Source organism: Dasypus novemcinctus, chromosome 26 (genome assembly GCF_030445035.2).
Source record: "Dasypus novemcinctus isolate mDasNov1 chromosome 26, mDasNov1.1.hap2, whole genome shotgun sequence".
Taxonomy (NCBI): domain Eukaryota; kingdom Metazoa; phylum Chordata; class Mammalia; order Cingulata; family Dasypodidae; genus Dasypus; species Dasypus novemcinctus.
The window spans coordinates 34,684,947-34,829,125 of NC_080698.1; the positions used below are offsets into that span (position 1 = coordinate 34,684,947).

The 144,179-nt window shown below is 39.3% G+C and overlaps 1 protein-coding gene and 1 non-coding gene across 2 annotated transcripts; both read left to right on the top strand.

Annotated features, from left to right (window-relative positions):
* Positions 1-1,680: 1,680 nt before the first annotated feature.
* On the top strand, positions 1,681-89,181 carry PPP4R2 (protein phosphatase 4 regulatory subunit 2). The gene is made up of 9 exons (XM_004456216.5): positions 1,681-1,978; positions 2,946-3,027; positions 72,361-72,531; positions 80,844-80,937; positions 82,421-82,458; positions 83,565-83,639; positions 83,921-84,064; positions 84,777-85,066; positions 85,322-89,181. The coding sequence occupies exons 1-9, from the start codon at positions 1,945-1,947 to the stop codon at positions 85,636-85,638; spliced, it is 1,245 nt and encodes a 414-aa protein (XP_004456273.1). The 5' UTR covers positions 1,681-1,944; the 3' UTR covers positions 85,639-89,181.
* Positions 58,094-58,197, top strand: LOC111763616 (U6 spliceosomal RNA). Its single transcript, XR_002796454.1, has one exon. It is a non-coding gene; the product is annotated as a U6 spliceosomal RNA (small nuclear RNA).
* Positions 89,182-144,179: the final 54,998 nt, after the last annotated feature.

Consider the following 144,179-nt stretch of genomic DNA (forward strand, 5'->3'; position numbering starts at 1 on the left):
GGGGCCTCCTTGTGCAGGCAGGCTCGCCAGCACTCTGCAGAGAACTGTTGGCCTGCAAGTGCCGCAGAGAGCTGACTCAGCAAGGTGACCCAACAAAAAGGGAGGCAAGCAAAAAACACAGAACAGCGCTAAGCAAATGGATACAGAGAGCAGACAGCAAGGAAGCCGCAAGGGGGGAGGGGAAATAAAAATAAATACAGACACAGAAGAACTCATAGCGGATGGACACAGAGAGCAGACAGCATGCAAAAAGCTGCAGGGGGGGGGGGGATAAAAAAAAAAGCCACTGGTCCCATGTGGCTACTGAGCTCTTGAAATGTGGCTACTGTAACTGAGGAACTGAATTTTAAATTGCATTTAATTTTAATTAAAATTAAACAGCCATAGCTTGGCTGTTACAGTATGAGACCTGCCTGAATAGAGGGCAGAGTGTCAGAGAGAAGTGGAGCCTAAAATTTGCCAGGTGGGGAAAGTGCCCCTTCACACTGGAAGGGACCATGATAACCAGTGTAAGTGCTTGCCAAATATTTGATGATGATATTCTATTACCTCACCCTTTTGTAATTGAGCTGAATGCTCTAAATAATGAAGAAGTCTAAAGACAATGGAGTCTGGTTCTCTGGAAAATCTGAAAGAGGTGTTTGGGTATGGGGGCTTTTGCCTGCATCTGCGACCTAGGGCCAGGGTCAGAGTCACTATGTTTTACCAGGGTCAATAGTTGTAATGGCTGTGTCTAAATTTGCACCTCCTAAGACAAGTTAAGAAGTACCTTTTCCTCCCACCTCCTTGGACCCCTCCCCTTCCTTCCTTTCACGGCACTGCGAGAAGTGAAGGAGCCGTACCCTACTTCCTTCAGAAACAAGAGTATAAAAATGTCCACACACAGGAGCCAGATGTTCTGAGTTGTTGCTGTCTCACCAGATTTGCTCTCTATGCCTCAGTTTTCCTATCTGTATAATGCCAGGGCTGGAGCCGATTTCTGAGGTCCCCTCCCTTTCTCACTTCCTGGGCAAAGTAATCACAATTGTAATGATATTAAAAACAGTAGTCTCCTTAACTGAGTGCTTACTAAGTACCAGGCGCTGTGCTAAATGCTTCATATTCACCATTTTACTCAATCTCATTTTCTAGAGGGCGAAACTGAGCTTCTGGGAGTTTGAGTAGCTACTCCTGGGTTTCACAGGGAGCAGTGGGATTGGGACTTTAATCCAGCTGATTCCAAACCTTGAGCTCTTAATCGTTGTGCTATGTGCACTGTTTCTCTTCACGGGTGAGTCAGTGACGAACGTTGAGTTCAGGAAGAGAGGTATTTTTCGTTTATTTTTTAGTAATACTGAATGTTTTTTTACGTGTACTGAACGCGATATGCAACTCTCATTGCAACTATATACGGTGATCCGTACTAGTGCCCTCATCGTACAGATGGGAAAATGAGGCTCAGGGAGGCGAAGTAAATTGCTGAAGATCGCAAAGCTGGCACACGGCACGAACTCAAAGCCAGGGACTCTGCCTCCAACCCCTCCCTTAACCCTTCGGTCTCCAGCTCAGCGTAGGCGCGTCGGCAGAACACAATGCGAGGAGCCGCGACAGCCGCCGCCAGCACCAGCCGCCCGCAGGGCCCAGGCCCGCCTCCGCCGCGCACGCGTTCTCGGCTCCCGGGTCGCGGCGCGCGGCGGGCGCGAGGACGGCGGCGGGGAGCGTGCGCGCGGTGACGTGCCGGGCGCCATGTTGGAGGGCTGGTGGTAGCGGCTCGGGGAGGTGCTCGCTCTGTCGGTCTCGCTCTCTTGCTCGCTTCCCCCGGCTCCCTTCGGTGCCCCTCCCGGTCGCCTGCGTGCCGGAGTGTGTGCGAGGGAGGGGGAGGGTGTCGGGGGGGTGGGGGGAGGCGTTCCGGTCCCCGGGAGACCCGCGGAGGGAGGCGGAGGCTGCGAGGGACTCCGGGAAGCCATGGACGTCGAGAGGCTGCAGGAGGCGCTGAAAGGTGGGGGTGGCTGCCTCCTCTCCGTTTCTACTCGCCTTCCGCGGTCCTTTCTTTTTTCAGGGAGGGTGGTTCCGAGGACCGGGGCCGGGGGGAGGGGAGCTTCCCTAGTTCCCATCCCCCTCTCACCTCCCCAGGGGCGGGGAGCCCTGTGGGCAGCTCCCTCCCGCCCCGCTCTGGGCTTTGTGTCGACCGCCGGCCTCTGGACTGGGGGAGGGGAGCTGGGGAAGCTCTTGGAGGCGCCCCAGCCTGTCTGCCCACTCTCCGGGGCGGGTCGTGGGCCCGCAGCCCCCTCCCAGGAAGCCTCTCTATCTCATCAGACCCCTACACGCCAGGCGTCGGGGTGAGAGAAAAAGTAAAAGGTTGGGGGCTGAGGGGGCAAAGCAACTTCTAAGTTGTCTCAGGAAGCCTTTCTGGGCTTCTGAAGTCACCCTTCCTTGCGCCCTAATTCTAAGGGGTTCGCCCTCCCTGCTCTTGATTGCTCGCCTTCCAAGCAACAGGCTTGAGAACAGTAGGTCTCAAACTTAGAATATCGTGATTTCAGCGTTTTGAGAGTTATGCTTTGACATTCAGAGTCATTCGCCGGTGGTTACGTGGGGTAGCTAGCGCTGCAAAAACCCAGATTTATGGACTTCACTTCGATGAACATTTTGTGGGATTGGGGCCTAAGAATAGGTATTCTGACTGGATACCCAGGTGAGTCTGATGCTGGCGTTCCTCTGGACCACCGTTTGAGAAACACTGCATTGTGGTTTGTTTGTGGAGAGGTCGAGTGCCCCCTTTAGGAGATCCTTGTTACCAGTGAAAAGAGTGACATTGAAGTGGAACTTGGAGGGTTGAGGTCAATATTTGATTGAGGGGCTAATGATTTTTTTTGTTGCTTTGTACAGGGAAGAACTGAGGGGAAAGTTTGTTTTTAGAGGGAATGGTTGGTAAACTTTGGGAAATAATGGCAACTTTTCTTTTCTAGATTTTGAGAAGAGAGGGAAAAAGGAAGTTTGTCCTGTCCTGGATCAGTTTCTTTGTCATGTAGCCAAGACTGGAGAAACAATGTGAGTTGAAAGCATGCATACATTTGATAATAGACTTATATATCATTCAGTATTGCATAGCAAAGGGAAAAAAAGTGTATTTTGGAAATATAATTCAACTGTCCAAACCATACAGTCTCCAATTTTAAAAACTGCCTGTGCTATTTTAAGTGCATTCTCTTTAATGAACTTTTAAAATTCGTTTGTTTCTTTATGTCTACATTTAAATCCATGTAGAATTTACTGGTCTGAAAGAGCCTGAGAAAGAAAGAATACCTGTTCCATTATAACCCATTTTGGCCATAGCAAACAGGCTTATTCCCAGAATTTTGTGGCTTTGATTCTTTTTCAGATTCTTTTGTTGGTGGTATTTTCTCATATTGTCCCATATCCAGCCTTTTGTTGTCATATTTATGTATGTGGTTGTTTGAAGTGTCACTTCTATTTATTCTCTTGGGGACTCGGTGATTATCTGACAAATTCCAGATGCTGCAGTTTTGACTGTCCTGTAAACTTTCTAGGATAGCTAACTGGTTACATATGCTCAGCATTTTATTAGGCTATTTCCAAATGTTCTGAATCTGAAACTTAAACTGTAGAGTTTAGGACTGTTTTCTAAAGGAATATTCCAGTTGACTGTTGCATAGGTTGTTTGTATGGCAGGAGTTGTTTTCACACTCTGGCTAAATTAATTTTTAGAGGGTGGTTTGGCCTTAGTGACTTTTTTGTAGTCTTTTCTTTGAGTGTGGGTGAGGGGACCTGGAGGGGGAAAGGTTTCTTTGGGTGCAGTGTTAATAAATGAGCTCTCTTTTGGCTCCCATACTTCTTGTGTATTTTTACAGTTCTTTATGAGGCCTAATTAAAGAGTGTAAGCTTCAGCAAGTCACGTATAAGTTTCTCTGGTTTTATTGCAAATATTTATTTCTCACAAGATTTGCTTATGGTTGTAGACTAGCCTTCTAATTGCTACTCTAATTTTAGAAAGAAAAAGCTCTGATATCCTAATGTTTGATTTAATGATTATGTAGAAAAGCTGAACCTAAGTGTTCTATTAAAATACATCAGTCAACTGAAGAATATGACTGTGATGTGTTCAATCATATATTTCTATTTTAAAAATGGAACCATTTAGGAAAAAAGATTAAATGTCAGTTTTACACCTGAAGCATAGTAATAATTTAAAAATTATTCTTAATAGGTAATTTGTATTTAATTACATAGATAAGCCTAAAAGCAAATAAATGCTCGATTTCAGCTATGCAGTTTCTAAAACATAGATGCTTAGATGTCCACTCTAGTGAATTTCTAGTTGGCCCAAACTTACCCTTCTCCATATTATCAAGAAGAGCATTTTACTTTCAGGAAGTTTTTGATACACAAGATTATATCAAACTCTTTGGAGATAAACTGAATAAGAGAGGAAGTTTTCAGTATTAAGTCTTTAAAAACTGCTTTCTCTTTTTGATAAAATATAGTGTCTGTAAATGTGTAAAGAGTTGAAAGATAACTTTTTAATATCTTACAGGATCACCCACTGGTAAGGGAAATTTTACCTAATTTTTTTTTGGACAATCTTACTGTTTATTTCTGTTAGCCAAATTAGTGCTGGTATCTTTGCTAAAAACTTTTTGTATTAAAATGATTTGTGTTCTTAAATTCATTCTTCTAGCATTTAATAGAGTTTGGAAAAAATTTTTTGAAATTTTACGGTTCAGCCTGGTGTTTATCATTTAGCTTTAGCTTTTATTTTCTTTTTATCAGTGTGGGCATGTCTTTTGAAAGTGTTTGCAGAGATTCTTTCATCCATTTATGGCTAAATTAAGCTGTCTAGTTTATGATTGTAACATGAGAACAAAAGTCTTAAAGTTACATTTCACACCTCTGTTTTAAGATGAGTGGGTAGTTTAAGAGAAGGATTCCATTGTTCTTACCATCTTTATTTTCATTGCTACATTATAGCAGGAAAACACTTGACGGAAGTAGTATGAGCAGCTTTGTGGATGAAAATTAGTGACAGCCTAGGTTATTTATTTTTACATATAAAAAAGGAAATGATTTGACCCTTGTGTTTTTATCTTTAGAGAGAAATTTTAGAATTGCATAAGTTCTTTCTGAGGAAGACTCTGGGAAAATCAAAAAGCAATGGAAAAGTTTCCTTCCTGGTCTATAAAAAATTACCATTACTCATCTAATATAGGAAATATGCCAAGACATGGGGTATTAAACTGTTATAGAGACACCGTATGTGTAATATAAAACTAAAACAGTTAACCCTCAAATGAGTTGTTTCTGACCATTTCAAAAAAGTTTTTTTATTTGAAAAAGTTACTTTCTAAAAATGGGACTTTCCTTGAGTAGCACTTTTTTGAAGGTAACTTAGCTCTTAACATAATGCTAAATATATAGTATGTGCTGGATAAACAGAAACATATTCGCTGAGTTTCAGTCATGGATTCACATGTATTTGTTGACTTTTAGTGCAATTACTACCTTTTTTGATGGTTTTAGTGGGAAATGGTGTTTAACGACTATAGTCTGGTTGCTAGAGATGCTTATTATTGAGTTGGTCATTATTTCTAGCCTCTTTAGAGGGTAGTAAGATAAAGTACTCCAGGAGTTCATTCTAATACTTCCAATTAAAAATCAGGACTACAGGGTTTTTACTTAGCCAAGAAATTCTGGTTCTCAAGAACACATTCGTTGTTTTTAAAAATAGCTTTATTGGGGTATAATTGACATGCAGTAAACTTCATTTATTGAAAATGTACAATTTGATAAGACATCTACACTCATAAAACCACCATTGCCTCAAAATTGAGTGAGCATCACTCCCAGAAATTTCTTTATGCCCCTTTGTAAATCCCCTTCCCTGGGCAACTAATGATCTGCTTTTTGCACTGTAGATTAGTTTTCATGCTCTAGAATTTTATATAACTGGAATCATACAGTATGTATTTTTTGTGCCAACCTGTTTTCCAAAATGATAGTACTGTTTTGCATTCCCACCAAGAGTGTGGGAATTGAGTTTAGTTTCTCCATATCTTACATAACATTTAGTATGGTCAGTCTTTTTCATTCTAATAGGTGCTTAGTGCAAAGGGGCTTTAATTTGCGATGATTGATGATGTTGAGCATCTTTTCATGGTCTTTTTTTGCTGCTTTAGATCTTTGTAAAACATTTTTAAAAATTGGGTTTTCTTGATATTGGTTTTAGAGATGTGGTATGATTTGCAAATACTTTCTTCCACTTTATAATTGATCTTTCATTTTTTTTTTTTTTAATTCTCCTAACAGTGTCTTTTGAAGAGAAATATTTTTAAAGCTTTGTTTTTTATTCCCCCACCCCCCATAGTCTGCTCTGTGTCCATTTGCTGTGTGTTCTCATCCGCTTGTATTATCAGGCGGCACTGGGAATTTGCATCTTTTTTTTTTTGTGTCATCTTGCTGCATCAGCTCTTGTGTGTGCGGCACCACTCCTGGGTGGGCTGCACTTTTTTCATGCGGGGCGCACACTGTGCATAGGGCACCCCTATGCGCGGGCGCCCCTGCATGGCACAGCACTTCTTGCACATGGCAGCATGGCACGTGGTCCAACTTACCTACCCCACGGGTCAGGAGGCCCTGGGAATTGAACCCTGGACCCTGCGTGGGTCCATGCTGATAGAGCGTGGATGGATACTCTTATCAGTTGAGCCACATCTGCTTCCCTGTAGAGAAATTATTTCATTCCTCTCTGAGTTTTAGAACGTTTCTCCTTCAAAGGAAGAAAACTTGCAAAATTGCCTTCCATTTCTCTGAAGGCAACTAGTTCAGTCTTTATTTCCTAAATAACTTTTAATTCTGTCAGCTCATTTTCTGAGTTCCTCTAGTTCTGACTTAGGTTGTCTTTTATCATATTCTCATTGTCTTTTAGCTTACTTTGAAATAGTATGGTACAATTTTGATCTGTTTTTGAACAGGTCTTTCTGATTTGCTTTCATTGTAGGGATGTTACTCCTTATTCTCTCTCTTTAAATAATTTGTATTGGATTTGACCTTTAGTTGTTGCTCATTTTTATGTGAAGTTAGTTTTCCTGTACAGTTTAGGAGGAAAAATAATTCAGAGAAGCTTTCTTAATTCATAGAGTTCTCATTGCTTTTATGAAGTCTTTAAAAACAAAACAAAAAGTAGCAGCTTGTTTTTTGAAATTTTCAGGCCCTGGTCTACTTTTTCAATCTGGACCTTATATTTTCTTTGCCTCTGTTCCTATCATGTTCAGTTTTGATTCCAATCTTTGTGGTTTTCCCTCATTGTGGTACTCATCCCTCGATGGAAGCTCTGGTGGTTCACTTTTAAGAGCTCAGGGGAGCAAGACTGTTTCCCCTTTCAGATCTCACTGCAGGTGCCATCTTACTCACTTAACTCTTGGTGTGGACAAAACCCACCCCAGTTTTAGCTTCTGTTCTTACATTGGCCTACCATGATTTCCAGTGACTACCTGTTGACTATTTTGTCGTTCTTTTATTCTTAGGCCAACCAGATGCACCATGGCTTCTCCTGCACATATCTTGATAGTACTCAGGTTATGTGGCTTTTGGTGGATTTTTATGACCCACTTATTTTTTGGGGGTTGTGGGACTACCTTGTCACCTGGTTTTACTGCAGATGTCCATTATTTTTCTCTTAATATTTATTTATTCCCTCCCTACACTCAAAGATGGCTCCCTCATCTGTTTGCCCATCTTCTTTAGGCACTGGGAACCAAACCTGGGACCTCCCATGTGGGAGGTGAGTGCCCAACTGCTTGAGCCACTTCTGCTCCCAAATGTCCATTACTTTTAAGTTTTGCTGTCTAGTTGTTTTGTCTGACATAGGAGTTTTGGAGAGATGAAAAACTATAGTACCACTGCCATCTCCTGGAATTCCACTCTTTAGAAAAACTTTTATTCTTGGTTGTGTCAGTTTACTCATTTATAAAATGGGGGTTATAATAACACCTTATAGTGTGGGCAAGAACTACAATGCTTGGTACACACAGTAAGTGCTCAGTAAATATTAACTCATGTTATGTTGTGGATAATGCTTTTTTTTCCCTTTACAGTATCAAGTTTACTGTATTTAGATATTTTGACATATCAATAAAGAACTACAAATTAGGTTACTTAGAAGTAATTATTATCAACAGCTAAGACCTGCCATTATTATAAAAAAAATCTCCTTAAGCCCATGGAGCTGCTCCCATGAAGCTGTTAGGTCTTCTTTAAGTTTCTTAAGGGAAACTCACAGTTTCTTTTGTCCAATATAGTATTTACAGAACATGAGAACATTGTTTCTAAAATGTCAGTTACGTATCACTTTCATGATTTTTGCCATATCCTGGGAACATCTATATAATTACTTAATGTTTTTCATTAAGTAGGCTTACTTGTTTTTTTCTTTAGATTTTTAAAATGGAACAATATTGACAGTTCAAACCCTCATTTTACCCCATCCCAGAAGTATAATCACTGTGTTCATTCCCCTCCCCTAGTTGCCGTAAAAGGTCTAAAATCATTGATTTGTTAACGTTATATTTTTCTAAGTCACTTTGAAATCTATATATACCAAAATTAAGTAATTAATATGAATTAATTCACATGTCACCTAAAGTCCTCTCATGTATCATCATTGCAGTTTGGGAAATACAGAATAAGTATATAGATTTTTAGTAAGTCTTGGTTGAATGGTTACCCTTTTGTTTCTAAATATTCCATTAACTGCAGTGTTTATGTGTGGACATGGAGAAAATTGTAGTTTTTGGTTCTTTTATAACATCATGCTGTAAACCAGATATGTCATGTACACTGCACAAAATCTGAGCGATGCGTTGAAAGCTAAGTCATGCAAACTTACTTTTCTGACAAGTACTAATTTACCTTATTTTCATTCTCTTTGGGCCCAGGTGACTCACAGGAGCAATTGAACAATTTCCATGTTTGTTGCAGATTTTTACTGTTAGTTGGCTGGGCCCCTTACTTCATGTGAGTTAGCATGAGGAAGTATTGTCATGTTTTGGAAGAAGCATGGCCTGAGCTCTAAAACCAGCTTGGCTTCTTTTATTTGTGACTTTGGGCAACTGATTTTTATGAGTTTGTTTCCTTCATCTAAAAAAATGGGATTTATTCTTTATAATTGTCTCAGCTGTTGTGAAAATTTGAGTAAATAAAAATATGTAACTCCAGATAAATAAAATTTTGCAAGGAATATAAGCATTTAAATGGTCTTTTTCTGGGCGTAAGTGTAGATTTGGCTCATGAAACAAGTCTTGTGGAAAGAGTTCTGCTTTGAGAGACAGGAAGGGACAGGACAGACTTAGGTTTGAATTCCCAGCTTCACCACTTAGTTGCTGTTGGACCAAGGCTGACTTTTCTGGGCCTTTTCCTCATCCATAAACTATGTATGATAAAATAAATCTACTTCAAGGATGTCTTGGTTGTTAAATGAGTATACATATTAAATGCGAAACCCAGTGATTGGCACATAGTGAGTGGCCTGATTTACTATAATTGTTTCACTTACAATTATATTAGTCACTTGAATTACTCTGGGCCACAGTTGCCTCAGCTGCTAAACAAGGGAGTTGTGATAATTTCCAAGGTTACTTACATTTGAAAAACCTACAGGAGTATCTGTTGTAGCACTGATTATCTGGGTTGGTATTATAGCAATAGTGAATATGGGTGGGAAATGGGCTAGTGATTGGTGTTAATATATCTGGTGGTGGTGAAAGATGTTACTGTTGGGAATATCTTAACGTAGGTAAATAGGTTGGAGAAAGTAAGAAAATTGAGAACCTATTATCTGTACTTGGATTAGAAAGACCAGTCGGTATTACCATGAAGCTCATTTGAGCCACACAAAGGTTCCTAGAATGCCTATCTTACCTGTTACCTTGTGCGTGGTTCTTTTCTATATCCAGAGAGCTTCTTTGTGCCTGCCAGTTAATGTATGGGTTCACATATACTTATGAACTATTCCTAGAAGCCTGTCAAAAGCTTAATGCTGCTTCAAAATACCTCGTTAATAAGATAAGGAATTTATATCCCACAAATTACTGTTTTACTCGTTTTGAGGGCTATAGGTTTTTGTACCTTTTTGATAAGGGAGTTTATATTGGAGTATGTGTGTGTGCGTCTGTCTAAATTGAATTTCAGTGTCAATAGCAAAAAATTTAAATCTAATCCTTGCCTAAAACAGAGTATAGATGGGAATGTTGGTTATTTCATTTAATACATGTGCCTGTGAAAGTATGGTGTTTTAAAAATACGTAGTAAATCTGAGAAATGGATTGTAGATCTTAATTTCTTTTTGATTAGGCTTTCAGATGTGTTCATAATAGCTTGTCTTTGCTTTTTGAGGTTCCACCTACAGCAATCCTGTTCATTTATCAGGCTGCCCAGGTGTGGCACTGCTTGTAATATACATGTATGGAATCTACCTTGTATAATAGGCACTTCTGTGAAAACCCTCCACACTGTGTTCTTACCAAATACCTCGAGAAACGTCTTACCTGAATATTAAATATTATTGAGAACTCAAGCCATTGACTATAAAGTTTAAAGTTATAGTTAACTATTTTATATGTTCAATTAGTAATGATACACAATACTAGTAATAGTGCCCTCAGTAGTTTAATAAAATGTGCCATATATGTGGTAGTACAAGTAGGGCATTTTTGTTATCACTGGTAGAAAAAAAAACTTTGAGAGGTGCTGTGTTAGAATGAAGAGACATGTGGAACTGTGCTGATATCTCTGTTACTTTTTAGTCTGACCCTAATTTAGAAGACAGTCCTGGTTAAAATTCCAGTTTCATCATAATTTATTTGAAACTAATGCCTTTTTTTCAGCTCCCCAGCTGAAAAGACAGATCATAACACCAGTTTCACAGAGCTTCTGTGCATTCGACAAATCATAGGTTCCTTATTTTGTATATACATTGGTAAGACAAATAAAAATGATTAATAGTAAAAATAACATTGAACACTAATTTTGCTACCTGAAAGTGTTATGGTTTACTGAAATGGAATATTAAGAATAGAAACATATTAACTGGCTGTCTAGGCTCATTACTTCCATAAGGCTCGTTAAGTTCTTAATGTACTCATGATCGAGCTAGCCATTCATTTTGTTTTGCCAAAACTTTGTTTCCACTCTGTGTGTATTTTTTCTTTTTCCTATAACCAGATCTGATTTAGGCTCTTTTTGACATGTAGTACATGTCTCTGATTTCTCTAGGCTCCTTGCAGGGGCTGTGACCTCTTAAGTCTTAATAACTTCTTAATTTTGTTCTAACAATATTTCTTTTTTATTTTTTAAAGATTTATTTTTATTTATTTCTCCCCTCTTTCTCCCCCACCCCAGTTGTCTGTTCTCTGTGTTCATTCACTGCATGTTCTTTTGTCCGCTTCTGTTGTTGTCAGTGGCACGGGTCATCTTGCTGCAACAGCTCTCCATGTGTGCAGTGCCATTCCTGAGCAGCTCTCCTTACGGGGCGCACTCCTTGCGTGTGGGGCTCCCCTACGCGGGGGACACCCTTGCGTGGCAGGGCACTCTTTTGCATGCATCAGCGCTGCGCGTGGGCCAGCTCCACACGGGTCAAGGAGGCCCAGGGTTTGAACTGCGGACCTCCCATGTGGTAGACGGACGCCCTATCCATTGGGCCAAGTCTGCTTCCCTCTAATAATATTTCTTATTTTATGTGGTGCTTCTCAGTATTCCTACTCTGCTGGAGCCTTTGATATTAAAATGGTGAGCCTGAAATTGTGATTTGTCTTTAGTGGACTAACTTTGGGTTGCTATTGTTTATTTTTCTTCATAAGAGGAAAACATTTATTAAACATTTATTTTGTGCCAGATATTACCTAGTGTTTTAAATGCATAGCATAATTTAATTCTTATAACTATTTTCTTTTTTTTTTTTTAAGATTTATTTTTATTTCTCTCCCCTTTCCCCTGCCCCCCCCCACCCCACTTGTCTGTTCTCTCTGTCCATTTTGCTGCGTGTTCTTCTTTTTGTACGTGTCTGTTGTTAGTGGCACGGGAATCTGTGTTTCTTTTTGTTGTGTCAACTCTCCGTGTGTGCGGCGCCATTACTGGGCAGGCTGCACTTTCTTTCCTGCTGGGTGACTCTCCTTACCCGTGGGTTCCCCTATGCGGGGGCATGCCTGCATGGCAGGGCACTCCTTGCACACATCAGCACTGTGCGTGGACCAGCTCCACATGGGTCTTACAACTATTTTCCGAAGTAGGTCTCTCTCCTTTTAAAAAATGTGGGTATTGCGGCTTAAATACTTGCCCAAGTTTGTGTAGCTGGCGAGTGATGGAATTGGGTTTTTTATTTTTTTTTAATTTTTAAAAATTTATTCCTTCCCCCTCCCCTCATTTTCTGCTCTCTGTGTCCATTTGCTGTGTGTTCTTCTGCGTCTGCTTCTATTCTTGTCAGCGGCACCAGGAATCTGTGTCTCTTTTTTGTTGTGTCATCTATCTTGCTGCGTCAGCTCTCTATGTGTGCGGCGCCACTCCTGGGCAAGCTGCACTTTTTTTGTGCTGGGCGGCTCTCCTTGTGGGGCACACTCCTTGCTCGTGGGTCTCCCCTATGTAGGGGACACCCCTGCGTGGCACAACACTCCTTGCGCGCATCAGCACTGCGTGTGGGTCACCTCACGACACGTGTCAGGACCTGGGTTCGAACCCTGATCCTCCCATGTGGTAGGCGGGCACTCTATCAGTTGATCCAAATCCTCTTCCCTGGAATTGGGTTTTAAACTCAGGCATTTAGACTCCAGATCCTCTCATAACCTGTAACTTTTACTGCCTCTGGCTTGTTCAGCTGTCTTCTTACATTATCCTTCTTTGCTGTAGCATTCTCAGAATTGTTAAAAACTACCATTAGAATTTGAAGCTGTGCTTTTTGGTGGGAAGCTAACTATTGTCACTGTTGTTTCTGCAGCCTTCATGCTTCTCACCTGAACTTGACCTTTTGTACCTGTCCAGCCCAACTTTTGTTTTGGCAGACCATGATATGACCTGAAGCGTGCCACCAAAAATAGTTGGGGAAGAAGGTGTGGCAAGTATGGGGAGTGTTGCTTGCATGGTATGTGATTTAAGAAAAACTGTTTTTCAGATTTTTTTTTTTAATTAGAGAAACAGTGAGTCCACAACACAATCATGCACAATGTACAGAATTCCCATTTATCACTCTTCCACCACCCTTACATTGTTGTGGAACCCTTGTTACAGATTATGAAAAAGAGACTATTACCACTAACTATGGTCCCATACACTCCCTATTAGTAACACTGTGTATTAGTATTGTACATTTGTTATAGTTCATGATAGAACACTCTCCTCTTTGTACTGTAAACCACAGTCCATCTTCCACCACATGGTTCACCTTGTTAACACCATCTCATGCCCTGCATATTCCACTTTAATCAGAGTTCTTTAGTCATTACCCCAGTAAACCTTTGAATGTTTTCCTTAGTCCAAAAGGAAAAAATCCCATACCCCCCCTTATTGACTCTTTGCATTGATGTAGCAGCTTCCCTGACATTGATGCAAGAAAATTACAATATTGCTGTTAACTGGAGTCCATAAGTTAAATTAATTGTACCTTTCCCATCCATCACTATATTCTTACCATGTCAGGTGATGTTTACTAGAAGAATCAATAAGATAGGTGACTGATGTACCCTTAATTTTGTATTTTGACATTCTCCAGTGACCTCAAGGCCAAAAACTTAAAGTATTTGTAATTTTCCTGAGCATAAATTTGAACCATACAGGTGATGAGACTGGTGTGTGCATTTTTTTTTTAAGATTTATTTTATTTTTGTTTCTCCCCCCTCCCACCCCAGTAGTCTGTTCTTTGTATCCATTTGCTGTGTGTTCTTCTTTTTGTCCGCTTCTGTTGTTGTCAGTGGCACGGGAATCTGAGTCTCTTTTTGTTGCGTCATCTTGCTGTGTCAGCTCTCCGTGTGTGTGGTGCCATTCCTGGGCAAGCTGCACTTTCTTTTGCACTGGGCGGCTCTCCTTACAGGGTGCATTCCTTGCACGTGGGGCTCCCCTATGTGGTGGGCACCCCTGTGTGCCACGGCACTCCTTGCGCGCATCAGCACTGCACATGGGCCAGCTCCAGGTGTGTGCATTTTACCAACACGTTATCAAACTTCTGCAGTTGGCTTTTTTTTTTTTTCGTGCTATATTTTCTGTTTTTTAACACACAAAAATCTACCTCATTGTTTTTAGGACTGCATACTACTCCACTGTAATGGATATACCATAATTTATTTAACCTGTCCCCTTTGGTGATCCTTTAGGCAAGAGTTATAATTACAAACAATACTTAAGTACACATATGTAACACAGATGCAAGAATGGGATTTATGGGTTGATGATTATGTACATTATTATTTTTTAGAGAGATAACTGCCAGCAGCCTTCCAAAATAACTTTTTCAGTATGTGGTTCTACCGGTAGTATATGAGTATATAAATCATGCTGACCTATGATTTATTCCTTTTCCATATTTTTTGCTTGTTTCTTACTGATTAAAATAATAAAATAATTTGATAACATTACTTCTAAATAAATTATACTTTTGCTGTATTAGGAATAATATGAGTTTGAGAGTCTCAAGCAGCAAGTTGTTTAAAAAAGGATGATCATGACTGTATAACAAAGGATAGTCTTCACAGTGCTTGGTTGTTTGAAATGTTATTTCTGGCATATATCCATCTTTACAGTCAAACTCCAAAGACAAATAGTTGTGTTTACTAATAGGTATAGCCTTTAAATACAAAATTTGAGTAACATTTAATTTTGCTTGTTTTTATGACTATTTGAAATGTTGCCCTTGTAAATTTTATTTTTTAGTATTCTGGCCTGTTTGTTCGTAAATAATAAATGGGAGAGAGAGGGATCTGTATTTGACTCTTAGGTTGACTGAATAACTGGGACTACTCTGAGATCTCATAATGTCATAAAAAGCCATTCTTAAGCTGAAGGAATGAAAATACTGCATAAAAAAGTTGGGATTTAATTTTAAGATTGCTCTTTACTATTGTAAAATTAGTTTTGAATAAATACATAATTTAAATTCAGATGTACATTTAATTTGAATAGTGGTGTCTGCTTAAGCTAATAAGACCTGGGCAACAACTTGAAGATTGAAGAATCCTGCGTCTCAATTTTTGAGATTTTTCTCCCATAATTGGCATTTAATTCTAAAATATTCTTGCTCCCCCCTCCCCCCCAATACTTTATAGCATGGTACTCAAGCTGGGGTGGAAATGTCTGGAGACATTTTTGGTTTTAGAATTGGGGGACATGCTACTGGCATCTAGTGGCCAGTGATGCTGCTGAACATCTGCAATGTACAGTACAGCCCCCACAACAAAGAATTATTGAACGTAAATGTCAATAATTTTGAGGTGGAGAAACTGCTATATAGGAAAAAAGCAAAAAGCATATTTTGTCTTAAAGTTTTATTAAGTTTTGTTCTGTGACCTTTGAAGTAAAAAATGGTGAGTGTGAAGAAAATAAAAAAAGGTGAGTATATTAATGCCTTCATGATCTTTAATCTGGGCCTCTTTTTTTACCTTTTACAATTCTGTTTGAGAAATTAGAAGTCTCCCCCCCTCCACCCCACTGTTTTTGCTGTCTTGTGTCCATTCGCTTGTGATCTTCTGTATCTCTTTCTCCTTTTGTCTTCTCTTCTTGTCTTTTTCCTCTAGGATTCACCGGGATTCGATCCCAGGGACCTCTGATTTGGAGAGAGGAGAGGTTCCCTGTCAATTGTGCCACCTCAATTCCTGGTCTCTGCTGTGCTTCACCTTGACTCACCCCTTCGTCTCTCTTTTTGTTGCGTCATCATCTTGTTGCATGATTCACTTGTGCAGGCACTGGCTTACTGCATGGACACTTGACTTGCCACGCTGGCACTGGCTCGCTGCATGGGCACTTGGCTTGCCACATGGGCACTCGTTCAGGCACTCGGCTTACTGCGTGGGCACTGGTTCATCATGCAGGCACTCATGTGGGCAGTTGGCTTGCCGCGTGGGTACTCAGCTCACCATGTGGGCAATTGGCTTGCCACGCGGGCACCCACATGGGCACTGGGCTTGCTACGTGGGCACTCAGCTCACTATGTGAGCACTTGGTTTGCTGCACGGGCATTGGCTTGCCGCGCAGGCACACTTTTTCTTCTTTTTCACCAAGAGGCCCCAGGAATCAACCCTGGTCCTCCTGTCTTGTAGGTGGAGGCCTTATCATTTGAGCCACATCTGCTTCCCAGAAAAGTCTTATTTTGAGACTTGTTGAAGATTCATAGCTTAAGTGTTCTTTTTCCTGAATTTCAGTAAAGGTGAAACTCCCAGATGTTTTACCTTTATCTAATCTCATGCTTTTTTTTTTTAGCAAGTTTCATTGAACCAGTTTTACATACATAGGGAAAAGAGAAACTTGATTGCTTACTTTGCTGATGGATTGGCGGTTTTTTTTTCTTCGTTACCGGCTCCACATACAACTAACCTATAATTTCCCATTAACTGCCCACTGGTGGTCTGGCAGCTGTATTTAGCTCACAGACCATGTCACAGGCCACTGTACACTATTGGCTGATAAATATAATGGGCTATTAGTGGTAGCAGTGTTGACAGCTTCCCCCGCCTCCAGTCAGGGCCCAAAGGGCTAGTTTCCTAGCCATTGCAGATTTCTCTACATGTTGACCTAGCCTTGAAAGGGAAGGGTTAGAGACATTGAGCCTGAAAAGGGTAAAAGAGAGATTGGTTATTTCTGTCATCTTTCAGATTTAACTGCATATTAAAGTGAGGACTCTGTTCATTACACGTGTATTTCACGAAGAACTTTACATGACTGTAACAGAAGTTGGAAGTAACAAAGTGGAGAGGTATGCTTCCCCTCCCGTGTATTTTAATGCAACTATTAAAAAGACATTGCTAAATCTTTAACAATTGATAAACTGGATAGGACACCAGATAAGATATACAGGTGTAGGCCAGGACTGTCCTAGACAAAAACAAACTAGGATGTCTGGTCATGCTGTTCCCTTTGTAGTGTCTTTTTATATTATTACTTGAGTTAATATCTTATCTTATAAAACTTTTTGCTTTTAATGAAGCAAATATTGTCTTATTCTTTGAAATGCTTTTTATGATCTGGGCCCTTCCCCATCTTTTGTCTTGCCACCATCCCTAACTTTTCCCAATTACTTGCAGCACTCTGATTATATACTGTTTTGTTTTGATAGGGTTACATTCTAATGGCATTTTGCTGTTCCTTACTTCAGATGTTCTTTCTCATGGGATAACTTCAGCTTGTCTTTTAAAATTTTTTTAATTTTTTAAAATTTATTGATGTATATCATTCTTACAAAAACATCCATAAACAATAAGGGTATAGTAATAGTTGTGAACTTACAAAACAAACATATATAACATCATACAGGACTTTCATAACTCACCCTACCACCAATATCTTGCATTGTTGTTTAATCTTTTTAATGATTAAAAAGCATTGGCAAAATATTACTACTAATGAAAGTGTTTTCCTCAATCCCCCCATTATTATCTTTTATCATTTATATATGAACAGGTGTAAGCAATAAGTGTATAGTAAAAGTTGTGAACTCACAAAGCAAACAGACATAACATCGTACATGGGTCCCATACATCAACCGTCCACCAACACCTTGCATTGTCGTGAGACGTTTGTTACAATGTATGAAAGAATATTGTCAATATCTTACTACATATTATAGTCCTTATCTTATATCTAGTGTATTTTTCCCCAACCCACCCTATTATTTTTTAAATATTTTTTTTATGACAGAAGTTGTAAACTTACAAAACATCAAGGACATGTGCAGAATTCCCAAACACACTGTGGTGGAACATTTGTTACAGATAAGATAAAATCATCTGATAGTTACCATGTCCATAGTGTATATTTGACTCATTTTCCATAATGCCCCATTATCAACACAGTATATCTTTGGCATAGATGCAAGAATATTTTATTATTACAACTAACTACAGTGCATAGGTCACTCATATTTTTCATATGCTTCTCCGCATTCCCACCACCCTGCATTAGTAATGTACATTTGCTCTTGCTCACAAGGAACACTCTTATATCTGTACCATCAAATGCAATTCTCATCCACCTCTTGGTTTACCATGCTATTCAGTTCCTAGATTATTCTCTAGCATTCTGTCAGTTGGCCTTTACATATATAGACTATCATTTTCAGTCACATCCCCATTTATAAAATAGCTGTTAATCACTATTTATTACTACCCAATCTAAAAATTTCTGCACTTTTACAGTAAAGCTAATTAAAACTTATACATACATTAAACATCAGTAGTCCATCTCAGTCCTCTTGTCTCCTTTAAGAATCCACCACTTACCACCAGGTCCTGAAGATATTTTCCTACAATTTCTTCTAGAAGCTTTATGGTTCTTCCTTTTATATTTAGGTTTTTGATCCATTTTGAGTTAATTTTTGGATAAGATGTGAGATAGATAGGAGTGGGTCTTCTTTTCCTTCTTTTGGCTGTGGATATCTAGTTCTTTCAGCACCATTTGTTGATTGGACTGTTATGGCCGAGTTGTGTGGGTTTGACAGGCTAGTAAAAAATCACTTGACCATACATGTGAGGGTCTGTTTCTGAACCATCAATTTGGTTGCATTGGTCTGTGTGTCTGTCTTTATGCCAGTACCATGCTGTTTTTACCACTATAGCTAGGTAATATGATTTAAAGTTGGGATATGAGGGTTTGTTTTTTTTTTTAAATGATGTTTCTGTCTATTCAGGACCTGTTACCTTTCCAAATAATTTGATAATTGTGTTTTCAATTTTTTAAAAAAATGCTGGTGGAATTTTTATTGGGATTCCCTTGAATCTGTATATCCATTTGAGTAGAATTGACATCTTAATGATGTTTAGTCTTCCAATCCATGAGCATGAAATATTCTTCAATTATTTAGGCCTTTGATTTCTTTCAATGTTGAGTTGCAGTTTTCTGAATACAAGTGCTTTACATTGTTGGTTAAGTTTATTTCTATTTGAGTTTTATCTGTCATATTTTATTTTCACCACTCTTGACACATTTACTTTTATTGATATAATCTTCATTTCTAGACTCTCTTCCAGGCCTCTTCTGTCTTTTCTTTTCAGGCTTTAGCACAGCCTTTAGTATTTCCTGAAAATCTTGTCTCTTGCTTAGAAATTCTCTGTTTATCTGTGAATCTTCTGATCTCTCCCTCGGTTTTGAAAGACTGTCTTGCTGGATATAAGATTCTTGGCTGGAAGTTTTTCTTTTGTACTTTTTAAAATATATCAGACCACTGTCATCTTACCTCCATGGTTCCTGGTGAGAAATCAGCATTTAATCTTATTCGGTATCCCTTATATGTTATACATTGCTTTTCTCTTGCTGTTCTCAGAATTCTCTCATTGTCTTTGGCATTTGACATTCTGATTAGTATGTGTCTCAGTTGGTCTATTCAGATTTTTTGGATGCAAGTATGTTGTGCTTCTTGGACATGGATATCTATGTCCTTCAATAGGTATAGGAAATTTTCTGCCATTATTTTTTCAAGTATTCATTCTCCCCCTTTTTTCTCCTCTTCTCCTTCTGGGACACATATAAACATGTATTTTTGCATGCTTTTTGCTGTCATTTGGTTCCCTGAGAACGTGTTCAATTTTTTCCATTCATCTTTTCTTTCATATATTCATTTTGCAATGCCATTTCTTCAAGCTCACCAATCCTTCTGTCACCTCAAATCTACTATTATATGATTCCAGCGTTTTAAAAATTTCATTTATTGCACCTTTCTTCTTCATATAATTTGCTATTTTTCTATGTATGCTTTCAGATTCTTCTTTGTGCTCATCCAGTGTCATCTTAATATCCTTAATCTCTGTAGCCATTTCGTAGAGTTTATTAAGATTTGTTTGAACATCTCTGATTAGTTGTCTCAACTCCTTATGTCATCTGGAGGCTTATCTTGTTTAATTGGGCCATATCTTCCTGTTTCTTGGTGTGGATTATAATTCTTTGTTGGTGTCTTGGCATCTGGCTTACTAGATGTATTTATTCTGAGTGCAGTTTTTCGCTTTAGTTTAGGACTTCCTGCCCTTTCTTCGTTGCTGGTTTGTGCAGTAAGAGACAATGTAGTTGGTTCTGTAAGCTGTGGAGACTCAAGCTGCCTCATTGCCCCAGGGACTAATGAAGCTTCTCCCAACTTTCTTCTTTGCCAGGGGTAGGGACACATTCACAGCTGTGTGGAATAATCCAGTTCATGCAGGCCTTGACTGTAGTTGCCTAGAGAGACTGATGAAGCTTCATACCTCTTTCTCCCCTGCCTGGGACAGGGATGGACCTGCATGTGTGGACAGCAGTCTGTGCTGTGAGGGCCAAGATGACTGCAGTTGCCCTGCTAGACTTGGAATTATTCAGTCTGTGCCAGCCAAAGGTACCTGCAGTCACCTGGATAGGCTGGTGCAGGGCCTGTCAGCCTCCTCCCTGCCAGAGGTGGGGCTGAAGCCTAGGCTAGGGCTGCAGGACAATCTGGGTGAAAGAAACTGATTCCTATCATCACTGTGATTATCGGTCAGCCCTGCTTCCTCTCATACTGGGGGCAAAATGGAAGCCACTGGCCTCTTTCCAACTTGGACAGATTCATACGGTAGCTGTTCTTAGGGTTATACTTTAGCCAGCCGAGTCTACTAATCAGTAGCTGAAATTGGTTGCCAACCTTCTCCTCCTCCCCTGTTTTTGGGTAATGGAGCTTCCAATTCCAGCCACAGAACAGCTCCTGCGATGGCTTGTGCCACCAGAGTAGAATAATCACCAGCTTCCATGGCTTGGCAGGTAATTTCCTGGAGAGGCTAGCGCAGGTCCCCACAGCTTCCTCCCTGCTGGAGGTGGGGCTGGGGCTAGGCTAGAGCTGCAGCCTGATCTAAATGGAAAGAAGCCGGTCCCAACAAGTACTGTGATTTTCAGTCCACCCTTCTTCCCCTCATGCCAGGCATAGAGTTAAGATGGTGGCTACTGGCCTCCTTCTGACTTGGACAGGCTCAAACTTTAGCTGTTCTTGTGATTATACTTTAGCCTGCTGAATTTACTTATCACTAGCTAAGTTTGGTGCCCAGCCAGCACCTCCCCTGTTTTTGGGAAGTGGAGCTTTCAATTCCAGCCACCTCAACAGCTCCCGAGGCGGCTTGTGCTCCATTGAAGAATGGGCACTGGCCTCTATGACGTGGAGTGCTCTATTTACGAATCTTCTCTGCAGATGGACATCTCTTCCTTCCATTCCTTCAGTGATGTGGGAGGATGCTCTTCTGTTCTCCTGGAGCCCCCAAACAGGTGCTTCAGGTAGCTCCAGATAGCTCTGGGTGTTTACTAACTGCCCTGTGGCAGGAGCTGACTCCAGGAACTCCTTACTCTGTTGCCATCTTGCTAGTTGTCCCCTTCAGCTTGTCTTTTAAGACTGTTCTGGCGGCTAACCTACTGAAAAGCTTTCTTGGATATCTCTTTGTTTATAGAAACTGCTCTATTTCTGACATGTATTGATCATGCTTTCTTTTATAGCTGTTTGCTTACTAGTCTGTTTTTTGTGGTTCTGTAAGCTTTGAGGGGGCTCAAATTGCCTTGCTTAGAACTTGGCACAAAGTGGGAGCTGAGTTAAAAACATAAATGGAAGGAAAATCTTGTCTTCATCTGCATAGAGAATATTCTAACTTTAGAAGATAGAAAATAGGATTGGTATCAGAATCCTGAGTGTGAGAGAATGAATATTTTGAATGAGGTAAACTTTTCCCCTTTCATATCAATTTCCATATGTCTGTTTAGATTTTATCCTATGATTGTTGACTTAGTTCTTGTCTAAGCTTTCTGAGATTTTCAAAGAGGATAGTAACTTTGCTTTTCTGTATTCCCCATTTTGTACTCTGTATTGTGGGTAATTTAATAAAAATAATATTTCTCTTATCTTTAGCACATATCAGTTTGAAACAGTAGATTTGACAGTTTTGTGAAATTAGTGCATTTCTCTATACTTGTTTACTAATTAAATTTAGGTGTTAATTGCTTTATGCAGATATTGAGTGCATACTGTGTGTGACAGAATAGGTGCTTTTAACATAAATTATGGAAAAATGCTGGAGTGAATTTTCTGAAAGGAGAAGAATCCTTTTGGTATTTCTTTTCACTCAGGTTTTATGTAATTTCTGGTTTTATATTAAGTTCCTTTGCATTTTCATTAAGGTGTCACTTAAATCTTAAATCATCACATGCAGTGGTGAGCACACAAACCACAATCCCTGGTTGTACTTATTGTTTTTATTTGCTAAAATACGGTATTTCATTTAATATTTTACCCATGGATTTTATCACCATTTCCCTATATCAAATACTTGAAATTGGGTTTTAAAATGAGGACTAGAGTAATCAACAAAGATAGTTCTTTGGGCAGTATATTTTTTCAGTTGATCTTTAAATTAGCAATACTGTGAGCCTAAGACTAACCAGAGGGTCAAGGAATAGTAATTATTTTGTTACATATTTCTGTTTAAATTTAGGGGGGAGCATTAAAAGCTTCAGCGTCAGTTACACTGATCATAATGTGTGGAATGCAGTAGAGAAGGCTTGGTTAGATTAGATGGGAATAAAATTGAAATTGCTTTAACTTTATGCCTTCAGGGTTTTGTTTTGAATATGTATAAATTATAGAGATTCCTTAAGATTTTGACAGAAATAGAAACTTTATTAAAAATAAACATTTAACCCTAGAATTTCTTTGCTACCCAAAAAAGACATTTTAACTTCAACACGTATTTCTTATCAGCATGTTTTTTCCACATTTTAATAAATCTGAATTTGGTGTTTTTTAAGTTATTAGTAGTGTCGTAGAATTATAGGTGACATTTTTTGAGTGGTTCATAAAACAATGAATCCTTAATATCATTGCCAAGTTATGTTTAATGCATACAGTCTTACTAGCTCTTTGAAGGTTTAGGCGAAACACTGGATGGCACTGGAAGTACTGAATAGCTAGTAGTAAAAGAACCATTCACTTTTTTTAAAGATTTATTTATTTACTTCTCCCCCTGCCCCTTGTTGTCTGCTCTCTTGTGTCCATTTGCTTTGCGTTCTTCTCTCTCTGCTTGTCTTCTCTTTAGGTGGTGCTGGGAACTGATTCTGGGACCTTCTGGAGTGGCAGAGAGGTGCTCAATCTCTTGCACTACCTCAGCTCTCTGGTTTGCTGCATCTCTGATTGTCTTTCCTCTCTGTCTTTTTTTGTTGTGTCGTCTTGCTGTGCCAGCTCTGCGCTTGGGCCAACTTGCCACATGGGCAGCAATCCATGTGGGCTAGCTGTCCACTCGGGCTGGCTTGCTGCACGGACCAACTTGCCTTCACCAGGAAGCTGCGGGAATCAAACCCTGAACCTCCCATATGATAGATGGGAGCCCAATTGCTTGGGCCACATCAGTGTCTCACTTTTTTTTTTTCAGATTTATTTATTTCACCTCACTCCCTTGTTATTTGCACTTGCTGTCTGCTTGTTGTGTGCTTATCTTCTTTTTAGGAGGCATTGGAACCCAAACCCAGGACCTCCCATGTGGGAGGGATGTGCCTAATCGCTCGAGCCACATCTACTTCCTGCTTGTTGTGTCTCTCATTGTGTTTCCTCATTACATAACCTAATTGCATCAGCTCGTTGTCTTGCTCCTCTTATTTTAGGAGGCACCAGGAACTCAACCTGGGAACTCCCATGTGGTAGGTGGGTGCCCAACTGCTTGACCCGCATCTGCTTCCCCATTACTGTTTCCCCCCAGGTGTTTGAAAACAAGTTTTATTTATTTACTTATTTAGACATTTAGATTACATAAATGTTACATAAAAAACATAGGGGGGAAGTGGCTGTGGCTCAATCATTTGGGCTCCCATCTACCATATGGGAGGCCCTGGGTTTGCGTCCTGGGGTCTCCTTGTGAAGGCAGGCTCACCTGCATGCTGCGGAGTGCTGCCTGGCCCGCAAGCGCCATGGAGCGCCCCCGGCTCGCAGACACTGCGGAGTGCCGACTCTGCAAGATGACGCAACAAAAAGGGAGACAAGCAAAAACAGAGAAGAGCGTGCAGCAAATGGACAGAAGAGAGCAGGCAGCAAGCAAACTGCAAGGGGGCACGGGAAATAAAAATAAATACAGACACAGAAGAATGCACAGCGAATGGACAAAGAGAGCAGACAGTGAGCAAAAAGCCATGGGGGGGCGGGGGATAAAAAAATAAAAACAGACAAACAAAAACATGGAATTCTCATATGTCCCACTCCCCACATGGCCCACATTTACCCACGTTAACAATATCCTTCATTAATGTGGTACATCCATTTCAATGGATGAGCATATTTTGGAACATGGCCACTACAGTTTGCATTGTGATTTTACACTTTCTCCCACACTATTCTGTAGGTTATGCAAGATATATAATGGCCTGTATCTGTAGTTGCGTTATCATTCAGGACAATTTCCAAGTCCTGAAAATGCCTCTGTATTGCACCTGTTTTCCTTTTCCCTGACCTTAGAACCTTCAGTGGCCACTGCCTCCACATTAATGATGTAAGTTCTTCCATTGCTAGAATCACAATAAGTCTGTAGTAGAATATTAATAAGTGCACTCTAGGCCATAGTTCATCCCACAATCCTGAGGATTCTGGGATGGAGATGCCCACTCTACTTCTAATTGAGATGGAGCTTCAGTCCATTATGGCCAGTGGTTGAGACTCTTTTGCTTGCGGTTGTAGACTCTCTAGGTTATTTGGGATGGTCGTTGGTCCTTTATCAAATACTTGTTAGTTGTCCTGGGTGAGTCTGGTGGATTAGAGAGGAGGTGTTGCAACTCTGTTGAGGCTCAGGGCCCAGCTGGCACATGGACAGTCCAAAGCTTCAAATCTCTTGGGTGTACACTTACCAACTCAGCACCAACTATAGGTTCAAATAGAAGGGACAGAAGAGCCATGTGTAGGAAAACCACAACAAGACTCCAGTTCTGTCATACCTGGGGAGCACAAACCCCAAAGTAGGGCTTGCTTGCAAGGCACTAAACTCATGAACTATCTGCCCTGACCGTAGTGCTTGGGTGTCTCCAGAGCCTTCAGGAGCCCCACTATTTGGGGTAGTGTCTAATTTGGCAGTCAGTGACATCCTGCTGAGACATGCATAAGCATAACCTCTAGAATGACATCCCGACTCACTTTGAAGTCTCTTAACCATATAAACTCAGTTTTCTTTAACTTTTTCCCCTTTTAGTCATCATGGGTAGGAAGACTAGCATCATTAAGATGTCTGTTCTACCCAAATTGATATACAGATTTAACACAATCCCAATAAAAATCACCATGCATTTTTTACTGAATTGGAGAAACTGAAATTTATCCGGAAGGGCAAGAGGCCCCAAATAGTCAAAGACATATTGAAAAAGGGAAATGAAATTGGAGGAATCACACAACCTGACTTTAAAACATACTACGAAGCTACAGTGTTCAAAACTGCATGATATTGGCACAAGGTTAGACATACTGACCAATGGAGCCAAATCGAGAGTTCTGATATAGATCCTTGCACATACAGTCATCTGACATTCGACAGGGCCACCACGCCCATTCTGTTGGGAAAGAATGGCCTCTTCAACAAATGATGCTTGGATATCCATATCCAAAAGAATGAGAGAGGAACAAGTTTTATTTAAATAAAGAGTTTAAATACATTATATTACATTAAAACTGAAGGGGGGGAAAAACCTTAAAACCATTTCTGATACTGCATTGGGCAGCTGTTGCTAATAAAATGCAAGCCCTACAGCTAGCTACATGATCAATACGTCAGTTTGAAATTTGTTCCCTTGCAAAAATTTACCTCTGACAAGGTTGCCCTCACATTCTGGTGGCTCTTCATTCAGACAGTCTTAGGCTATGTTATGCTTGGTCAAAAGGAACAAAGACCTTGGTGGCACCACCTCATTAGAGGGAAGGTAGCCTCTCAGCTCTGCTCACATGTTCAGTCTGGAGATACCAGGGACCTTTCTTTTGAGACTAAAAGGCTCCTTTCTTATGGTACTGCTGCTGTGGCTGCCTTACCCCACCTTTTCTCAGCTCTCCCGAGGGCTGGTCAGGTAGTGACATTCTTTCAGGGCAGGGAACTCTGCAGAGGGAGGACCAAAGAGCTTCTGGCCAAGCATAGCCATCTGTGATCTTGGTGCTCAGTGCGTGGCTGAAACATCACATTATTGTTTTGTTTCAGGCTAAACACTGCTAGGCTCCTACTACTTGACTTCTGTTTAAATGAGGGACATCAAGACTAGACAGCATGACTCTTTTCATTTATTGCCTGAAGGAGTTAAACTAGTCCACATTCAAAGCAGACCCCAGATGGTTACATTATACAACGTGAGGTTTTTAAACTTATGAACAAGGGACAGAAGGGAAATTTTCTACTCATTGCATGGAAATCCTCACTTAAGCTTCAGTGAGCCACAAACACTTAAAACCCATGAACCTTCAGCTGGTCATCCTTGCAAGGAACTGGCATATGTTCTTGTGCCAGTCACCCTGTAGCTGAGTCACTTCTCCATATTCTAGATGCTCAGTTACAGTACCATTGCAGGCAACTTTCTTAAACACCTTCACTAGTTTCTTTTTATTGTAGTCATCATCTTGGACAGTGGCAAGAGTCTTTCTGCCATTTCTCAGTTGAATTCTTATATAGATATAATCCTCAGTCCCAGCAGGAAGCAGGTCATCACCCTTACTTGCATCAGGAAAGAGGTTGAAAGAGTGGAGGACATACCCTACAAACAGCCTGCTGAAGGCAGTGGTGGGAGAAGGTAGGCAGCAGGAATGGAGGGGGAGGCTGCTGAGTCCTCAGCGGCTGCACAGTGACTGGAACCCCCATTCACTGTTGTAAGAATGTCTTCTGAGTATTCAGTTTAAGTAGGTTGATTTAAGTAATGGCATGCTTCAAGTAAAGTGTTTCAACAAACAGTTTTGTCGAATAAAATTTTATCCTAATTTGTGACTATTTGAAGATTTTGATTCCTTTATTTGTAGTTGAACAATATAAAAACTTTTAATTATGGAATCATATTAACGGATGAGGTTTTCTAAATGCTATTTTTTAGAATTATTGCATTTGGTATCGATAAGAGGCATAGAGAGTTAAACTGTAGCCATTTTTTGAAATATATGTTTTTATTATAAAAGTGTAGGGGTACTTTATTTAAAACAGTCTTAACAATTCAGTATTTCAAAAAAGGTAAGAAGTGGCAGTTCCTCCATATGTTGCCTTTAAGGTGATTTAGCCTAAAATACAAAATGGAGGTGGACATTTAATCAGTGGCTTAAAAAATTTATGTCACTATGAAAAAAATCTAAAATATAATGGAGCAAACCATTGCAGTATAAATAATTCAGATTTTTCAGGCATAATATACAGGATAAAAGAAATGCCAGTAGTCCCTTTAGTATATATAAAAGTTGGATCAGCTCTTGCTTTGTATTTAGTGTGAAAATTTTCATTTTTAATTGTAAGAGTTCACCATTGGTAGTTTAATTCTTTTAAATGTATAAATTCACTGACTTTAAGCAATTAATCTTTTTTTGTTTTTTTAAAAGGTAAAGACATTAGTACAAAGAAAATAGCTATATAAATATAATTGGCTGGAATGTACAATGTTTTTTCAGACTAGAAACTTAAAAATCTAGAAATACATAGGTTTATAAATCAACGTTTAATTTTTAGTGTAGGGAAATTAAGCTTTATGGTCAGATGCAGGTACATTCATATATTTTGAAGACCTAGAATGTATATGTTGGAAAAAGATAAATTTCATCAAACTGTTATCAAGGAATAAAAGAGTAATGAAGGAAAATGGCAATAAATTTGATAGTTGTCAGTTGTCTGTCATAAAGAGATTTGTCAGATTTTGAGATTTTGGAGGTCTACATGCAGAGAACTAAAATCTAAATTCTCTGAATATCTTGGTGGTAGAACTTTAGATATTGGGTAGTCTGCTAGGCTGAATGTTTAAGTGGCTCCCTTGGGACTGTCCACATAGCCTTGAATTAATTTATACTTGTCTCATAACATTTTAAATACTAAAGTATAAGAAATATCTAAATTGTAATTTGAAATTCCAAAAGAGGTTTTTTTCTGCTTAAACCTAAAGGATTAGTAAAGATTTCTTTCCAAAAGAATATTTGTTTTTTTTAAAGCATGGGATTAGTTTAATTACTTGCAGGTAGCACAAAACTGATTCTGGTTCACTTAAGCCCAAAGAAACAAAGGAAAAAAAGAAAGATTAGAAGGCTAAGGGAAGCGGACTTGGCCTAGTGGTTAGGGCGTCCGTCTACCACATGGGAGGTCCGCGGTTCAAACCCCAGGCCTCCTTGACCTGTATGGAGCTGGCCCATGCACAGTGCAGATGTGCACAAGGAGTGTTGTGCCACGCAGGGGTGTCCCCCGCATAGGGGAGCCCCACGCGCAAGGAGTGTGCCCCATAAGGAGAGCTGCCCAGCGGGAAAGAAAGTGCAGCCTGCCCAGGAATGGCTTGGCACCCATGGAGAGCTGACACAACAAGATGACGCAACAAAAAGAAACACAGATTCCCATACCGCTGACAACAACAGAAGCGGACAAATAAGAACACGCAGCAAATAGACACAGAGAGCAGACTACTGGGGCGGGAGGGGGGAAGAGGAGAGAAATAAATAAATCTTTAAAAAAAAAAAGGTTATTGAGTTATCACTTAGAATCAAGGATTGAATTATATCACCAAGCCAAGGATATGAGGATAAGGCAGTTCAGTAGCCAGTATAACCAATTCATCATACAGGTAAAGTGTACTAAAGTTGTCTTAAAACCATTGTGAAGGTTGTAACTCTGAACCCTTACCTCTTAAGGATCTAGGTAAAATTAGTTCTAATCCCTGTTCTGTAATTGTGGAAAATCCAATGTTTTTACCAGGATCTCTTATGAAATGCTGAAAGCCCCCCATTTTTTGAAGCTGCTGATTCTTCTAAGTTAGTATGAAATTATTTTCATGAGATAGTTTCCTCCCAAAGAGAAATTCAAGTGTGTAATTCTTAGCTTCAAAGAACCTGATCTTATAAGGGCAGAAAGACAGAAGCAGTGATTATGGTCTGGGGCAGAATATAATAGTTGTTTTAAGGAAGTTATAAAGAAAGTGCTCTGGGAGCAGAATAAGAAGTTGATTTCTCACAGGGAATTAGGGAAGGCTTCATGGTATAAGAGGCATTTCAGCTTAGTCCAGACAGTGAGAATAGTGAGCAAAGGAGTTGTCAGGAAGAAGTACAGGGCTGTGGAGGTAGATTTGGGATTGATCAGAAAGTGTGTCTTCCTAGTGATGTTACACAGATTGAACTTTATTTTTTAGATAATGGAAAGATACATAATTTTGAATTAGAAAGATCTACGATGTTACTGGAAGTTTTTTTTTTAAAGGTACTGGGGATTGAACCCCGGACCTTGTACTTGGGAAGCAGGTGCTCAGCCATGAAGTTACATCTGCTCCCCAGTGGGAGTTGTGTTTGTTTGTTTGTTTGTTTTTAGGAGATAACATACTGAACTCAGGACCTCATACATGGAAAGCAGGTGCTGAACCACTTGAGGTACATCTGTTCTCCTATTGAAGGTTTTTGAGCAGGAGAGTGAGAAATCAGAGCTTTGTCCTGATAAAATTGTATTTAATTCAGGGGATTGAGGGGAATCACTCAAGAGGCTAATACTTTAAGCTAAAGGAAATGAGAATTTGAAATAGGGCAGTGTTAGTGAGAATGGATACAAAGACTCACGAGATGACAATTCTGTCGGCATAATCTGCAGTGCAGGTTTCTGTCCATCATTCTCATCTTTCTTGGTTTCTGTATAGGCTTTCTCAATGGTTTCTCTACAGATTTGCTTGCCCTTCCTGGAGTCTAATCTATACTTTTAATGATTGTGTGACAGTTTATTCCTATGATTAAAGGCTTTATGCACCCTTTTCCTGTTGTATGTGACAGTATCTCTTTGCAATACCCTAGGGAAGTAGAATAACGACTTTTTTTTTTTTTTTTTAAAGATGGGAGAAATGTTAGCATATTTGTGTGCTGGTGCTCATAATCCATTGGAGAGTAAAAAAAACTTGATGTAGATGGAGTTATAGAGGAGAGAAAGGAGAGAAGTTCTGAAGTGGTGATGCTCAGGAGGGAGGTGCAAGAGGAAGGTATCTGGTACACAAATGGAGAATCTGGTATGTACATTGATGGGAGCATGATAGCTCATTTGAGATAACAGTTGGAAAGTCAAGATGTATGGATGTAGGTGTTAGTAGGTAGGTAAATGTGGTGGGACTCTGAGAAGAATTTCATTCCTGTTTCAGTTTTATTAAGTGAAACCTAGTGCAAGATCAATTTTTTGTGGGGGTGGGAAGATGCTCATTGAAGATTTGAGGAGAGAGAAGATATGAAGTAATAATCTAGAAGTCTGAGAGTGAATAGACTCAGGAAGTATAATATTGTCTTTCAGCCTTATTATTGTACTTAAAACCAATCAGCATGGTTGGTTGTGTGTTTCTTTCCAACCATGTGTTCAACCCAGGTGTACATAGGCATAGATTAAAAGCAGGGATTGCATTTAATCAGGAAAGTTGATTTTGTGACTAAATTTAAACTAGAGAATGAACTGTATGCAAGGGAATGGTTATAATTATTATAATTTAAGGTGGATAATGAAGGGAGAGGGGACATCAAAGGATTGCAGAAGAGTAAAGAAGTGATATGATCAATAATTTGGAAATCCTGGTGTGGTTAAAGAATTTTTGAAGTTAGTTTAATGTATGTATTAATATATATCTAATAGCTCATTAAAAACTGTTAAAAAAATGTAACTACTAAGATTCAAACTGGGTTATATATAGGGTAATCCCCCCCCCGCCCCGCGCCATTATCATTACTATCCTGTTAGCTGAAAATTTTCATTTATTAAAAAAGGAAATAGGCAGTTTTATGAATGATGGGAGAACAATTTTTCTTCTCTCTAAGGGAAGAGATTACTTAACAAGCTTCTAGGAATATTTTTTGATCAGAGAGACACCTCAAGTTGTTGTATCTGTTATGTGACAGTAAAATGTAAGTTCAGACAGCTTGTTATGGTCTTGAGGTGTTTTTTTTTCAGTCTGTTTTTGTCGTTTCATGCCCTCATCCCATAAGTCCCCTGCATCTCTCTATTGTAGTATTCAGATTTTCTTCCTACCCTCAGCTTCTTGAGGAATAACAACCATTGAATGCTTACTAGGTTTTCTTGAGGGAAAACAACCACTTTGATAAGCGCTCTACTTATATTTATCCTGTTAATCCTTATAACAGTTCTATAAAGTAGATAAATTATTCCCCATTTTTACCTATGGGGAAACTGACACACACAGAGGGGGAGCACTTCGGTCAAACAAAGGAAAAAAGTAGTTGATCTGAGATTTGAACTCAGCCAACCTTCTAAATTTCAGAGCACTATGCTATTCTGAGTAGGTTTTTTTACCATTTAGGTTTTTTTTTTTTTAAACATTTAGTTTTTATTTTATGTGCATATGGTCTCTGAGGAACTGACAAACTGATTTCTGCAGTTGCTACACCATTTTGCAATCCCAAGAAGAATGTATAAAGATTCCAATTTTTCCACAATCTTGCCAGCAATTTGTTATTTTCTGTGTTAATAATAGCCATCCTAGTGGATATGAAGTGATAATTTTGTGGGTTATTTTGGTATTTTCAGTGTATGAAAATGTGTTCATTATACTGACATACTTAATGGGTAGTTTGATTAGGTGTAGAATTCTAGATTGAAAATAATTTTTACTTTGAATTTTGAAGGTATTTCTTCATTGCTTTCTTATCAAAGTGTTTCTCTTGAAAAAAGCGTGAACCTCTTCTGGTTCTGATTCTTTGTATGTGACCTGTTTTGTATCCCTGGAGTTTGGTAGGATCTTCTGTTTGAACCCAGAATTTTGCAATTTTACTATAATGTGATTGTGCACCCTTTCTGTTGGCCACTCGCAACAACCCCCATGGACTCTCTCAATTTGAAAATTAGTGTCCTTTAATTTTGAGAATTTAAAAAATGTAATGTTATCGTTGATTTCTTCCTTTGCTGCTCGCTCTCTCCTCCTCCCCTCCTTCCCATTTCTCCCTACCTCCTTATGTAGATTACACACCTTAATCTCCTTTATCAAGGTTAGTTGTTTCTTTTGACGTTTTCTTCTTTCTGCGCACTCTTCTAGTTGCTTTCATTTTATTGGTTTGTTTTGAGTTTCTTTCATATTGGATGTTTTCCAGAATTATCTGGTGTTACTTGGCTGAATGCTCATTTTTAAGAGAAGCATGCTCAAAAAACTGAAGTGCTATGGGGAGGATTTGCTAGTTGGATATGTGCCTGGCTCAGCCTTCTGGGATCTGAGGAAGAGGCTGGGAATCTCAACATTGAATTTTGATTACAAAACTTTCCTATTTTTATATAATACATTCCCCATCCTTAACTCTTCTATCTTTTTAGAGAGTAAAACTCTAGAGGAACAGGAAAGAAAGAATGAATAGTCTTGCTGCATTATGTGGGGGCGGAGATTAGAGGGCTTTAAGTCTTCACATGTAACCAAACCCTTTCAGCTGCACCTTCACCTCTACCCAGTCTCCTAATTCTTAACATTGAGATTTTATAGTGGATATCTGATCGTTTCTTTGATATCCCCATTCCTGAAGTATTCAGCTTTGCTGTGCCTCTTTTGGCAAAATGTTGCTGTTTTGTTCTCAGGCTATCTTTGTTCTTATGGTTTATAATTTTATAAAAAGATTTCTATCCTTTTCAAGAGAGAGGGAGTATGTGTTTCCCCTTCTCTCTCCTCTTTTGCCTCTGTATGTTCAGTCTTCTGTCTTTAAATAGAAATCCTCTGTATTAGTCAGCCAAAGGGGTGCTGATGCAGAATACCAGAAACTGGTTGGTTTTTATAAAGGGTGTATATTTGGGGTAGGAGCTTACAGATACCAGGCCATAAAGCATAAGTTATTTCTCTCACCAAAATCTATTTTCACGTGTTGGAGCAAGATGGCTGCCCATGTCTGCAAGGGTTCATACCTCCTGGGTTCCTCTGGGCTCAGTCCCTCTGTTTTCTCCACAAGGTCAGCTGTAGACTATTAGGCGAACGGCTCAGTGTCTTTTCACAGGGCTCCAGTTTAAGACTTAATTATCAAATTCCCAACATCAAAACTCCAACTTAAGAACCCTTGCATCAAAAGCTCCAACTCTGTCCTTTGCTATGCCTTTTATCTGTGAGTCCCCACCCGTAATGACACTGCCCAGTCAAAGCCCTAATCATAACCCAATCATGCCCAGTAATAGGCCAGATTACAAACTTAATCCAGTATCTATTTTTGGAATTCATAACTATATCAAACTGCTACATCCCCCCACTTCCTTTCCCTCCTGGATAGCAGAAATTTTTGTTAGGGATTATTTTTTCCAACCTGAATCAATTTTTCTATTTTAAAAATTTGGAGTTTGTAAAATTCAACTTTAGTTATTGAGAATAAAATCTATAATAAGGACTACATGGTTTAATTAAAAACAATTTTTATATTGTCTGATTATTTTTTATAATAACACTAATTAGTTCTTTAGGGCACATGTCAGATAGTAAGTTTAAACACTAAACAAACTGATAGTTTGAAATTTAAAATTTTCATTTAAAAGAAGAAAAAATGGTGAGACTTGCTTAAAGGATTGTTTTCATCCTCAAGTCTTACGTTTCTTCATTGGTTAAATTTAATGTTACAATGTTTTTGGTAATGACTGTGTATATCATCAAGTTTTCAGTTATTGCTGATAGTGTTTAGAACAGTATTGAAGAATTCTGGTGTGCCTGAACCATTTCATTGGCTCCTGGAACTTGATTTGATCATTTTACACTGAAGAAATAACATTGTTTAACCCAACTTTTGTTTTAAGACATAGGTAGAAATTTTGTTTTTATCTATCACTTAAAAAAAATCCTATTGATTGAGTGGTTGAAGGTCCTAGAAATTGAACCCAGGACCTTGTACATCGTAAGCAAGCATTCAGCCTCTGAGCTATACCTGCTCCCCATCTACCAATTTTAATAAGTAGATCTAAAAATATACTATTGTTCTTAAATATGTCATTTCCCTCAAAGATTTATAAATTATCTCAGGTCGTTTGCCCTTACTAAATATTAGTGTAGATGATTGCTATTATCTATCAAGGCTAGGGGGAAAAATCAGGAAAATGATTAAGACCTAAAAGATAACAGAATAAAGGTGTAGAAAAAGAGTATAGTATGCATAATTGTTTTAAAATGCTACAGCACAAAAGTGAAATAATCAGACTTTTATTCTGTATATTTTGATTTCTAAAATGAGAAGCAGATTTTTAAAAGGAGAAGGAAAAAAAGTTGTGCAGGATATGTCCTTAGAATCTTCTAAAATTCAGGGTACTATGCCTTCTAGATAAGCTTGCTCAGGAAAACAGTTCTTTACCATTTTTTATCATCTTTTTGTGGTTGACTAAAATTGCTAACCTTAAGTTACCATTTTAGCCCTAGTCTCATTCTAAAATTTATATAGGATGTCATTTTGGTAGCCCATTCTGGTAGCAATATTGTGAAAACCGAAGTATTACTTTAAAAAACAAACCATAGATATTTTAAATGGTCAGAACTTTATAGATTCTGAGAAAAATTCATTCCTTATAGAGGTTGGAGATATTCCTGTAATGTAACTCTGCGTTTATTTTCCTTTGACTTCTTTGTCCTCAATATTCCAAACACTTATAAATGTTATTACCCTTTTTTTTTTTAAGGTAAATTTTTTAAGGAGGTCCATGTGAAGCAGGGGCTCAACCACTGAGCTGCACCAGCTCTGTTCTATTTTTTTAAGTGTTTCATATTGCTGTAATATAAGTAACATAAAATTTGCCATTTAAAACTGTACAATTCAGCGGAATTAATTATATTCAGAATGTTTTGCTACCATCACCATTATCCATTACCAAAATTTTATCACCCCAGACAGAAACTCTGTACCCAGGGTTGGAGAGTAAATCATGTTCCCCACAAAAGGCATGTTCAGGTTCCAACCCCTAGTCCTGTGGATGTGAACTCATTTCTAAGTAGAACCTTTGAAGTTGTTGTTATTAAGGTGTGCTAAAGCCGAATGAGGGTGGGCTTTAATCCAATATGGATGAAGTCCTAATGAGCAAAGGAAATTGGACGCAGAAGGAGAAGCTATGGGGAGCCTTCAGAAGCTAGAAGTCAGCAGAACCTGGAAGAGAAAGAAAATGCCATGAGGGAAAAGTAAAGGAACCAGAATATTGCCAGCTAATCAGAAAACACTAAATCGAGGAAGAAACCAGCCTTTCTGGGCTCTGAAAATGGGAGCCAATAATTCTTTCCATAAGCCAACCCATTGTATGTATTTGTTTTAGCAGGTGAGGAACTAAAATGTCCACTAAGCAATAGCTCCCCATTCTCCCTTGCCCTCTGGGCACTGGTATCCTCTTAATTTGCTTTGTCTCAATGAGTTTGCCTAATCGGGATATATTATGTAAGTGGAGTCATAGAATATTTGTCCTTTTGTGCCTGGCTTATTTCAGTCAACGTGTTTTCAAAGTTTATCCAGCATTGTAGCATATATCAGAACTAAATTGCTTTTATTTTTTACAACATATAATGGAATATGAGTAATATTTGGCTATAGTGAATAATGCTTTTGTGAACATCTGTGTGTGTGTGTGTGTGTATATATATGTATTTTAAAGATTTATTTTTTATTCCTCCCCCCAGTTGTCTGCTCTCTGTCTCCATTCACTGTGTGTTCTTCTGTGACCGCCTCTGTCATTATCAGCAGCACTGGGAATCTGTTTCTTTTTGTTGCGTCATCTTGCTGTGTCAGCTCTCCGAGCGTGCAGCGCCACTCCTGGGCAGGCTGCACTTTCTTTTGCGCTGGGTGGCTCTCCTTACAGGGTGCACACTTGCGCGTGGGGCTCCCCTATGTGGGGGGCACCCCTGCGTGGCAGGGCACTCCTTGTGCATATCAGCACTGCACATGGGCCAACTCCACACGGGTCAAGGAGGCCCGGGGTCTGAACTGTGGACCTCCCATGTGGTAGACGGACGCCCTGTCTATTGGGCCAAGTCCGCTTCCCTGAACATCTGTATATTAATGTACCTGCTTGAGTCCCTGTTTTCAATTCTTTTGGGTACATTATCTGTCGCAGTTTGATATGGTTATGAATTCCAAAAATAGATATTGGATTATTCTTGTAATCTGATCTGTACCTGGGCATGATTGAGTTATGATTAGAGTGTTGACTCCCCACCCCTTGGTGGTTGGGGACTCACAGATAAAAGGCATGGTGAAGAATGGAGTTGAGGGCTTCTGATGTTTTAATGTTGGAGTTTGATGCTGAAGACTGAAGCTGGAGCCCCAGGAACTCAGCATGCAGAGGAAAGAGAAGCCAGCCCCAGAAAGAAAGGAACCTTGAACCCAGAGAAAAGCAAGCCCCAGGAATGTAGGAAGCCTGAACCCTCGCAGACGTCGGCAGCCATCTTGCTCCAGATAGACTTTGGTGAGGGAAGTAACTTCTGCTTTATGGCCTGGTATCTGTAAACTCCTATCCCAGATAAATAACCCTTTATGAAAACCAACCAATTTCTGTTATTTTGCATCTGCACCCTTTTGGCTGACTAATACAGTCACTATTGGTGAAATTGCCAGGTTACAGTAATTTTTTTGTTGTTGAATTTTTTTATTGGAGAAGTTGTGGGTTTTTGAGAATAATTATGTATAAAATACAGGATTCCCATATACCACCCCACCATCATCAACACCTTGCATTGGTGTGGAACATTTGTTAAAATTGATGATAGTACTTTTTATAATTGTACTATTTTTTTAAAACAGTAATTATCTTTGTTATAATTGAAAGATTATTGAAATAGTACTATTAACTATTGCCTGTAGTTTACATTAGGTATATTTTTTTCCATATACCATTCTCTTGTTAACACCTTGTCATACATTGATTGTAATTCATGAAAGAACATTCTTATACTTGTACTATTGACTGTAGTCCATCATCTATATAGGGTTCATGTGTTATAAAGCCCTATGTTTTATCTTTTAATTTTTATTCTGTTAACAACTATGGCCTAAAGTATCCCTTTAATCACATTCACCTATATAATTCATTGCTTTTAATTAGTCACAGTAATTTGCTGCCATCACCATTGTTCATTTCTAAACCTTTACAATCAACCTAAATAGAAGTTCTGTACAAATTAACTATGAACCTCCCCTTTCTGATTCCAGTCTATCCTCTGGTAATTTTTGTTCTAGATTTTAACCGTCAATTTATATCAGTGAGATCATACAGTATTTGTCCTTTTATCTGGCTTATTTCACTCAGCATAATGTCCTGAAGGGTCATCCATGTTATGGCATGCATCAGGATTTCATTCCTTTTTATGACAGAATGATATTCATTGTATGCATAAACCACATATTGTTGATCCCTTCATTGGTTGACTGGCAATTGTGAATAATGCCACTCTGAGCATTGGTGTTCAAATATCTCTTTGGGTACTTGCTTTCAGTTCTGGATATGTACCTAGTAGCAGGGTTGCTGGGTCATATAGTAATTGTATACTTTCCCTGAGAAACTGCCAAACTGCCCTCCACAGCAAGTGCACCATTTTACATTCTCACTTACAATGAATATTACTATTTCTCTACATCTTCTCCAACATTTTTAGTATTTATTTTATTAATATTAACATAATTAGCTTTTATTTTAGCTGTATTTTAGTTTTAGTGAGTGTGAAATGAAATGATAATCTAATTGTGGTTTTGATTTGTATTTCCCTAACATTTAGTGAAGTTGAGCATCTTTCCATGTGCCTTTTAGCCATTCGTATTTACTCTTTGGAAAAAATGTCTCTTGAAACCTTTTACACGGTTTTTAAATCGGATTTCTTTTTATTGTTGAGTTGTAGGATTTCTTTATATATTCTGCATATTAAACCCTCTTTGTATATGTGGTTTCCAAATATTTTCTCCTGTTGAATAGGTTATCTTTTCACTTTCATGACAAAGTCCTTTGAGGCTTTTAATTTTAAAAAGCCTTGAAGTTTTTAATTTTGAAGAAGTCCCGTTTATTTTTTCTTTTGCTGCTTGTACTTTGTGTGTAAAGTCTAAGAAACCATTGCCTTCCACAAGATCTTGAAGATGCTTTCCCTACATTTTCTTCTAGGAGTTTTATTTAGGTCTTTGTTCCATTTTAAGTTAATTTTTGTATATGGTGTGATATAGGGGTCCTTTTTCATTCTTTTGCATATGATACCCAATTCTCCCAGCACCATTTGTTGAGGAGATTATTCTTTCCCAGTTGAGTGAACTTGTCAAAAATTATTTGGTCATATGACAATGGATGTGGCCTAAGCAGCTGGGCATCTGCCTCCCACATGGAAGGTCCCAGGTTTGGTTCCTGGTACCTTTTTAAGAAGATGAGCTAGATAGCGAGCTCATGTGATGGGCTGGCATGGTGAGCTGATGCAACGAGGAGACAAAATGAGAGACATAACAAGCAGGGAGCAGATGAGATTTAAGCGATTGGGCACCTCCCTCTCTCATGGGAGTTCTAGGGTTCGGTTCTTGGTGCCTCCTAAAAGAAGACGAGCAGACACAGAGCACACAGTGAACACAGAGCAGGCAGCAAGTGCAGACAATGAGGGGGTGAGAAATAAAGGAATAAATCTTAAAGAAAAAATATTATTTGGCCATGGAAGTGATGGTTTATTTCTGAATTCTCACTTTGATTCCATTGCTTAATATGTCTATTTTATGTCAGTACCATGCTGTTCTGACCACTGTAAGCTTTGTTATATATGCTTTAAAGTCAGGAAGTGTGAGTCCTCCAACTCTGTTCTTAAGATATTTATAACTGTCATATCTTCCTGGTGGATTTCCCTTTTATTAATATATAATGGCCTTCTATATTTCATAACTTTTTGCATTTAAGTCTGTTTCGTCCGATATTAATTGTGCTACCCCTGTTCTTGTTTGGCTACTATTTTCGTGAAGTATCATTATCCAAACCCTGGGCCTAAAGTGAGTCTCTTATAAGGAGTGTATGGATGGATCATGTATTTTTAATCCATTCTTTCAGCCTCTATATTTGATTGGGGAGTTTAATCCATTCACATTCAGTGATATTACTGTAAATGTTTCATTTACTTCCACCATTTTTTTCTTTGGTTTTCATTTGTCATATTTTTGTCTGTCTGTTTACTCTTTTGGTTATCCTTTTTGCTATTCTTTGTTCTATACCCTCCTCCAGGCCTTGCTTTCCTGTCTATTTCTTTCAAATTTTAAGGCTTCCTTTAATATTTCCTGCAAAGGTAGATTCTTTTTTACTAACTCTCTTAGTTTCTGTGAATATTTTGAAATCACCTTCATATTTGAAGGACAGTTTTGCTGGATAAAGAATTTTCGGGCTGGCAGTTTTCCTCTTTCAGTAACCTAATTGTATCATACCAGTCTTCTTGCCTCTATGGTTTCTAATGAGAAATTGTGCTAAGTCTTACTGGGTGTCCCTTGTATGTGATGGTTTGTTCTCCATTACTGCTCTGAGAATTTTCCCTTTATCTTTGACATTTGACATTCTGGGTAGTATATGTCTTGGAATAGGTCTGTTTGGATTTATTGCGATTGGGATACAGTGCGCTTCTTGGACATATAAGTTCATTTCTTCGTGAGAGTTGGGAAATTTTCTGCTGTAAAATTTCCTCAAATACTCTTTCTGCCCCTAATCCCTTCTCTTCTTCCTTCTGGAACTTCCATGACATGTCTGTTGTTGTGTTTTGTGTTGTCATTCAGTGCCCTGAGCCCCTGTTCAATTTTTTCCTTTCTTGTCTCTCTCCTTTTCTCTTTTCAATTTCAGTTGTTCTGTCTTTGGTATCACTTACTCATTCTTCTTTCTTTTTGAGTCTCCTGTTGTATGCCTTTAATGTGTTTTTTATCTCATCCGTTGTGTCTTTTATTCCCATGAGCTCTGTTAACTTTTTTCTGTTTAGGGTTTCAAATTCTACTTTGTGCTTGCTCATTGTCTTCTTGATGTCATTCAACTCATTAATTTGGTTTTGGAAATGTGTGCCCATCTTGCTAATTAGTTCTCTCAAACCCTCTGTCTCTTCTGGGACTTAGGTATATTCCTTTTCTTGGGCCATGTCTACCATTTTCTTAGTATAGTTTGTAATTTTTTGCTGATGTCTAGGCATCTGATTAGGATGTAGTTTACTCAGATGCTCGATTTCTTTCTCTCTTGTAGGGATTTAGTGATGGGAAGCTGTATGTTAAACTGCTGCTGTTTAATCCTTGGTTCATCCTGGATCGTAGGATTTATCCCTGTTGTTGCTCAAAACTGGGCTCCGGATTCAGTAATGGGTTGCAGACTTGCTTCTTAGGGCCTTGGGGAGGGAGGCTGTAAAGGCTGGAAAATTCCTTACTTTTTTACTTTTAATTTTCTCATGTGAGTTTCCTTGTTCTGCCAGCGGATGGTGCTCTTTGACAGCACTCTCAGTTCAATGCCTAGTTAGAGTGTGAGTTTTGCCATCGTGATTCCCCTCCTTTGTTCTCTCTCTTCTGGGTGGTGTCCAACCTTCGCCTGGTCTCCTAAACCCTAAGACATTTTTTTTCGCAGGTTGTCTCTGCCTGTCTTCTAGTTATTAATATTTTCTGGAGGAGAAAGAATCCTTTGTGTTTCTAGTCTGCCATCTTCCTGAAAATCTTTATGAATTTATCGAGACATGTTCTGTGACCCTACATATGGACTCCCCTGGAGAATGGTTCATGCACACTTGAGAAGAATGTATATCCTTCTGTTTTGGCATGCAGTCTCCTGTATATTTCTGTTAAGTTTAGTTTATATATCATATTCAAGTTCTCATTTATCGTTTTGTTCAAGGTTCCTTGTTGATCCTCCATCTAGATGTTCTGTCTGTCGATGAGTGTGGTATATTGAAGTCTGCCACTATTATTATACAGGTGTCTGTTTCTCTCTTCTGCTTTGCCAGTGTTAGCCTCATGTATTTTGGGGCACCATGATTAGGTCTATAAGTATTTAGGGCTGTTATTTCTTCTTGGTTGATTACCTCTTTTAATAATGTATGGTATCCTTCTTTGCCTCTTATAACAGCTTTTGACTTAAAGTCTCTTGATATTTGTATAGCTTTCTCAGCTGTTTTTGGTTACTATTTGCATGGGGTCTCTTTTTCTAGACTTACACATTCAACTTCTTTGGGTCTAAGGTGAGTTTCTCTTAAACAGCATATAATTGGATCATGCTTTTTTATGTATTCTGCCAATCTGTGTCTTTTGATTGGGGAGTTTAAACCATTAACCTTCAGAGTTATTACTGTAAAGGTATTGCTTACTCAGCCATTTTGCCCCTTTGGTTTTTATGTCATATCTTTTTAATTTTTTAAAAAAGATTTATTTATTTATTTCTCTTCCCTTCTCACCCCCCTCACCTCGGTTGTCTGTTCTCTGTGTCTGTTTGCTGCGTCGTCTTTGTCCGCTTCTGTTGTTGTCAGAGGCACGGGAATCTGTGTTTCTTTTTTTGTTGCGTCATCTTGTGTCAGCTCTCCGTGTGTGCGGCACCATTCCTGGGCAGGCTGCACTTTCTTTCGCACTGGGTGGCTCTCCTTACGGGGCATGCTCCTTGTGCGTGGGGCTCCCCTATGTGGGGAACCTCTGCGTGGCATGGCACTCCTTGGGCGCATCAGCACTTCGCATGGGCCAGCTCCACACGGGTCAAGGAGGCCCGGCGTTTGAACCGCGGACCTCCCATGTGGTAGACGGACGCCCTAACCACTGGGCCAAGTCTGCCGCCTATCATATCTTTTTTTTTGTCCCTCTTTTCCTTTATTGCAATTTCTTTTTCGATAAGTTGATCTTTTGTGATGTATTTGACTGATCTCTTTCTCATTTCTGATTCTTACATTTTTTAAACACTTTCTTTGTGGTTACCCTAGGGTTTATATTACACAACCAACACCAGTAACCATACTAATTTGAAAGGCTACCAATTTAGTAGCTTCAGTAGCATACTCATTCTCTGCTCCTATATTCCTGTTTCCCCTCTTTATGTTTTTGTCTTACTTTACCACTTTATATTTTGCATGACCACTCTCAGGTAATAAGCCTTTTTTTTTTTTTTTTTGGCTAAGCCATTTTATTGAGGGACTTCTAGGGGGTTGAAGAAGGGGTGGGGACAGGGTCCTGTATCAGCAAGTCAGCAAACCAGCAGGACCTCCCAGCCTCACAGCTGCAGAAAGCCCTTTTTGTTGTTCAGTTGTGTTCTGATTCTTGTAGGAATTAAAGGGTAAAGTTGTATATTTAGAATATTGTACTTTTGGGTGTTATATTTACCCTTTTAGTTACCCTTACCAATAATCTTCATTTCTTCACACTGTTCCAAACCATTCTCTCCTGTCTTTTCCTTTCAACCTGCAGAATTCCCTTTAGTAATTCTCATAGGATAGGTCTTTTGTTGAGGAACTCTCTCAATTTTTTGTTTATCTGAATATTTTAAACTTTTCCTCACTTAAAAAAAAATTCATGTGCATTTATATATACACACACAAATAACAAAAAACAGCTCCATGAGAATAGACAACCACCACACCAAGGAACAGAAAGAGTCTACGACTACAAGCGAGTCTCATCTATCAGCCATATGGAATCGAAGCCCGCTCTCAATTAGAGGTAGAGTGGCATCACCATCCCAGAATCCTTAGGATTGGGGAATAAAATATGGACTAGAGTTTACTTACTGTTATTCTACTATAGACTTAATTGTGATTCTAGCAATGGAAGAAATTATATCATTGATGTGGAGACAATGGCCACTGGAGGTGTGAAGTCAGGAAGAAGGACAAAGAGGTGTAATATGGGGACATTTTCAGGACTTGGAATTGCCCTGATATTGCAATGACAGATACAGTTTATTATATATATGGCCATAATCTACAGAATTGAGTGGGAGAGAGTATAAACTACTATGTAAACTGTAATCCATGCTAAGTGGCAGTGTTCCAAAATGTGTTTATCAATTGCAATGAATGTACCACACTAATTAAAGAAGTTGTTAATGTGGGGAAAAATGGGAGATGTGGTGAGTGGGGCATATGGGAATCCCTTCTTTTTTATGTAACATTTTATATAATCTAAGTATCTTTTAAAAATAAATAAAAAATATATTTTAAAAAAACCCAACGGAAACAACCAGAATGTTCAGAATGGTCATTAGGCATATATGGTTAAACACAAGTTTTCATTCAGTAATGACTATGGAAATTTTAACCTGTGTTTAGAAAAACTGTTCTCTAATACAAAGGAAATAATATACAAGGTATCAAATGTTCTTTTTCTAATGAATGAAGCAACTAATAAAGCTTTTATTTGTTAAAAAGTAACCAGTGATATTGATGGAAAAACAATTTAAAAAAACCCAACACAACAAAAATCAAAGCCCTCCAAAAAACCCTGACAACTTTCCCAATTTTCTTACTTCAAAACAAATGTCAAACTTGAGTTCCATTAGAATGTAGTTATTCTTCACACTAACAAATAGACCTAGATTATATATAAATACATATATAAAGCATTGCAAACAATTATTGAGCTTCATCTTCTGCCAGGTTCTTCATAAAAAGCAATTATAACCTGAGGCTACTTGGTTTTTGTCTCTTTTGCTAGCACCACATCGACCTCTTTGAATCTTTTTGTTTCATAAGAAATATTAATTTTCCACTGCTGTCTGTGATACCAGTTATGCATTCAAGAACAAGACCTCTAGCAGAGTATCTTGGTTTTTCTGCAGCATCTCTTCTTTGAGTTGCTGTCATCATATTTACTCAGATAATTTCTTTTTGTACCATCCTTTTCTTTACCAGCTTTTTGAGAATTAAGAAATATTTCAATTAACTGTGTTTCAGTTAACTCTGGGCAATCTGAATTTTCTTTACCCACCCAAGTATAGTCCGCATCTGCAAATGGCTTCCACTTTAGGAAATACTCTGCCTCTCCATTCACTATATGTAGATCCTGTTCTTTTTCTACCACAAATTCTTCAGCTCTGTCTCCTAAACCTTAACTCGGCTTTTTTTTTTTTTTTAAAAGATTTATTTATTTATTTTTTATTTATTTCTCCCCCCTCCCTCCAGTTGTTTGCTCTCTCTGTCCATTCACTGTGTGTTCTTCTGTGTCACTTTGTTGCATCATCTTGCTGCGTCAGCTCTCCATGTATGCGGTGCCACTCCTGGGCAGGCTGCACTTTTTTCGCACTGGGCGGCTTTCCTTATGGGGCCCACTCCTTGTGCGTGGGGCTCCCCCACAGTGGGGACACCCCTGCATGGCATGGCACTCCTTGCGTGCGTCAGCACTGTGTGTGGGCCATCTCATCACACAGGTCAGGAGGCCCAGGGTTTGAACCCTGAACCTCCCATGTGGTAGGTGGATGCTCTCTCTGTTGAGCCAAATCTGCCTCCCTCCATTTTGTCTTGTACCGTTTTCTGTTTGCAGTTTCTCCCCTAAAAAGGTAAAACAACTTATCATTCATAAACACATACTGCCAAACTCCACATTGACTGACTTCTTCTTTTCCTCTGTTGGTACTTAAGAATTCACACTAAAACTAACATATTTCCCTCATAATCCTTTAAATGATTAAAGATATTTTATCAGTGGCTCAAGGACAAAAAACCCAGCTCTCATTTTCCCAGCCAGTTCTAGAACATTTTAGTGGCCACTGACCACCATCTTAACTTGATTCCCCCGACACTTCCAAATTTCATTATTATTGTTATTATGGATGTCCTTCAGTGTCTTGCTTCTTGAAATGTGTTTCTTCAAAATGTTTTCTACTCTGCCGGCTGCATTCTCCATAAGATTTTTGTGAGAAGCTGATACTAGAGAACCCCACTACTGCGAAGGAATAATATATACTGCACCCTTGTAAACCTGAAAGGGAAATATGGGAAGAATGAATGAATAAAAGCAAAACAAAGATTAATTGGGAATGAGATCTCAGACAAAGGGCGAGGCTTATAAAAATCCTTAATTTTCAAAAAGCTGGCATTTGCATCAGGACATTTGCAGTGTCACAGAATCCGTTCTTAATTATAAGATTGGGATAAACCAAAACAAGTAAATATAATCTGGATGTTGAATTGAATGGAAGATTGGTAAAAATAAGTCACAATACACTGTAAATTGCTTTACAAAAAAATCATAACTATTTTCAAGAACTAGTTAAAAATTTGTAGGTGCACCCCACACCAGAGAACATTCCTTTTACATGTCTTATGGTAAATCACACTATTATTATGTTATTTTATATATTGTCAATTAATTGCACAAACATCAAAATAGATTGTGGAGCAGACCATAGGGAACAGGAGCAGACCATACATATATGGAAACTTGGTATATGGGGAAAGATAAACTAATCAGTAAATAGTATATCAGGAATACTCCAAAATTTTACTAGTGTTTAAAAATAAGAAATAATGTTTTTATTTCTTTCTGAATATCAACAGTACATGACCAATGCAAAAAATGGGAAAATACTAAAAGATAAACAAAATGAAAATTATCCATTAACTACCCAGTTGGAGATAATCACTAAATTTCAGTATGTTTCTTGCCAATTCGATAGTATTCTATGTATGTATTTATTAAAACTTGACATCCTGTCTAATAACCCTCTTTTCCCAACTCAGTATTTTTATGGGACACACAGTCTTGAAAATAAGATTTTTCATTGCATCACATACTGTTTTACCATAGTGTATTTAATAACTGCCTTTTTGTTTTTTGAACATTTAGTTTACTCTCCACTCATTACAATAAAAAGTAATTCTGCGTTCAACATTCTAATTGTACGTATCTGTTTATCACATTAGGATTCATTCCTATAAGTGGAAAGTATGAGTATTTGTATCAAGACTTTTGATATGTACTTAACAAATGTCCTCCAGTAAAACTGCATTCCATGCAGTTTTAGAGCGGTGTATAGAAACATCTGTTTCAGCTCAAGTATAATAATCTTTTAAAAAGTACCAATTTGGTAGTAGAGAATAAATTTAATTTGGATTTCATTCATTCCTAGTGAAGTTGAATGTTTTTACCTAGGTTTACTGTCCACAAAACATATTTTTGTGTTTGTGAATAGGTCCTTTGCAATCCCTGATCCAGAATTTCTCAACCATGACACTGTAGCATTTTCAGCTGAAATTTTTTGTGTTTAGGGGACTATCCTGTGTATTGTAGGACATTGAGCAGCATTAATGGCCTTTACTCATTGGAAACCAGCAGCATCCAACTCAGTTGTGACAACCAAAAATGCCTCCAAACATTGCTAGATGTTCCCTAGGGTACAGAATCATCCCCAGTTAAGGACCACTACTCCAGCCCCTTACTCTTTTTTTTTTTAATTTTTATTGAAGTGTATCATTCATACATGAATACACATGAACAATAAGTGTATAGTAAAGAGTGTGAACCTACAAAATAAACATACATAACATCACACAGGGATCTCGTCCATCACCCCTCCACCAACTCTTTGCATTGGTGTGAAACATTTGTTACAAACTATGCAAAAGCATCATCAAAATATTACTACCAACTATGTTCCTTATCTTACATTTGGTGTATTTTTCTCCCAACCCATACTATTTTTTTTTTCAGTGTGTTTTTGTTTCAGATATTGTAAACTTGCAAAACAGTCATACAGATGTGTAGATTTCCCATACAACTCCACACCCTGTTGGAATATTTGTTACGGATTATGAGAAAATATCATCAGACTATTACCACCAATCATGGTTCATAGCATACATTTGGCACACTTTTTCCATACACCTCCATTATCTACACAGTATAGCTTGGCATTAATGCAAGAATATTATAGTATTGCTGTTAACCACAGTCTATAGGTCACACCACTTGTAGTTTTCCCATGTTTCGCCATATTCCCACCACCCTGCAATGGTGATGTACGTCTGCTCTAGCTCACAGAAGGACTCTCTTTCATTTATACCCTTAACCACAATTCTCAACTGCCTCTGGGTTCACTGTGTTATTCAATCCCTAGATTATTCTTTAGCTTTCTTTCTACTGACATTTACTTCCCCAGACTACCTTTTTCAGTCACAATCCCATTTGTAAACCAGTTGTTATTATTCACTGTAATGTGTTACTATCAACTCTGTCCATCTCCACACTTTTACAGTCAAGTTAATTAAAACTTCTACGTACGTTAAGCATCCATAGTTCTTCTCAACCCTCTTCTTATCTCCTTATAACCTCTACTCTAGGTTTTATTTTTTATTTTTTATTTTTTTAAAGATTTATTTCTTTTATTTCTCTCCCCTCCCCCCGCCCCACCCCAGTTGTCTGTTCTCTGTGTCTGTTTGCTGTGTGTTCTTTGTCTGCTCTGTTGTTGTCAGCGGCACGGGAATCTGTGTTTCTTTTTGTTGTGTCATCTTGTGTCAGCTCTCTGTGTGTGTGGCACCATTCCTGGGCAGGCTGCACTTTCTTTCGCGCTGGGTGGCTCTCCTTATGGGGCGCACTCCTTGCGCGTGGGGCTCCCCCACACGGGGGACACCCTTGCGTGGCACGGCCATCCTTGCATGCATCAGCATTGCGCGTGGGCCAGCTCTTCATGGGTGAAGGAGGCCCGGGGTTTGAACTGCGGACCTCCCATGTGGTAGACGGACGCCCTGACCACAGGGCCAAGTCTGCTTCCTTACTCTAGGTTTTAATTCCATATGTTTATTATTTGTATTTAGTTCATATTAATGAGGCCATGTAATATTTGTCTTTTGTGTCTGACTTACTTCGCATAGTATAATGTCTTCAAGACTCATCTGTTTTATCACATATGTCCAATTTCATTTCTTCTTATTGCAGCATAGTATTCCACGTATGTATATACCACATTTTTTTAATCCGTTCATTGGTGGATGGATACTTGGGTTGTTTCCATCTTTTGGCAATTGTGAACAACGCCGCTATTAACATTGGTGTGCACATGTCTGTTTGTGTCATAGTTTTTAGTTCTTCTGGATATATTCCTAGTAGAGGAATTGCTGGGTCATATGGCAGTTCTATATTTAGCTTCCTGAGGAACTGCCAAACTGTCTTCCACAGAGGCTGCACCATTTTACATTCCCACCAACAGCGAAGGAGTGTTCCTATTTCTCCACATCCTCTCCAGCACTTATTGTTGTCAGTTTTTTTAATAATGGCTATTTTTTGTGGTGTTAGATGATATCTTGTTGTTTTAATTTGCATTTCCCTAATAGCTAGTGATATGGGACATTTTTTTCATGTGCTTTTTGGCCATTTGTATTTCCTCTTTGGAGAAATGTCTGTTTAGATCTTTTGCCCATTTTTAAATTTGATTGCTTGCTCTTTTATTGTTGAGTTGTATGATCTCTTTATATAGAATGGAAATCAAACCCTTATCAGGTAAGTGGTTTCCAAATATTTTCTCCCATCGACTGGGCTGCCTTTTCACCTTCTTGATGAAGTCCTTCGAATCACAGAAATGTTTAAGTTTGAGGCGGTCCCATTCATCTATGTTTTCTTTTGTTGCTCCTGCTTTTGGTGTAAGGTTTAAGAATTCACCACCTACCACCAGGTCTTGAAGATGTTCCCCTACATTTTCTTCTAGGAGTTTTATTGTACCTCCTTTTATATTTAGGTCTTTGATCCATTTTGAGTTAATTTTTGTATAAGGTATGAGGTAGGGGTCTTCTTCCTTTCTTTTGGCTATGGATATCCAGTTCTCTCAACACCATTTGTTGAATAAACGGTTCTGCCCCAACTGGGAGGGCTTGACAGGCTTGTCAAAAATCACTTGGCCGTAGGTGTGAGGGTCTGTTTCTGAACCATCAGTTTGGTTCCATTGGTATATGTGTCTATGTTTATGCCAGTACCATGCTGTTTTTACCACTGTAGCTAGGTAATGTGATTTAAAGTCTGGAAGTGAGAGTCCTCCAACTTCACTTTTCTTTTTTAAGATGTTTCTGGCTATTCAGGGCCTCTTACCCTTGCAGATAAATTTGATCACCGTGTTTTCTATTTGCTTAAAAAATGTTGGTGGAATTTTTGTTGGGATTACATTGAATCTGTGTATCAATTTGGGGTAGAATTGACATCTTAATGATATTTTGTCTTCCAATCCATGAGCATGGAATGTTCTTCCAAATATTTAGTTCTTTTTTTCCCTTACTCTTAAAATTGTGCTTTTCTTATTGTCATAGTATTTTTGAAATAGCAAATTACTATGCTTTTCAAGTATATATAAACGTATCTTTTGGGTTCTGTTTTGGTAATGGCTGCTTCAAAAATCAAACTTGTTATTTTTAGCAAGTGACACAAAAATATATTAATTTAAATGATACTGTTTTGAAACTGTCTTTGAAACATTATATATTACGTTGTTCGTACACACCCAGCTATCTAAAGGTGGCATGATACCTGCTCTTAACAGTCAAGTTCTGAAAGTATTTGCCACTAAAAGTGAATTTTTTTTGAATTAGAGTGATAATTATCTCACAATGATTGTACACATAAATATGGAGCCAATCAGATGGAAAAGAAAGCTTCAGTAGGTAACACCAACTTTCAGATGATAGTTCAAGGTAAACTTGGGTTTCTTTCTTTGGCAACCTGTATATTCACGATAAGGGAATTCTAACATGTCCAAAGATTCAAGTTACTATACCCTTCACTCACCTGTCTACCCTTAACAACTTAAAAAAAATAAATCAAGAAAACAGAGGCTTCATGTTAACTTCCTTTATGTTTAAGTCTTGATTAGCCTTTGAGCCCTTGCTGAAAATCTTGGTAAAATCTGTTAATATACCATTATGGTCCCTTCCCTTCCACAAAACAGATGAACTAAACAAAGAAACATCTCCTCTCATGGCTGACTTAGGCTGCAGAAAGCTAACTAAGAGGGTCTTGGGTGTTTTAAATAGCATAGTCAAATGTCTGAAATTAACCTACTTTCCTTCCTGCTCCTAGAAAATCTCCCCACAGATTGGCCTATTCCTTCTACCCCACATTTGCCATAGCCCAGGTAAGACTTGGGCCCTTTCTTCACTCTTCCAATTGATCCCATAACATCAAGGTCAACAATAGTTAGAAATTCTAGAAGAAATATAAGACATTGATAACTGACTAACAAAATTAGTTTTTAAAATAAGATATAAAGACATTAAACAAGTAGAAAGTAAAATATAATATTTGCAGAAATTTTAGTGATGCTACAACAGAAGCTAGAAAAAAAGAAAAAATTAATGTGGGCTTAGAGCCATCAAGGAAAGGCTTCAGAACAAAGTTGGGATTTTTAAAGGGAGAAGTATAGGAATGAAGTAAAGACAGGAAAATCCTGGCACTACTGAAATTTTGGGCCAGGAAAGTTCTGTGCTTTGGCTGCCTGTCCTGTGCAGTGTAGGATGTTTAACAACATCCTAAGCTTGTATGCCCTTGGTACCAGTAGCATCATCCACCCTTCCTCCCCCAATTGTGAAAACCAAAAATGTATCTAAAAATTGTTAAAATGAACCCTGAGGAGGAAAATGGCCCTGGTTGAGAACCACTGCAATACACAATTCCTTTTGTTAAGAATTACATTGGTTCCCGAGAAATAGGCTGGAAAAACCAGAGTTGCAAGATCAGAGTATCACAAAATTAGAATGACAAAAATAGCATGGATACAAATCTTAAAAAAAAAAAAAATTCTAAAAGGCAGATGATTCTTTTAAAAGTAAATACTCAGCACTGAAACCTGCCTCGTGAATCACTTTCAGTTGTTTGGGAAAATGGGCTGTTATTATCTGACTTAATTTTTTTTCTTGCATGTGATCATCTCTGTATTGAGAATGGTGGAGCATCCAAAAAAAATCTCCATTATACACAAACCCAGAGAAGTAGCAATAACTTCAGTTTTTGCTCTGGAAGGACACATACAATTTCTTTTATTGAAATACAAAAATGGTAAAAATTATTGTACACATTTCATCTTGGAGAATCTAGAGTTTGATATTGAGGCTCTAAGTATCTTCAACAGTATTTGCAATACTAGTTTTTTTTTGTTTTTTTTTTAAGATTTATTATTTATCTTCTCGGCGCCACCGCCTGCGCTCACTGTCTGTTCTCTCTTGTCATACACTGTGCGTTTTTCTATGTCTGCTTGTCTTCTCTTTAGGAGGCACCAGGAACGGATCCTGGCACCTCTGGCGTGGAAGAGAGGCACCCAATCACTTGAGCCACTTCACCTCCCTGGTTTGGTGTGTCTCATTGTCTTTCCTCTGTGTCTCTTTTTTTCTTGCGTCATCTTATTGCATCAGTTTGCTGCGCTGGCCAACTCCATGGCAAAGGCCAGCTTCACCTCCACCAGGAGGCCCCAGGAACCAAATCCAGAACCCCACAGTATGGTAGATTGGAGCCCAAGTGTTTGAGCAACATCTGCTTCCCGCTAGTTTTTAATATTGTAGTTTTTGTCTATTTTGTGTTATTTTATATACAGATTTATATTACTGTCTTAAATTTTGACCCAAAATTATGTGGTACTTTAAAATTACCAATCAAATGAGAATTTAATTATTAAGAATGAACTTTTCTATGTCTATATACTCCCAAAAGGAAGAAGAAAAATTAGAGTCATTATAAGCAAATATCTAAAGCAAGAAAATCATGTGCTCTGGTTCACGGACTGTGTGAACATGTGAAAATGAACATATTAAACCTGAAATGGATAGAGGAGTTACCTCACAAGATGGAGGAGCAAGAAGGTCCAAATACACAGTCTACCCAACTAAAACAGTAAAAATAAGCAGAAACTCTCTGAATCATCTTTCCCAGAATTCTGGGAAAGAGTCAAAGGTCAAAGCAATCAAAGGAATACTGAATCAATAAGTTGACATAAAAATGGTAGAAGTGAAAGAAATCAGACATAAGGTACTACATAGTTTGTTTTGACTCCATCTATATAAAATGTAAATATAAATAAATCTATAGAGATAGAATTAGGTTAGCATTTATGAATGGCATGGGAAGGATAGAGGAATTGAGAGGTAGCTTTTAGGGGATAAGGGGTTTTTCTTTTTGGAGTAATGAAAATAATTTAATATTGATTGCAGTGATGAATGCACACCTGTGATTTTATCAAAAGCCACTGAATGTACACTTCAGGTGGACTGTATGATTTGTGAATATATTTCAATAAAATTGCTTAATAAAAAAGATTAAATGCCAACTGTGTGAGAAGGCAATGGTATAACATTTAAAGTACTGAAAGAGTAAACCTGTCAACCAAGAATTCTGTATCTGGTAGAAAAGTCCTTCAAAATTTAAGGAAAAAGAAGACTCCTCAGTAAATAAAAGGTGAGGGAGCTCCCTCTCACTAGACATGTCCTAAAAGAAACACTAAAGGAAGTCTTTCAGGATGAAAGGCAAGGACACTAGGCAGTCTTCACAGACTTGAAGCCACATAAAGAAATAAAGATCCCCACTCAGCTAACATGGGGTTGAAGAAGGTCAACCACCACACTAGGGAGCCAAGAGTGCCTACAGCTGAAAGCAGGAGGATTGCATCCAGCATCCATGTGGAATCTAAGCCCCCTCTTGATATAGACGTGGAGTGGACACAACCATTCCAGGGTCCACAGGATGGAGGAATAGAGTATGGATTAGAGTGGACTTACTGATATTCTATTCATGAACTGTCGTGATTAGTAATTGAAGAAAATGTGGCATTGGTGTGGAGAAAGTGGCCATGGTGGCTGCCGGGGGTAGGGAATGGGAGGAAAAGATGAGCTGTGGGGGCGTTTTCAGGACTTGGAGTTGTCCTGGGTGGTGCTGCAGGGACAGTTACGGGACATTGTGTATCCTCCCATGGCCCGCTGGGTGGAATGTGGGAGAGTGTGAGCTATGATGTGGACCATTGATCATGAGGTGCAGTGGTGCTCAGAGATGTATTCAGCAAATGCAATGAATGTCTCATAATGATGGAGGAGGTGGTTGTTATGGGGGGAGGAGTGAGTTGAGGGGGGTGGGGGGTATATGGGACCTCATATTTTTTGAGTGTAATATTAAAAAAATAAAGACCAAAAAAAAAAAAAGATCCGCCGTAAAGGTAACTGCACCAGTATTAATGTATTCTTGGTTTGTAGTTGTACTTTTTATTTCTTGCATGACCTAAAGTGCAAGTGCATGAAAAAAAATTATATATCCAAATTATTGGGTACACATACGTAAAGAAGTAATTTGTGACAAGAACAACATAAGAGGGGTTAGATTTGAAAGAATATAGTTTGTATATGTTATTGAAAGTTAAGTTAGTATCAATGCAAAGTAAACTGCTATAATTTTAGGATAAGTATAACTCCCATGGTAACCACAAAGAAAATATATACAGTAAAGGACATGAGAATGGAATTAAAATGAATTACTACATAAGACCAAATTAACACAAAAGAAAGCAGTAATGGAGGAAATGAGGGACAAAAAAAACTACGAGACATAAAAAAAACAATGGCAACATGACTGATATCCTGCCTTATCAGTAATTAGTTTAAAAGTAAATGATTTAAACTTGTTGTATTAATCAACCAAAAGGGGTGCTGATGGAAAATATCAAAAATCTTCTGACTTTTATAAAGGGTATTAATTTGGGGTAAAAGCTTACAGTGACATGGCCCTAGAGAGTCCAACTCAAGGTAACATAAGTACTTCCTCACCAAATGTCTGTTGCCATGTGTTGAAGCAAGATGGTAGTGAGGTCTGTGAGGGTTTGACCTTCCTCTTCCTCTTAAGGGTCTGTGGGCCCAGTTTCTTCCTATCTTGGCTGTAGATTGAAGGGCTTGTTTCCCAGCTCAGGGTCAGCTGTAGACTATCAGGCTAATGGCACGTCTCTTCCTGGGTGGCAGGATCAAAGTTATTTCTTTTCTGTGTATTTCTTTTTATGCCTTCGTGGTTGAGTGTCTGTATAGCCCAACAAGGGCATGGCTGTTCAGCCCTGCATGCCCTGATGACATGGTCAAATCAAAGTCCTAACTTGATTTAATCAAGTAAACATAAAGCCTTTGAATTTAAATCAATCTAAGGGCATTGTGCCCAGAGGAACAGACCAGTTTACAAACATAATCAGTGTCTTTTTTTGGAATTCATAAATAATGTCCAGACTGCCACACATCCCAATCAAAAGACAAATATTGGCAGAATGGATAAAAACAAATCATCCAAGTATGTGCTGTATACAGAAGATGCACGTAAGATTCAAAAACACAAAAACTTTGAAAGTCAAAGGATAGAAAAAATATTACATGCAAATTGTTACCAAAAGAGAGCTGGGAGTGGCTATATTATTAAGACAAAATAGACTTTAGATCACATCTGATATGAGAGAAAGAGTATTATACTTTGATAAAAAGATCAGTTCATCAAGAAGATAACAATTTTAAACAATTATGGACCTAACCACACAGCCCCAAAATATATAAACCAAACATGATAGAACTGAAGGAAGGAAGAGTCTCCAGTAATCGTTAGGAATGTTAGTGTATACCACTTTCAATAATGGGTAGAATATCTAGAGAGAAGAGCAGTAAAGAAATAGAGGTCTTGAACATTGTATACCAACTATGCCTAGCATATGCTTAGAACACTCCACCCAACAACAGCAAAATGCACATTCTTCTGAAGTCATTGTCCAAGGTTGGCCATGTTAGGCAACAGAACAATCCTCAGTACATTTAAAAAGACTGAAATTATACAAAACATCTACCCTAAGCACAATTTAGAATGAAACTAAAAATAAAAAAGAGGGAGAAATGGAAAATTCACAGTGATGTAGAAATGAAAAACATACACTCCTGAACAAAGAATGGGTCAAAGAAGAAATCGTAAGGGAAATTGGAAAATTCTTAGAGACTACTGATAAAACACAACATACCAAAACTTATGGGATGTAGTAAAGGCATTGCTTGTGCTTTGTAACCGTAAATGCCTATTATTAATTTATTTTTCCTCCTCTTACCCCTCCCCCCACCCTGCTGTTTTTGCTGTCTGTGTCCATTTGCCGTGTGATCTTCTGTATCTGTTTCTCTTTTTGTCTTCTCATCTTTTTCCTCCAGGATTCACCTGGATTCGATCCTGGGGGCCTCTGATGTGGAAAGAGGTTCCCTGTCAGTTGGCCATCTCAGTGCCTGGTTTCTGCTGTGCTTCACCTTGACTCTCCCCTTTGTCTCTTTTTGTTGCGTCGTCATCTTGCTATGTGACTCACTTGTGTGATCACTGGATGATCATGCAGACATGCTTTTTCTTTCACCAGGAGGTCCCAGGGGTTGAACCCCGGTCCTCCCGTTGAGTAGGCAGAAGCCCTATCACTTGAACCACATCTGCTTCCCAATGGGTGTATTTAAAAAACTGAGGGTGTCAAATCAATAACCTAACTTCAGGTTGATGAACTAGAAAGAAAAAAAGAGCAAACTATACCTAGAGTTAGCAGATGGATGGAAATAAACATTAGCACAGATATAAATGAAACAGAAAAACCATTGGGAAATTAAGTGAAGCCAAAAGTTGGTTCAGTAAAACCAATGCAAATGACAGTTAAGTAGACCAATAAAGGAGAAGACTCAAATAACTAAAACAGAAATGAAATTAGGGGAAAACACTATTGACCATACAGAAAAAATAGACTGTAAGAAGATATTATAAGCAACAGTATGCCAACAAATTAGAGAATCTAGATGAAATAGACAATTAGTAGAAATACACAATCTCTTGACCCAGGAAAAGGAGAAAATCTCAACAGTCCTATAAGTAAAGAGATTGAATCAGTAATAAAAACCTTCCAATAGAGAAAAGCTAGGAGATGACTACACTGGTGACTTTGCACAAACATTCAAAGAAGAATTAACACCAGTCCTTCACAGAACTCTTCCAAAAATTCCTATTTTATACTCTGAGCCAGCATTATTCTAATACTAAAACCAGAAGCAAAAAGAAAGATATCACAAGAAAAACTTATAGACGAATTTTTCCTTAGAAATATAGATGCAAAAATCTTAAACAAAATCCTAGCAAATCAAATCCAACAGTACATTAAAAGGAATATACATCATGAATAAGTGGAATTTACCCTGGGAATGCGAGGATAGTCCAATATATGAAAACCAGTCAATTTAATAAGCCACATTAATAGGAGAAGAAAATCCACACAATCATCTCAAGTGATGTAGAAAAAGCACTTGACAAAATTCAACACCCATTTGCCATGAAGACACCCAGAAAACTAGTTATAAAAGGGAACTTCTTCAACATGGCAAACGGCATGTATGAAAACCCACATATAACATTATGCTAATGGTAAATGACTGAAAGTCTTTTTCCTGAGTTCAGATCAAGACAGGAGTACCCACTTTCAGTAGTGCTATTCACTGTTGTTCTGGAAGTCATTGCCAGAGCATTTAGGCAAGAAAAAGAAAATATATCCAGATTGGGTAAGAAGGAACAAAAATTTTTCTATTCACAGATGACATAATCCTACATGTAGAAAATCCCAAAGAATCCACAAGGAAATTACTAGAACTAATGAATGATTCAGGAAAGTTACAGCATACAAGATTAACACAAAAACATTGTTTTGTTTTTATACACTTGCAATGAACAGTCCAAAATGAAAATTAGGAAGACAATTCTATTTACAACAGCATCTAAAAGAATAAAGTAGAATAAGTTAAAACCTGAAAAAAAGTGACAGTGCATCCCATGTTAATGGGTTGAAGATTTACTGTTAGGATATCAGTACTATCCAAAGTGATCTACAGATTCAACCCAGTCTCTATCACAATTTTGGCAGGTTTTTTTGCAGAAGTGGAAAAACTGATCCTCGAAATCATATGTAATTCTGTGGGGATTGGCATAGCCAAAATAATAGTGCAAAAGAAGAGCAAAGTTGTAAGACCCACACTTCCTGACTTCAAAACTTAATACGAAGCTACAATAATCAAAACGGTGTAGTCGTCATATGTATAGACAAATAGACCAAAGGAATAAAATTGACAGTCCAGACCCATACATCCATGGCCAAGTGGCAAGGTTTCCAAGTAGATTAAATGGTGTTGGGAAACTGGCTGTCCACATGGAGAAAAACTAAAGATTAATTCCTGCCTCATCATATTTTAAAAATTAATTCAAAATGTATCAGTGACTTAAAATAAGAGCTAAAACTATTAAACTCTTAGGAAAAGCATCAGAGAAAATCTTTAGGACCTTGAATTGGGCAGTGATGTACTTGATAGGAAATGAAAGAATACATGAGCAACAGAAGAAAAAAATAGATAATTGAACTTCATCAAAATAAAAATCTTTCTACAGCAAAGTTCATTAAGAAGAAATAAAAAGCCAGCCCACAGAATCAGAAAATACTGCAGATCATATACCTGATTAAGAGTTAAAATATCCAGAATAAAGAATTCTAACAACTAAGCAACAAAAACAATAAAAAATGGGCATAGGACTTGAATAGGTATCTCACCAAAAAGATACACAAATGGCCTTTTATTTATATGGCTCAGCATCATTAGTCATTAGGAAAATGTAAATCAAAACCACAATGAGATACTATATCTAGGTCAACTATTATTTAAAAATAAATAAAATATTGGGGAGGATGTGGATAAACTCAGACCATGTACATTGTTGGAGCGAATGTAATGGTGCTGCTTCTGCAGTTTGGTTCCTGTAAAGGTCAGACATCAAATTACTATGTAACAAAATTGCTGGCCAAAAGTCTTTACCCGGCAAACTTTCCTTCAAAAATGAGGGAGGATGGTACTCACTTCAGCACATACACTAAAATTGGAATGATACAGAGAAGATTAGCTTGGTGCCTGTGGAAGGATGACAAGCAAGTTCATGAAGCATTATATATTTTTTTCTTCAAGAACATGAACAAAATCGACAACCCCTTAGCTAGACTGACAAAAAAAGAGAAGATGCAAATAAGTGAAGTAAAAAATGAAAATGGGGACATTACTGATGACCCCACAGAAATAAGAGAGATCATAAGAGGATACTATGAACAACTGTATGCCAAAAAACTAGACAATGTAGACAAAATGGAAAAATTCCTAGGAAAGTATGAACAACCTACATGGACCCTAGAAGAAATAGAAGACCTCACTAAACCAATCAAGTAAAGATATTGAAATAATTATCAAACAGTTCCCCAAAATGAAAACTCAGGACCAGATGGTTTCACAGGTGAGTTCTTCCAAGCATAAAAAGATTTAATATCAGTCTTATTCAAGCTCTTCCAAAAAATTGAACAAGAAGGAATGCTGCCAAATTCTTTCTGTGAAACCAATACCAGCCTAATACCAAAACCAGGTGAAGATATTATCCATTTCACTAGTGAATGCATATGCAAAACTCCTTGCCAAAGTATTTGCTAATTGAATCCAACGCATTAAAAGAATTATTCATTATAGTCAAGTGGGTTTTAAACTGGGTATGCAAAGGTGGTTAAACACAAGAATATTAGCATAAGACATCATATTAATCAAAGAAGAAAAAGCACATGATCCTATTGATACAGAAAAGGCATTTGACAAAATGGAGCATCCTTCATTTGTTAAAAATACTGCAATAGGAATTGAAGGACACTTTATCAACATGATAAAGGCCAGATATGGAAAAACTCACAGCTAACATTGTACTCAGTGATGAAAGACTGAAAGCTTTCCCATTAAGATCAGGGACAAGACAGGTGCCCGCCTGTCACCACTGTTATTCAGTGTAGTGCTACAAGATCTAGCTAGTGCAGTTAGGCAAGAAAAGGAAATCCAAATCAGAAAGGAAGAAGTATAAAATTTTTGTTATTCACAGATGATATGATCCTATATCTAGAAAGTCCTGAAAAATATACAATAAAGCTGCTAGAGCTAATAAATGATTTCAGTAGACTGTCAGGATACAATACACAAAAATCATGGTGTTCCTGTATACTAGTAATGTGCAATCTGAGGAGGAAGTCAGGAAAAGAATTCCATTTACAGTAATAACAACTGAAAGAATCAAGTATTTGGGAATAAATTTAACCCAGGATGTAAAGTAATTGTATTCAGAAAACAACATGCATTGCTAAAAGAAATTTTAAAAGACCTAAATCATTAGAAGAACATTGCATGCTCATGGATTGGAAGACTAAATATCAGTGTCAGTTCTACCTGAATTGATGTACCGATTCAATGCAATCCTGATAATTCCACAAGTATTTTTTATACAAATGGAAACACAGTTATATTTATTTGAACATGTAAGCGGCCTTGAATGGCCAGAAACTTCTTGAAAAGGAAAAGCAAATTTGGAGGACTCTCACTTCCTAGCTACATATATTAAATATATTACTTAGCTACAGTGATAAAAACAGCATGGTACGGTTGTAAAGACCCAAACCCAAACCCAACCAGCTGGTTAAGAACAGTCTGTTCAACAAATGGTTCTGGGTCAACTATATATCCATAGCCAAAAGAAAGAAAAGACCCCTATCTCACACCTTATACAAAAATTAACTCAAAATGGATCACAGACCTAAATATAAAACTAGAACAATTAAGCTCCTAGAAGAAAACGTAGGAAAACATCTTCAAGACTTGGTGGTAGGTCATGCATTTATAAATCTTATACTGAAAGCACAGGCAATGAAAGAAAACCTGGATAAATGGGACCTCTTCAGACTTTTGTAATTCAAAGGATTTCACTAAGAAGGTTAAAAGGCAGGCCACTCAGTGGGAGAAAATATTTGGAAACCACATATCCAATAAGGGTTTGATTTCCACTCTGTATAAAGAGATCATACAATTCAATAATAATAAAGAGCAAGCAATCCAATTTAAAAATCGCCAAGACATTTCTCCAAAGAGGGCTGAATGGCTGAAAAATGCCATGAAATGGCTGAAAAAAGCACATGAAAAAATGCTCCATATCACTAACAGGGAAATAGAAATGAGAATGACAGTGAGATATCATCTCACGTCGCATAGAATGGCCAGTATTTAAAAAAACAACAAGTGCTGGAGAGGATGTTGAAAAATAGGAACCACTCTGTCACTGTTGGTGTGATTGTAAAATTGTGCAGCATCTGTAGAAAACAGTTTTGGTGTTTTTTTCAAGAAGCTAAAAATAGAACTGCCATATGATCCAGTAATTCCACTACTAGGAATATATCCAGAAGAACTGAAAACTGTGAGACAGACAGACATCGATGGTCATAGTAGCGTTATTCACAATTCCCAAAGATGGAAACAACTGAAGTGTCCATCAGCCAATGAATGGATAAACAAAATGTGCTGTGTGTGGTGGGTGTATGTGCGTGCGTGCGTGTGTGTGTGTTTGTGTATACACACACACCCCTTCCCCCCCATTTGTTGGAATACTATGCTGCAGTAAGAAGAAATGAAATTGGGACAATGACAACATGGATGAATCTTGAAGACATTATGCTCAGTGAAATAAACCAGACATGAAAGGACAAATAGTGCATGACTCATTATTATGAACTAAATATGAAAAATAAATGCATCAAGTTAAAACCTAGCGTATAGATTATTAGGAGATAAGAGGAGGACTGTGAAGGAGTACCGATGCTTGATGTATGTTTAAGTTTTAATTAACTTAACTATAAAAGTGTGGAAATGGATAGAGGTGATGGTGACATATAGTGAGCAGCAGCTGGTTTATAAATGGCATTGTGGCTGAAAAGGTTAGTCTAGGGATGTAAATGCCAATTGAAAGAAAGCTAGAGAATAATCCAGGGACTGAATAATACAGTGACCTCAGAGGTGGATAAGAATTGTGATTAATAGTACAAATGCAAGAATGTCCTTCCGTGAACTAGAACGCATGTACATTACTTTTGTGGGGTGGTGGGAAGGTGGAGAAATATGGGAAAAATACAATTAATGTAACCTTTGGGCTATAGTTAACTGCAATACTGTAATCTTGGCATCAATGTCAAAGGTGTACTGTGTTAATAATGGGTTATGGAAAAATATACTAAATGTGTTCTATGGACCATTGTTGGTAATTGATGATGATATCTCATAATCTGTAACAAATGTTGCACAGTGGTGTGGTATGTTGATGAAGGGTTCTTGTATGGGAATTCTGCACATGTGCATGATTGTTTTGTAAGTTCACAACTTCTGTAACAAAAAATGTATTTAAAAAATAATACAAATCTCGTAAATAGAACTCCACCATACCTCTACGTTCCTACATCTATTAATACCAATTTTAACATTTGTCACATCTGCTCTGTCCTTTTATTTAATCCATTTTCGAACATTTAAAGGTAGGTTGTAATACAGTACCCTCGAACACATAGAATACAGCCATGTACATTTCCTAAGAAAACTCTGTGGCTATTTTAGGTACAGTTATCAGGTTCAAGAAATTTAACATTTATATAGTGCTTATAGTTCATATTGCAATTTTTTTGGTATGTACCAATAATATCCTTTTCTCCTCCCTTATTTGATCCAGTCCAGGATAACATATTATAGTTGTCATTGTCTCAATTGCTTTTTTTTTTTAATTTGGAAACAAGTATCTCAGTTTCTCCCATATCATTAAGTGGGATTAATCGCATTCATGATGTTTTGGTATACCCTCACCACCATCCATTACTGTTACTTTCCCTTCACCCCAAACAGAAACTCTACACACATTTTGCATTAACTCGCCTTTGCCTCTGCTTCAGGCAACTTTTTGTGTTCTGTAAGCTTGTATATGTTCTCTGATACCTTTTTCCTTCGTTACCATGGAGCTTAAATTTAACATCCTAAATCTATAACTATCTTCTTTGCTTACATACCAACCTATCAACCTAACTTTATTTTTTTTAAAGATTTATTTATTTACACCCCCCCCACCCTTTATTTTTGTGCTTGCTGCCTGCTTTCTGTGTCCATTCACTGTGTGTTCTTCTGAGTTTGCTTGTCTTCTCTTTAGGCAGCACTGGGAACCGATCCTGGACCTTCCAGAGTGGGGGAGAGGTGCTTAATCTCTTGCACCACCTCAGCTCCCTGGTATACTGTGTCTCTTATTGTCTCTCCTCTGTGTCTCTTTTTGTTGCATCATCTTGCTGTGCCAGCTCTCTGCGCTGGCCAGCAGTCAGTGCACCCCAACTTGCCTTCACCAGGATGCCCTATAAACTGAACCTGGACCTCCTGTATGGTAGACGGGAGCCCAATCACTTGAGCCACATTGCTTCCCGAACTTTTTTTAGATATATTTATTTTATTTCCCCCTCCTCCCCCCGCCCCAGTTGTCTGTTTTCTGTGACTGTTTGTTGTGTGTTCTTCTTTGTTCGCTTCTGTTGTTGTCAGCGGCATGGGAATCTGTGTCTTGTTTTGTTGCATCATCTTGTTGTGTCAGCTCTCTGTGTGTGTGGCACCATTCCTGGGCAGGCTGAACTTTCTTTCGCTCTGGGCGGCTCTCCTTGCGGGATGCACTCCTTGCGCGATGCACTCCTTGTGCATGGGGCTCCCCTGTGTGGGGGCATGGGCCAGCTCCACACGGGTTCAAGGAGGGCCGGGGTTTAATAGTATACACAAGCTCTGTGCCTTTTCCCCTGTGCTCTCCCTTCTTTTTATAGTTATTGTCACAGATTACTTATTTATATGTTGTGAGTCCAAAACTACTGATTTGTTGTTACATTTTATGGTTTTACCTTTTAGATCCTGTAGGAAATAAAGAGTGGAGTTTCAAACCAAGAATCAAATAATACTAGCATTTATATTTACCCATGTCCTTTCCGTTACTAGAGATCTTTATTTTTAAATGAGGCTTTGTGTGTTGTCTGTTGACCTTTCTTTTCAACCTGAAGTGCTGTCTTATACAGCCAGTCTACTGGTAATGAACACCTTAAAGTATTTATCTGGGGCTATTTTAATTTCTCCCTCTGTGTGTGTGTGTGTGTGTGTTTAATTAAAATTTTTTTTATTTCTAAGTTTTCCATTTTGAAATAAGATTTAGCAAAAGTCCCAGAAATAGTACAAAGAATTCCATTACATCCTTCACCTAGCTTCCTCAAATATTAACATTTTATAAAACCTCAATACAATGATGAAAACCAGTTAGCATTACTAAACTATGGATATTACTCAGATTTCTCCAATTGCCCACATAATGTCCTTTTTTCCTGGCCTAGGGTTCCATTCACGATCTCATATTGTGCTTAATGATCATGTCTCCTTGGTTTCTTTTAACTGGTCACAGTTTCTCATTTTTTCATAACAGTGACACTTGAAGAATACTAATTATTGTGTTCTTCAGTTTGGGTTTGTCTTATATTTTCTCATTAAATCCAGATTATGTTTTGTCAAGGATTCCACAGAATTAATGTTGTGACCTTCTCAGTACGTCATATCAGGAGGGTACATGATGCCAGTGTATCTTAGTAATGGTAATGTTAAATTAGATCACTAGGTAAAGGTGGTGTCTGCCAGGTTTCTGCAGTGAAAAGTTGTGATTTTTTTCTTTTGATTTCAACCCCTCCCCCCATTTTCTTTTTAATTAGAGAAGTTGTATGTTCACAGAACTATCATGAAAAAAAATACAGAATTCCTATAAACCCTGCTTCTTGCACAGTTTCTTAGTTTTCTAAATGTTTTTGTAAAGGAGGAGTGGATTTTTTTTTTTTTAAGATTTATTTATTTATCCTCCTCTTCCCCCCATTCTACTCTCTGTCCATTTGCTGTGTGTTCTTCTGTGTCTGCTTGTATTCTCATTAGGTGACTCTGGGAACCACTCCTGGGACCTACCAGAGTGCGAGAGAGGCGATTATTTTCTTGTGCCACCTCAGCTCCCTGTTCTGCTGTGTCTTCTTGTTTTCTCTCCTCTGTCTCTTGTTGTGTCATCTTGCTACGTCCGCTCTCTACGTTGGCCCGCACTCCTGCGTGGGGCGGCATTCCCACATGGGCTGGCTCTCCATGTGAGCCAGCTCACTGCGTGGGCCAGCTCACTGCGTGGGCCACCTTGCCTTCACCAGGATGCCCTGGACATTGAACCCTGAACCTCCTATATGGTAGATGGGAGCCCAATTGATTGAGCCTCATCTATTTCCTGGGTTGGATTTTGTTAAATGTCTTCTGTATCAGTTGAGAAGATCATGTTACTTTCCCTTCATAATGTTAATGTGAAGTATTATATTATAGATTTCTTTATGTTGTGAATCACCCTTGCATACCTGCAATAAATCCTACTTGGTCATGGTGTGTAATTCTTTTAGTATGCTTTTGGATTTGGTTTGTTGGTATTTTGTTGAGGATTTTTGCATAAATATCCATTAGAGATACTGGTCTTTTAATTTCTTTTCTGTGGTTTCTTCGTCTGGCTTTGGTATTAGGGTGATGTTGGTGTCATAGAATGAGTTAGGAAGTGTTCTTTCCTTTTCAGTTGTTTGGGAGAATGTGAGCAGGATTGGTGTTAATTCTTCTTGGAATGTTTGGTAAAATTCACCTGTGAAGCCATCTGGGCCTGGGGTTTTTCTTAGTTAGGATGTTTTTGATGACTGATTCAATCTATTTTCTTGTTATTGGTTTATTGAGCTCTTCTATCTAAATTTTTTTTTTACTCAGTGTAGGTAGTTGGTGTGTTTCTGAAAATTTGTCCATTTTATCTAGGTTGACATATATAGTTCTTTTTATTTCTGTGGTGTTGGTTGTAATTCACCCCATAATTTCTGATTCTCTTTATTTGCAGCCTCTTTTTTCTGCTTGTCAGTATAGGTAAAGCTTTGTCTATTTTCTAAGAACCAACTTTTAGTTACATTGATTCTCTCTCTTTTTTTTATTCCCTGTTTCCGTTCTAATCTTATTGTCTTCTGCCTGCTTTGTTTAGTTTGCTTTTCTTTTTCTTCATCCTCTATTTCTGCACATAGGACTCTGATGTGAGAGCTGTTTTTTCAGTGTAAGCATTAAGAACTATAAATTTCCCTCCTGATACTGATAACTGCCTTTGTTGCATCCCATAAGTTTTGCTATTTATGTTTTTACTTTTATTTGCTCCACAATAGTTCCTCATTTCTCTTGTGATTTCTTCTTCCTCTTCCTACCCTTTCCTCCCCCTTCTCCTCCTCCTCCTTCTCTTTCTTCTTCTTCGGCTGTTGGAGAAGCGTTCTGTATATGAATCTTAGGTCCAGTTGGTTTATAGTATAAATCAAATTTTCTCTTTCCTTTTTGATCTTTTGTTTAGATGTTCTATCCATATGAAAGTGGTATATTGAAGTCTTCTGCTGTTAATGTTGAACCATCTATTTCTCCTTGAAAATCTGTCAATATTTGCTTCATACATTTGGTACTCTGCCATTTGGTACATATATATTTACAATTATGTCTTCTTATTGAATTAACCCCTTTCTCGTGATATAATTACCCTCTTTGAACCTCTTAATAAAGGAATGATACATACTAATAACATTTTATCTGATGATGATATTGCCACCCCAACTCTCTGTTGGTTCCTGTTTGCATGTTGTATTTTTTCCATCCTATCATTTTTATCCAGTGTCTGAATTTAAGGCAAGTCTCTTACACAGAACAGCATATAGTTCAATCTTATTTTTTTTTATCCATTCTGCCAAACTGCCTTGTGACTGCAGAGTTTAATCCATTTACATTTAAAGTAACTATTGAAAAGGCAGGACTACTGCCATTTTGCTCTTCAATCTTTGTAAGTCGTATCCCTTTTTTCCCCTCAATTCTTCCCTTAATGCTACATTGATATTTATTTGATTTTGGGGGTATTTTACCATTTTGAGTTCCTTTTCATTTCTTTATGCATTTTTCATATTCCTTAGTGTTACCGTGCAGTTAAAATTTAACATTATAAATAAATTAATTTGATACCTTCTTAACTTCAGTAACCTACACACTCACACTGTTCCTATACCCCTCCATCTCCTACCCTTTTTTTCCTTGTTACAGATTATGTCTTTGTACATTGTATGTCCAAAACCATAATTTATCATTTTTTGTTTTCATTTTTAAAAAAGATTTATTTTTAAAATTTATTTCTCTCCCCTTTCCTGCCCCCTCCTCCCCAATTGTCCACTGTCTCTGTCCATTCGCTGTGTGTTATGTTTGCATTTTGAACTTGTAAGAAGTAAAAACTGGAGTTACATACTGTGGTTGTTTGGGATTCATTTATGAATTCTATAAAGAGAAACATGTTTTTAACTAATTTATTCCTCTGGGTGTGATACTTTTTGATTGCATTAAATGTCAGTTGAGGAGCCTTTGATTAGATTATTTGATAAGATCACTTGAGGGCTTTTGATTGGTCTGCGTCAGTAAAGTGTAACTCAGGTTGGGTCTCTGTACCTTGCTGGGTCTGATCTAAATGGAAACAGAGAAAGACTGACAGAGAGAGACACAGGAAGAGAGAGTTTTGCCATTTTTGATCCTGCCATGTGACAGAAAGGAGAGGCTTAAAGAGCTGAGGCTCTGGGGAGAGATGAGCTGTTTGCCTGCAAGCTTACAGCTGAACAGACAGACTGGTCTAGAAGGCCTGGAAACAAACCCTATGCCAGGAGAGGAGACTAAGCATGAGACTGGACCCATGGAGCAGCTTGAGAGAAAAGGGTTATAGCCTGGAGGGGAAGGCTGAAAGCCGAACAGACATTGAGCACCATCTTGCTTCAACACGTGGTAGCTGACTTTGGTGAGAAAGCACCCCTTACGTTGGCTTCAGTTGAACTTTTCATGGCCTTGGAACTGTAAGATTTCACCCCACATAAATCCCCTTTAAAAAGCCAGCACATTTTCTGGTACTTTGCACTGACAGCCCTTTGGCAAACTAATACACATACCAAAAAATAAAATAGTATTGGCATTTATGATATTTGATTGTTTCTCTCAGTCTGAACTCCCTTTAGCATTGTTGTGGGGAAGGTCTAGTGGTGACAGACTCTCAGCTTTTGTTTATCTGGGAATGTCTTAATTTCTTCCTTATTTTTTGAAAGATAGTCTTAGCAGCTATAAAGTTTTTGATTTTCACTTGTTTTCTTTCAGCACATTAAACATTTTGTCACACTACCTTCTTACCTGCATGTTTTCTTAAGTTTGTTGGGGCCCTTGTGCATAATACGCTGGTTTTCTTTTGCAGCTTTCAGAACTTTCTTTTTCTTGATATTTGGCAGTTTATTATGTCTGGTCTGGTTTTCTTTAAATTTATTGTGTTTGGGGTTCATTGGGCTTCTTGGATATGTATTCATATTTTTTGCTGAATTTGGAAAGTTTTCTGCCATTATTTCTTTGAATGTTCCCTGCCCTTTTCTCTCTCTTCTTTCCTTCCACCATAATGCATATATTGATATGGTGGTGGTGTCCTACAAGTCTCTTAGACTCACTTCATCCCCCCCCCCCAATTCTTTTTTCTGTTCTCAGCCTAGATACTTTAAAAATTTGCTCTCTAATGAGATTCGCATTTTGTTCATTGTTTTCCTCATTCTTTAATTCTTTCTCTGTATTTCCCTTTATCACCTTGAGCATATTGAGTATCATTTTTTTAAGTCTTTGCTCTTATGTATGGTCTTCTTTGTTGATGTTTTCTGGGTTTTTATCTTGTTTCGGATGGGCTATCATTTCCTGTTTGTCTTGAAATTTTTTATTTCACACTGTACATTTACTGTTTTAAAGTGTTAATTTATAATGATAGAGATTTCCTTAAGTGTAAAGCTAATAAAAAAGCAATGGAGAAACAAACACAAAAAAACCCACCTTTCACAGTCTTTGCTACTTGACTGTTGTCTGATGCTTTCCTTCATAGATGAGCCCTCCTGTCAAGAAAAAAATGAAGAGCGGATTAGTCTACCTCTGGGCCTGTGATTTGTCCAGGGCTTGCCGTCGTTTCTGGTCTTAGGAATTACCCTGTTTATAGGAATTCTAATGCCCTCTCTTAGTCTGTGTGAAATAAAATTTTCCCTCCACCCTGGTTCTCTTTTGTGTATTCTTTGTTCCAGTCTGCTTCAATTTAATTGTTTCTAATACTCCTTTAGCTGTGCACTAACTATGCTTCTGCCTGTAGGGCAGATTGTGGGGTAAGCTCTGGGAGGATGAACCAGAGATGAGTTTCTCTGGTCTGTGTTTTTAGACTGCTACTGGATAGATTTGCACTGACATATCGGCAACCCAATATGTGCCATAGGGGTTACTGTGTTCAACAGCACCAGGACCTACAGTGGGAGCGTAGGTTGGCTCCATACTGTCCAAGGAGACTGTAGGAGAGGGGCCAGCAAGGGTACCAGGACCATTTCCTGCCATTTTTTGAAGTTGCATTTTCTTGAGTTTTGTTTTTTTTTTCTTTCCCAGGTACTGCAGCCAATGAACTTTTTCCACAATTTTGAGGAAGATATCTCTGCCAGTTTTTCCTTTTTGTTCAGAGATTCTTTGGGGAGCTATATGATGTCGTATATCACCATCTTGTTTGAGCTGAAGCACTATGTTTTCTTCTAAGAATTGTACAGTTCCGTTTTATATTTAGGTCTTTGATCCATTTTGAGTTAATTTTTGCATACAGTGTCAGTTACAAGTCCAACCTCATTCTTTGCATGTAGTTATCTAGTTGTCACAGCTCTATTTGTTGTTGATGCTCTTCCCCTTTGAATGGTCTCGGCACCCTTGTTGGAATTCAGTGGTCCCTAGATATATGGGTTCATATCTGTGCTCCGGGTTTAATTTTTTTGGTCTGTATATCTGTCCTTATGCTAGTACCACACTGTTTTGATCAGTGTAGCTCTTTAGTAAGTTTTGCAGTCAGGAAGCTTGAGTATTCCAAATTTGTTCTTTTTTGAAGATTGTTTTGGCCACCCTTGGTACCTTGAATTTTCTGTATGAAAGGATCAGCTTGTCAGTTTCTGCAAAGAAGTCAACTAGAATTTTGATTGGGATTGAATTGAATCTAGATCAGTTTGGAGTGAATATTGTCAACTTAACAATAATAAGCATTCCATTCTGTGAAGGTGGAATTTATTTCCATTTATTTAGGTCTTCAGCTTCTTTCAATATCATTTTATTGTTTTCAGAGTAGAAGCTTTATGAATGTTTTATTACATTTGTTTTTTTTTTACAGTTTATTCTTTTTGTTGATCTTATAAATGGAATTGTTTTCTTAAAGTCATTTCTGTTCTTTGCTACGATATTGAAATGCCATTGATTTTTGTATATTTATCTTTTGATTCTCTCACCTTACTAAACTTCTTTTATAATGCTAGTGTGGGGGAGGCATTTTTGAGGGTTTTCTATATGTATGGTTATGTAATCTGTGATAGGGATAGTTTTCCCTTCTTTCTTTCCAATTTAGAGCCCTTTTATTTCCTTTTCTTGCCAGTTGTCCTGGCTAGAACTTCCTTCCAGAAGTGGTGAGAGCAGATATTCTTGTCTTTGCACTGGCCCTGGAGATAGCATTTGTTTTTACAAGCCACGTTAAAAAGTGAGATAAAAGGCTTTTTTTTTTTTTTTTTTTAACACGTACAATGTCTGGCTTAGTAGAAGATAGCTGGATTTTAGTTGAAGTATATGACGGAAAAAAAAAACTTAGCCTGGTTTGAAAAGGGAAGAGAATTAAATAGCCTTTTTGTAATTGTAGATTATTTTTTCTGATACTGTGATAAAACTCATAAGAGGTAGTTTCTTTTTTATTTTTCTTAAAGATTTATTTATTTCTTCCCACCCCTTCATTGTTTGTACTTGCTGTGTCTGTTCATTGTGTGCTCGTCTTTTTTTAAGAAGGCACTGGCAACCGAACCTGGGACCTCCCATGTGGCAGGTGGGAGCTCAGTTTCTTGAGGCACATACACTTTCCAGAGATAGTTTCTTAAAGGCTAAATGAAATGTGAAAGCAAGTCAATGAACTTATATTATTTTACATTAAAATTTTCATTTATCTGTCTTGCACTTTGAATGTATCTTTTATCCCTGCAGAATTTTGTAACATTATGCATTAATTATTGGGAAATAGTGGTTCATTGAGTTATGCAGATTGTTCAGATGTTGCTGTATCTCATTACACCATATTAAAAAATAACATTGTCTTTTAAAGCACTACTGGTAACAATAAAAGGTTTGGGAAGGACCCTGACAGATTCATATTAGATAATAAAATTTTCCAGACTTTTTGTTTGAAAGTTCAAATTTTATCACTCACAACAAATACTGTCAATTGTTTCTCTTGAAATGACAGTGTCACTTTATCCATCTTTGAGAAAATATCTACGAGGTTCTCATGGTCTGAATAATTAACAATTTGTTTGATAGTCATTATTTCAAACAAAAATGGTGTTCTATGAAAATAGGCTGTTACAACCCAATTCAGTGGTATGAGTTGGTGCAGCTGCAAGATCAAGAATGCATCAGGCAGAGAATAAGACATAAGGTTTATTGGGACTTACAAATAGGAGAGACTCTTTGATTATGGCCAGTCCAAGAGATGAGAAAATGAGGAGTAGTATAAGGGGTTTCAGAACAATGACATTCCATAGAATATGAGAACAGAGTTCCTGCTGGGGTCACGTGAAGCATACACGTGGGATGTGGTGTTATCTTCACTATGCTTGTTGGAAGGATGTTTACCAATGATGTTTATTGCTTTGGGAATATTATAGTTTACCACCTATACATTCTTTCCCACAGGGAGGGTTGTTAATCTTATGTCTAAGGAATGCAGGTGGCTAAGTGCTGAAGACCTAGAGGGGTGCCCTGGTTCTCTACAAGGCTCTTTAACTGGCAAGAGTACTCATGTTCTTCCTTGAGGCCACCATAGTACTTTGTTATGCAGCAGAAGTGGTCTTTAGGCATACTTCTCATTTTGTCAAATGGAATAATAAAAAGATGTGTACTCAAAAGATTAATATACCATAAAACTTACAATCTTTTTTGCTTTATTAAACATTCTTAAGTGAGAAAGATTTTATTTACTTTGGGTTTGTGGTTGTGAGGAAGGTGGTGACTGACTTCTAGTATTAGTTAATATACTACCTGACATGGTTTGTGTCAAAGTACCAGTTTTACCAACCATTGCTTTTGAACTGTTATTGCATCTGTCAGTGTAGTGAATAGAGCAAGAAAGTCTTATTCTTGGGAAAATAGCTTTGACCTCTTGGACTACACTTTGATTGTTCCCTTCAATAGAGGTTTACTGGATGAGGATGGAAAAATGATTGCAGATTAGCACTTTCCTCATCCAGAGTATTCTGCAATTTTGTTTAAGCAGTCATTGGTGTGAGAGATCTGACTACTGCCACTTAAGCCTGTGCTTTCTGCTGGGGAAAGGGTTGGTATTCCTAATTTTTGCCTCTCCTGGAATGTAGGGTATTCAGGGTAGATATCATCACAAAATATCTCTTATTTTAGTGGTAAAATGTGTGGGAAGATAGATACAAAGGTGTGTATAGTTATTTAATAAGTGAATAGATATGAAAAGTACGTAAGAAACAATGTATTGTTACTTTGCAGATAGAACCTATGATCATTTTTCCCTTTTTAAAGTTTTTTGTTCTTATTTTGGTTTCTTCCTATGATCTTTTAAATTACTTGAGATCTTGAAAACAATTAGCTTAAAGCAGAAATTGAAGCTTATTTTGTTACCTAACAACAAAAAAAGACATGCTTTTACTACTCCATGTAAACATTGTAACTTGAATGCTGAAAGCTTGGACTTTGGATTCATTCTTATCTACTCTTTTAAAATTAGGAAAGTGACCTGGGACCATATTCTTAATTTGTTTTAAATGGGACAATAACACCTCTCGTTATGTTTGTTTTGAGAGAAACAGTAAAAAAGAAATAATGTTTTTTTAAAATGCTAAAAATGGTGCCTATCATACAGTGCAGTGGCATTTCAGTCAGAGGTTGTAATCAGGGATTTGAATATTTTTGACTTAGGAGGTCTGGATGGAAACAGTCTTTATTTTGTTAATCAAATTGATCAGGTATAATGCATATTACTGGACCAAAGACATTCTCACTGCTACTAATGTAGATCTTGATTCTGTAACCATTAATATCAATTATATTTTCTTATTTTTTTGCTTATAGGATTCAGTGGTCCCAATTTAAAGGCTATTTTATTTTCAAACTGGAGAAAGTGATGGATGATTTCAGAACTTCAGCTCCTGAACCAAGAGGTCCTCCCAACCCTAATGTTGAATATATTCCTTTTGATGAAATGAAGGAAAGAATACTGAAAATTGTCACTGGATTTAATGGGTATGAACTTAATACTATTTTAAAGGTTTAAGTTTTAGCTGAATTATATATATTTTTCTCTTTAAGTTTTGATGTTTCTGATTGTTTTCATAATTGATCATATTATTCAAACATAAATTCTTTGTTTCTAGGGACATACATTGCTTATTTTTTTCCCTTCGAAAGTATTTAAAATACTTGATTTTCCTTGAACCATTGAATGGTGTCATTTGCATTTAAATTTTAAATGACAGTGGAAACATTGATCAGGAAATATTTTAGTGTATTTTTCCCCCTTTTTTATATTTAGTATTTTAAGTCTTTGTATTTTAAATGGAACCTGGGTATCATCAAGATTTGTTGACATTTCTTTGACTGTGAAAAATACCAAGTTATAAAACATTGCACTCAAAGGATATTCTGCACTAAAATAAAGCTGATCTTTAAAAAAACGTTGGTGAGTCTCATATCCTGTGTCATTTTACTTTCCTTTTAGGTCTTTGTTTTCTTACAGTTTCCTTTATTGAAGGGAAGCAGTATTTGTGAAATTGAATTGTTCAGTATTTAGTTTCACATTGTTTTGAGTGTGGGGTGACAATATCAAAAATGTAAAATTTTTATTTCCAAGTTAGGGGGTCTTGCTGTAAATCTTTGGCTTCAGATGTGGTACTGAAATACTTGGTAAAAATCATTGTTCTATGTTTGAATTTGTTCAAAATAAGAATGCTTCTGGAAATATTTATTATCAGTGCTGTTATGTTAGCTAGTGCTTAGATATTTATAGTGATTCATCTTTTCAATAAATTGTTTACCATTTAAAAATAAAATTAAGGTGAAACATGTCAAATTCTACCACTGCTTTGTGACTATCACTCTAATTTACTTGTGATTCTGAATTAGTATTAATGAATACTGTTTTCAGTTCTTTCAAATTAAATAAATCTAAACATTTGTCATTTCTTATCCTGTAAAATTGACCTACTTCAGAAAATAATTTGAGCAATTATTAAATGCCTAACCATACTTAAACATAACCGCTTTTAAAACATTTTCCAACTTTGAACATCTTGAACTCCTTATATATTTTTAATTTGATATTTTGGAATGGCAGTTTATGAATAGTTTTCCCGAATCAGTCAGAATTCAAGTCTTTTATCAGTGATAGTTAAGATTTTTCATTTTTTACATCTACCTTTTTTGTTTGCATTATTATATTTTATGCCAATCCCAGTATATTGAATATGAAATATGTCTGATTTTTTCAATTTTATTTTCATGTTTTGAATGTAGATTAATTGCTGCCTTTTTTCCTTTTAATATTAGAATGGTAGATAGAAGTAGCATTTTCATTTTTAACCAATTTAAGGGTTTGTCCTTTTTAGTACACCCTTTCCTCCATGTATATTAGGGATCTTTATTTTCTTACCCTTTGCTAATTTTATTGGTAACAAAAAATAATAAAATGAACAAATTAAAATGTTTTTAATTTGTAAAGGCTGTATATGAAATAATTCATAGTATTTTGCCAGGAAAAAGATTGTCCATTTTCTAACGTTAACTTAGTACACTCTAAGCTGAATTTGTGCTTTTGGTTGCTTGGTTTCCTGAATTGTAAGCTTCTGGAAGGCAGGGATAACTGTTCTTAGAACAGTGAATACCTGCGCATAGTAGGTTTTCAAATAATTATTGAATGAATGCATAAAGGGAATAAAAGTGCATTTTTTATTTGTATTTTAACAGGGTACAGAAGAATTACATGAGTTGAATATTAAATTAATTTTAAGTCATATTGTGTGTGTGTTTTTTAAAAAATTAATTTTGGACTTTAAAATTTTATAGGGGGGAGTGAGTATAGCTCAGTGGTTTGCCTGCCTGCTTCCCATGTATAAGGTCCTGGGTTCAATCCCTTACACCTGATTAAAAAAAATAATTATAGGAAAGGTGGATTTTAATTGTTCTTCAGACCTGAAGTTACAGTTTAGAAGGTAATAATACCAAAAATGAAAAGGAATGAAACAAAAACTAAAAACTTTAATGGAATCTCAATTAAAAGTTATTTATTGCTATTTTATGTCCTCTGCTTGGGATTAAAATCACCAAGAATATTTGGGTTTCCTCAAGCGAGAGCCATTTATGAAGATTCTCTTCCTGTATAAGGCTGCATGAACTTAATTTAGAAACTCCTAGTAGCTACTGTTTGTTCTTGTAGTGGTACCAAAAGGAATTTTCAGGGCTAAAGAGAATATAATTTATTTTCCTAGTTTAGAAAGATTTCATTTTATATCCTCTGAATTATTCAGAATTTAAAGAGTAATGAATATAAAATCAAATTAATCACTTAAGTCTTGCCATTGCTTAGACAATGTTCTTAACTTAGATCCAAGACCCCTCTGATAGATGCAGGATGTCTTACTTATTGTGAGTGGATAGTAGACTAAAACAAACATTATCTTTTATTTATGAGGAGGTCTGGAAAGTGCACAACTAGTTGATTCCTAAAACTCTTTCATCATTACATCATTTTCAAGGCAGATACAGTCAGTCACAGTTGAGGACTTTTATCATCTTTTGATATTATAGTCTTTCTGACTGCCCAGTTTCTTATAGGTTTTTTTTTTTGTTTTTTGTTTTGGTATAATCAACCAGATTTTGCTTAGTTCTGGAAATTTTTAGATTGCTTTACATGTGTGTACATACACATATACTAATTGAAGTTTCTGCACTGTAGGGGATGCCCTTTTATACTTTATTTTCCCTTTAAGGATATATATGGGATTTTTATACTCAAAAATCAGGTTTGTAGATAAAAAGCACAGTCCTTTTTAAAAATTTTGCATTTTATTTATAAGTAAGCTCTAGATTATGTAGGAACAAAGGGATAGGTCTTTAGCCTTTTGTTCCTTCCCTCTCCGACTCCCTTGACCCATTTTATTGCTTTCTGGACTTTCTGCTCCTCAGATGGCTAGGAAAGATAAGTGTTATGTGCTTCTGTTAATTATGTATGCTATTATTTGCTGAGCATATTAAACCTTTTAGTTAAAATGTATTTCACTTATCTTTACTTTATGTTCCATAACGAAACTAGTGGAGAATTTGCATTTAGTAGTCCTTCCTCCATGTTCTACCACTCGACTTTGCCTTTCTTGGTGGTTTGTTTTGATGCTGTCTAATAAAATTCTTAAAATTGAATGATAATAACTAGCACAAAGCTAATTTTTTCCTTATGTGCTTATTTGATACAAGTAAAATGAAAATCCAGATTATTACAGACATTCTAAGAGATGATTAACTTGATTAAAAGCTTTGACAATTGCTGTCGTTTATAACATTAGTTTTGAGTTACTTATTGAAAGAGGCTGTTGAAAAGAAATTCTTCATTTTTGTTAATTTTTAAAACTCCTCAAAAAATTTTCAGTAAATCCCAGAATTTCTGGTATTTGATAGGAATATTTTATGTAAGCGTTAATGGCCTGTTTGCCTGCAGAAGGGCATTTTGCTTCAAGTGAAGATGAGAAAGGATTCCAGTGGTATTTCTGATTCATGTAAGGCTTTTAAACAAAACTATGAAATTATTCAGACTTTGACAACTGAAAGATATGTAAGTTTCCAGTCAGAATTAAATATTTCTATATAACTAAGGCACAACTAGTATGTACATAAAGAGTTCCCCAGGCCATACTGAAAACTATGTCTTTATGCAATAAAATAAGATGGACCTGGCTACTTTGACATTTTTCTTAATAGGATTTCTGATTTTATGGTTATATATTTATGTTTTTACTCTAATAGCCTGTGTTATATTTTGAGTTCCTTTATCATTTTATTTTTGGATCTAAATGAAATGATGTACATTTCTTCATCTTTTTTCCTGAATATCTTCTTTCCAGATGAATACCATGGTGTATATTAGGAATATTTGTACCTCTTAATGATCATATATTTTTACAGACTTAAGTTAATTATAGTCAAACTGTAATCTCAGGTTAAAATGTAAAAACAAGCTGTTTCTTTAGGGTTATACCTTACTGTTTAAAATTTTTGTGTTTTAAAAATAATACTGAATTGCTACTTTTGGCTGAAATATTGTTCTCTGATGGTTGACAGATTTTATAATATGAAACATACCTCACTATATAGGGGCCTTGCTTCCAGACCACTGCAATAAAGCAAGTCACAAATTTTTTTTTGGTTTCCCAGTACTGGCCTGTAAAAATTAGGTTTCTACTATACTGTTATCTATTAGTTGTACAATAGCATTATGTTTGGAAACAGTATGCATACCTTAATATTAAAAAATTTTTTTTTTTCTAAGATAGGCTCACCATTATCTGAGCAAGTTACCATTTTGTTTGTGGAATGTCTTGCCTTGATGTTGATGGCTCCTGACTCATCAGGGTAGTGGTTGCTGGAGGTTGGACTGGCTATGGCAGTTTCTTAAAGTAATACAACAATGAAGTTGGCTTTGTATATTGACTCTTCCACTTACACAAGATTTCTCTGTAGCAAGTGATACTCTTTGATAGCATTTTACCTAAGTAGAACATCTTTCAAAATTGGAGTCTATCCTTTGAAACTCTGCCCTTTCTTTATCAACTAAGTTTATGTAAAAGTATTCTAAATCTTTTGTTGTCATTTCAGCAGTGCTCATAGCATCTTAACCGGGAATAGATTCCACCTCAAGAAACCACTTTTTTCCTCATCCGTAAGAAGTTAAGTCACATCTTCAGGCTCTACTCCTAATTCTGGTTCTCTGGTTATTTCTACCACATATGCAGTTATTCTCTCCAATAAAGTCTTAAATCCCTCAAAGTCATCCATGGATGTTTGAATCTGCTTCTTCCGAACTCCTCCTCTGAATGGTGTTTTGAGACCTTGTCCCATGAATCACGAATGTTCTTAATGGTATCTAGAATGGGTAATCCTTTCCAGAAGGTTTTCAATTTACTTCGTGCCCACATACATCAGAGGAATCACTGTCTATGGCAACCTTACAAAATTTATCTCGTAAATAACAGGACTTGAAAGTTGAAGTGACTCCTTGATCCATGGGCTGAAGAATGAATGTTGTGTTAGTAAGCATGAAAACAACGTTTCTTTCATACAACTCTGTCAAGAGCTCTTAATCAGAGCTCTTGGTTGGTCAAGTGCATTGTCAGTGAGCAGTCATAATTTGAAAGGATCTGTTTTTCTGAGCAGTAGGTCTCAAAAATGGTTAGTTACTTTCCTTAGAATTAAAAGCTAGATATACTTATCCTATTAACTCTTCTCTAGTTGATCTTTGGAGCATTGTGCCTTTCCACCATAAAGTAGTTCGTGGGATCAGGATGATAATGATAGTAGCTAAGATTTAACACTTTTTGAAATACCTCACAATAATCAAGGGGAGTGCACTCCCAGAATCTCTGTTTTCCAGGGATTTTATTTTTAAAACCACATTACCTCATAACTTGGACTTTATAAGCAGACCATTTGCCAGTTTCCTAAAGTGTTCTTTGGATCCTTAATGTATTTGTTTTGTTTTTAGCTTTTTAAATTGGATTTTTCTAAGTAATATATAAATTTAAGATGCTAACTAGTCATGTCCTTTTAAATTTTCTTGTTTCCTTATATAATCTTAATTTTTTCATCTTACGGGCAAGGTAATATCTCGCAGCGCAAACTATATAATTTTCTACAAAATTATTTTACTATACATCTTATTTAAATTAACATCTTTTCTTAATACCCTCAAATTCATTGAGTGACATGTTTAAATCCCTCCCCACCACGCACTCATGTTTCTTTTTTAAAAGATTTATTTTTTTAAATTTATCCCCCCCCCCCCCGTTGTCTGCTCTCTCTGCCCATTCGTTGTGCACTCTTCTGTGTTTTTTCACTTGTCTCCTTCTTTTGTTGTGTCACCTTGCTGACTTGGTTCTCTGCGGAGCTCCACAGTGCTTGCAGGCAAGCCTGCGGTCACAAGGAGGCCCGGGGATGCAAACCCAGGGCCTCCCATATGGTAGATGTGAGCCCAACTGATTGAGCCACAACTGCTTCTCTGTGCACATAATTTTAAAAGCATTTATTATTATAATTGTAATTACTTACATATCTATCTGCTGTTAAGCAAGTACGGGTATTTCTAGCTTACATTAGGCTCTCATCTATGGAAAAGGTTAAAAATTATAAACTATGTAAAGAGACCCTTTGTGATTATCAAGACAATGATATTGTTTTTAGTGGATACTTGTATTTGCAAGTAATGCTTGAATTTAATTTAGCCTGTCTTATGTGAGGAGGGGGTGGGTATTACATGAAATTTTATTGCCATCTATTGGACAGCTGGTGAAATGACTTTAAACATTTCTAAGTATGCAAACTCATTTTATGATAGGCTATGATTGTTGACATTGCTGTATGTAAATGTATACTTTCACCCTAAAAGCAATATTGAAATTCCCCAATATATACAGTAATAAGCTATAGTTTTACTTATCTTTTTGAAAAAAATTAGCCAAAACATTTTGTGTAAACATAAAATGGAATGTTTAAACATACCGATGGGCTAAAGTGGATTTTAATTTAAGAAAAAAATTAAGAGAATTTCAGTTGAGGGAAAAAGCATAACTAGACAGTATCTGTGTAAATACTTGTTGGTTTACTGTTTGACTACCTGAATACTTAGTGCTCTTCCTTTTATTTTTGAATAATGGGTAAGCTCTGTATTATAATTAGAGATAGTTAATGAGGGAATAGCACCATAGGTTGGTGTGTTTCTTTAATGTTTCTTTAATGAGAATAGTGAACTAGAAGAGCTCAGGTGTAGGTATACCACAGATATTCTAAAAATTCATGATGGTTATTGCATTTCAGATATTTGTATGTATATTACTAAATTACATATTGAGCACGACCTGTGCCCTTAAGAAGCTCAAGTCATGTGTTAGGAAAGACAGTTTTAAGAAACTGATGATGTTTATTACATATGTGGTTTGGGAAAATGCTTCTAAAAATTTTTTAAATGTAGTTATAGTTTTGTGTTTTAGCTGTAGATTTCCAATTTTGTGTTGGTTTTATAGGAGTGAGTCACACAGTTGTGTAAGCTTACTGCTTCATTATTAAACTGGTTTGGTGCTGTACTTTGTTCTCTTTTCCACTTTAAAGGCTTTTGGTTTTGAAAATTATGCTTGCTTCACTATCTAGATTTTTAAAAGTATGAAAAATATTTTTTCTCAGAAACTTGATGTAATTTTCTATAGCTGTTGTGATGAATGAACACAGCTATATTTATAACTTCTTCAGGTTCTATATAACTTCTTCAGAATATTTGTGATGTCCGCAAGCATTTCATCTTACATAGTTCATGCCCCATATTTTAGCAGAACAGTATTTTTCTTAGTTGTAGGTTTAGATGCTAATTGATAGATTCTTGGCCTCTGAAATAACTAAAATGTTTGTTTTCATATGAATATTTTTCAGTTTTGAATTTACTATGATGAAGTGAAAAGTTGGTTATGGCAGAACTAGAATAACAAAAATAAGGTGCTTATCAGACTACTGAGTATGCTTGTATGTTTTTCAGGTTTGATGAAACATTTGGGTTGTATATAGAATTGCAATTTTTTTTTTTTTTTTTTAATTTAATTCCCCTCCCCCGGTTGTCTGTTTTCTGTGTCTTTTTGCTGCGTCTTGTTTCTTTGTCCGCTTCTGTTGTCGTCAGCGGCACGGGAAGTGTGGGCGGCACCATTCCTCGGCAGGCTGCTCCCTTCTTCGCGCTGGGCGGCTCTCCTTATGGGTGCACTCCTTGCACGTGGGGCTCCCCTACGCGGGGGACACCCTTGCATGGCACAGCACTCCTTGCGTGCATCAGCACTGCGCGTGGGCCAGCTCCACACGGGTCAAGGAGGCCCGGGGCTTGAACCGCGGGCCTCCCATGTGGTAGACGGACGCCCTAACCACTGGGCCAAAGTCCGTTTCCCTAGAATTGCAATTTTGACACAACTATATTTAAAATATTTTTCATGTGATTGTTTGTCTTACTTCATCCAATTACAAAATCATTGTAGTTTTATTTGAAACACTGTGAAGAAATCTTTATGCACAGAAACACTTGAGGAAAAGTTTATTTAAATAAACTCTAACTTGATTTGCATTGTCTCTCTTATAAACTTGAATCCAGGTGTGCTTATTGCCTCAACCTTCTTGTAAGTTACTCATCCATTTTCTTGTTGGGGCCTTTTCTTTTGTGGATTGATACATGGTGACTAGATAAAGCCTTAAAATGCAAGAGTAATAATGTTTCTAATCCTCTTGATGATTAATTACCTCAGATTACAAATTATATTCTTTTGCAGCATCCCTTTTACTATTCAGCGACTATGTGAACTGCTAACAGATCCAAGGAGAAACTATACAGGAACAGACAAATTTCTCAGAGGAGTAGAAAAGGTATTTATTTTGTTGTTGGAATTGTATTACATTATAGCCTAATAGATTCTGAGTAAGATCTGTTTCAGGCTCCTTTTCTTCACATTGGTTTCCCAAGCCAAAGTTTCCTGAAGTTTCCCCCAACTTGTTTTCCAAGTTGTGTTTTATGTTTTAGAAAGATTTGTAGGAGAGGTAGAAGACCTGTGATCATTTAAATTTGAGGGAAAGCTGCTTATTAATCTCTTAGAAATTCACAATATACAGCAACATATTTTAAAAAGCTCTACACTTAAGAAACCTATTTTAACTTTAATAGTGCTTTGCAAACTTATTTGCCAGTGGAACTCATTTTCTTAGTTTTCAAGTTGAGATACACATAACCTAGGAAAATTGCTGGTACAAAGTATTTAAATTACATATTAAGTGGAGGATTTAGATTATGTTTAAGAACGAGGGTAACAGTTTTTTTGTTTGTTCGGTCAAAAATGAATAGGGTACGGAGTATGTTAGTAATAACAAAAGGGCTTTCTGGATAAAGAGAAGACCCTGACAGTCATTGAGGTGTTTGAGGGGATGAAAAGTAAACAGTTAACTTGTCTAGAGTGAAGAATGAGTAGGTTGCTAATTCCCTCAATTAATATTTGATCCTAAAATGTAGTCTAATGTTCATTTTAAAGTTATGCTTCACATTTAGTTTTTTCATTTTATTCTTGATTACTTGGGTGTTTACAATAGTTCTTTAAGGTTTTAATTGGATTAATATGTTTTGTTTAGTGCTCTGCCCTTGACTGAATAGATTGCCAAAGGACCAGAAAGTTTTAGTAATTACTCCCACATTTTGAAAATCTTTAAATGGGCAAAAGTATGTCAAGTAGTCATACTGGGGTTCTGCGTTCACAACACAATTATTGTACGTCCTAGTTGTGTGACCTTAGGTAGGTTACTTAATCTAATTCTCAGTTTCCTCATCTGTAAAAAGATAATTTTAAAATGTAAACTACTTAATGCTGGCTTATGGTAAAATTTCAAAGGTTATTGACTGTTATTAAAGTTATTTTTGTCAGTATTTTGTTAGCATCTCTTTTCTTCAGGTGTATGGTGCTACCTTTCAAGCTCTAGATTCAGTACTGCTTTATAAGGAAAATCATTGTAATTAGGTTTTCTTGGTATAAGTACTTCAATCTCTAAACATATTCGGGTGATTCTATCTAAAATAAGAGAGCATGGTTCTACTCTTTACATGTGGTACCTGATGTCTGGACTCCAGAATAACTAGGTTAGAGCTTTTTTTTTTTTTAAGTCAAAAAAATTGAATGTTTTCCTAAGTTATTATATTTTGGTCTTTTGTTATTTTAGTTATTTTGTTGTTTGATTAAGAAATTTTCATTTTTAACCATTTATTTTCTTTAATTAGTAAAATCTGAGTTCGAGAAGTTAAAAACAAATAGTTAAACTATATATTAAAATTTTCCTCATACTAAATCACAGATTTTTGTTATTGCAGAATGTGATGGTTGTTAGCTGTGTTTATCCTTCCTCAGAGTAAGTATTATATATATTTTTTTGCCTAATATGTTATTTAGTTGTTATTTCTAATGTATTATTTTAAAGACAGGCTGTTTATTTTATATATAATTAAGCATAATAACATGTATAAACACTAGTGAACTTAACCACCCATTCCTCAAAGTAGAATATTGCCAATAACATTACGTATGTGTTTCTCCAGTAAATAAATTGAGATTAAAGAGATTGGTAGTTTACTGTATTTCTGACACTGTTGGTTTTATGTATTGTCATGACACTCAGAGCCCTGGGATCCTATCCTAGATACCTTTTTGGGGCATCTCTTGGGCATGACGCCTATGTTAGGAAATAACTACTTGATGACATTTCCTTTTCTTGATGGAGAAGTACTTCCAGTTGAAGAACTCCGTTGAGGGTAGGATTTTTCAACCTTGGCTATTCTTAACATTATGAAGCAGATAATTCTTTGTTGAGGGGACTGTCCTCTCAATTGTAAGAAGCTTAGTAGCATCCCTGGCCTTTTACCCACTGGATGCCAGTAACACCTTTCATTGCCCCCTCATCCCTACCACCCAATTTGGGACAACAAGAAGTGTCTCTAGGTATTGCCAGATGTCCCTGAGGATGCGTGGGGAGATTGCCACTGTTGAGAGCTACTGGTTTAAAGTTAGACTTCCTCTGATTTCACAGAGTAAAATAATAACAGTGAATTTCTTTTTAGAACTTCCAAGAATACATTTGTGCTGTTAAATAATATACTAAAGTAATTCTGTAGTGTGTGTTTTTTTGGCGGAGAAACTGTTAAAAAGTATATGACATGAACTGTTTTCCTTTATGACAGTTATCAAGAGTCATCTTCCATTTAACTTGACTAAAATGTTTCTTATTTTGGTAATGAATGTGAACTATTCTGGGGAAAAGTATATAAAGATGTGTAAAACAATAACAACATTTTTAAAAATGCTTACAGTGTATACCTAAGTTATTTCTCACAGACATCTTTTTGTTCTGTGAAAATGTAACTTTAAAAGTTCATTTTAGACTCATTCTTATGGAAATTAAAGAATTTAAACCATATATATACACATAGCAGTGCTTTTTCTTTTCTTTTTTTTTAATAGGAAAAACAATTCCAGTAGTTTGAATCGAATGAATGGTGTTATGTTTCCTGGAAATTCACCAAGTTATACTGAGAGGTGAGATTATTGATTTTTAGTATACAAAGAGTTTGGATTTTCCTAATTTTGGTTAGCAGGACGTATATATATTTCTCTCCTGGTCATAGGGAGAGATGGGAAATTTAGAATGTGTTTTATGGAGAATATAGGATCTACTAAACAGATTTAATTTGGTCCTCCATTCAGCTGAAAAAGTATAAAGTACAGCAAATATTTCTTTGACATGTTCATGTAAGCATATCTTGGGAGGGATGGCTTTTTTCAAAAGAGAAAAATGATGTTCATTTTTCTTATCTTAGGTCTAATATAAATGGGCCTGGAACACCCAGGCCACTTAATCGACCAAAGGTTTCTTTATCAGCCCCCATGACCACAAATGGTTTGCCTGAGAGCACAGACAGCAAAGAGTCCAACTTACAGCAAAATGAGGACAGAAATCATAGGTTTGTATGTGTTTTATTTTTAAAAATAACAGACGTTTTCATAGAAAGTTAACATCTATTAAGGCTTTTTAGCATTCGTTATTGTTCTAAAAGACAGAACAAGGGTTTAATGCAGTTAGTTAGAGGAGCTATGTGTGCCTTTTCCTTGCAGCTTCAGCACATGCTTGAGGATGAGCCCAGAAAAGACTTAAAACTCCTGATTGGAAGATCCTGCGTATATAGGGTCTTACGAATTTTAGAGTAGTTGTGATATATTTAATATTTTGTTGGTTTTGAAGCTTACTGGACAAGAGAAAGTATTTTTGTTAACTGAAATTTTGTGAATATTAAACTCAGTGTTGATTATAAAAGGAAACATTTTATTTACATCTGATCTCAGATTTTCTGTATCACATTAAAGGAAAGAAGAACAAGTAAGCAAGAGGATTTAGAAAGTATGTCAGTATGGAAGACTTGTAGTTTTATAATAGGAAGACATTTAATTTAATGGAGAATTGAACAGAAAGGTCTTTAAATTTTTGACTAGTTCCTATTGGGGAAATATATATTAAACAGTGTGGTTCCCTTGAAATTATCCTCTTGTGTTTTCCTTTGCTCGGATGTTACCATTAAACTTTGACACTGAGATACTGTTTAAAAAACTAGAGCTTAAAAATGAGAATGTAAAAGATGAAAATAATCGTATTAATGACACTTTAAAAAACATTTACAGTGACTCGCTGACATCTGGATCAGAAAGTTCCTCAGTGAGCCCCATAAAATCCAAACATCCACATGAGGATGCTGTGGAAGCTGAGGGGCATGAGGTAAAAAGACTCAGATTTGACAAAGAAGGTGAAGTAAGAGAGACAGCCAGTCAAACAACTGCCAGTGAAATTTCTCCAGTTACAGTAGAAGAAACAGAAGCATCATCTTCATCTCAGGATAAAGACAAAGAAAGTAGTTGTTCCAGGCAGCATTGTTCAGAAGAGGATGAAGAAGAGGATGAAGAGGAAGAAGAAGGTATTTAGAGACCATCTGTAAAAGGGTGGAGTAAGGAGATCCTCAAATTCTTGTACTTCATTTTTTTCATGAAAGAATGTAACATAATGGAACTCCTTATAATGCTGATGTTGGGCTTTTCTCCCATCTATATGTAGTTGCTGCTGAGTTTCAGGGGATATGATTTGAACTGTAGAATATCAGAATTCATGAAACTTATCTGTGGAAGTATTTTGAAAATAAAATTTAACTACAACAACGTTTGCTTATTTTTAGAGTCTTTTATGACATCAAGAGAAATGATCCCAGAAAGGAAAAATCAAGAAAAAGAATCTGGTGATGCCTTAACTGTGAATGAAGACACTTCTGAGGAAAATAGTCAAATGGAGGAATCTGGTCTGTCTCAAGCTGAGAAAGATTTGCATTCTGAAGGTAGTGAAAATACAGGCTGTGTAAGTAGTGGTTCTGACTGCCATGAAACAAAAGAATTAGTAGGATCCAATTCCAGTAAAACGGGAGAGATTATCTCAGAATCATTCATGGAAAATGATGAAGCCACCGAAGTCACAGATGAACCGATGGAACAAGACTAACTATTTAGATGCAGTATTTTACATACAGTTCTGGTTTTACACTGTATAAAACTTATGTAATAAAGTGGACCTTTAGTTTTACAAGAGAAGCAGGTTGTAAAATAAAGTACTTTATGGGATAAATCCTGAAAGAGTTGTACATGTAAGAACTGTGAATATCGTCAGCCTCTCTGGGTCATGCTTACCGCTGACTTTTTGGTCTGGTCAAATCAGTGGTTTGTGTATAGAATTTTTTTTTTAATTTAGAATTAAAGTTTTTAAACTGGAAGGTAATAATTATAATTTTGAAAACCTTTTGCAGATTATCACATTTAGTTTATACATATGCGAGAAAGCTTTTTGTCTTGTCTCTTTCTGACAAGTCTAGCAGTTTTCATATTTTCGTCATAGGTTCAACATTTTAACATGGAAATTAAAGGGTTTCATGCTGGTTTCCAGATTTTATTGTTTGACTATGTACAATGGAACTTTAAGTCATATATACATATATATATACATATGTATATATATATCTAATTCTAAGGGGGGAAATGTTATATTTTTCTGTTTCTATAAGAGATGAATACAGTGGATACTTTTTTATTGGTAATGATTGAGTTCACCTCTTTCAGAAGACAGTTACTTTCTCTTCTGAGTAATTAAAATAAAATCTGGCCCTTGTGAAACCCTGGAAATTTTAGCTATTGAAATACCAGGTTAAACACATTCCAAGAGATATATTCAAACTAAAATTCTTTTGTATACTTCGGAGGTGCCTGAGAAAAAGACTTCATTATTTATGAGAAAATGTGCTTTATCTTGGAAATTGTGTTCAAACATTAGCTTACTATTTTGTAGAATGAATGCTTATGAAGCTGACATAAGACCATCTCAGAAGAACCGGGCAGGTTCCTTGACCTTTTGCTTGCTTTTCTGAACATTGTGAATATTATACATTTCTTTCTAAATTATTCTAGAGTATGCAAATGTCAACGGTATGAAACACCACTGTACTGGAAGAATTAATATATTACTTTAGTAATGTACCTGAGCTAAATGACTGAAGCTTTAGGGGTACATAGAAACCAACATAATTTGTATGAAATTTTGAAGTGAATTAAATATTTTTGAACATGCTTCTTCGACAGCCAGTGTTATATTTTTCAGATCAACACAAAGCACAATGATTACTCTAAACTCAATATTTTCAAAATCACATATTTAAAGTCATGCAAGCTGCAACTTCCCTGTCAAAATTACTGGCTGCCAAATTTATACCTGTTTCTTGAGCTGTACCTTTTGATATTTAGAATTTTTAAATTTCTGTAAAGTAGATTTTGTAGAATGTAATGTGTTCACTGCCTTTGTGAAGCGATATATAATTGTATAATTTCTGTGTGTAAACTGAATGCTTGGGCTTTCAATACAGTATTCATATAAAGCAATAAATATTAATGTTATGAAATATTTGAGTACATTTTTATCAAAATATAAAGGAATCCCTTTTTTAGTTTCAGATACCTGATGTGCACATATGAACTTACAAAACTGATGCAAACATTTTCTGACACTGTATCGTATTTTGGGGTGATTTGGAGGTTAAAGACAAGTTTTGCATTTTGACTACTTAAATTCCTATAACTAAAATTACCAACCTGATTTGGCTCCGTTTATGTATGTAGGGTAATATACTACTGACTGACTTACCTGTCAGGTTCACAGCAGCTAGATATGATGTATTTATGAATATGTCTAATAGTTGAAACAGAAACTGAATATTGATTAACTGTACCCAAGAGGGGAAAAAGGTCAAACATTGTAATTTTTTTTTTTAATTTTGCAAAAATATTAAGAGGAAGCAAATTTTAAATGACATTTATTTGTAGTGACCTATTACTTTATTTTTTGAGGAATATTTTGCCAATGAGAACAGATTTTAAACATTTTGAGTTTAGAAATTTTGAATTTTCTTTAAAATATTTATGAAATTATTGTCAATAAACCTAAATCTATTCTTTAAGAATCTGTGATCTTCTGATATTTTTTATTTTAATTGTGCCATGGACCATTTGTAAACAAAATCGATTTACTTTTGTTGGTTATAAATTGAAGATTTAGCATCATGACTTTGAGGTCTGTGGTTTTATTTGTAAACTTGCAATTGTTGTTTTTGCAAGGACAAATGTATTTCTTTATTAAATAAAGTACAATAATGGTGAATGTACCAAAATGCCGTCACTTAACTCTATGAGAGATCTGCATTTTAATCTATAGTTTACTATTTATTAGATATTCATATGTTGATCATAGATCAAATTGGTTGCTGTTTATACAGATATTTGTAGAATGCTCATGGAATATCTTCTTTAGGATAGTTAAAATGGGAAAGTTGAGCTGGTTTAAGGTATTGATGGCCATTTGGAAGTAAAATTCCTCAAGTATGCATAGGTGCACTTACATAGACTTTGCTTAATGAAATGTCAGTTCTAATAGTAACTGATTAATTTGTCAGTTTTTAAAAGGCTAGTTTTAGGCACTTTTTTTTAAAAGTACACATCAGGCAAAGTCATATTAAGAAATCTAAAGAATCAAGACCTCAGTAATTTTTTTAAACATTTCCTTTTTGGCCTGGAGAGCAGATTGTTTACCTGTTAGACTTTAGACTCTGAACCCAAAATGTAAATAAAATTTGAAGATGCTCATGAGGGAAGTAAGAGTATATGTTTGTTAGAACTTAATCCTTTAAAATAGGAAATTATCCTAGTACATTTTTCAAAATACAACTTTCTTTTTCAGTTCTGATAATGTAAAAGAACAGATTAATTGGTGAAAATGTCATTTTAAGTGTTGATTATTAGATAAATTTAATCTGCTTAGCATTTATCTTACCTATATCTTTCAAAACTGTGAACAATCAGTTGGATTGCCAGTCCAGGAACCATAGTCCTTTTATTTAGAAAGGCAACCCAGAAATTCTGGGCCAGAAATGTGGCCTGTTAAAGCATTGAGGTTCAGAGTGTCTTGTTTTGCTGGTGTAGATAGGCATGTATTTGCATTTTTGCATTTGTAAAATCAGACAGCCATTTTTAAAATAATGTAAATGTAATATACTAGTTTACTTATAAAGGTACTTGGGCAGAATCTAAAGCTGCTAAAATGTTGATTATGAAAAATGTAACTTGTGTTAAGGATGGATTTTGCAACTTGTTAGAACCAAAGGAATTAAAAATTTTGGTTAGTATTTCAAATTGTCTTCTGAACAGGAGTTTCTTAAATACATTGGTTTTGATAAAATGAAGCTCAGTTTTCAAGATTCGTGCTAATCATAAAATGAATGAATGCAAAAACACCTTGTAATTTCATATGGAGTTATTAAAATTAGATTTACTGGATTATTGGCCTAAAAAGAATGCTACTATGTATCGGTTAGAATACATCTAATAGTTCACATTTTAAAAATAATCAGTACACTTTCTTTAGACTTTTATTTCAACTTGGAGCCTAGATTACTTTGCCAAATGTATTATTTTCATAATGCAATAAAATATAAATTAGAAGAATCTCTTCAAGTGTGGAATTTTTGTCTTATTTGCCATAATTCAACCCCTGCTTTCACCTCAGATAACTCAGGAACCATAAGCAATGCTCCAGATCTAAGGGGAGGAGATCTTAATGCATAACTTTATTACATCTCTGTTCCTCAAGTGATAATGGGATGTTTCAGCAGAAAAGGGTGTTTTTGAGTAAAATGGACCATTATGATTCTCTGCCAGGCATTTCAAACCTGGTTTCTGACAAAATCCGGGTTTACTGTTTTACATTTCTTTTTTGGCATAATTTGGCATTAGCTTGCATGGACAGATATACAATATTTTATTTAAATCTCACATTTCAGACAGCTACAACATAAGAAGTGTAGAATTGCCCTTAAAGTGGAGAGGATAAGTATGTTTACAACTCTGGATATTATTGCACAGTTGGTGATAGTAGATAGCAATGACTGTTACTTGGACATTTACTTGAGATTAGTACTTGGACTATTAGCATGCTTCTATCTAAACATTTTGGGTTTTGTTTTTTTTTTAAAGATTTTATTTATTTAATTCCCTCCCCCGGTTGTCTGGTCTGTTCTCTGTGTCTATTCGCTGCGTCTTGTTTCTTTGTCTGCTTCTGTTGTCAGCAGCACGGGAAGTGTGGGCGGCGCCATTCCTGGGCAGGCTGCACTCTCCTTCGCGTTGGGCGGCTCTCCTTACGGGGCGCACTCCCCGCGCGTGGGGCTCCCCCACGCGAGGGACACCCCTTCGTGGCAGGGCACTCCCTGTGCGCATCAGCACTGCACATGGGCCAGCTCCACACGGGTCAAGGAGGCCCGGGGTTTGAACCGCGGACCTCCCATGTGGTAGACGGACGCCCTAACCACTGGGCCAAGTCCGCTTCCCCATTTTGGGGTTTTAGCTTGCTGGCATTTCATCTCTAACCTATCTCCCCTTAATTTTATTATTTTAGAAGTGGTATAGCAAAAGACCGATTCTTCACTGACTAGGAATAAGTTGTATGATCTTTAACTATTTGTAGCCTATCTGAAATGAAGAGTATACTACATATGGAGTCGGCAGACTCCTCTGTCTTGTAATCTCACAAGCTAGCCCTGTATTTGGCAAGTCATAACAAAGATGAATGCAAGTGGGCTGTGTTGGTGTTGTCTACACAATTCACTTTGGGTTTCTAAGTTTTTTGTGTCTACTTGCCATATACTTACAAGGCTGCTCCGTTCACCCATGCAGCCTTTCTTTGTTGCTTAATGTGTGGCATTGGGAACAATGCGTGTTGGACATCTCTAACGTGAAATCAGTGGGCATTTGGATTGTACCACAAGACGTATCCCTACAATGGTAGATTTCTGACTAGGTAAGATCATCTTACCTGTTCTGTATAAAGGCAAAGCAGCATATCTCACCTAATAGAGGAGAGGTGTTTCTACAAGTGGGAAGTTGTGTCATTGAACCACCATGCTTTAGACAGCACATAGTGGGACTTGATATTACGTCAATAAATGCTTGAGTCAAGAAATTCCATAGTTTAGTAATCTGAGTGGCTTTTAATGCTGCTTATTTTGAGAATTGGAGGGATAAATACATGGTTAGTATTCTGCTATCTACCTTCTGGATCATACTTTGTGTTGCTTGTATCAATACTATGGAATGGAAGGGTAACCTTGATGATGACTAATAGAATTCCCATATGTGCCTTTGGAATGCACACGATCTCCCACTTTAAGCCTGGCTAAAAAGAAAAAAATTAGGTTGGTCAGAATTGAGAACACAGTTATCCACATAAATTCTTAAAAATGTGACTAGGATTTCAGGCCATTAGCAGGAAGCTGTTTCATTTTAATGTATGTCATAGTTAAGTATAGCATTTACAACATTTTTACTGGAAAACAGGCCATTTTCCAATCAGTGCAAGTGAGGACTCATAGGATGTGTCAGAAAAGGTCCAGCAGCTTGCCGAAATATAAAGTTATTTAAAGTCGGGTTATAGATTTAACAAGCTACTAAATATTCCTTAATATTGGTGATTGAGAATGTGGTTGATTTTGCAGTGCTTGGCCATTGTCATGTTTTGTTTTTGTTACTGAATATTAGAAGTGTATTCCAGGTTTAGGAGATGGGGATAAATTTCCCAGTAGAGCTCATAAGTTCCCTTTGAAAAATAATAGAGCACAGAAAGAGTTCCAGGTGTTCAGTTTGAATTCCATCTAATGTGTTTATGATTAACTCCTCTTCCCATTGACCCAATGAGGTGCTTACTATTATTATGGATGAGATATTTGAAATAAAGAAAGGCAACTTGCTCTGGGACTCCTTGAAAGTGAGAGGGCAGAATGAGAATTAGAGCCCAATGGTTTTTATCCATTATATTCACAGAATTAGGGTGAGGATGTGGACTGAGGAGAGCAGCAGAGGAAGCCACTAGAGGTATCAAAGGTCATCAGAGCTACTTCAATTTGACCACATTGAGGTATATCAAAAGGCTTCCTTGTCAGAAATCCACAACCCAGGCTCTTGGTTTTACTCTCCATCATGTTGCTGTCTGTCTTTACTGTATCTTTCAAAAGTATTTTTTTCACCAATGTTTTTCCAGCACAAAACGTCTTAAGTACAGCTAGACATGACAAAATTTTAAATAGAACAAAATAGTATATACCAGCAGTTTCCCACCTACTACCTTTGCTCCAAATCCTTCATACCCCACCCCTTATAAGGTGATGGTAAGTAACAAGGCAGCATGGGTGTGTTTGAATCCAAGCTCTGCCATTTGCTGGCTGTGTGATCTGTGCAAGATAAGAACAATGAGGATTAATCACCAGAAAAGTGCCTAGCACACAGAGAGCACTACATGCGTATGAATTTTAAAAAAATAGCACTTAAAAGAAGTTTATCTTTCCAGAGATAACTATACCCAGGCAAGCACAAAGTATCACCTCTGAAGGACCCTACACACAATGAAATGCACTTTGCACCCCCAGTTCCTCTCATTAACATTTGATCTGTTTTGGCAATATTTCCACATCAGTACCTATGAAGATGCCCCAGCCATTAGAACCATCGAGTCATATTTCACGACATAGGTGAATCATAATTTATTTAACCAGTCTCCCTTTGATGAAATCTAAGTGACCTCGGTATTTTGGTTTATGGTCATAGTTGGCTCAATTGAAACAGCTTGACACTGGGGCATTTTAAATCGGCCCTCTTACTGTCCTCCTCCCCCCCGCCCCCCCCCCCCCCCAAATAACAATCCATTAATCTTTCAGTATTCTTTAGAGAATGAGAGAAGAACATGTGAAATAGGCACTCTTGCCCCTGGGAATGAGGGAGAGGGATTGTGGAGCTTTCTCTGGTGAAGAAACCATACTATATTTCCAGCCATTTAAAATCTTATTTACGTGATGTAAGAAAAAGAGCAGCCAACCGAAATACGATACAAAGCCTTAGTGATATTTCTGCATAATCATGAATCAGTCACAGCTAGTTTTGGTATTTTCACCTCTTCTGAGGAATGTGTAAGTTTCTCCATTGTTTGCATGGTTTTGGGCTTGTGATAAGTAATTCTGCCATAAAACAAAACACAGCCTCATCTATTTGTTGATATTTTTTTTCCTTAGGCTGTGCAAAAACTCAGCTGTTGCTTGCAAAGAAAATAGGGTACTTCAGTCATCTTTTGATGACTGATATCTACTTAACTAATATAAAATTTACTCTTTCTGTGTCTTTTGAGACATGGTACCTTTTTTTTTGAGGGACATAACTTTGTGACTAGATGTGGAATTACGGTGTGACCCTTTACAAGACATATTCAGTAATTCTCTCAACACAGAGTTGCACATAACTTGATGCACATAACTTGATTGGAGTGACAACACTGAACAGCAGTGACCAGCTTTACATAGGCTCTAGTGATGACAACTATCTGACGACCACTGGACATCAGTTGTGAGAAGCATCTGGATTTCAGAGATGCTAAAATGTAAAGATGAGTGTTTCAGAATGAAACATAGAAAGAAGCACCAGTTCATCCAATAAGGAAGGGATCTGCTCATTGGTTCATGAATATTTATTAAGGGACTACTTATGGGCTTGGCCCTGGAGATACAGCAGTTAATGAAAACAAGGTAAGTAAAAGTAAGTCAAATGGTGTAAGTGCTATCGAGCTAAGTCAGAGAGTGCAGGGAGGGTCATCCTTTTCTAATTAGCTGTCTCTGAAATGACGTTTTGCCTTAAGCGTAATGATTGTTCCCCGGGTGGGTTTCTGCATCCTAGGAGGTTGTAACCGTCAGTCTCTGAGAATGCATTTGCATCTTTGGTCTGTCCTCTCCTACTCCTGCACTTCCAATTAATAACCAGATTTGGCTTCTTAATAACAGAACTTTACCATTTGCACCAAAGTGGATATTCAGAGAGACATTTAAAAATATATAAAAATACACATATTTATGACCATGCACTCCCATTCTCTACCTTTCCCTCCTCCTCCATCCTGCTCCCCACTCCCTGAGACTGTCATATGAGCCTGGGATGCATCTTAATAAATATATGTTAAGTAAGTGAAATCATTTTTTTAATGTGATTTTTTTATTTTTGGAGTGGGTAATTATAAACAGTTAAAATGTCAAGATGACATACAACTCCAGCTCCTACCCTTGTTCCCATCCCCTCTTCCCTCCAACCCTTTATAGGTAACCGTTTTTATTAATTTCTTGTTTTTCCTTCCAGTATTTCCAGATAAAAATGCAAATTAAAATGTTTTCTTATTTCCCTGTTTTACACAAAGTTAGCATACTAAATAACTATTGCATACCTTGCTTTTTTCACTTAATATATCCTGGAGATCCCTTCTGTCCTACATAGAGACAATCTTCATTCTTCTTTTACTGTTGCAATACTACTCTAGAGTGTAGATGTGTAGTTGGCTTGTTTCCGATCTTTTGATTCTACATACAAATAATGCTTCAATGAATTACCTTGCATATGCCATTTCATACATGCATAGCAGTGTCTGTAGGATAGAATCTCAGAAGTGGTATCCAGAGTCCAAAGGCAACTGCTTCAGCAATTATGTTGTTTCCTGTCAAATTCCCCTTCATAGAAGTGATGCCGTTTTGCCCTCAGCTGTGTATGAGAGTGCCTATTTCCCACAGCCTCCCATGTTTTCATGGCTTGAAGGGCCATTGGTATTTCTTTTCACGTGAACTCTGCTTGTGTCCTCTGGCCGTTTCCTATTGGGTTCATGGTCTCCAGAATTTCTAGGAACTCTTAATATATTCTGGAAATTAGCCCTTAATCTGTGACACAAGCTACAAATATTTTTTTCCAGTTGGTCTTGGTCTTTTTCCTTTGGGCTTTGTGTGGCAGAATACATCATAAACAATATGTATGTGTGTATATATATTTTTAAACACATACATACATATATTGAGCTTGTGAGGTTTTTTTTGTTTATGGGTTCCAGATTTAAAAATTATTTTTAGAAATATTTACTCCATTGCTAGTTACATGGTTTTATTTCTTGCATTTAATATTTGGTTCACTTGTAGTTTAACTTGGTGTGTAGTGTGAGGTTTGGATTTAAATTTGTCTTTATGGTCCAATGTCATTTACTAGAAAGCACATCTTTTCTCATTGATTTGATGTGCTGCCTTTATCACATAGTAAATTCCTGGGTGTATTTCTAGACTTTCTACTTTGCTCAATTGTTTTGTCTTGGTCACTCCTGTGCCAATACCACATTGGTTTAATTGTTGGTATTTATGGTGTGTTTTACTTTCAGGTGCAGCTTGTTCTTCCTGCTGCTCCTGTTTTTCTGAGTTTTCCAGGCCTAATCTTACTTTTAGTTTATGTTTTCAAATGAACTTTAGAATCTGCTTGTTTAAGTCCAGAAAAATGATCTGTTGGTACTTTAATTTGGATCACAATATGTTTTAAAATTAACTGTGGAAGAAGTGATATCCTTGTGATGTTGAATATTTCTAAGCAATATTTCTTGTTAACTTTGCTCCTGGATTTTTTACCTATTTTATTCTGTAACTTGGGTTGACAAGCTACAGCCCATAGGTGCCTCCTGGTTTTATATGGCCCATGAGGTAAGAATGGTTTTTATATTTTCAAATCCAGGACAAGTAATATTTTGTGAGGCCAGCATTACCCTTTTACCAAAGCCTGATAAAGACATTACAAGAAAAGAAAATTTTAGACCAATTTCCCTTATGAATATAGATGTAAAAAAACCCTTAAAATACTAATAAGCTAAATTCAACAGCATATTAAAAACCTTATTCATTATGACTAAGTGGTATTTATCCTAGGAGTGGAAGTGTGGTTTAACATAAGAAAACCAATCAATATCATGCACCACATAAATAAAATGAAGGAATAAAACAATATGATTATCTGAATAGATACAGAAAAAGCATTTGACAAAATCCAGCACCCTTTCCTAAAAAAACAGTAAACTAGGAGTAGAAGGGAAACTTTATCAAAATGATAAAAGCCATTTATGAAAAACCTATATCTAGCATTATACTCAATAGTGAAAGACTTAAAGCCTTTCCCTTAAGATCAGGAAATGAGGATGCTTGTTTTCTCCACTGCTATCCAATATTGTACTAGAATTTTTACCCAGAGAGATTAGGCAAGAAAAAGAAGTAAAAGGTGTCCAATTTTGAAACAAGTAAAACTATTTTTATTTACAGACAACATAGTTTTATTATATACAGAATGTCCAAAGTAATACAGAAGAAAACTACTAGAACTAATAAATGATTTAAGCAAAGTGGCAGGGTACAAGATCAGCACACAAAAATCAATTGTGTTTCTATACTCTGGCAATGAATAATCTGAAGATGAACTTAAGAAAAACAATTCTATTTACAATAGTGTCTTAAAAATTAAATAGCTCAGAATAAATTTAACCAAGAGGGTGAAAACCTTGTACACAGAAAACTACAAAACACTGCTGAAATAAATGATAAAGAAAAATAAATGGCAAGATGACTAAATAAATGTCATGGATTGGAAAACAATATTTTCCAGATGTCAATATTATCTAAAACCATCTACAAATTCAATGCTATCCCTCTCAAAATCCTAGCAACCTTTTTTTAAAAAAAATTCAGAAATGGAAAAGGCAGTCCTCAAATTTATGTGGAACTGTAAGGGTTCCCAAATAGCCAAAATTTTTTGAAAACGAAGAACAAAGTTGGAGGACTTCACTTCCAGATAACAAATTGTATTACAAAGCTATGGTAATCAAGACAGTATGGCTTGGCATACAGACCAAGGGAACAGAATTGAAATTCCAGTCCAGAAATAGACCCACACATTGATGAGTGATTGAATTCTGACAAGGGTGCTAATTACATGCAATGTGAAAAGAATAGTCTCTTCAACAAATGATGTTGGGAAAACTGGATATCCACGTGCAAAAGAATGAAGTTAGACCCTACCTCACACCATATACAAAAAGTTACTCAGAATGGATCAAGGACCTAAATATAAGAACTAAGACTATCAAACTCTTAGAAGATGACATGGGGGAAATCTTCTTGACTTGGGATTTAGTTATAGATTATTAGATATGACACCCAAAACACAAGAACAGAAAAAATTGATAAATTTGACTCCATAAAAATCAAAACGTTTGTCCATCAAAGGACTTTATCAAGAAAGTGAGAAGATAATCTACAGAAGGAGAAAATTGTTGCAAATCATATGTAGGATAAGGACTAGATGCCCGGAATATATAAAGAACTTTCACAATGCAATAACAAAAAGACAAAGAACCTAATTAGAAAATGGGCAAAGGACTCAGGTAGACATTTTTCCAAAGAAAATAAACAAATAGCTAATAAGCATATGAAAATATGCTCAGGAAGCAGATGTGGCTCAAGCAATTGGGCTTCTGTCTACCATATAGGGGGACCCGGGTTTGGTTCCCAGGGCCTCCTGGTGAAGGCAAGCTGACCCACACCATGGAGAGCTGGCCTATGCTATGGTGAGCTGGCCTGTGCCATGAGATGATGCAACCAGGTGACACAACAAAAAAAGAGAAGAAAGACAACTAGAGACACCAGGGACCTGAGGTGGCTCAAGCAATTGAATGCCTCTCTTCCATGTTGAAGGTCCCAGGATTGGTTCCCAGTGCCTCCTAAAGAGAAGACAAGAAGACAAGCAGGCACAGAAAAACACGCAGCAAATGGACACATATAGAAGACAGCAAGTGCAGGTGGCAAGGGGGTGGGAATAAATTAAATAAAAACAAATCTTAAAAAAAGGAAAGAAAAGATGCTTAACATCATTAGCCATTAGGGAAATGCAAATAAAAACCCCAATGAGATAGTACTTCACATCCATAAGGATAGCTATTATTAAAAAACAAAAACAAAACAAAATAACAAGTGTTGGAGAGAACGTAGAGAAATCAGAACACTTGTACACTGCTGGTGGGAATGTAAAATGGTGTACGCATTGTGGAAAGCAATATGATGGGTGGGTACTCAAAAAGTTAAATATAGAATGACCTGGCAATGCCACTTATAAGTATATACCCCAAAAAGTGAAAACAAGGTCTCAAACAAATACTTGTACACCAATATTCATAGGAACATTATTTACAATAGCCCAAAAGTGAAACAACTCAAGTGTCCTTCTACAGATGAATGGATAAACAAAATGTGGTACATACATGCAATGGAATATTATTTGGCCATAAGAAAAAATGAAGTCCCGAGACTTGCTGCAATATAGAAGAACCTGAAAACATTATGCACAGTGAAATAAGAAAGACGCATAAGGACAAATATTGCATGAAGTCATTTATAAGAGATGAATTAGCAAATCTACAGAGACAGAAAGTAGATTAGCAGTTACCAGGGGATGGGAGGAAGGGGAAGAGTGTGTAAAAAATATGTTGATGCAAGAAAAATTATATGAAATTCAAATTTCAGTGTTCATAAATAAAGCTTTTTGGAACACAGCCAGGCTCATTCCTTTATCTCTTATCTAAAACTCCTTTCATGTTACGACAGTGAGTAGTTATAACAGATTTCTGGTTCACAAAGCCTAAAATATTAGCCAGTCTTTTTTCAGAAAAATTTGCCAACCCTTATTATAACTCGTTCTTTTAATGCATGCTTAGATCCTCCAAACTTGTAGTTACTGATAACGGGCTTGGTCCATCTTTTGACAAGAGTGCTCTAACCCCCTAACTGAGGTGGGAAAATGAGCAGAAAAACAACTCTGAAGGGCTTTACCAATCAATGAAATGCCTAGAATTGATCCAAAAGAGAAATAATCTATAATATCATTGACAAAATATTTGAATTGTTTTCTCTTCCAGGTAAAATTGGATTTCTTCCTTAAATGGGATTATATTTTGTGAGATGTGCAAAATCTTCTTTGGGGAAAGAAGGGGAAAAATTCAAACTCCTGTGCCATGAGATCTACTAACAGAATCAAAACAACAACCCATTCCCTTGGAGCTACCATCCCACCAGGGTTCATCATCAGGTGTGACCCAGCGGAGGTAGGGCTGTTGAGCTTGGACCAGCCTGAGAGATTGACTCCATGTGTCTGCTTTCTGTCAAGACTGCACAATATGTTATCTCTCTGCGAAGGCCTTTGGATGACTGACAGCTGGTCACTCCTATGTCCTTCTTAAAGCCATGTCCCAACCCACTTACTGTATCTCCTACTTTTCATTCAAAGCTTGGGGATCTCAGGACCCAAACTTGTTTCTATCAATAGTATTAATCATGATCTAGAACAGAAACAGGTTGGCCAAATGACATCCATCTCTATGACTGCTTATGAAAGTTTGTAATAGGACCTAATTCCACTAACGTGTATTACCTGATCATTTATATGAACAAATCTGAAAAAAATCTTTTTCATGTCTCTAAAAACCGTAGACTCTTTAGTGTTACGGTTTACATATCTCACTGCAAACATATGCTTTTAATGCAGCTGTTTCTCAACACCATTCCTAGAACTGGTGTCAATCTGGGTTGAACATTTCACTGGATTTTGAAGAAAGGCAGAAACTAAGAATTATGTGGGTAATTTTTCCTGTAACTAAATTGATTCAAGGTATAGGGCAGACCATTATTCTGAGATTGCCTTTCCTTCTTTCGTGGTTAAAAATGTCCTTTCTTTTATGAATTGACCGGGTAGTGTGTGAAAGTTGGGGTAGTGTTTTATTTGGTAAAAGGAAATTTAAAAGAAAATAAAAACAAAGTTTGATTGGTAAAGAAAACATTGAAAACACTTGGCTGAGCACCTTGGCTCACTAGCTACACCAAAGCACTATAATTCTTTCCCCCCTTGCCTACCTTGACTATAAAGGCTAGAGAGCTGAAATACTGGCCACCCCAGCCTCTTAGGGCAAGTCATGTGATATTCCTCTGGCCAATAAGATGAAGTCAGGAGTCCCAGCGGGTGGGGGACAGAGTATTTCCTTGCTAAGGGAAAATTTCTTATTCTTTGATTCTTCACCCTTTACCCTTTCCCTTCCCTCCCCTTCCCTTTTCTCCCTACCTGTAACTCAGACCCAAGTTTTGAAGGGAAAAGCCAGGTTCTACCTACAAAACCTCATGCTGAAGCCTGGTGGAGCAAAACTCAGAAATTTTACTCGTTAATAAAAGCTTGTGATCCAAACCTTGGTATTGGTCAAGTGATGGCTTTGCCAAGTAGAATTTGTAAGTCTTGGCCACAAAATCTTGTGGTCAATAGAAACTTGAAATTAAATTTGCTGACATGATCTTCTGGTGAATTCTCAAGGTGTTTGTTGTTGTTTTAAACTCATGCTTTCTTTAAGAAGAAAGATTTCTTTGACGCAGGAGGTGGACTTTTTGAGTCCTTTCTCTGTTTATTATTTTTTTAAATTTTCTGTAAAACACTTAATGGACTTTGAATGTTTTGTGAAACCCATATCATTCAAATGTGTTACAAAATATTTTGAAGATGCTTTCGTTTTATCCTTGATCTGACATATATATAGCAATAAAGTCTAAAAATAGATGTTTAAATACATCTTCATTTCCTGTGGTAGTAATTCTGAACCAAATAACAATTATAAAGTTGTATAATCATTTTCATGAATTAATTTGAGTTTAAAAACTATTGATGGTAAGAATATGGCAATGCATGGAAAAATACAATTAATGTAACTTAATTGACTATAGTTAACAGCAATATTCTAATTTTCTTGCATCAATGTCAAAGAAAGTATTATATCTATGCTAAGGGTCCATAAGAGGGAGTATGAGAATTTTTTTTCTATTGGACTAAGGAAAATGTTGAAAAATTTCCCGAGGCAGTGACTGCACAATTTGTGGTAAAGGTGAGAGCCACTGAGTGTATACTTTGGATAGATTGTTCAAGGCATGGGACTGTGTAACACAGTGAGCCATGAGGTGGGAGATGAATTGTGGTTAACAGTACAGATATGAAGGTGTTTGCTCATGAACTATAACAAATGTACAATACTAATACATGGGGTTAATAATAGGGGGTGTATGGAAAAAAATATACCAAGTGTAAGCAATGAACCATAGTTAGTGATAACAGTCTGATGATATTTTTTCATAATCTGTAACAGATGTTCCACAATAATGTAAAATGTTAGTGGAGGGGTGATGTATGGGAATTATGCATGATTGTTTTGAAAGCTCACAACTTCTCTAATAAAAAATATATTAAATTTAAAAAGGCTATTGAAATATTTCCTGGTATCTCTTGAGGAATGTCTGGGAGGACCCAATTTATAATCCACAGCAACATAGAAACATTTCCTTTCAAACTGACAGTAATAGTTGCATTTTTCAAATCATACAACCTGTACAACTTGGTGTGTGCAATAACTGAAGTATGTCAACCATGAAGTAGGTCCTGTTGTCCCCATTATACAGGTAATAAAAAAGATTCCACCTCAGAGAAGTAAATTAATCCCTCAGACACAGAGCTAGCAAAACACTGAATGGCGCTCTCTAACTTTAAACTCTTTCCCCTTTTGTCTCAACTCTAGTAAGGACAACTTATAACATTTACTTGCCTATTTAAAACCTCTTCCTACTCCATTCATCTCCCCACTTTTTCCAAATCCACAAACCATCTGTTTTAGTTTGCCAAAGGACTGCCGATGTAAAGTACCAGAAATAGGTTGGCTTTTATAAAGGGAATTTATTTGGGGTAAAAGCTTCCAGTTCCAAGGCCATGACAAGTCCAAATCGAGGCACCATAGGAGGTGCGTTCTCACCAGTTAGCTGCCATGCGGGGACAAGATGGCCGACCATCTCTGCTGAGGTCTCAGCCTTCCCCTCCGGGCTCACTGTCTGGGAGCCCAGGTCCCAGAGCTTAGCTGTGAACAAGAAGCCATAGGGCTTGTTTCTTTCTGGGCCTCCCCTATCAGTCTTGGCTGCTCCACTTTCTTCCCAAGTTCAACTGTAGGCTCTCAGGCAGATAGCAGGGCTGTCTTTTCTCGAGCTGCTCCATGGGCCAAGCCTCCCAGGGGCTCCGCGCTTGAGCAGCCCTCTAGTCCTCTCTCACATGACAGGATCAAAAATGGCGGCTTCCTTTACCTGCGTCTATCTGTCTCTGTCTGCATTTATCTGACCCAGGAAAAGGGCGGAGATTCAGCCTGCATCACGCCTCACTGACTGGTCCAATTGAAAAGGTCTCACACCCACAGGAAAGGATTCCATCATAATCATTCTCTTTTTGGGATTCATAAAGTAATCTCAAACTGCCACACCATCCCCTTTGTAGTAATACTACTGAAACCAAGTTCCCTGGGAGGTTGTCGCTAGGAGGTTGGTAAGTGGCCTCATTGTAAGTGTGCCCAGGTCCCTTTCACACCCTTCAATTACTCTGTCCGTCTTCTTTGGAGGTTCTCTTAAAGGAGTAAGTTTTTTGAAGGCTTCAATTTTTAGGAGTCTCGGGTTTCTTTAATGCTTGTGGCTGTTTATCTATACACTTTCACTCAACCCTGATGAAATATCATTTTTTTCTTTTTCTTTTTTAACAAATGTATTTTGATTATCTTTTTAAAAGATACATAAACCACACAAAATGTTAGAATAAAATAAAAGAGCTTCCCATATACCCAACTCCCTGCACCCTGCACTCCTCCCATGAAATATCATTTTTAAAAAACTGAGTAAATATTGTACTCAACCCTGATAAAATATCTTTTCTTAAAAACTGAGTAAATATTGAGTAAAAATTGAGTAACTTTTGTAAAGTTGCTACTATCTGGAAAAAGTTCTGCAGCATGTTATTGTTATTAATATTGTACCAGTATTTTGCTTTTCAATCCTGCTTCTAGAACAGAGGTTCTTAAAAAGGGGTCTGTGAGCTTGAATTAAAAAAAAAATTGTTGGGGGGACGTGTTGGTGTGGGTGTGATATATTCATTAAATAATACACAGTATAGTGGGGACATAGTAAGGGGTCTGTGTTTTTCACCTGATGGGCAAAGGGGTCCGTGGAGCAAAAAAGGTAAAAAAAAAAACCCACGAAAACTGTTCTGGAAGGATGCTTTATTACGTAGAGAGATTCAGATAATGGAATGAAGATAAAAGATTAAGAATAAGGGTGCCAACCTTTTGCCCAGTCCCCACCAGTCCTGTTTCCACTCACTTTTCTTGGGGCAGAAGCACGGCCTCATGGTGCCCTCCTGTGGCCACGGCTTTAGTTGCAAGATGATGGTGGAGATTTTCTTTAAAAACAAAAAAACTAAACGAAACGTCCTACATATGTTTTTAGTCAGCAACAAGTTTTGAGATGTGACAGTCCTGTCAAAACAATATAATTCAACACACTTCAAAGCAACCACAACAGTAGACATGTAGACAACATTTTGGACTGCAATCGACAGAGCCGAGCGGAGAAACATGCCAAAAACATTTTGAAGGATAAACGAAAAGGTCTGAAAGGGAAGTGGGGTAAGTCACACTCAGGTGTGAAGGAATTAGGGCAGGGCTGGCAAAGAGAACCAGCTGAGGGAGAGCACTAAAGAAAAGGCAGAACAGAATTTCAATTTTCAAATTTTGGTGCTGGAAGCTGAGTTTGCTGTCCTGCCCCCTCCCCCTTTTTTTAGGTGCACAGATTCTGTGATTCATTCATTAGTTCATTTATCAGATATTTAGTGAGCACATTCTCTGTACCAAGCACGAACAAAACAGTGCCCTGTCCTCAAGGAACTTGCATTTCAGAGGGGGGAGATAGAAAATAAACAAATGAGCACATGAATAAACAAGATGCTTTCAGAAAGTGATGAATGAATGCTACGTTGAAAGTAAAACAGCGTGATGAGATGGAGAGAGACAGACACACAGAGCAAGAGAGAAGAAAGGTCTCAGTGAAAGAAGGGGTGAAAGTCTGGATACATTTTGAGGTTTGCTGACAGATTGGATATGGACTATGAGAGAAAAACGAACCAAGATGCCTCCAAGTTTTTCAGCCTGAGTGACGGCCATATAGATGGGAGAAGACCCTCCCGGATGGCGTCGCAAGGCGCTGGGTCTAGGGGGGCGTTCTCTCCTCTCTCCTCCCTGCTGCCTGCTCTAGATGTGCACCCCTTGCTTTGGGGGGCCCTGGCGACAAGGTTGAACAGAGAGAAAAATGATCAAACCATACGTCTCCGGGCTTCAGGAGAGGAGATGTGCCAAGTGCAGCAGGCAGTGGGCCCGCCGCTGGGCTGCGGGGCCCCTGAGCAGAGGCTCCCTGTGGCGTCCACTGAGGCCCAGGGAGGAGAAGGGAGGAGGGGGACGGCATAGGGAGGACTGCGTCTTAAATCCAGAGGGACGGAGCAAGCTCGGAAATCAGGGAAAAGAGCCGGACTCGATGCGCTTGTCTTCTCTCCGGCTGGAGAAGTATTCCAAGTCAGAATAGGAGTTTCTATTCAAGAAGTTTTTTTAAAAAGCTGAATTTGACACACCTGATTGTGTCCCTATAGAATCCTGAAGCTTTAAAAGTGTGCCCAGCCCTGAGAGTGAGCGCCCGTCTTGCCTCACCCAAATCAAGGTCCTGCTGGGCGCTCTGGGAGACAGGTGGACCACACCCCACAGGGTCATCCCCCGAGGGAGGGTCATTACTGCCCCCGCCCCACCTGCCCCAGGGGCATGCAGGGCAGGGCAGGTGGAGAAAGCCTGCAGTGAAGAAATGCAGGCCTGGAGGCTGGCTGGTGCCTTGCAGTGGTCCGGCAGGCATGGGGGTACAAGGGCATCAGACACTGATGCTTCCTTCCCTGGAAGTTCATATATCAGTCCCAAGCAGATGCCCCCAACCTACCTTCCCCTAATTTCTAATTCTCTCTGAGACCTGGATCTCTCCTACACCACATACGTGATGGCAGCATCCAAGGCCCCCTAAGTTTTCTTTCCTCAGGATCAATCACCCCAATTTCTTCAATGCTCCACTCATCTTAGACTAATGGTTGTCCTCTGCACACACCCCAGTGAGCTGGTTAACATTCCTCTTCAAATGCGGTGCCCCAAGCTGGACATAGCACCCCAGGTGTGATGATCAAGTTCATGTGTCAACTTGTCCAGGTTATGGTGTCCTGTTGTTTGGTCAAGCAAGTCCTAGCCTGATGGTTACTATGGGGATATTTTCTGGACTTAAATCGTCAGTAGGAAGTTGATCACATCTATATCTGATCACATCTACAATCAACTGAGGAGATTCAGCAAGGAGAGGCTTCTCATCCAATCTGTTGAAGGCTTTAAAAGGAGAAGCAGATGTGGCTCAAGTGACAGGGCTTCTGCCTACCACATGGGAGGACCCAGGTTTGATCCCTGGGGCCTCCTCGTGAAAAAGAAGAAGAGAAAGCATGCCTGCACCGTGAGTCAGTGCCTGTGTGGTGAGCCAAGTGCCCGCGCAGTGAGCCGGTGCCCGCGCAAGTGAATCACGCAGGAAGATGATGATGCAAAAAAGAGATGAAGGGGAGAGTCAATGTGAAGTGCAGCAGAAACCAGGAACTGAAGTGGCGCAGCTGACAGCTGACAGGGAACCTCTCTCTACATCAGGGTTCCCCAGGATCAAATCCCGGTGAATCCTAGAGGAGAAAAAATGAGAAGAGAAGACAAAAAGAGAAATAGATACAGAGGATCACACAGTGAATGGAAACAGACAGCAAAAACAGCAGGGTGGGGGGAGGAGGAGGGGATGGGGGGAAAATAAAATAAAAATAATGTAGAATGAGGATGGGGAAGAAAGAAAAACAAAAGAGAAGTGATGGTTTCAGCAGTCAAGAGAAAATTTCCACCTCTGCTCCGCCAGCCCGCTTCTCCCAGGAAGCTCATCAAAACTCTTCACTGGAGTTCCCAGCTTGCAGCCTGCCTGATGGAATTTGGACTTGTGCATCCCCATAGTCGCATGAGACAATTTTTGCAAAAATGTCCTATTTACACATATCTCCTGTCTGTTGTTTCCCTGGAGAACCCTGCTTAAGACACCAGGTGAAATTAGATCACTGTACAAACCAAGAGACCAGCACCAATTTTCCGTCTTGTTGCGAGTTGAATTGTTCCTCCCAACAGAAATGTTGAAATCCTAACCCCTGGTCCCTGTAAATGTGGCATTATTTGATCACAGGGTCTTTGCTGATGTAATCAGTTAGGATGGGCTCTAATCCAATGACTGGTGTCCTCAGAAGAAAAGGAAAATTTGGACAGAAAGACACAGAGACACGCAGGAGAAGGCCATGTGGCTACGGAGGCAGAGACCAGCGCAATGCTCCCACAAGGCCTGGGCTGATGGCCCCCACCAGGAGCGGGCAGGGCAAGGAGGGCTCCTCCCCAGAGCCCTCAGAGGGAGCACGGTGCTGTCGACACTTGGAATTTGGACTTTGAGCCCCCAGAACTGAGAGAGAATATATTTCTGTTATTTTAAGCCACCTAGTTTGTGGTACTTTGTTATGGCAGCAACGGGAAACTGTTTGTAGAGCAAGAGCTGTCAAATTATACAGCTCACAGGCCAATCTATTCTGCTGCCCATTTTTATAGATTTCATATGCTAAGAATTTTTTTTTTTTGTTCTTAAGTTGAAAATCAATCGAAAGAAGATGTGGAAATTATAAGAAATTAAAATTTCAGTCATCACAAATTTTATGGGAACATGGCCATACCCACTCATTTTGTCCCTTCAGCAGAAGAGTTAAGTAGTTGCAATAGAAACCCTATAACCTGCAAAGTCTAAAATTTACTATTTGGCCCATTAATTAAAAGTTTGCTGATTCCTAACCAGAGATCCCTGAAATCCAGGGATCCTGTATTTCATTTGCCTTGAAAATTTTAAATATTTAACTTAATCTTTATATTGAAAGGCTACTAAAATCATATGATTTGAAATTTAAAGACACAAAAAATGATCCTCTGAGCCACTTAATTCCCCTCTGTGAAGACAACCAGAATCTTACACATCCTTTGTCGGTTTGATGCTTACATGGATCCTAGAAAATCAAATTCTTAAAACTAATCCATTTCTGTGGGTATAAACCTACTGTGGGTAGGAACTTTTGATTAGGCTACTTCAGTAAGGCGTGGCTCAGGGTAGGGTTTATTCCTCTCACTGGAGTCCTTTATAAGAGAATGGAATTCAGAGGAAGAGTGAGAAAGTCATGGAATCCAGAAGCTGAAAGCAATGAAACCTGGAAAAGAAGGGAGAGAGCAGCAGTCACTGCCATGTGCCTTGCCAGTGACAGAGGAGTCCAGAATTGCTGGCTGCTGGTCTTTGAGGAGAAAGCATTGCCTGATGATGCCTTGATTTGGACGTTTTCATTCCCTTAGAACTGTAAGCTTGTAAGCTAATGAATCCACATGGTAAAAGCCAACCCATTTCTGGTAAATTGCTTTCAGCAGCCTAGCAGACTAAAACATCCTTTTAGATATATTTTATGCAAATATAATCAAATATGTATACTTTTTTTTTGCAAGGCCAGGTTAGATTTAATATAATCAATTATAACAAATAGATAGCATAGCAACAAACATTTATAAATGTAAATAATAATTCAAATATAATGGAAATTAATTATAACAATTCTAATTTTTATATTACAGCTCTAACTATTGGACATAATAATCTTTAAGAATGAAATACATTATTGGTTTAGTTATGTAATTTCTATTTAGGCTATAATTCTTTCTAGATAATCAAATTCCTATTTGGGAATTCTTCACATCTTATTGGAATAAATTACAGCAGAAAACTATTTGCCAACTTATAATTTTATGAAGCAGGGAAACTCAAAATCTTGTTCAACTGTAGTCATGCTAAATCATTACTGATCCAGATAGATTATTTTAATTAAAGAGTATGAATAAGAAAGGATTAAAGAAAAAGGAAGTATCCAAAAATACATCTCCTTTACAGTTCTCCTCAATTAAAAGCAAGTATTTATTTTGCATGAAAAAAATTACAGAATACTGATCACAAGAACAATTTGCCATTTGCACTGAGTAATTATTGGTCATATACTATAGTGTTGTTATTTTACATTTATCTGATCTACTCCAGCTCACTTTTGGTTACTATATGCATGGAATACCTTTTTCCAACCTTTCACTTTTAATCTGGTTGTGTCCTTATTACATCTGAGTGGGTCTCTTGTAGACAGCATATAGACAGCTCATATTTTTAAATCCATTCTATCAGTCTATTTCTTTTTATTGGGGAGTTCAATCCATTAATGTTCAGTGTTATTACTCTAAAGGTATTACTTACTTCATCCATTTTGTCCTTTGGCTCTCTGTTTTCATATTGTTCTATTGTCTGTCTTCTTATCCTCTAGTTTACCCACCTAATAATCTTCATTTCTCAACTCTTCTCCAAATATCTAGCCCTTGTTTTTTCCTTTCAGGCTGTAGCACACCCTTTAGTATCTCTTGCAACTTTGGTCTTTTGGTAACATGTTTTATCAGTTTTTGTTAATGTGATGACTTTGAACTCACCTAATTTTTGAAGGATGGCTTTGCTGGATACAGAATTCTTGGCTGTCAGTTTTTCTCCTTCAGTACCTTAATACATCATACCACTTCTCTTATCCATAGTTTTTGATGAGAGGTCAGTATTTAATCTTTTTTTTTTTTTTTTTTAAGATTTATTTATTTTACTTATTTCTCTCCCCTTCCCCACCTCCCCAACTGTCTGCTCTCTGTCCATTGGCTGTGTGTTCTTCTGTATCCACTTGTATTCTTGTCAGCGGCACTGGGAATCTGTGTCTCTTTTTGTTGTGTCATCTTGCTGTGTGAGCTCTCCATGTGTGTGGTGCCACTCCTGGCAGGCTGCACTTTTTTTGCACTGGGCAGCTTTCCTTATGGGGTGCACTCCTTGCACGTGGGGCTCCCCTATGCGGGGGACACCCCTGTGTTGGATGGCACTCCTTGTCCGCATCAGCACTGCATGTGGGCCAGCTCATCACATTGGTTAGGAGGTCCTGGTTCTGAACTCTGGACCTCCCATGTGGTAGGCAAATGCTCTATCTGTTGAGCCAAATCCCCTTCCAGCATTTAATTTTATCATGTTTCCCTTGTGTGATTTGCTTTTCTCTTTCTGCTTTCAGAATCCTCTCTTTATCTCTGATATTTGTCATTCTGAATAGTAGGTGTCTTGAGGTAAGTCTATTCAGATTTGTTCTGTTTGGGGTGTATTGCCCATCTTGGATATTGATATTTATGTCCTTCTTAAGAGTTGGGAAGTTCTCAGTCATTATTTCCTTAAATATTCTTTCTGAACTTTTTCCTGTCTCTTCTCCTTCTGGGACACCAACAGTGCAAATGTTTGTGTGTTTCGTGTTGTCATTCAATTCCCTGAGAATCTGTTTCATTTTTTCCCATTCTCTTATCTTTCTTTTCTCCTGTCTTTTCCAGTTCAGATGTTCTGTCTTCAAAATCACTAATTCTGTCTCCAAGCAATTCAAATCTGTTCTTATGTGACTCTAATGTATTTTTAGTCTTTTCCATTGTGTCTTTCATTCCCACAAGGTCTGTTACTTTTCTTTGCAGGCTTTCAAATAATTATTTATGCTCTGCCAGTGTCTTCTTAATATCCTTTATTTCTTTAGTCATATATTCTTTAAATTCTTTGAAGTGATTTAGGAGAGTTGTGTGATTATCATTGATTAACTGTATTAAATCATGTATCTTTTCAGGATATTTGGCGGGTTCTTTTGGCTGTGCCATCTCTTCCCTTTTCCTAGTATGTCTTGTAATTTTTCCTAGTGTCTAGACATCTGAATATGTCTGTGAATTTACTCTGGCCAATTTCTTAACTTTTTTTCACAGCTTTTTTTTTTTTTGATATTTGGTTCAACTTATTCTCAGTCTTTAAAATTGCCCAGTTCAAGTTTTCAAAATCTGGCCAGGGACTCATTAGTGGGGTACAGATATTCCCCCAGGAATTGGATATAGAAAGTGCAATTTTTCTCCATGCAATTTCCAAACCAACCAGCAGATGGCACTAGTCAACGCACCTTTCCACAGAGGCGTTTGAGTCTGGGCTTTCCTGTGTTCCTGTGTTGAATCTCCAAAGTGGAGATTCTGGGCTCTGCTGGCTGAATTCACTGCAGAAAAGCACCCCAACCTCCCCTCCCTTGAAACAACTGACAGGGAGGAAGATGTCTGTTCCCCTCTTAGTCAACTGCAGTTAGCCAGAGGTTTTTCCCCAGCTTAATATCTTTTTTTTTTTTTTTTGCCATGGGAGTTTGGTAACCCATGTTTGTCATTTCAGATTGTTCACCTCTCTGTCCCTCATCCTCCTAGGAGTTGTATAGCACTGTCCTGGTCTGATGACCCCCAAAGCAGATCCCTTGGACAGATTTTGGCTCTTTCTCAGTTGCTTTTGTGAGAGCATTCAGCTGTTAGTTCATCACCATATTCCCATAATCCCCTGGGCTCCATATATATGCTTTAAAAAAAAAAGGTTTATTTTATTTCTTCCCACCCCCTCATTTGTTGCACTTGCTGTGTCTGTTTGTTGTCTGCTCGTCCTCCTTTTAGGAGACACTGGAAACTGAACCTGGGACCTCCTATGTGGGTGGGAGGCACCCAATTGCTTGAGCCACCCCTGCTCCTCACTTTCAGTATCTCTCATTATGTTTTCCTCCTTGTGTTTCTTGTTACATCTTGTTTCATCAGCTCACCGTGCCAGTCCATTGCATCAGCTCACTGCGCCAGCCCATCATGTCAGCTCACTGTCCTGCTCGTCCACCCCAGGAGCCACCAGGAACCAAACCCAGGTCCTCCCATGTGGTAGGTGGGAGTTCAAATGCTTGAGCCACATCCCCTTCCTTATATATCTTCTTTTTTTTAAGATTTATTTTATTTATTTATTCCCCCTCCCCCTTGTTGTCTGTAGTTGCTATCTGCTTTCTGTGTCCATTTGCTGTGTGCTCTCTGTATCTGCTCATCTTCTCTTTAGGAGGCACTGGAACTGAACCTGGGACCTCCCATATGGGAGAGAGGCACCCAATCTCCTGAGTTACCTCAGCTCCTTGTTTTGTTGTATCTCTCATTACCCTTCCTCTTTTTCTTTGTTGCATCACCTTGTTGTGCCAGCTTGCCTTCTCCACGAGGCACCAGGAACCAAACTTAGGACCTCCCATGTGGTAGGTGGGAGCTCAATTGCTTGAGCCACAACTGCTTCCCTGTACATAGCTTTTTTTTTAATGGATTTTTAAAAAAAGATTTATTTATTGCTTTCCCCTCCCCCCCCCAGTTGTCTGCTCTCTGTGTCCATTTGCTGTGTGCCTTTCTGTGACCACTTCTATCCTTATCAGCGGTACTGGGAATCTGTGTTTCTTTTTGTTGCGTCTTCTTGCTGTGTCAGCTCTCCGTGTGTGCGGCGCCATTCTTGGGTAGGCTGCACTTTCTTTCGCGCTGGGTGGCTCTCCTTATGGGACGCACTCCTTGCGCGTGGGGCTCCCCTATGCAGGGACACCCCTGAGTGGCAGGGCACTCCTTGCGTGCATCAGCACTGTGCGTGGGCCAGCTCCACATGGGTCAAGAGGCCCAGGGTTTGAACCGTGGACCTCCCATGTGGTAGGAGGAAGCCCTATCCATTGGGCCCAGGCCACTTCCCTTTTACATATCTTTTTATTTCACTACTCTTTACACACATGGAAGCATCCAATAGAATAGTTCTGGCTGTGATTTTTTGACCTAACAGTGTATCTTGAAGATTATTTCACAGCAGTTCATAAAGAGCTCCTTTATTCTTTTTTTTACAGCTGCAAGGCATTCCATTGTATGGGCTTAACTCATATTATCATGCATTTAATCCGTAATATACTTAATTCATTCCCTTTGATGGACTTTTAAGTTTTTGCCAGTTTTTTTTTATACAAAGAGTGCTTCAATTAATAATCTTGTATATACATCATTTCACAAATGGACAAGCATATCTGTAAGATAAATTTGTAACAGTAGGATTGCTGGTTCAAAGAGTGTGTGCTAATTGCTTTTAAAATAGCCTAGACCATTTTCTGTCCTCCCTTTCTCTGTCCCAGCCTTCCTTCCTCCCACCTCCCTCCCTCCTTCTTTCCCCCTCTCTCCTTCCGTCTCTTCCTAAAGTAAGAGCTGAGGTCCTGTGCTAAGGGCTTGGGGAGCAGTGGGGGCTTGTATACTGGGAATAAGGAGTGTGGAGAATATTTAAGATCTATATTCTTTATCAAATTATGGTTGAAGTGTGGCAGTCTTCTCATCTGCTTTTGGAGAAGACAAGCCTAGGACACAAGGATTGTGACTTAAAGATCTGTAGGATCCTGAGAATTATTTTCCAAAGGTTTATATCAGGAGCATGATTTAGCCACTTCTCCTCCAGAAAACTGCAAAGCATGCCTTCCTAACAGGCATTTTGGTGAATCAATTTCTAAATGAATTGGGCCCATCACAGAATGTCATTATAAAACAAAAAGAGCTTACACGATGGAGGGTTTCAGTGCCCATGGAACTGTTAATGAGGAAAACAAAAGCAGGTAAGTGCATTAACTCAGTGTAAGTGTACGTTTTCCTTGCTATTAGGGATGGTTTTCTATAAAATACGAAAGGAATGAACTTAAAATTATTTAAAAAATTAAAATAAGTGCTTTTATACCCACATCCTTATAATTGTGTAAGAATTCCTGAATTAAAAAAATATTTAATGTGGATTAATCAAAACATTCTTGGGAAGCAGATGTGACTCAAGCAGTTAGACACCCACCTAACACATGGGAGGTCCCAGGTTTGGTTCCTGGTGCCTTCTAAAGAAGATGAGCAAGACAGCAAGCTGATGTGACAGGCTGGTGTGGCAAGCTGATGCAACTAAGAGACACAACGAGGAAACACAATGAGAGACACAACAAGTGGGAGCTGAGGTGGCTCAAACCATTGGATCCCTTCCTCCCACACGGGAGGTCCCAGGTTCAGTTTCTGGTACCTCCTAAAAAGAAAATGAGCACACAACGAAGAGACATAGAGAGCAGACAGCAAATACAAAACAATGAGGTGTGTGTGTGGGGCGGAGAGGTGGAGAAATAAATGAATGAAATAAATCTTTTAAGAAAATTTCTTAGCCTTTTCTTTATCTTTTTGGTCAAGAAAATATAAGTTTGCCCCTCTGAAAGGGTTCTGCTTAATTCCAGTTATTCACAGATTTACCATGACAACTCTTCAATATTATTTTGGTCCCAAATTTTATGGCTTCAAGACTGCATGTGAGAGAAACCATAGCATAAGTTCATGAATGTGGATCTGTGATTGAATGGACTTCCTAAAAGGATGCTGAAGAATCAGGTGGGGAGGGAAATGGACTTGGCCCAGTGGTTAGGGCGTCTGTCTACCACATGGGAGGTCCGCGGTTCAAGCCCCGGGCCTTCTTGACCCGTGTGGAGGTGGCCTATGCGCAGTGCTGATGCGCGCAAGGAGTGCCGTGCCACACAGGGGTGTCCCCTGCGTAGGGGAGCCCCACGCGCAAGGAGTGCACCCAAAAGGAGACCCGCCCAGCGCGAAAGAAAGTGCAGCCTGCCCAGGAATGGCGCCGCCCACACTTCCCGTGCTGCTGAGGACAACAGCAGCGGACAAAGAAACAAGACACAGCAAATAGACACAGAACTGGGGGAGGGGGGAGGGGGGGAGGGGGGGGGAGGGGGGAATTAAATAAAATAAATAAATCTTTAAAAAAAAAAAAGGAATCAGGTGGGAGTGCTGACTGCTATCCCCCTTGTTACTGTATTATCAGATGGGGCCACTTCCTCATGCAGCAAGTCATTTAGAAACTTTTTGTTTTTCATCTGCTGGGGAGTCTTGGTAGTTCAATTAACAGGACCCAGGTATTTTCTATTTCCAGGTGAAATCATGTTCCCTTCTGGAATGCTTCCACTGCCTGGAATGCTCTCTTGCTCCTCCTTTTTGTCACCTCCTCCCCTCCCTTCAAGACCTGCCCAGGTACCCCTGTTCCTTCCCTGTTGTCCACTGCTTGGCATTTCTTGGGCTTCTTGTCACCACCACACCTTTTTTGAGCAGGCTGCTAGAAAAGTAAGTTAAATCTGGGAAACTCAACTAGTAATTAGGGAGCAGCGATGGCTAATATTTTGGACTGAATACTGGAACAACGTGTTGAGAAGGATTCTGAGGTTGCAGCCAGGCTTTGCAGAGGAGACAACAGTGACAGAACAGTGGTGTCTGCTCTCCCCGGCTTGAGGATTCTGGGTGTGCCAGGGATGGTGGTAGTGGGGCTTGAGGATTCTGGGGGTGTGTGTGGGGGTGTAGTACCAAGCTCACTTCTGGCACCATCTTACTTTCTGATCTTCATTTTCCTTTTGCCTTACCTTAAAATTAAAACAAAACAAAACAAAACAATGAAGTTCATCTTTCCCCCCCTTTCTTTTATGTTTATGTTTATTTTTATTGAAGTATATTATTCATACATGAACACACATAAACAATAAGTGTATAGTAAAGATTGCAAACTTATTACAAAATAAACATACATAACATCACACAGGGGTCTCATACATCACCCCTCCACCAACTCTTTGCATTGGTGTGAAACATTTGTTACAAACTACGCAAGAGCATCATCAAAATATTACTACCTACTATATTCCTTATTTTTCATTTGGTGTATTTTTCCCCCAACCCATACTATTTTTTTAAAAATATATTTTTGTTACAGATATTGTGAACTTGCAAAACAATCATACAGATGTGTAGATTTCCTTTACAATTCCACAACATGGTGGAACATTTGTTACAGGTTATGAGATAATATCATCAGACTATTACCACCAATCATGGTCCATAGTACACATTTGTCACGGTTCCCATACACCTCCATTATCAACACAGTATAGCTTGGCATTGATGCAGGAATGTTATAGTATTGCTGTTAGTCACAGTCTATAGGTCACACCACTTGTAGTTTTCCCATGTTTCTCCATATTCCCATCACCCTGCAACAGTGATGTACATCTGCTCTAGCTCACAGAAGGACTCTCTTGCATTTGTACCCTTAACCACAATTCTCAATCACCTCTAGGTTCACTGTGTTATTCAGTCCCTAGATTATTCTTCAGCTTTCTTTCTATTGACATTAATTTCCCCAGACTACCTTTTTCAGTCACAATCCCATTTATAAACCAGTTGTTACTATCATGTGTTACTATCAACTCTATCCATCTCCACACTTTTACAGTCAAGTTTAATTAAAACTACGTACATTAAGCATCCATAGTTCTTCTCAAACCTCCTCTTATCTCCTTATAACCTACACTCTAGGTTTTAATTCCATGTGTTTATTATTTGTATTTAGTTCATATTAATGAGACCATGCCATATTTGTCCTTTTGTGTCTGGCTTACTTCGCTTAGTATAATGTCTTCAAGACTCATCCATGTTATCACATATGTCCCAGTTTGATTTCTTCTTATTGCAGCATAGTATTCCATCGTACATATATACCACATTTTGTTTATCCATTCATTGGTGGATGGACACTTGGGTTGTTTCCATTTTTTGGCAATTGTGAACAATGCCGCTATTAATACTGGTGTGCAGATGTCTGTTTGTGTCATAGTTTTTAGTTCTTCTGGATATATTCCTAGTAGAGGAATTGCTGGATCATATGACAGTTCTATATTTAGCCTCCTGAGGAACCACCAAACTGTCTTCCACAGAGGCTGCACCATTTTACACTCCCACCAACAGTGAAGGAGTGTTCCTATTGTTCCACATCCTCTCCAGCACTTACTGTTGTCTGTTTTTTTTTTTTTTTTAATAATGGCCATTCTATGTGGTGTTAGATGATATCTCATTGTTGTTTTAATTTCCCCCTTTCTTTTAACCAAGAGGGGGTATAAATAAATGAATATGTGAATTGTCTTTTAGCATTTATTGTACTCTCTTCTTCTCCCTACGAGCCTGGACAATTGTAGAAGGCAAGAAGTGTATTTTACTTCTTGCTAGCGCACAGTCGGGCCCTCACCAAATGCCATTTCAAATGAGTGAGAAAGCGCCAGCCCCTGGGTTCGGAGGACACCGTGTAGGGGACACCCACGAATGCTCCCCCTGGGAACGCCGTCACTCAAGGCCACAGCCACCACGCGGGGCTGGTGGTGATGACGGGACACTGGCTGGGCCTCCGGGGCGCCCACGCGGGCCGCGAGCTCTCCACGCGCTGCCACGCGGGGTCGATCCGCGAGCCCAGCGCTGCCCCTCTCTGCCCCGCGCAGAGGAGCCCGGGCGCGCCGTGGCGGGAGAAACCCTTCCGGAAGGGAAAGCCTTGCGGCCCAGCTTGAGAAGGTCCCGCTCTCTAGGAAGGTGGCGGGACAGACAAGAGCCGGCGGACGAGCTCCGCGGAAGGCACCCGCGCCGGTCGCCGGCGGAGGCCCTTGAGGGCCGAGCTCTGCGCCTGAGAAAACGAGCAACCGAGAGGACAAGCGTCCCGCCCCGGCGCGACAGGAGGGCGCTGTGCGGAGCCCCGGGGTTCCTGGCTCCGGGGAGGGAAGCGGCAGCCAGGGAGGGTGTCCAGGAGGGACGCAAGCCCACCGTCTCACCACTTCGAAATCACGTGCTGCCTTCTGCTCTGCTGTCCCCAGAGGGCCACGTTTCCTCCCGGGCTTGCTGCTTAGCTTTAACAAAGCCGCCTCTCTGCAGATCGTATCCGAGGAGACCCAGCAGGAGAGCACCTTCCCTGGAGAGTATTCACCACTCACTGTCTTCTGAGCATCTGCTGGGTGCCAGGCCCTGGAGGGCTGAGGTGTGGTGGACCACTTTTATGTGATTCCAGGAGAGGCTTTAAAATTTCCGGTTTTGTTGCATTGAGTTGGATTTAATTGTATCGCCTTGGATTAATGGAAGTCCTTCTGTGTGCTGCCCACTGCCTTAGGTGCTGAGCAGGAGCTGGCGTGCAAACCCAGAGGCTGCACTCAGGAACTTCCGTCCTGGAGCTGGACAGTGTAACAGCAGAAAGCATAAAACCATAACGCCACTTAGCAGATGTGTGCCCTGGGGCAGATTTCCCATCTCTGCAAGCCTCAGTCTCCTGATCTCTAAAATGGGTAGAGTAACAGGACCCACTGTTGAAAGGATTAAAGGCCGAGAGGCATGTAACAGCAGCTGCCAAAGCGCCTACTACGTATTAGGCCTCAGTATGTGTTGTTGTCGCTGAAGCATCAGTTAAATAAGAAAAGCAGCACCCAGGGCTCAGGGTTGACAGGACGCATGAATGAGTCCCTTTGTGTAAAAGGCTTAGACAGTGGTCTGGCAGTCTGGCTTATCTGTTAGGGAACCAGAGGCAGCAGCAATGCTGCTCCGTGGGAGCCCAGCCAAATCGGGGGTCCTCTCAAGACTTCTGCTTTCCAATCTGTGAAATGGGAATGATTGTAATTTTGCCTCTTGGCCTTGTTGTAAGGATTAAAAGAGGCAGTGTGCATGATGGAGATGGCCTGGCCCACACAAGTCCTGGTGGCATTTAGGAGCCCTTTCTTAGCAGATTGTCACTGCTGTTTATTTGTTTCAAATTGTGCATGTTTTTACTTAAGCTCAGTGGGGTAAACCGACAATCTCAGTCTGGCGGGACCCGATGGTCGAAGTGGACAGGAGGTGTCTTAAGGAAATTTTAGGGAGGTCACCAGTATGGGGCTCCCACCATTGAGTCCAGCCCCAGCTGGCCACTAACCTGCTTGGTCATTGCTCCTTGGGACTCAGCTGAATGATGAGCGGGTTTGGCTAGGGCAGCATCAGGCTCACTTGGGAGACTTTAATCTACATGCCCAGTACTGGGCTGGAATTCAGAGGCTCTGGTGGGGCCTGGGAATCTGAGTTTTAAGCAAGGGACCCCAGGGGATTCTGATGCCCACGACAGTCCAAGAACCACTGGTTCAAGGTGTCTCTAAGGCCCTTTCTATCTGTTTTGCTCAATGATTCAGGGAACTTTAGAGAATGTGCTGTACATGGACTCTGGAAGGACTTTGGTGACTTGGACCCCATGTGCTTGTGGTCCTGAGAAGTAGGGATGGGAAGGAGAAAGGTGGGCTCCCATGCCCTGCCTAGGATCCTAGTCCCAGCATCTCTGGGGTGGTCTGCACAGGGAAGGCGAGGGTGGAGGCAGGATCTCCCCCACCCTCTGTGGGGGAGGGCAGCAAAGGGGAAAGCTTTGCTACCCCCACCCCAAGACTATTCATGATGATACGGGAGAACCAAGGGGAACCCTGGAAAGCTAATTAATTCTTGTTTAATTGTTGGTTTACTTTCTTCCTAATGACTTCGTTAAGCAAAGATAAAAACCAGCCTCCACCTGGGAAATGTGGCTCAACAGGTTTCCTTCATTAAACAGCCCAGAATAGTAGCCATGGATGAATGAATCATGGTAATTATTTTCTGAACATGAAACATTATAATTTTGTATTTGGTCACCTTAAGTTGTGTTTCAAAATAAGCTTGAGCATAAATGAATTAATACATGAATGTATATTCATACACACATATATTTTAAACATGTATCATAGAGTCAGACGGTCCTAGAACTTATCCTTATTTTGCCATTAGCTAACTGAGTGACCTTGCGCAAGTTACTTACATTTCCTGTGTCAAATTTCTCATAATTTAAAAACTGAGAAAAACAAAATCTACTTTAGAGGGTTGCTGTGGTAGATTGTATTTTCCAATGTGGGCCACAACAATTTCTCCCATCCCATGAGCTCTTCTTATAAGATCTTGACAGTCTTCCCACCAAGAGATGGAGTCCATGCCCCCTCTCTTTGAATCTGGGTGGGACGGTGTTATGTCAGAAGTGACGCTGTGTGACTTCTGAGACTAGATCATAAAAATGCCGTGGGCGTCTGCCTTGCTCTCTCGGAACATGCTGGGAAGCCAGCTGCCATGTTGTGAGGAAGCCCAAGCAGCATATGCAGAGACACTGCACAGCTTGGACACCTGGAAGTATCCTAGTCAATATCCAGCTGTCCCAGACCTCCAGCAGAGCTCGGTCTCTAGCCTGAGAGTCACCCCAGCCTTCCAGTCTTTTTATTGAGGCCCCAGGTATTGTAAAACAGAGACAAGCCATCCCCATCCTGCCTGAGTTTCCGGTGGCACTGGGAAACTGCGTCTCTTTTTGTTGCGTCATCTTGCTGCGTCAGCTCTCCGTGTATGTGGCGCTATTCCTGGGTGGGCTCCGCTTTTTTCACAGGGGGCAGCTCTCCTTGCGGGGCACACTTCTTGTGCGTGGGGCAGTCCTACGCAGGGGCGCCCCTGCATGGCATGGCACTCCTTGAGCGTGGGCTAGTGCACCACCTAGGTCAGGAAGCCCTGGGGATTGAACCCTGGACTCTCCATATGGTAGATGGATGCTCTACCAGTTGAGCCATGTCCGCGTCCCTGTCCTTTTGTTTTGAAAAACAAACAAAAGGAAATGCGGAAGTCTTGCAAAGGAAAAAAACCAAACAAACCTAAACCCACTGTGACCTCAGGTAAGTTGCCTAACTTCCCTGATTTTGGCGTCCTCGTCTGCAGTATATAATCTTATCAGTTTATTGCTGGTATTAGGTGAGAAACTGTGTGTGCAGTAAGTGGCAGAGCCCAGCGTGTGGGCGGCCTGGCTGGTGGTGTCCATTCTGGTTTTATCTGGTGTTAACTCTAAGAGGTCTGCTCTCTGCGGAAAAGGGGAGGCAGAGTGTTTGCTGTTTGCTTTGCACTGCGCATAAGACTGAGAAAATGCTCTTAAAGAGTGGTCCTGGGATGGGGTGTTAATGAAGATTTTGAGAGTCCCCAGATTCCTTTTTTAAAAAAATTTCCCCTCCCCCCTTGTGGCTTGCTTGCTGTCTGCTCTCTGTGTCCACTTGCTGTGCACTCTTCTGTGTTTTTGCTTGTCTCCCTTTTTGTTGCGTCACCTTGCTGAGTTGGCTCTCCGTGGTGCCTGTGGGCAGGTGGCTCTCTGCAGCATGCAGGTGAGCCTGCCTTCACAAGGAGGCCCTGGGACATCCCATATGGTAGATGGGAGCCCAACTGATTGAGCCACAGCCGCTTCCCCCCAAACTTGCTTTTGCCTCTGCTGCTGTTGTTTAAACTTTTCTGGGTCTCAGTTTCCTCATCTGTAAAAGATATTTCCTCATAGTTGTTAAATGAGAAACACTAAACCTGGTGCTTTTCCCGACTGAGCAGGAACCTGCTAAAGAAACTTACCAATGCTAGGAGGATTATTGTCGCTCTTTCTTCTAGTGCCTTAGGAAAGTTGTGGTTCTTTTAGAAGCACAGAGGCGTGGCAGATGGAAGTAGGTTGTTGAAGGGCCCCATTTGTCTAAAACCCTTCTGGGGCTGTGCAGCTCCATTGAGAAGAGCACTGGAAATAGTTTTCTCAAATGAGTCACCTCAAAGAGTTCTAGAGAATTCTAGAAAGTTATGGAAGGGCCTGAGAGGTAATTGTTCTGATGCCTAGTGATTGTCCTTTCAAGGCCTTTCCTATTTAACTGCTGGGATTTGAAGCTTTTCTTAAACCTCTGCATGATTCCACCCCCCCTCCCCCAGAGCTACCTAGCCTTCTCTCCTATTCCATGCAAATGTCTCCACCATCCTTATTTTACCTTTTATTTTTCACCCTATAAAGTTTTAAATTTCGTATAGAGTTCCCATATCTGGCTATACATTAGACTTGCCTGGGAGCATTTGTTTAAAAAAAAAGACGACTCTTGGGCTCCTCTCTTAGATGGTGCCAGGTGTGGGAATCTGCATTTCTATTGGACAACCAAGAACCATTGGTCTAATCTCACTTTTCTGTTAGTAATTTCTTCTTTGGCTTAAAAATGGAGTCATTCATCCTAAAACCATAGACCGGTGGTCCTCAAAGTGTGGTCCCAGACCAGAAGCTCCAGCTTCACCAGGAACCTGTTAGAAATGCAAATTCCCAGGCCCTACTCCATACCTACCTAATCAGACACTCTGAGGCTGGAGTCGAGCAATCTGTGCTGTAACAAACCCTCCAGGGGATTCTGATGCACACTCAAGTTTGAGAATCACTGCAATTACATTGACAATTTCGTTCCTTGTTTTTAATTCTTTAATTCACATGGAGTTTGATTTGTGGTGTGGTTCTAAACCAACCATTTCCCCTGTTGTGAATTATTTTCAAATCTTTAATTGCTTATTCTCATTCCTGAGTCTTTCAGAGCATTAATTGAGCACCCATTGCACACAAGATGCTGGCTAGTTATTGGCACTATAAAAAAGACATTCCTTCCTTGCCTTGCTCACCTCACTCAAGGGGCAGAAAAGATCTGCATATGAGTGCTAAAATATGCTGTGAGCCACATTCCAAAGCACAGCTCTATGTGGGGCATAAAAGTGGAGGGGGGAAGCGGATTTGGCTCAATGGATAGAGTGTCCTCCTACCACATGGGAGGTCCAGGTCCAGGGTTCAAACCCAGGGCTTCCTGACCCGTGTGGAGCTGGCCCACGCGCAGTGCTGATGTGCACAAGGAGTGCTGTGCCACACAGTGGTGTCCCCCGTGTAGGGGAGCCCATGCGCAAGGAGTGTGCCCTGAAAGGAGAGCTGCCCAGCGCGAAAGAAAGTGCAGCCTGCCCAGGAGTGGCACCGCCCACACTGAGAGTTAATGCAGCAAGATGATGCAACAAAAAGACACAGATTCTGGGTGCCACTGACAAGAATACAAGCAGACACAGAAGAACACACAGCGAATGGACAGAGAGCAGACAACTGGCGGAGGGGGAAGGGCGTGGAAGGGGAGGGAAATAAATAAAAAATAAATCTTTAAAACAACAACAACAACAAAGTGGAGGGGGATGCCTTGCTGTGCGAAAAAGGAAAGGCTTCATGGAGGGACATGCACCTGACTCATGGTAGGTGCATAAGAAGGTCTAGATCCTCTTCTTAGCCAGGCTAATGATATCCAGGGGTAGAAAGAAACAGTTGGTCTCCCCTTACCTTTCCATCCTGCCCCCTTGGAGTAGCCAGTGTTAACTGTTTGGAATGTCTCCTCTTGTTCATGTAAATGTCTCAGCAAAACAGATGCTCGCTTAAAGGGCTTCCTGCACAGAACTCTATAGTGTTTTTGTTTTCTTACCTCAATGTCCGTGGCCATCCCTCCAGCTCAGTGGATGTCGCTCACCCTCATTCTTTCTGTAGTGCATAGGACATCATTCATCTATTCAATTGCCCCCTTACTGATGGACTTCAGCCTAGAGTCTGGTTATTGGTGATTTATGATAAAAGGAAATTCTTGAAAGGGGTGATGAGGGATTGGAAGGAACTTGGCTGTTCAGAAAAGGATAAGAGGGAAACGGACTTTGGCCCAGTGGTTAGGGCGTCCGTCTACCACATGGGAGGCCCGCGGTTCAAACCCCAGGCCTCCTTGAGTGTGGAGCTGGCCATGAGCAGTGCTGATGCGCGCAAGGAGTGCCGTGCCACACAGGGGTGTCCCCCGCGTAGGGGAGCCCCACGCGCAAGGAGTGCACCCATAAGAAGAGCCGCCCAGCGCGAAGGAGGGAGCAGCCTGCGGAGGAATGGCGCCGCCCACACTTCCCGTGCCGCTGACGACAACAGAAGCGGACAAAGAAACAAAAGCAGACAAAGAAACAAGACGCAGCAAATAGACACAGAAAACAGACAACCGGGGGAGGGGAGGGGAATTAAATAAATAAAAAAATAAATCTTAAAAAAAAAAAAAAAAAAAAAAAAAGAAAAGGATAAGAAAGAAAGTTGGGTATTTTAAACTTTAGCAACCGAAGATACTTTTATCAGGAAAAAGGAGGAAGATACTGTTTTTTTTTTGTTAGGAAACACCTAATGAAGGAGTGAGAGAGGAGTGAACTTGATGGAGTTTCTCTAGCAATTCCCTGGCACCCCCGGTCATATTCCATGATTCACTTGGTCAGTGGTCTTTTTTTTTTTTTTTTTAAAGATTTATTTGTTTATTTATTTCTCTCCCCTCCTGCCTCCAACCCAGTTGTCTGTTCTCTGTGTCTATTGTCCGCTTCTGTTGTCGTCAGTGGCATGGGATTCTGTGTTTCTTTTTGTTGCGTCATCCTGTTGTGTCAGCTCTCCATGTGTGCGGCGCCATTTCTGGGCAGGCTGCACTTTCTTTGGCGCTGGGCGGCTCTCCTTATGGGGGCACTCCTTGCGCGTGGGGCTCCCCTATGCCGGGGACACCCCTGCGTGGCACGGCACTCCTTGCGCGCATCAGCACTGCACATGGGCCAGCTCCACACGGGTCAAGGAGGCCGGGGGTTTGAACTGCTGATCTCCCATGTGGTAGACGGACGCCCTATCCACTGGCCAAGTCCGCCACCCTGGCCAGTGGTCTTATAGCCACTTGCACCTTTGGGACGCAGGCAAACACCCCACTGCCCGTCATTCTCAGCCCTGGTAGATTTCCAGGGAAAGCACCTCCACCCTCCTTTTCTTAGTGTGCGCTACAGTCATCAAAGTGATGTGTTTAAGAAATGTTGGCAGCCCAAGGAGGCTCTGAGCGCTTCAGATCCGGTCTTCTTAGCAACAGAAAGCCATTTCTTGCTCAGCATAAACAAATCTCAGCACCCCTCCCCTGACTCCCCTACCCCTCAAGGTACAAGCTGGCTTTGAAATCCACAGCAAAGAATTCAAGGTGTTGCCTCATTTTGGCAAAACCTTTATTCCCGGCTCCCCTCCGCCCGCCCCCCCCAGCCCCCCTTAACGTAATGAGAATCGCGTGTGAGAGGGGATTAGCCTTCATTTTGCTGGAGTAAAAATTCGTTGGTGTGTCTTCAAAGCCAATTCTCATTGTCCCACGGGATCAGGCGATGGGGGAAGGGGCCCTATATCGGTCCTGCAGTTTGCATAGTGGCCACCAGAGAGCGCAGCCTGCTTTGAAAACTGGCTGGCTCCTCCTCCACCTTCTGGGAAAGGGAGGCCGGCTAGCTACCAACCTCTGTATAACGTAGAAGTGATCGTCTCCCTTCCACATGAGGAGCAGCTGATGAGATAAAGTGAGAGGTTTCTGCTGGCAATTGGAGAATTCAAGAATAGACGCGTCCAATAATGCAAGCATTAAGTTCTGTAAACAATTAATACCATAAACAATACCACTGGTTAGCTTGCGGGTGTGGACCCTGTTGGCTGCCATCACTTGGATTTAAGGCGGTAAGAGGATAGTGGACAGAGGCTTGCTTCCTGCCTTAATAAGTCAGAACCTGCCTCGGAGGCCCTGTTAATTGCTAAAACTGGAGCTTTGAGCAGGGTTGTAAACAAGCGACAATTAATAACGCTTGGGTCTCCAGAACTTGTTTGATAATTATCTTCAACTGTGTACTGCAGCCATAGAGAGACCCGTGTTGCACCTGTCCTGGTGAAATGATGGATTTGGAAGCTCAGGGAAGAGCTGAAGGTGGTCCTGGGGCCTGAGATAGCTGGGTTTCCTTGAGGAAGACTTGCACCTGTCAGTTAGCCCCTATCGACCACGTGCCATGGGTGGGCTTTGAGCTCTGGGCTTCACAGGTGTCATGTCATTCCATTTCATGACACTCTAGTAAGGTGGGAGTTTTTACCATCCCCATTTTAAAAACAAGAACTGGGTATTTATCCAAGGTCTTATAGTGGCAGAGTTGGAATTTGAACCCAGGTCTATATGATCCCATTCATTCATTCATTCGCTCATTCATTCATTCATTCATATATTTTGTGCCCTTTGTTCCAGGCAGTGTGTGAGGTGATGGTTATATAATAAGGAATGAGGCAGATCTCTGCTTTCAGAGAGCTTACATTCCAGTGAAGAAAGACAGACTCTTAACAAGAGAACAAAACCAGAGCCAAGATACGTTTGATGGGTGTGCTAAAGAACATAAAGAGGGATTTGATGGACTGTGATGGTGGCGTGGGAGGAAGGGCTGCTTTAGGTACGATGCTTGGTGCAGGCCTCACTGGAGAGGGGCGTTTGAATGGCACCTGAGGAATGAGGAGTTTTGATCATGGAATGATATGGGGAGGGTCTAGTAAATGCAAAGGTCTGAGATGGGCATGGGCTTGGTGGATAGAGGGGGTGGAAGGAGGCCACTGTGGTTGGAGCACGTTGAGCCAGGGCAAGAGTGGTTGGCAGCCAGGGGGCCTTCTAGACCCTGGGTTCTCTACCACTAGGACATCCTGCTCTTCTGGAAAGGCTTCGTGTTAGCATCCCGCTTCCCCAGGCATATGTGCTGCTGTCAGATGCGAGATGAGCCTGTGGCTGTATTCCAGCTCATTTCACCCCCCCCCCCTTTTTTTTTTAACATTTAATTCATCCTTGCTGGCCTCTCTGATTCCCAAAGGAAGACCCATCTGCCAATTCCTTCTTTATTCTAATATCTCTCTGGGTTCCTCCATCTGCTTTGGATCAGGGTGGAAACTGCCATCGTCACCCTTGCCAAATGAAGTCCTACATCTTTTTTAGCCCAACTGGCACCCAGACACCAACACTTCAGATCAGGGGCAAACCCGGCCTTTGGGATGACCACGAGTTGAGGAAAAGAGAATCTGGCCATTGTGAGTTTGATGGAAAACTCAAGGGTGATGCATGTACGGGATGTTCACTGTGGTGGTGTCCACAAATGGTGGAAAAATTGGAAACAACTTAAACGTTCATCATCAGAAACTGGTTAACTAAATTTTGGTTCCTTATTATAGTGGAATACCAAACAGCCATTAAAATAATGATATAGATCCATAGTCATTGGGCTGGAATGTATGATTCTGCATTTGAAAATGTTTATGGCTCTGTTTGTGAATATGTGTGCCTAGAAAAAAGTTTTGAAAGGAGCCACAGCAAAATACTAACAATTATCGTCTCTGGGTGATGGGTTTCTGGCAATTTTAGACTTTTGTTCTCTTGCTTAAAACCCTTCAATGGTGTGAAAACAATCAAATGTCCATCAATGCATGCCTTGATTAAGAAATTTGAAAAAAAAAAACAACACACACAGACACACACACACAGGAACATTTTTCAGCCATAAAAGGAGTGAAGTTTTGACACATGCTATAACATGGATGAATTTCAAAAACACTATGTTGAATGAAATAAGCCAGACAAAACTGTCATATTTGTATGATTCCATTTATATAAAATGTCTAGAATAGGCAAATCCATAGAAACAGAAAGCCAGTTAATGGCTGCCAGGGTCTAGGGAGAGGGGAAATGGGGAGTTCCTGCATAATGGATCTGGGCATTTATTTTGGGGTGATGAAAATGCTTTGGAACTAGATAGAAGTGGTAGTTGCACAATATTGTGAATGTACTAACTACCACTGAACTGTACATTTTAACTTTATTTATTTTTTATTTATTTCTACCCCCCTCCCCATTGTCTGCTCTGTGTTCATTCGTCGTGTGTTCTTCCGTATCTGCATGCATTCCTTCAGTGGCATGGGGAATCTGTGTCCTTTCTGTTGCGTCATCTTGCTGACACAGCCACTCCTGGGTGCCACTTCTGGGCGGGCTGCGCTTTGTTCACACGGGGTAGCTCTCCTTGTGGGGTGCACTCCTTGCACGTGGGGTTCCCCTACGCCGGGGACACCCCCGCATGGCACGGCACTCCTTGCGCACATCAGCACTGCGCGTGGGCCAGCTCATCACACGGGTCAGGAGGCCCTGGGTTTGAACCCTGGACCTCCTATATGGTAGGCAGACGCTTTATCAGTTGAGCTACATCAGCTTCCCTGTACATTTTAACTTTAAAATGATTAATTTTATGTATTTGAATTTCATCCCAATAATAAAAAACAAAAATCCCTCCAGTGGTGCCCACTGTTCTAAGAATGAAGCCTCCCAGATGTCACAAAGCACCCTCACAAGGCCCTGCCCTGTCCAACCCAGTCCCCACTGTGCCAACTGGATTGAGCTACCTTCTCTCCCGCAAACCCCATGGTCCATCTTTCCTTCCCAAAGCCAGCCTTGTGCTTTCCAATCTCAGGACCTTTGCACAGTCTCTTTTCTCTGCTGGAATCCCCCTCCTTACAGCCGGCACCACGTGCTCTGCCTTTGCTGCATTTCCATTCTTTATCAGCTTTATCATCCCTTCCTTAGAGAACCCTGCCTTGCCTCTCCCAGGCCAGGTCCCTGGACTTCCCCCACCCCAGTGGAGACGAAATGCCCAGTCATCTCCCCGTGCTGGAATGCAAGGTCCAGGAAGGTGGGGAGGGTGCCAGGCTCGTTCCACTGGATCTGCTGTGTAGCACATAGCAGCTGCTCAGAGCTCTGCTGAGTGAATGATGCAAATACTTTTCCATACTGTCTACATTTTCATAATCACTTATCCCTCCACTGAGAAAAAAAGTAAAGAATAAAATGTATATTTTTTGATAATGCATGAACATTGCAATACAGTATAGAGAAAGTTAAATGACCCCTGATGCATTCATTTTGGGATGAACCCTGAAGCTATTCTCATTCTGGGGACAAAGGGAAAGCAGTGAAGGCAAGGTATTTCCATGTCTATTTTTTTATTTTTATATTTATTTATTTATTTATTATTTCTCTCCCCTTCCCTCCCACCCCCGTCCCAGTTGTCTGTTCTCTGTGTCCATTTGCTGCATGTTCTTCTTTGTCCGCTTCTGTCATTGTCAGGGCACGGGAATCTGTGTCTCTTTTTGTTGCATCATCTTGCTGCGTCAGCTCTCCATGTGTGTGGCGCCACTCCTGGGCAGGCTGCACTTTCTTTCACTCTGGGCAGCTCTCCTTACGGGGCGCACTCCTTGCACGTGGGGCTCCCCTACGTGGGGGACACCACTGTGTGGCATGGCACTCCATGCGCGCATCAGCACTGCGCGTGGCCCAGCTCACCACACGGGTCAAGGAGGCCCAGGGTTTGAACCGCGAACCTCCCATGTGGTAGACGGACGCCTTAACCACTGGGCCAAGCCCGCTTCCCTTCATGTCTGTTTCTTGGACTCTGCTGGGGTTGATGTGGGCTCTGGGTCAATTCTTGCCCAGCACCCTATTCGGCCAGCTGGGTGACTTTGGGCAAGTGGTTTTACCTTCTGTTTCAGTGCACATCTGTTTAGCGGAGTGGGCAGCGATGCCTGCATGGGGCTGCAGAGGAAGATGGAATATGGCAATGCGCGTCGAGTGCTTAGCACACGGTGCGCAGTTCCTAAGGAACACTCGCCCTCTCACCCGGCCACCCCCCATCCATCTCTGGCTAAAGAGCCGCTGTAGCACAAAGCCCAAAGTGGACCATTTGATGGCTCTGTGAAAGCAGGGGCGCCGTGTCCTTTGCTTACCACCATAATCCCAGGCCTAGAATGATCGCTGGCACGTTGGGGGTTCAATAAACATTTCTTAATTAAATTTGAAGAAGTTGGCGAGCCTCATAAGATGCTCGTTAGCATGATCATTTTTCTTATGCTGCAAAATTGGGGGAAAAATCCACTGATGTTTCTCTTTCTCTGCTTATTTTAGAAGCAGCAGTCTTTAGAGGTAAAAACTTGTGAAAATAAGAAACTGAAACTTTGGACTTTTGGTTTGATGAGCTGGGACTCCCCCAGTTCTAAGGGAATTTGAATTGCACCAGGTCGGTTACCTGAAATGCCGTGGCCTCTTTGCTACTGAGTAACAGTTGCCTTGAGGTGGAGTGCGTTAGGCTGGAGATTAGACAGTGCTCTTCTTCCTCTCATCTTCTGTTGCTCAAGGCCAAGGAATCACATCTGACTGCGATGTCACTGCCACATCGCTGGGCGTTCATCTCTTCACCTTGCCTTTGGACAAATGCATTCTCCTTGGCCCAGTAAGTTAGATTCAAAATCTTCATTGAAAGCCCTCCTCCTTACTTTCCTCTCTTTTGCCTCTGTTTACATACTTGAATATTCCTAAGGAAATCTGTATCTATCCAGAGAAATCTTCTACGGAAAATGGGAAGAATCCGGCACAAAGGTAAAGGGCTCCAACCAGAATGAGGAATTCATACTCACTGGTCACTATCCAATTTGTTTCTTAAAGTGACACTGAGTTTGACGCTTTTCCTGTCATTGTCATTTCCTTTGCTTTCTGGGTGAAGGTAAGATCATATCTTCCAAATTTTCTAAATTGTGTCCAGTGGAAGAAGGGTTCTACAAGATAATAAGCAAAAACCAATTAAGTAGAGTATGTCTGTGTGTGTACACACGTCTATTATTTATTGAATATGTACTTTTTTAGTTTCCCAGCTGCTAAAACAAATGCCGTACAGTAGATTGGCTTAACAACAGGAATTTATTGGTTCAGGGTTTCCAAGTGAGGAGGTTGCTTCCTCTAGAGTTGGTGTCTTGTGGCTGGCCGGCAGTCTCTGGGGTTCTTTGGTTTTTCGGTCACATGGCAATGCACGTGGTGGGGTCTTCTTTCTCTTTCAGTTTCCGTTGACTTCCACCTTTCAGCTGCTCCCTGACGCTTCTCTTTTGGTCTGACTTTCCTCCGCTTATAAAGGACTCCAGTAATCCAGCTTAAAGCACAACCTGATTCAGTGGGGCCACACCTTATCTGAAATAACATCTGGAAGAGATCTTATTTACAGCGGGTTCTTGCCCACAGAACATGTTCAAACTGGGGTGTGCAATTCAACCTACCACATGAACTGCTGTGTTTGTTTTACTTTCATTAACTCAGCTGATCCCCATAACGTCTCTGTGAGCTATGCTATTTTCATTTTCATCTATCATGGAGAAAATGAAGCACAGAGAATGTGACTCACTTCCCTGAGGTCACACAGCTAATCGGTGGTCCAGCCAGGATATGAACTAGATGCTGGCTCCAGAACTTGCATCTAACTGTTGTGCTCTGCCACTCTGACATAAATTTAGGGCCTGTGACAGCCTCGGCTACACAGTTAAGCAGGGTTTTGTGCTGCAGGATTTCTCAGAGGCTTAAATATGCTAAGATGAGTCTCCAAGAGGTAGGAAGAGGACATCCTTTCCAAGTTCATGGACGACAATACCACTTTTTTTAGACCTTCCTTTTAGCATCTTCAGGAACTCATGCCCTACGGAAAACTGGAAAGACAACCTGATGTGTTAGGTTAGTTTATTTTGTCTATTTCACTAGGAAGTCGTTTTTAGAATGAGCTGCTTTCAAAAAATTTGTCCCTGGGATTCAACTAAAACCCAGTATAAAAACGAACATACTTTTGATTCTGTACCTAACTGCTTTTGTTAGTAGATTTACCAGGTTTGCTTTCCTGGTACTGAAAAAGGGACAGATTTGGAACTCATTGGAGCCTGGGGATATTAAAAGATTTATTTCTGGCACAGCCCTCAAAATCTCCTCCTGTTTTATCTTGGGGAAACATTTGCTGGTTTGGTCTCAGCTGGTCTGGAGAACACGTGCCCCGCCCCACCCCAAGCCTCCTGCCAGTCAGATGAAGATGGAAGGCACCAGGCTTGCCAAGCCTGCCTCCCTGCCAGGACGGCGGGCCTGACTCCCGGGTTTGCCCTCTGGGGAGATGCCACGCACCCCCCTTGAAAGAAGGGCATCCTGACCCAATGGGCTGGTGATCACCAGGTGCGGGTGACGGTATAAACACACCCACACCCACACCCACACCCCCATGAGCCCTTGATCCCTCATTTCAATGACTTCAACAATATTTTATTGCATCGAGATTGGCTGAGTGTTGCTGAGAATCAGATTTTGTTCAATTTCTGGCACCTGCGCTGTGTAAGGATGTGGTCTTGAAACTTCAGCACAGCTGAATCACCTGGAGTGTTTGTTAAGGCACACACTGCCCGGCCCCACCTCCACAGTTTCGGATTCGTTTGGTCTGGGGTGAGGCCCGAGAATTTGAATTTCTAACAAGTTCATCGGTGCTGCCCCTAGCCCAGGGATCATCTTCCAGCACTTTGCCTATTAAAGCCCAGCTCTGCCATTTTCAAGCTGTGTGTTCTTAGACAAGTTACTTCACCTATCTGAACCTCAGCTCCTTTATCTGATTATCATAATAATAGTTCCTACCTAATGGGGTTGTGAAGATGAGTAAGATAACACACCCAAACTGCCCAAGCACATATGCGGGCCTCAGTAAATGGCAGGTATTATTGTTAATACTCTCTGCAAATGTCACACTCCTCAGAAGAGATCCTGTGACAAGGATTTGAGTGCAAGTAGTTTATCTGGGAGGTGGTCCCAGGAAACGCAGTTGGGAAGTGGCAGGGAAGGAATGGAGCCAGCCTAGATGGTGTTGTCAAGCCAGCTACCTCTGCGGGCACCGGGAGCTTAATCCTGCTGGGAATCTCTGGGAAACAGCGTTGAACATTCACTTGACTTATCCCACTCGAGAGGCAAGGGTGCTGGGGTGTTTATGTTCCAGCTCCTGCCAGTCCTCAGTGGAAAATTGATCCAGAGGGGTGGGGGACATTAGTTCTCTGGCACTTCGGGCCAGAGCAAGGAGTGGTGGCCAAAGGAGGCCCTTGCGCCAAGGGATACAGGAAGTCAGACCTGTGCGTACTGAAATAAGACGGAGAGGACGTGGACGGAGCACTGGTGGCATTCGCGGCACAGTTCCATTTGGAACTGCACCTGGCACTTCTCTCGCATCTTCCTTTATCATGCCCATGTACGTTTGCTCTATCTCCCTCAGTAAATAGATGGACAAGGACCTAGATCTTACCCTTTCCTGTATTTCTCACCAGCCTGGTACTTTGCTCAATGGAAGCTCCCATTTATTTTTATTAGAGAAGTTTGAGGTTTATAGAAACGTCACGTGGAAATGAGAACTCCCATATACTCCCATTGCACACACAGTCCTCCCTGTCACCAACACTTTGCACCCGTGTGGCATTCCTGGTACAACTGATGAAGCGACATCACTAAACTCATCCCACTGACAACAAACCACAGCTTCCATTAGGGTTTGCTGCTGGGGGTGTGCAGTCCTATGCTTTTTAAATGAATTTCATTCCAGTAAAATACACATAACTCCAAATTTTCCCTTACAACCATGCTCACATACACAATTTAGTGCAGTTAATCACATTCACAATGTGCTATGATCAATACCATCCACTACCAACATTTTTCCATCACCCCAACAAAAGCCCTGTACCAATTAGGCATGAACTCCCCATTCCCTACTCCCACTCTGGTAACTGTAATCTAGTTTCTGACTCTATGAATTTGCTAATAATAGTTATTTCATATCAGGGAGATCATACATTATTGGGCCTTTGGTGTTTGGCTTATTTCACTCAACATTATGTCTTCAAGTTTCATCCATGTTGTTGCACGTATCAGAACTTCATTCCTTTGTACAGTTGAATAATATTCCATTGTATGTATATACAATATTTTGTTTATCCATTCATCTATTGATGAACACGTGGGTCTTTTAGGCAATTTTTGCTTTTCCTAATTCTTTTTTTTTTCCTGTGTGGTCCTCAGCCTGATTTATTTCAGTAGTCTTCCCATCAAGTTCACCAATCCTTCTGCCAGCTCCAATTGCCTATTGGAACCCTCCTGGGAATTTTCCCTTTCAGTATTGTGGTCTTCAAATCCAGCAGCTCTGTTTAGTTCTTTTTTAAACTTTCTATCTTTTTATTGAAATTCTTATATTGTTTATTCATTGTTTTCCCAATTCCTTTAGTTCTTTCTCCACATTTTCCTTCAACTCCTGGAGCAGATTAAAGATCATGTTTTAAAAAATTTTATTTCTCTCCCCTCCCCCACTCCTCCTTAGTTGTCTGCTCTCTGTGTGCATTCGCTGTGTGTTCTTCTGTGTCTGCTTTTATTCATGTCAGTGGAACCGGGAATCTGTGTGTCTCTTTTTGTTGAGTCATCTTGCTGCATGAGCTCTCCGTGTGTGCGGCTCCATTCCTGGGCAGGCTGCACTTTTTTTGTGCTGGGCGGCTCTCCTTACGGGGTGCACTCCTTGCACGTGGGGCTCCCTTACACGGGGGACACCCCTGTGTGGCACGGCCCTCCTTGCGTGCGTCAGCACTGTGTGTGTGGGCCAGCTCCACACAGGTCAAGGAGGTCCTGCGTTTGAACCTGGGACCTCCCATGTGGTAGGTGGATGCTCTATCCGTTGAGCCAAATCTGCTTCCCAAATATCATTTTTAAAAAAGTCTTTATGTATCCACAGTTTGGTCTTCTGCATTAGCGTTTTCTGGATTTTTATCCTTCTTGAGTTTGTATCCAGTGATAGGACAGAGATTTTCTTGAATGCTAGGAGCTAACAAAACCAAACAAGCCAGTGCAAAAAACACCTTTCACAATTTTGCAGATTGGCTCTGTTTTACTGGCCCTCCCCGTCAGCGGTTAGTCCTCCCATTAGGGTCAGCCCAGGGCTAGTTGGAAGTGCAGGCTCTTCCAGCTCTTTTCTAGGCCTGTGTCTTTTCCTGGTCCTGTGTTTGCAAGTGGTTTTAGCAGTTCCCCTTTTTACTGGAATTTGAAAGCTCCCTCTGCTTCCCAGAAAACAGACCTCCCCGAGGTGCTTCACCAGAGGACTTAAAGCAGGCCAGCTTTTGCCCTAGCCCTCCAGCTCATCCCTGTCCCAAGCTGCATTTGCCTGGAGGGCAAATTCTGAGAAGGTGGGAAAGCCAGAGAGGCGTGTCCCAGGCCAGTCGGACCCACAAATGGAGCACTGGCTGGCTCCACACTGCCCGAGGAGGGGGTGAGGCAGGGGCCAGCAAGGAGCTTCTCCTATGACTTTTTTTTTTTTCCTATCTGGTTGTGTCATAGTCTTTTTGGTGCACCGCTTCGCCACATGGGGGCCTGCAGGGGGAGGTCACCATGCAGGTCTGGGATGCCTTTTTTTTCTTTTATTACCAGGAGGTCCCAGGGATCGAACCCGGGTTCTCCATGTGGTAAACGGGAGCTCAATTTCTTGAGCCACAGCCGCTCCCCTGCTGTGAATCTTTGAAGCTGCAATTTCTTGATTCAGTGCTCACCCTTTAGCAGCTTTTCTGCCCTTTTGAGAAGGGTCTTTAAGGCTCCTCTGCTGCTCTTGCTTGGGGCGCGTTGAACAGTGGTCACCCTCAGAACTGGACACCCCAGCAATCTGATGTAGCTAGCCAAAAGCAGTGATCCCCTGGGTATTGGGGAGCTAGGTCTTTGTATCCAACTCTAGCACCAGAAAGCTGCACCAGGGGCCGCAATCAAGTACCTCGCTGCTGCCTGCTGCGACGCTGGGAGGCGGGCAATGGCAGCTGCTGCCAGGCCAGTCCAGTTCCCTGGTATTTAGCTGGTAAATCAGTTGCCCTTCCCTGGATACTGGATAGTATTCTATTAGTCTCTGGAGTTTCAAAATAGTTGATTCAGGCAGTTCCTGCCTGTTTAATAGTTTGGATGGAAGGACTGGTTCTGGAACCTCCCACTCTGCCATCTTCTCACCATCCTCTCTGTCTCCTACTGTTTTTGTTCTTTGTTAAAGAAGTTATGGGTTTACAGAAAAATAACGCATAAAATGGAGGATTCCTGTATACCACCCTCCACCATCACCTTGCATTGGTGTGGAACTTTGTTAAAATTGATGATAGCATTTTTTTTTAAGATTTATTTAATCTTCCCACCTTCCCCTCCCCCTCACTTGCGCGGGCACTGGCTCACCATGCAGGCACGCTTTCTCTTCTTTTTTTCACCAGGAGGCCCCAGGGACCAAAGCCAGTTCCTCCCATATGGTAGGCGGAAGCCCTATCACTTGAGCCACATCTTCTTCCCAATAGCAAATTTTTTATAATTGTACAATTAAGACCATGGTTTAACTTAGGGTTCACTGTTTATATAGTGTAGTTCCATGGACTTAAAATTTTTAAAAATTCTGCTACTATATATAAAATCCTAACATTTCCCTTTTAATCATATTCAGATGTATATTTTAGTACTTACTATTAAGCACTCACAATATTGTACTATCATCACCACCAACCATTAGCAAAACATTTCCATCATTCCAAACAGAATCCCTGTATATTTTAATCTCATCCATTGTGTCTTTTATTCCCATAAGCTCTGTACTTTTCTTTGTGGTCTTTCAAGTTGTTTTTTCTGCTCTCCCAGTGTCTTCTTAATATTCTTTATTTCTTTAGTCATATTTTCTTTAAATTCTTTGAAGTGATTTAGAGGAGTTGTGTGATTATCCACTGATTGATTGTGTTAAATCCTGTATCTCTTCAGGATATTTGGTTTGTTCTTTTGACTGGGCCATCTCTTCCCTTTACCTAGTATGTCTTGTAATTTTTTGCTGATGTCTAGGCATCTGAATATGTTTGTGAATTTACTCTGGCCAATTTCTCTACATTTTTTCACAGGTCTTCTTTGATATTTGGTTCAACTTATTCTCAGAATTTAACATTTCCCAGCTTAAGTTTTCAAAATTGGGCCAGGAGCTCACTAGTGGGATGCGGATGTTTTCCCAGGGATTGGATACCGAGTGTGAAGTTTTTGTCTATGCGGTTTCCAGATGGGCCAGCAGATGGCACTCGTCAGTGTACCTTTCCACAGGTGTTTGAGTCTGGGTTTCCTGTGTTCCTGCGTTGAATCTCCAGATCAGAGATTCAAAGCGGATTCTGCTGGCCAAGCTCACTGAAGAAAATCACCCTGACCTTCTCTCCCTTTTCCTTTGAAACAGCTGACAGGGAGGAAGTTGTCTGTTTCCCTCTCAGTCAGCTACAGTGAACCAGGGGTTTTGCCCCAGCTTACTATCTTGGGGGTGGGGGAGGGAGCCCTTCCCCACTGCTGGGGGAGCTTGGTATCCATGTTTGTCATTTTGGCTGCTGCTTCTCTCTGTCCCTTACCCTCCTGTGAGTGGTGTAGCACTGTCCTGGTCTGCTGACCCCCAAAGCAGGTCTCTCAGACAGCTTTTGGTTCTTTCTCAGTTGCTTTTGTGAGAGCATTCAGCTCTGCCTGTTAGTCAACATCCAGTCCCAAAACCCTGTACATTTTAAACCTTAACTTCCCATCACCCATCCCCAACCCATTTCTGAGTAATCTGTATTCTAGATTCGGACTATGAGTTTCTTTACTCTAATTGTTTCCAAAAAAAGTGAGATCATACAATATTGGCCTTTTTGTTTTTGGCTTATTTAACTCAACATGTTGTCTTCGGGGTTCATCCATGTTGCTGTACATATCAGGACTTCATTCCTTTTTATGGCTAAATACTACTCCATTGTTTGTATGTATTCCATTATATGTACCACATTTTGCTTATCCATTCATCAGTTGATGGACAGTTGAGATATTACTTCTACCTTCTGGCTATTGCAAATAATGCTGCTATGAACATTGATATACAAGTGTCTGTTCAGGTCGCTGCTTTCAATTCTTTTGTGCAGCATTGCAAAAGCAGTTACTATTGATTCTGTTGTCTGGGTGTGTGGCAGAGCAAGATGGCTGCTGATCTCTTCTGAGGTCTCTGCCTTCCCCTCCAGTTTTGCATTTCCTCTTGGACCCAGCCTTTTGGGGGTATCATGTTTAAGCTATCCTCTAGTCCTCTCTCACATAGTAGGATCAAATATGGAGGCTTTCTTTCCTGTGCCTGTATGTCTCTCTTGCTCTCTGTATCTCTGTTTTTATCAGACCCAGCAAGAGAGTGGAGACATTACAGGAATCATGCCACACTGACACAGTCCAATCATAAGCCCTAAATCGATCTTATCAAGTAATCAAAACAAATGATCCTCAACCAAATTTAAAGCACTCAAAGGGTATTGGGTAGTGCTAGACACATTGATCAAGGGAATTGAATTGAAGGTTCAGAAATAGATCCTCACCTCTATGGTCAACTTTTTATTTTTAATTTTTTTAGGAGGTACTGGGGATTGAACCTGGGACTTTGTACATATGAAGCAGGTGCTCAACCACTGCACTACACCCACTTGGGGTCTACTTATTTTTGGTAAGCCTACAAAGTCCACTTTTCTGGGACAGAACAGTCTCTTCAACAAATTGTGCTGGGAAAACTAGATATCCATAACCAAAAAAATGAAAGAGGACCCCTATCTTACTCCCTATATAAGAATCAACTCAAAATGGATCAAAGACCTAAGCATAAAAGCCAGGACCATAAAACTCCTAGTAGATGACATAGGGAAATATCTACAAGAACTTGTAGTAGGTGGGGTCTCTTAAACCTTACATCCAAAACATGAACAAGAAAAGAGAAAATAGATAAAAGTGACCGCCTCAAAATTAAACACTTGTGTACCTCAAAGGACTTTGTGAAGAGGATAAAAAGGCAGCCTGCTCAATGGGAGAAAATATTTGGAAATCACATATCTGATAAAGGTCTACCATCCATGATATATAAAGAATCCTACAACTCAACAGTAAAAAGACAATGACCTGATTAAAAAATGGGCAAAAGACCTGAATAGACATTTTTCTAAAGAAGAAATATAAATGGTGAAAAAACACATGAAGAAATGTTCAACATCACTGGCTACTAGGGAAATGAAAATCAAAGTTACAGTGAGATATCATTTCATACCTACTAGAATGGCCATTTTAAACAAAACAAAACTACAAGTATTGGAGAGGATATGTAGAGATAGGAACATTTACGCACTGTTGGTGAGGATGTAGAATGGTACAGCCACTGTGGAAGTGTTTCCTAGAAAGTTAGATATAGATCTATTAATACCATGTGACTGCAAAACCCACTACTAGGTATATGTCCTAAAGAACTGAGAGCAGTGACATGAACAGACATCTGCACAACGATGTTCATAGCAACATTTTTTACAATTGCCAAAAGATGGAAACAACCCAGGTGTCCATCAGCTGACAAATGGATAAACAGTGGGATATATACACACAATAGAATAAGAAGAAATGAAATCATGAAGCATATGACAATGTGGATGAACCTGGAGAACATTTTGTTGAGTGAAGCAAGCCAGGCACAAAAGGACAAATATTGTATGATTTTGCTATTATGAACTAAATATAATGAGCAAACACATGTAGTTAATAGCTAGAACGTAAGTGAGCAGAGAAAAGAACGTGGTTAGAGAGCAGAAAGCTGAGGTTTAGTCTGTGCACTCAACTGTGTGTGTGAGCCATATCCTCTTCCTGAAATTATTTTATGAATCCCCAAAAGAGAAAGATTATGTTTTTAGACCCAAGGATGCAAATAGACTGAAAGTGGAAGGTCAAAAAAGATATTTCACACAGAGTATCCAAAAGAGAGCAGGCGAAGCTATACTAATATCAGACAAAACAGACTTTAAATGCAAAACAGTGGCAGCTGTGGCAGCAGCAGCAGCGATCCATGCACCAGCGACGTGGAGGAGGATGCCTCGCAGCTCATCTTTCCCAAGCAGTGGAGACCCTTCTAAATTCAGAGGTTCGCATGCTGCTGGAGCATCGAAAGCAGCAGAATGAGAGCACAGAGGATGAGCAGGAACTCTCAAGGTCTTCATGAAGACTTTAAACTACACAGCCCGTTTCCGTCAGTTCTAGGACAGAGACCATTGCCAGTGGAGCTTGTTGCTTCAGAAAAAGTTTCATAAGTTTGAGTTGGCCTCTTTGGCCAACCTTTGCCCAGAGACTGCTGAGGAGTCCAAGGCTCTGATCCCAAGCCTGGAGGGGTGGTTGAAGATGAGGAGCTGAAACAGATTCTTGACTTCCAGACAGCAGATTTCAATATTAATCTGCAAACCTTACTGCAGCTGGAGGAACGACATCCCCAGCATGGGAACTGGGGTAGAAACATGATTCCAGAACACATGGGCTTCCTATGGCTAGAAAGACACATCTTGGTCCTAATTTTGTTGCCATCTCAAACCAGGCTCTTGGGTCCTGGTGACCATGTAGACTTGGAGGAGCCTTGTAGGGGCTACCTGTGGCCTCCTGAGCCTGCAAAATCTTCTCCAGCCTTTGGGAAGGCTGAGCTGGGATGACTAGACTATAACCTACACTGTTGACTACCTCATGCCATGGTATTTGGCAGCTGTTTGTGTTGTGTTTTGTTAATGTAGAGAATCCTTTATTAGTTTCTGCAATCAAACCCATGTCCCTGCATTATTTTTGTATTTCATGTTTTAATTTCAGTGTGTATATAGTTTTGAAATCAGGCTAGAACATATAAAACAGGTTTGGGGAAAAGAACAGTCTTACCAACTGCAAAAGGAAAAATTAAACCAGACTGGTACGTTTGCAGTTCTTAAAGAAAGGATGACTATTAGTGACCATGAGAGCACCTTGGCACCTTTGGGGCCTAAACCAGAGAGAGAAGAAGCTCGCCATGGAAAATGGTTCCAACTGAAGACAACGGTGCTGCTTTAGGAAGATTGAAGTTACATAAGAAGCCTGTGGTCTTGAGGTCGGGCAGGTACTTGGCCTTTGTCTTGGACGTGAATTTGGAGTAAGTGGTCCTGAAACACTCATTTTGTTATTCCAAATCAAGATTTTTCCTTCAGAGGCCAGACTTTGCAGGTCTGAACACATAGAAGTCTCTTCCTCTTCTTCTTTGAGGGCATCTGGTCTAAATGCTGGGCTTGCTCGTGAGCAACAGGTATTCTTCCGCAGGGGAGATTTAGAAGGAGAGGCTGTCCTTTTCTGAGTGGTTACAGATGAAGCCACTTGCTCCGAGGTTAGTTGGGTGAAACTCAGAGCTTTGCATTCTAGCTTTGTTTATTTCTGAAGGGAAATAGGCCTGTTTTTCTTCACAGTTTGGGGGTTGGGGGGGCAGGGGTGGGTTTGGAGCATTTGCTAACTGTATATGAATTCATGATCCAAGAAGAAGGTTGGGGAAAAAAAACACTAGGCTTTAAAAGTCATCATGGGAAGCAGACTTGGCCCAGTGGTTGGGGCGTCTGTCTACTACATGGGAAGTCCATGCTTCAAACCCCAGGCCTCCTTGACCTGTATGGAGCTGGCCCATGTGCAGTGCTGATGCGCGCAAGGAGTGCCCTGCCACACAGGGTGTCCCCCGCGTAGGGGAGCCCCACACGCAAGGAGTGCACCCCGTAAGGAGAGCCGCCCAGTGAGAAAGAAAGTGCAGCCTGCCCAGGAATGGCGCCACACACACGGAGAGCTGACACAACAAGAAGACGCAACAAAAAGAAACACACATTCCTGGTGCTCCTGATAAGGATAGAAGTGGTCACAGAAGAACACACAGTGAATGGACACAGAGAGCAGACAACTGGGGGGAGGGGAGACAGGAAGGGGAGAGAAATAAATCTTAAAAAAAAAAATCATAATTTTGTCGGGTGCTGGCTAAGGAAAAAATAATCCTTATCTTCATAAGTTTATGCTTTTTCTGAGTTACCAATATATTTAATCAATGTTTAGGGGAAATAAGCTATCTTTTTTTTTCTTGGGAAACTTTACTTCTTGGAACTTCAGTGTTTTTGATAGTAAAATATGGTAATAATAGGACCTACCTACTACCTCAAGGACTTTTTGAGAAGATTTAATGAGCAAATTAATACAAAGAGCCTAGTTGTGTTTGACACATAGTATGCCTTTGGTTAAAGTTTTTGTTAATAGTATCTCAGTCAGGTGAACAAGTGTATAAAGATGGTAAGTCAACTTGCTTTTCTAGATAGAAGTTGCTGCAAAAATTTGGTAGTGTGGCAGTGACAACTGATACTTCTATCAAACTATGAAAATAAAGCAAGTAGTATCCTCAAAAGAAAACAAATGCAAAAAAAAGTGATGAAATGCAGAAGGCTAGTGTATGTTAATAAAAGGGGCAATCCACCAGAAAGGAGGAACAGTCATAAATATCCATGCACTTAATCAGGATTCCCCAAGATACATGAGGTAAATACTGGCAAAGCTGAAAGGAGAAATAGATGTCTCTACAATAATAGTTGGAGACCTGAACACGCCAGTCACATCAATAGAGAGAACAACTAGACAGAAGATCAACAAGGAAATAGAACTTGAACAATATAATAAAGGAGCTGGACCTGACAGACATATACAGAACATTGCACCCCAAATCAGCAGGTTATACATTCTTCTCAAGTGCTCATGGGTTTTCTCCAGGATAGATCATATGTTGGACTATAACACAGCTCTCAATAAATTTAAGAAGATTGAAATTATATAAGGCACCTTCTCTGACCACAATGGAATGAAGCTACAAATCCATAATAGGTGGGAAAGAAGAGAATTTACAAACATCTGGAGGCTAAACCAACACACTCCTAAATGATCAGTGGGTCAAAGAAGAAATTGCAAGAGAAATTAGTAAATGTCACAAGATGAATGAAAATGAGAACTCAACTTATCAAAATTTATGGGATATCATGTAGGCAGTGGTGAGAGGGAAAATTATAGCCCTAAATGCCTATCTTAAAAAAGAAGAAAGAGCTAAAACTAAAGCTCTAACTGAACAACTAGAGAAAGTAGAAAAAGAGCAGCAAACCAATCCCAAAGTAAGCAGAAAGACAGAAGTAAAAAGAGCAGAAAGAAATGAAATTGAGAACAACAACAGAAATTGAGAAAATCAACAAAACCAAAAGCTGATTCTTTGAGAAAATCAATAAATTTTACAAACCCTTAGCAAGACTAACAAAGAAACAGAAGATGCAAATAAAGAAAACCAGGAATATGACTGACAGAAATAAAAAGGATCAAAAGAGGATATTATGAGAAACTGCATGCCAACAAACTAGACAACCTAGATGAAATGGACAAATTCCTAGAAATGCACAAACAACCTACACTGACTTTCCAAGAAACTCAACAAACCTATCACAAGTGAAGAGATTGAATAAAAAATCTTTCAACAAAGAAAAGTATAGGACCAGATGGTGTCATAGGTGAATTCTACCAAACATTCTGAGAAGAATTAACACTGATCCTATTTAAACTCTTCCAAAAAATTGAAGAGAGAAAATTACCCAACACATTTTATGAAACCAATATTACCCTAATACCAAAGCCAGATAAAGATACTATAAGAAAAGAAAATTACAGATTAAGCTCTCTGATGAACATAGATGCAAAAATTCTCAACAAAATACTTGCAAATCAAATCCAAGAGCATATGAAAACAATATACATTATGATCAAGTGAGTTTTTTCTTGGTATACAAGGGTGGTTCAACATAAGAAAACCAATGTTCTACATTAACCAAAGCGGAAAAAAAACACAGAATCATCTCGATGCAAGAAAAGGCATTTGACAAAATGCAATATCCTTTCTTGATAAAAAGATGCCAAAAGATAGGTGTAGAAGGAAAGTTACTCAACATAGTAAAGGGCATATATGAAAATCCCACAGCCACTGTTATTCAACATGTGCTAGAAGTTCTAGCTAGAGCAATTAGGCAAGAAAAAGAAAGAAAAGGTGTCCAAATTAGAAAAGAGAAAGTAAAGCCCTCACTGCTCCCAGAGGCACCATAAGAGGTGTGGTGCTTTCTTACCAGCATCAGCTACTGTTGATTCTGTTGTCCAGGCACGTAGTAAAGCAAGATGGCTGCTGATCTCTGCTGAGGTCTTGACCTTTCCTTCTGGGCTTCTGCTCTTGGGCTGCTCCATGGGCCCTGCCTTTTGGCGGCTTCATGTTTAAGCAGTCTTCTCTAGTCCTCTCTCACATGGTAGGACCAAATATGGTGATTTTCTTTTCGTGGGTCTGTGTGTCTTTCTCTCTATCATTCTTCACTCTGTTTTTATCAGACCCAGCAAGAGGGAGGAGACCCAACATGAATCATGCCCCCGCTGACATAATTCAATCATAAGGCCCAAAGTGAACTTATCAAGTAATCAGTCAAATGGTATCACACCTACAGGAATAGATTAGTTAAAACATAATCTTTTATTTCAATTTTCATTTTCATTTTTGGGGTTCATAAAATTATTTCAAACTGCCATAAGTGGCCTTTACCTTCTTGTCAAAAACCAGTTGGTCATAAATATAAGGGTTGATTTCTGAGCTCTCAATTCTATTCCTTTGGTTTATATGCCTATCCTTATGCCAGTGCCATGTTGTTTTGATTACTTTGATCAACTATCTTATCTTCAAGTTCGCTGATTCTTCTGCCCGCTCCAAGTTGCTACTGAAACACTCCTGGGTAATTTTCATTCCCGTTATTGTAGTCTTCAACTCCAGAAGTTCTGTGTGGTTCCTTTTTAAAATTTCTGTCTCCTTACTTAGACTTTCATATTGTTCATTTGTTGTTTTTCTGGTATCCTTTAGTTTTCTTCTCTGTGCTCTCCTTCATCTCCCTGAGAAGTTTTAAGATCAGTTTTTTAAAGGCTCTGTTCAGTATGTCCACATTCTCATCTTCTTCATTGGTGTTTTATGTATTTTTATCCTTTTCCCTAGCATGGGCCATTATTTCCTGTTTCTTTGTCTTGTATTCTTGTACACTGTACATTTTAATATTTTAAAATGTTAACTTTGGGATTTACTCCCTGTGGTGTCTGCTTCTTGGTTTTGTAACCAGCTGGTGATAAGACAGAAGTTTTCTGGAGCTTCAGCCCTCCTTTCAGGAAGGTCTGCCCAAGGCAAGTGCAGTGTACAGGGCTCTCCCTGTCTTTCTGGGCCTCTGTCTTGCCCTGGGCTTTTGAGTGTTAGTTGTTTTGGAGTTCTGTTGTTCACAGGAGGTTGGTTGTCCCCTGTCTTTCCCAGGAGTCAGACCTCCCACTCTTGGTTATCTGAAGCTGGCTGGCCTTTGTCCCAGACAGTCTGCTTCTATAGCTTTTAAAATACTCCTTTTATTATCTCACACTACTTTTGCTTGGATGACAGATTCTGGGAGGAGTGTCACCCCAGTGACGACTTTCCCAAGTCAGTCAATCCCAGCTAAAACAGGCCAGGGACCCATGGAGGGGCACAGGCCGCCTCCACAGAGCCTTGGGGGAGGGTATCAGGAAGGGCAACTAAAGCTTCTCTGGTGGCTCCCCAAAGCTGAGCTTTCCTGGCCTGTCCAGCAAGTCCAGCCCTTCAGCCAAGTGAACCCACGGCCCTGAGGAAGCACTGCATCTTTTAATCTCCACTGCCGCGACCCCTGTCCAGGGAGGATTGAAACGATGGTTGCTGCCACCTTTGTTTGGGAAGGGGTTGAAATAGTGGCTACTGTCACCTTTGTCGTGGCAGAAACAGGACCCCTCAATCCGAATTCACTAATCAAAAGCCGTGGTCACTGATTGGTTCTGCCCACCCCTATTCCTGGGGAGAGGATTTTTATGTCCCTCTTTGTCACCAGCAGGTAGTCAGGGACTGGGCCCTGGGGCGGCTGGCAGTGAAAGTGGGAGATGGTTTCCAGCAGCTGCTGTGCAGACAGAGTAATTTACAGTTCTTTACTGTGATTTATCAGCCTCTCCCTCCGGCTCTTCCCTGGATGCTCTAAGGTGTTCTGGTCTCTGGAATTTCAATATAGTTGTTTCAGAGGGTTCCTGCCTATTTAATAGTTGTTTTGGTGGAAAGACTGTATCCTGGAGCTCTCTATTCCACCATCTTCCTTGGAGCAATCTCCATCTCCTACTGTTTTTAAAGCTGCATTTTCTTCATTTGGCATGTGCCCAATTACTGCAACCATTTAACTGTTTTTTGGAGTTTTGAGGAAGGTGGCTCTGCCTGCTTCTGCTAGCTGTTCAAAGATTCTGTGCAGGCACCTTGGAGAGTCTTATGCCACCATTTTG

Excerpts from the sequence above, each read along its gene's own strand:
- PPP4R2 (XM_004456216.5), top strand. The coding sequence starts at position 1,945 with ATGGACGTCGAGAGGCTGCAGGAGGCGCTGAAAG. Across the intron at positions 3,028-72,360 it reads GCCAAGACTGGAGAAACAAT|GATTCAGTGGTCCCAATTTA; the intron begins GTGAGTTGAAAG and ends TTTTGCTTATAG. Across the intron at positions 80,938-82,420 it reads TTCTCAGAGGAGTAGAAAAG|AATGTGATGGTTGTTAGCTG; the intron begins GTATTTATTTTG and ends TTGTTATTGCAG.